The 133,034-nt window shown below is 53.8% G+C and overlaps 6 protein-coding genes across 12 annotated transcripts; 1 reads left to right on the top strand and 5 right to left on the bottom strand.

Moving 5' to 3' along the window:
• Window positions 1-9,897: 9,897 nt before the first annotated feature.
• On the bottom strand, window positions 9,898-15,962 carry HSD17B7 (hydroxysteroid 17-beta dehydrogenase 7). Its single transcript, XM_069022915.1, has 9 exons — window positions 15,883-15,962; window positions 15,550-15,753; window positions 15,352-15,444; window positions 14,363-14,477; window positions 13,699-13,893; window positions 12,723-12,827; window positions 11,640-11,696; window positions 11,268-11,366; window positions 9,898-10,859 (listed from the first exon to the last, which is right to left on the bottom strand). Exons 1-9 carry the CDS (start codon window positions 15,915-15,917, stop codon window positions 10,764-10,766), a joined length of 999 nt encoding a protein of 332 aa, XP_068879016.1. The 5' UTR covers window positions 15,918-15,962; the 3' UTR covers window positions 9,898-10,763.
• Window positions 15,963-17,133: 1,171 nt separating this feature from the next.
• DDR2 (discoidin domain receptor tyrosine kinase 2) lies at window positions 17,134-30,163 on the bottom strand. Of its 2 annotated transcripts, XM_069022487.1 has the most exons (17): window positions 30,079-30,149; window positions 26,515-26,615; window positions 24,582-24,684; window positions 24,230-24,461; window positions 23,999-24,146; window positions 23,772-23,877; window positions 23,215-23,398; window positions 22,900-23,143; window positions 22,719-22,781; window positions 22,462-22,592; window positions 21,744-21,954; window positions 21,036-21,259; window positions 20,784-20,920; window positions 20,229-20,420; window positions 19,755-19,983; window positions 19,071-19,220; window positions 17,134-18,596 (listed from the first exon to the last, which is right to left on the bottom strand). In XM_069022487.1, the coding sequence occupies exons 2-17, from the start codon at window positions 26,603-26,605 to the stop codon at window positions 18,459-18,461; spliced, it is 2,583 nt and encodes an 860-aa protein (XP_068878588.1). In that variant the 5' UTR covers window positions 26,606-26,615; window positions 30,079-30,149; the 3' UTR covers window positions 17,134-18,458. The 2 variants fall into 2 exon arrangements, with proteins under 2 accessions (XP_068878588.1, XP_068878589.1); XM_069022488.1 differs by lacking the exon at window positions 26,515-26,615 and having other exon boundaries at window positions 30,079-30,163.
• Window positions 30,164-32,127: 1,964 nt separating this feature from the next.
• Window positions 32,128-39,752, bottom strand: UAP1 (UDP-N-acetylglucosamine pyrophosphorylase 1). 3 transcript variants are annotated; one of them, XM_069022489.1, is made up of 10 exons: window positions 39,449-39,752; window positions 39,168-39,372; window positions 38,324-38,499; window positions 37,875-38,047; window positions 36,528-36,721; window positions 35,992-36,135; window positions 35,377-35,565; window positions 34,904-34,951; window positions 32,923-32,989; window positions 32,128-32,693 (listed from the first exon to the last, which is right to left on the bottom strand). In XM_069022489.1, the coding sequence occupies exons 1-10, from the start codon at window positions 39,750-39,752 to the stop codon at window positions 32,601-32,603; spliced, it is 1,593 nt and encodes a 530-aa protein (XP_068878590.1). In that variant the 3' UTR covers window positions 32,128-32,600. The 3 variants fall into 3 exon arrangements, with proteins under 3 accessions (XP_068878590.1, XP_068878592.1, XP_068878591.1); XM_069022491.1 differs by lacking the exon at window positions 34,904-34,951 and having other exon boundaries at window positions 39,449-39,695; XM_069022490.1 differs by lacking the exon at window positions 34,904-34,951 and having other exon boundaries at window positions 39,168-39,741.
• A 1,834-nt stretch (window positions 39,753-41,586) lies between these two features.
• Window positions 41,587-56,518, bottom strand: UHMK1 (U2AF homology motif kinase 1). Its single transcript, XM_069022343.1, has 8 exons — window positions 56,132-56,518; window positions 54,757-55,049; window positions 51,834-52,025; window positions 50,973-51,067; window positions 49,975-50,051; window positions 46,536-46,634; window positions 45,575-45,663; window positions 41,587-45,104 (listed from the first exon to the last, which is right to left on the bottom strand). The coding sequence occupies exons 1-8, from the start codon at window positions 56,421-56,423 to the stop codon at window positions 44,958-44,960; spliced, it is 1,284 nt and encodes a 427-aa protein (XP_068878444.1). The 5' UTR covers window positions 56,424-56,518; the 3' UTR covers window positions 41,587-44,957.
• A 357-nt stretch (window positions 56,519-56,875) lies between these two features.
• Window positions 56,876-99,808, bottom strand: NOS1AP (nitric oxide synthase 1 adaptor protein). Of its 4 annotated transcripts, none has more exons than XM_069022337.1 (12): window positions 99,645-99,808; window positions 89,789-89,860; window positions 70,536-70,628; window positions 70,084-70,157; window positions 69,375-69,483; window positions 69,004-69,145; window positions 67,641-67,780; window positions 66,916-67,083; window positions 64,898-65,063; window positions 64,205-64,354; window positions 59,124-59,391; window positions 56,876-59,029 (listed from the first exon to the last, which is right to left on the bottom strand). In XM_069022337.1, exons 1-12 carry the CDS (start codon window positions 99,747-99,749, stop codon window positions 58,537-58,539), a joined length of 1,980 nt encoding a protein of 659 aa, XP_068878438.1. In that variant the 5' UTR covers window positions 99,750-99,808; the 3' UTR covers window positions 56,876-58,536. The 4 variants fall into 4 exon arrangements, with proteins under 4 accessions (XP_068878438.1, XP_068878439.1, XP_068878440.1 ...); XM_069022338.1 differs by having other exon boundaries at window positions 64,205-64,351; XM_069022339.1 differs by having other exon boundaries at window positions 70,084-70,142.
• Window positions 59,398-61,256, top strand: SPATA46 (spermatogenesis associated 46). The gene is given in 2 exon segments (XM_069022342.1): window positions 59,398-60,545; window positions 60,547-61,256. Coding segments are annotated over 2 exon segments (831 nt in total). The 5' UTR covers window positions 59,398-60,111; the 3' UTR covers window positions 60,944-61,256.
• Window positions 99,809-133,034: the final 33,226 nt, after the last annotated feature.

Here is a 133,034-nt window from a genome sequence, read left to right as displayed (position 1 = left end):
CACACATCAGCTAACTTAGCTGATGAGAGATCCCTAGCTGAGAGATCCCTAGCATGACATGGATAGGACAGATAATTTTCCTTGTTATCTGGCCCAGAGGTGAGCAAGATGAGCTAGAGGCTGTGGTTGATCCTTGCACACTCCTGGTAGGTGCTGGAGCTCTTCCCAGAATCTCCCTGTGGCCTCAGCTCATATGGGTTTTGGTCCTGTGGCCTTGGGTGTCAGTACCACATCCTGCTGAGAGAGACCAAAGCAGGTGTGGCCTGTATTCCCACGCTGGATTCTGCAAGGCACTATGAGCTGGTCTCCATGCCTTCCCGAGGTCACATATAGAGAGAGGCTGCTGGAATATGTCACCGTGTTCCTGGGCTCTACAGCTCCGTGCCTGCTGCCAGCAGCAGCCAGAGCTCCTGAAGGCAGCACTCCTGCAGCTGCCAAGGGCTGGCAGAGGTAGGCGAGCGTGTGAAGTGAGAGGCGGACTCAGCAGCTGGCACTCACCTGGCACAACGTGTGGCTGGGATGGCAGGAGACCACACAGCCTAGCAGCGGCCACAGCAAGTGACAGTGCCTCGTGCAACAGCTCCACCACACAGGTTTGCTGCAGGTGCCCAGGGTGAGGGAAGCTCCTTCCTACGCCCATCCGCTGAAGGAGGAAATCCGTCCCATGGAGTGAATTAACCAGGCAGGAAAACTCGTGACGTGACCCTGAGGTGCACGGCAATTTGAGAGGTTTCCCTCCTGACCTCAGCAGTGAGACTTGTGTTTACGTCTGTGTGTCAAATGATACCTGGGAGAGCAGCACATGCTCCGGAAACCATTCCAGGGCTGTCCACAGGAGCGGGAGGCATGACTGCCCCAAGCCTGATCCTTCAGCATTCCTCCGTCAGAATACTTGGGCAGGTAGAGCAGGCCTGTCCAAGCCAGAATAAAAAATGTATTTAAAAATGTGTTCTAAAACCAGTAGTAATGGAACTTTCCAAGAATGGTTTTTGTAAGCAGGAGCAGGCCAGGTGAGTTGCACTGTGTCAGATGCCTTAGCTGGCTGGGATGAGCCCCGGGCTCCCTGGGCAGGTCTATTCCACCTGTAAGAGCTTATGAGAGCAGCTTAAAGCTGGGTTTAGGAGAACTTGCACTAAGCTGAGCTGCACAGGCACTGATGACAAAGCTCAGTGACAAAGATCACTGCAGTGTGAGGAAAGCAGGGCTTCATACAGGTTCTGCCTTATAATGACATTATGCTGAAATTCCTGGCTTCCTGTTCCCATTCACCAAACACTGGCAGGTGCTGGGGCCTGACATTTTCCCACCAGTGTCAGAGACTTTTGGGACTCACCAAAACTCACTCAACCTGGGCTTTCCTACACATCAAGGGAGTCTGTCCTGTGCCTGTGCCAGCACTGGTACCTACGGAGTAGGCTGCTCTTCATCCATGGAAACTCCCGCCCCATGGCTACCCCACTCATGGCACAGTCAGGAAAACAGGTCTGGCTATTAGTCCTGGTTTGAACAGCATAGAAAACAACAAAGAAATCCAGTGGGTAGTGTAAGGGTGTGTCCATCCCTCTGAGCCCTAACTCATTCCCAGCACCTTCAGGGATGCAGCCATTCCGTCCAGCCTCCCTGAGATGCCAGCTGAGTGTACCCATCCCCACTTCACACTGTAATTAATCCTGGCCCCTGTGATCAAGGCGAGGTTCTGCCTTGCTGTGTTTCAAAACACAAATCTTGAGCACAACATCCCGTCCCATCAGGCACGTGCCCTCTCTGCTGTGTGGGGCTCTGCAAGACAGTCCCTGGGTTTTGAGGCCACTTGGCCAACATCAGTGCCCTGCCTCAGCAGCACACTTCCAGCACACCCACACACTGCCAGGCTGCTGCGACACGCAGGGATAGGAGCTGCCCCTCCGCTTCTGGCCCGTTTGGGAAGGATCAGCCTGTGCCCCCTGCCCCTCTCACATCTGCACATCCCACCCTTCAGTGGGAGGCTGTGACAGGAAGGATTCACCAGTGGGAAGTGTACTGCCCAGGCACTGCACGTGTGTGCCCACACTGCCCTTGGCATGGCGGCTGCACCAGCACCCATCTGCACATTGGACAAGCTGGCACTGGCACCTCATCACAAAAAGCAGCAACTCTCATGATGAATTTTCAGCACAAAATGAGTGTTTTTTAGACAAAGTCCACGATTTACCATGCTGGTGCAGAAGGACAGCAATGTCTCCATGCAGCCCTGACTGGAGCACCTTGCCCACACACCTCCCCCCCTCTCCTGGACCCCCTCCATGCTCCCCTGTCTCCATGCTGGCCCAGCTGTGCTCAGAGCAGCCCTGCCAAGACAGGGCAGGGGACAAGAAGGGTCCTCAAGGGGAAGCAGGGACTTGGGGTAGCCATGGAACTGCTCAAGGACAAAGCAAGGAAGCAAAACCTTCTGTTTCAATCTCCCAGACAAAAACCCCATTAGAATTTTCTGGGGGAATCTCCAACTTGGACAAAAGTGAGGCTCTGAGGACTGGTTGGCTCCAGTTCTTTTGGCTCCAGAGAAACCAGCCTGGCTGACCCACATGACTCCCAGCTGTGTTGGCACCCACCTTGGGATGTCCCTCTTGTTATTACCCTTATCTGCACTCTCCTGAGCTGAACCATGGACCTGAGAGGTCAGGGGACTCTGCAGGGAGACCCGGGCAGAGCCTGCACACCCCAGCCAGCCCCTGCAGAGGCTGCTGGGGGTCAGCATTCAGCACTGCTGGCAAAGTGAACATGAGCCAGGTCCAGGACAGCCTGTCCTGCTCCAAGCAGAAGTTTTGAGGTGTCCAGGCCACCGTGGCCGGACCCACAGCTCACATACCTGTGCTCTGATAAACATCGGGAAAGCCAACCTTTGCCCCACAGCAATCAAATCACTGCTGAACACCTCACTGAGGGTTGCATGGGCAGGGAAAAAAGGTGGGGAGAAAATAGAGATTAGCAAAGCCTGATAAAAACATGACCTCTCCCTGACAGAGGCCTGTGTCACAATTGACAGTATTGACAGGTCCCTTGGGAATGAGCGAACTCGATGCTCCTCAGGCATCGAGCTGCGAGTGTCAGCCTGAGCAGCAGCATTCAGGGAAGCTGATTGAACAAGTGTGATATGCTGGGACAGGTTTCTCCAGCAGGCATCATATACCAGCAGCACCTGCTAGTGAGGTGCCCTGGGCAGCACATCCGGAGATGGCACCGGTGCCAGCGTCACCAAGCCTGCCCGGCGTCACCTGGGGGTCCTGTTAATGCCCAGAGGAGAGCTGCCAGGATGGCGAAGGGCCTGGAAGTGAAGCCATACAAGGACCATGCAGGTCACTTGGCTCGATCAGCCTGGAAAAGAGACTGAGGGGAGACCTCATAGCAGTCTACAGCTTCCTCACAAGGGGAAGCAGAAGGGCAGGCACCAATCTCTTGTCTCTGGTGACCAGCAATAGAACTCGAGGGAACAGCAGGAAGCTGTGTCCAGCGAGGCTTAGGCTGGATGTTAGGAGAAGGTTCTTCACCCAGGGAGCTGTCAGGCATTGGAACAGGCTCCCCAGGGAAGTGGTCATGCCTGCCAGAGTTTCAGAAGCGTTTGGACAATGCTCTCAGGCACCTGGTGTGATTCTTGGGGTGTCCTGTGCAGGGCCAGGAGTTGTACTTTGATGATCCAGTTGTACTGGGTCCCTTCCAATTCAGGATATTCCGTGATTCTATGAAACCTGTAACAACATGCTCTCTGTTTGCTCAGGGATACCCTGGGCAGATCAGTCCACCACAGTCAGTGCCCACACCTCACTGAAGATCCTGGGGGCTTCTGGGGGCCCAAGAGGTGTTTGGGAGGACACCTCCACACTGTCAGCTTCTTCCCCAACCACCTTGACTTCATGGTCACCCTTCTCCCCTATATCCTTGCCAACTCCACTGCTCGACACCCCAACATTGCTGTCCTTGAGTTTGGGAAAAGACAGGAGAGCAGAGGCTGGACACAGCTCTCAAACTCCATGATCAGAGAATGACCGTGCTCATGGAGGAGCAACATTTCCTGCAGGAATGTCCTACCCTCATTGTCCCTCCTCATTAAACACTGTGCCTGGGACACCAGGAGCACCGGAAGGGCTTTGCTGATGATGGAAATGCCAAGGGCCACCACCACGTGGGTGGGAGGAAGCCACTGGTGCCCACGAGGCTGAGATGACTGCACCTGGCAGAGCTTCCTGCTGGGCTGCCCTGCTGCTGTGTGATTCATTGGCCCCATGCCTGGATTTCAGAAAGGCAAAGGTTCAGTCCCAGCAGGACTTCTTGTCCCCCTGCACATGGCAGAGGGGTCCCCCAAAGCCCCTCTGTGGGGCAGGGCATGTGGCAGAGCACCCACCCCATGCAGAGCGGGAGCTCCATCATGAATGTCCCCATGGCTGAGCACCCCGGTGCTACACTAACCCCACACATTGTCCCTCTTGGAGACAGCTCACCCTACAGCCCATGCTTGGCTAAGAGGATGGACCTCTTACCTCAGGTGCACAAGGCCAGCTCATAACACCCCTGGATCCAAAAGCCTCATGGCTCGGGCAGGGAAGGAGAGCAGGAGAATGCAAGGACATGGCCAGCACCATGTGGCCCTGCAGGGAACCAAGAGGTGGGTTATTAATGCTTTGGCTAGTCCTGCTCCAGGAGGGATATCCTTGAGCAGGGGCCTCCAGAGCCCATGCCACCAACACTGCAGTGAGTCTATAACAAAACAGCTGCAGACGTGCCCCACTGCCCGTGTACAGAGCCATGCCCAAGCTGCCAATTGCTCCTGCCATTCCAACTCCTCTGACCTTGATCTGGTGTTCCCAGCCTAAACACAAGGCAATGTGCCTGCTGGGGGCTTCTCTCCCTAACTTCACTGACCCTGACCTCTGCCGCTGCCTAGCAGTGAGCCCAGAGGAGGAGCCATCCAACCCTTCTGTCCTCCGACACCTCTGCCATCACACGGACCACATGGACCACAACATTCTGCCTGCTCCCGTCCATGCAGCCCAGACCCAAGTGACAACACATCCCTCTCCAGACAAGAATGCCTATCATGAGCTGGGCACAGCAGGAAGGGCCTGAGTGAGCCCAAGAGTTGCCCAAAGCCAAGGAAGCCGTGACCTGCTGAAAGGTATCCAAGGAATGCAAGGCAGGGATGCGATCCAGCCCTCCAGAACCCCGAGCTGTGGCAGCTGCTGACAGGCAGAGTGTGGGTAAGCAGTGTGAGGATCTGCTTGGCTCTGAGTAGTGCTACTGCATTTCAAGGCCATTAATAAACCCCTGGTACTTGGAGGCCATGCACACACATCCCAGGGCTCCACAGGCTAGCCAGGACAGAGCTGCATCCCTACAGCCTTCACACGCTGCTGCTTAGAAGTCACTTATCCAAACCATCTCAGCCAGTTTGGCTTTTCCTGGCTCACCAAAAATGAGCCACCTTCTGCTCAGATGACAAAGACGTGAAATATTCCCTCACCTGCCATGTGCTGCCCTGAGGGGCGCCAGTCACGGTGACTCATGGAGCTTCCAAGGGACACAGCTCCACTGAGCCCAGCTGAGCTGACCTAAGCTTCTGCTGAGACAGACAGAAACATGGCAAGTCTGGAGCTGTGCCTCCGTGGTGCACCCTGAGGTCATCTTTGTCCTTAGTAACTTCTCCTTCACCAAAGAGGGTCCTACATACACGTTCAGCATCTGTGCTGCCTTGCACAGCCTGAGCCCAGGCTGGCTCCCCAGCCACACTCCTATTTGCTGTGCTTGAGGCAGCTTTAAGGGAGAAATGAATGCCCAGTGAGCAGCTCAGCTGCTCTGCCTCAAGGTGAATGTCATCTGCCTGCCCTGTTTTCTCCCCTGCTAGCACTCTGGTTTGATACAAACCCTTGCATCTGCAAGAGGGTTTCTGGCAGGGCAGCCTTTCCAGGCCCCTCTCACTGAGCATTTTGTTAAAATGTTAATTACAGCATCATAGCCTCTCCAAGCTCTGCTCTTACAAAGGAGCATCAGCTGATGAGCTTAACAAAGAATTTACCACTCACATTGATTCTTCTCCCTGAATCCATCTGCAGTTCCCTTTGAGAGTTCTCCTCTGGGCACAGCTCGTTTTTCAAAGCAACACTGACAATCCTCCCTGACCCTGAGGGTAGTTTTGGCTCTCCTTGGGCTTTCCCATTTCCTTGGCCGTGTGGCACACCTCTGCCCCCAGCCTCCAACACTGCACCCTTCAGCCTCACTCTCCCTGGGAAGCTGCAGAGTGGGGCAGTGTGTGAGAGCAGCCCTGGGACAGGGCCTGGGAGGGACTGCGGGGTGTTCATCCCTGGAGACTTCAGACCTCACCTGGACATACCCCTGAGCTGCCTGGGTCAGCCTTCAGGCCACCAGCCCCTGGAGTAGGGCTGGCTGGAGGTGCAAGCTCTTCCTCACAGCCAAAAACTTCTCAGGTCTCTACTGTTTGCCCATTCTCAGCAAAACCCACCCAGATCCAGGTCCCTCTTGGCTCTTCCCTGACAGCCAGCCATGCCATGCTGCTGCGACACTCTCAGAGGGGTTTCTGCTCCCCGTTTCTCACCCAGCTCTTCAGAGCTACATCTCTCCCTACTCTGGGCAGCTCCCCTCCAAGACTTTCAACATGAAAGTTCCCATCCACTAAGCCTGGATCTCTCCAAACAAGCTGGCTGTATTACATCCACCTGTTTACAAGGACATTCCAGTCCTTGTTCTTTTTCATTCCCTTCCCTTCCTTGAGGGGCAAGGGTCACCCAACCACGGGATTGCAGCTGACACACTGATCTCAAGCTTTATCCTCCCTTGGACAGGGCTCAGTTGCCACCCACCCTCCTGTTATCCATGCCCTACATAGCTGAAAGCCAGCTGAGCTGAAAAGCAGTGGAGAACTCGGGCTGTGTTTGCAGCAAGGCAACTGTCTGCCCACAAAGGTGAAAAACCAGTGGCTCAGGATGAGGCATGGTCATGAGATATCAGATCAGGCAGCTGATTGTGCAGGCTTTCATAGGGCACCCACTCAAGACCTGCCCTGGAGGTTCTCTGGAAAGCTCCATATCCAAGGATCACAAAGAGCAAGCTCCTTTATCAGCAGTGATTCATGGCTGCTGCTGCCAGCTCTTCCCCTATCCCAGCTGGAATTTCTCACCACCCTGCACCATAGGGCTCCTGGCTCAGGGCAGGACCTGTTTTCATTGCACAAAGGAGTCAGGTCTAGCTGAAAGGGATTAGCTGGGGGGAATAAGCTCCATGCACAGGTGTCTGCTAGCCAGGAGCAGGGCATGAGGAGCCATCTTTCTCTGCACATCCACAGCACTGGCCAGGTCTTTTCACAGCCAGCTGGGTGGTGGGCAGCCAAACCAGGGGCACAGCACCCTTGGGAGCAGCCAACAACTGAGCCCTGTCCTTTGGGCAGTCCCTGTTTCAGGACTCCAGGTCCTACCTGTGCCTTCAGGACAAAAGACAAAATGTGGGAGGTGGTTATGGCTCCCCTCCCACAGAACAGTCCCATCCTTCAGGTGCAAAGACATACAACTTCTCACCACAGGGAAGGGAGGGGCAGAAAGTGAGGTTGAGCACAGCCAAGTCTTTTTCTACAGAAAGGCGTAGACAATGATGCCTGGGGTCACAAAAGCAGGCAGGAACCCCTATAGAGAAGCAGGGACCTGTGACAAGTGCCATGGAACACTGGAGCACCTCCTCCAACTGAAGAGCATTCCTCTGGAGACACCTGGGCTGGCTGTGGATTTCCAGCTCCATGCAGAACCAAACTCGTGGGAAACCACAAGTGCATCCCATCTTTTCAAGTCGTTCAACTCTCCAGGGCTCAGCTTGTGCTTTAGCACCTTTTCTTCCTTCTTCACATGACTCTGAACAGGCAGCTGAGCTCGAGGTCTCCAGAGGCCACTTTGCATCCACATCAAGCACAACCACATGCTGCAGCTGATCCCCCACAACTCCTGAATCCTACACGTGCATCTCCCAGGATGTAACACACATCTCAAAGCACCAGCTGCTATCACAGTTACTGAGGGGAAACTAAACCATGCAGCAGTCTGAGCTCACAGTAGGACAGAAAAACACACCTTTTCTAGCCCTGAGCCACAAATCCTCAAGGAAAGAGCTAGAGAGAGCTTTTAAGATGAAGCAGAAACCTGTTCATAGCTTTATTGACACCAGTGTCATGGATAAAGACTGGTCATACATACTCTCCCCTCATCAGACACTGCATGCCCCATAGGCAAAAAGCACTTGTCCCATTCCATCCCCACTTTTCCTGATAAATGTCCAACTTCATCCTACAGGCACACCTGAGATAAAACCTAAAAGGTCCTACCTCTGGTCATCAACCTCTGCCCATCCTAGAAACTTTCCCCTTTTTTCCAAGCTTTGAGAAAAAAAAAAACCAACAGAACCACCAAACTCTTATACCAGAAAACATTTGTTTTTCTTAACTATGCTAGATTATTCAAAGCTATGTCCTCTACGATCTCCAGACCCCACTGCATTCAAATCCTAAGCCTGGCACAGCTGCAGTGCCAGCACACAGCTGGCACAGGGCACTACAGGTGATCATCTTGGCCTATTCCCACTAAGTGGCACTCAGCTCAGAAGCATTGTGTCAGACTCTGTTGCAAATAACCCTTGCTATTTCATTTATCTCATCCCAGAGAGAGAATGAGGTCGGGCTAAGGAATGACTGAGTGCCTCTGGATTTGGGGTAGGTGGGGAGTCCTAAAGGTGGAGGCAGCGAGTGTCACCTACAACATCCCAGGGCAAGAGCACAGCAAAGCTCAAGATGCTCATCCAAAACCAACCAAGACAATGTGCTTCATCACTCTCCAGAACAAGGAGCCAAGTACTGCTGCAGGCTGCTGTGGGGATCAAGTGCCCCAAGCTGAAGAGAACAACCAGCCACTGACTCCTTCCCTGTGGCATTCCACCAGAAATAGAGGGGTTTGGTGCCAGGGTGTTTTAGGACACAGCTGAACAAAGCCAGATAATCCAGATCTGGTGCTGGGACCAGCTTTATTGCATTTAAATAAACATCCACGCAGGCACAGCCCAATCTGCTTCACATCTCTGAACAGCGACAGCCGCAGCTGAGGGAAGCACCACCCCACACTGGCCAGCTCCTCATTCTGTTCTAATGTCAGGTCAAAACCAAGTACATTCCTATCCACACTGGTGCTGGGGGCCCAGGTCTTCACACAAGGCTGAACTGGGAGGGTCTCCCCAAACTCAAGACTGACACACCTCTACTGCTGGTACCATCCCGCTGGCAGTAGCCCTCTGCTCTGTTCAAAACCAGTGCAGGGTGGGAAGTATTTAGAAAATAAAAGCAAGATTCTTTAAATTTGTATCCCAGCACACCCACTCCATGAAAAGCCTGGATTCTCCTGGCTGCCAGCTCTGTGCAGGTCTCCTACCCAGACTTGAGCCACTCCTCTTTCTGGGCACCTGGGCAGGAGGCACCAGCCTGGGTATACAGCACAGCCTCCCTCTAATGTCACCTGATCCCTGCCAGCCCCAGGAAAGTGCCCGGGCTCCCTTACTAAACCAGTAATTATATGGCACAGCAGGGTGAGCAAGCACCAGAGACATTTCCCAAGAGCCCAAGGCTGGGAAATAGTCTCAGACTTCCCACAGGTGCTCAGCACACAAAACTACACTGAAGTCTTCAGAAATCACTCACATCTTTCCTTAACTAAAGAAGTGAGCCAGAAAGGTGGCTAACAGCTCTCCTGCAGTAGAGAGGAGACTCCCCACTTCCCAGCTACACACAGGTTTATAGCACAAGGTGACAAACCAAACTTCCTTCCAGCCCTCCAAGTCAGAAGTAGATGGACATTGGAGTAAAAACACCACTGCATCAAGGACAAGTCAGTTTCAGTCATTTATTCGTTACAGCACTTGAAGTTACTTGGTGGCAGGTACTTGGTGAGGGTCCCCAGATGAACAACAGGAAGAATAGTTTGATATAAAAAGAGTTAAATAGATAAAACAACATGGTAACCTCTCACTCTTGCTCCAAACAGAGCAGACTGGCCCCGAGTCCAGGTTAACATCATCCTTTCCAGCCAGTCATGGTTAAAACCCTTAAGTGCCCATACCCAGGGGACAGCAAGGCATCTGTTCTCACAGTTGAGGCAGGTGTGTGCTTCTCAGGCCAGCTCTTCAGGAGCTTGGTTTCAGCTGCTGTGCAGACCCCACCTGCCAGCAAGGTTCAATCTTGTTGAGCAGGTCTGCACAGCCAGCCCCAGGTTTGGTGAACAAGTTTAAGAGCAGCTCTGCTGAAGGTGAGCCTTCAAGTACGTCAGGATCAGCCACAGGTGGTGTGTTTGAGCCACCTACAAACACCAGCAGAGCCAAGATGCAGGGAAGCACCCCAGACTGCTGCCTTTACTGCACTGAGCCAGATTGAAACCACAGGTTTTGAGGCTGTTCCTGCACTGTGCACAGTTCAGTCATGCTTTTGCAAGACACTGATTTGCAACTGTGTTAAGACAGACTCTGCCTGCTCAAGGTCTCCAGTTTTATGCCAAAAGAAAAATCCCATAGTAAAAGGTCTAAGTATTTCTCTTCAGTTTTCACACTTCCATTTTCAGGAACTGTTCACCTCCTGTCAAGAGGGAAGATTGTGTGTGAAGCCGTGTGCCTGCAGAACAGCTGGCAACACAAGTAGCACCAGAATGAAGAAATCCCATGTTACTGATACAACACTCTCACCCCCCTGAGACTGGCTTTACTTAATCTAAGAGATCATGGTATTTCTCTAGAGTCTGCTCCTCCAGTTCCAACAGCTTCTGGTAAAACTTCTCAGCAGTGTCTTCATCCACATCCATCTGGAAGACAAGGAGAACAACACTGTGAGACCATCACCATGGTGGCAGCCAGTGCAGATACTGAGGACAGCTCTGGGGATAAGCAGGGTGCATTTCCAGAGCTTCCACCTACACAAAGAGCCAGCTAAAGACATCTGTCAGCAGGGCATAAACCAGAACATATTTTGGGGAAGCATCATTACACACTTAACCTGTTCTAATCATCATTTCCATTATCTTCCAGACTCCAACCTAAGCCAGGAGTTACTCTAGGAAAGACTGCAGATAACCCCACATCCCTCCCTGCTGCTCAGCATTCAGCAAGCATCTTGCTTCCACAGGACACCCTCGGCACCAACCCTCCCATGCAAAGCAGATGGCAGACCCCCAGCCAAGTCCCCCACAGCAGGAAGCTCCCTCTCCATTTACCTTTCGAGGCTCCACGTAGCATTTCCCCAGTCCAGAAGTGCAGCTGTGGTACTTGGCAAGAGAATCCAGGTATTCCGGCTTCTGCTTGAACAGCCACACCTGGGGAGAGCAGCACAAAGATGTTCTCCCCTGACTGAGATCTTTCCCCAAAATCATTTATTTTATGGGTACTGGATGAAGGTCATAGAGCACCACATGGCAGATCAGCCCTGGGGACAGCTGGTGCCCCACACTCACTGCTGTATGGTATTTGGGGGTCAAATACAGCACTCACCCACCAGCCTTGCTGAGAGGCTCTTTGCTCAAGCCACAAGACCCCAGAAGAGCTACCCAGAAGGAAGGAATATTAAAATCAGGTTGTGAACTACTTACGTGAGCTTCTGCTCCATTATAAGGTGTCAGAGTATAAGTTTTGGCAAAAAATCGGATCTGAGGGGAAAAGAAGAACATGACAGAACCTGTATTGTGGCCCAAGGTTTGTTGGCAAGCCCTGAGCAGCCCAAACATTCCAGATAATCTACCAGAGGTACAAATGCTTCTCAAAGTGGGCAATAGGTAACACTGCACACTAAATAAAGCATCCCTTTATCACCACAAACTGCTTTCTGGAGCCCCCCAGCAAGTGTCACTCCCTGCTCCCACACAGGGCTCAGCCCAAGGCAGAAGCCAACAGGCCACACACACCTTGCAGGTGCCTCTTCTGGAATGGTCTCAAGGGCAGGAATGGCAGGAGGCAGAGGGGATCTGCAGGACTGCCAGCTTTGAGGACAACTGAGAAGGCATTGCCTCTCTGCTGCCAGGAGAAATGTGATCCATTAGGATCAGCTGCTGCAACTGGGGCAGCTAAAGATGAGAGGCCACTCTTGCAGCAAGAGCATCAAGGCTCAGAGCATGCAGCCTTCAGGGACAGAACTGCAGTGAACCTGGAAAGCTGAAGGCTGAAGAAGAAAGACAAGGAAACTTTTGGAGAAGCAGGGGCAGAGGCAATAGAGAGCAGGAGGCTTTGCTTTCCATAGGGTTGGAAAAAAAAATGCAACACTGCCTTCTAGAGGAATGGAAAGAACAAGACTGAAAAACAGGCTGTTCTAGAAATGAACAGCATTTCAAAGCACAGGGGCCAAGCTGGGGCCAAGTCCTGAGCTCTGCTGCCAGCAAAATAGTGATGTTTCACAAGCCCAAGCAGAACTGGCAAATCTTCCAAGGGGAGCCTTGACAAACACTGCTGTGCCTGAAGGGCTGAACCCTGCCCCTATGCACAGTGTCCAGCCTCCAAACTCAGCTTGGAAATCAGGGCCCCAGGATGAGAAAGGGAACGTTTGCAGAGGGTCCAGCCTGCCCAGCCCAACAGAAGGAAGAACTCTATATCAGCACAGGCAGCAAGGAGCCAGAAGTGTGCTGTACATCACTTGCAGTGAAGTGTGTCACAGCCCAGAACCAGGCAGGACATCCACTTACCAACCACATGATGGGCATTAGCAGCTTCCACAGAAAAACAGGCAGAATTCTGTAGGTCATGTTGGACATAACGAGCCCAGGACAAACAACACTGGAATACAGACCCTGCAGAGAGAAAACCAAGTCAGTGTGCAATTACACCACAGTTAAGAGAATGGGTCACACGCCTTCCCTCCCAGTACTCCTCAGCAAGAGGGTGTGTATAGACATCAGACAGTAATACTCCACTAAGTACCAGGGCAGAGAGCAATTAGATGTAGTGATTTTAAGAGGTTCAAATTGGAAACATTTGCATTAAATCCATGCTCATTACAAACTCACAGGATAGAAAACGCAGCCTCCTGGTGCAATCTCCATGCAGCTCAGCAGCCACAGCAGATACCCCACAAATTACAGCCCTCTCAGACCAAAGGCTACCTCTTCTTTGGAGATAAGAGCTCAGCCTTTTAGAACTAAACCATTTTCTCTCAAGTGTTTGAGAACAGCACAACCGCTACTGCTGGAGCAGGGCTACAGCTGCCAACAAAATCCATCAATCCCCAGGACAGGGAGGGCACCTCAGTCTGACAAACCTGAGAGCAGCACAGAGCCATCAGCAGAGCCTGCACCTTCAGTGCTTGCAGGCAGCACTGCCAGAGCAGCCCTGGGAGTATAAAAAGCAGAGGATCTTTGCTCTTTTTATACCAATTCTTTGGTCTAAAGAGACAGAACTTGCAAAGTAGGGACCCTGCCTAAAATCTCCTGCTTTGGGAAGTTTTTCTGGCAAGAACTCCAGAATCTGGCAATCTCTCCAGCAAATTCTCCACCCCCTACACCACCAGTTCAACCTCAGCCACGTTCAGCTCTTACCTGTGCACTAAGGAACGCAGCAGATTGCTATGAGTGAACGAATGCAACTAGGTAACAACAGTGTAATGATAATTACAAACAGTAGCAGCTCGTTAGGTTCCTTCAGAAACACAAACCCCATCATCACCTGAGTATTAAATTTCCTGTTCAGAACCACACTTGTCAGGTCAGTAGCATATTTAGAGGAACTGTATGATTCCTGCCCCTTGGCATGCTGATAGTCAGAGAGGCTGAAGGCAGACTCCCTGGCATTGCTGGAGGAAGTCCAGATGAGTCGTGAGGGCTTCTCGTTACCGCAGAGCAGAGACTGAAGCTGACGAACCTGACAAAGAATTGTTAACTTATTTAACACATCAATTTCCCAGTCTTAGGGCATAACCTGACAGCATTTACAGGCTGTGAGCTTCTCTCAGCTTTCTTGGCCAGCTTTTCCTAGACTAGCCAAAAGCAGACACTTGTACAAGCAGCTGTCATTCTCTTGGACAGCTCAGTTGAGCACCTCAGAATTTAATTCAGCCAAGCCTTAGTATTTGTCCTGGATGGAGAACTACATATGATTTACCCTGATCTGCTGCTGGCTCACTAGAGTAACCTCAAAATTAAATCAACTCTTGCAACAAGTCACCATTTATTGCTATTTAAACAAATGTCAAGGCCTTTGCCCTGTCATTCTTTATCTATCAGGCTGCAGCATCTAAACCTGTGAGAACTGATTCATCTGTACTGCCCAGACCCATCCCTACCCACATCAAACATCAGACTGAGGGCTCAATCTCCATATGAAGCCTCACCAGGATAAAGTGTCCAAAGAGGTTGGTAGCAAACACCTCCTGAAGTCCATCTCCATTCAGCCTGTCCGTCTGGGTCATGATGCCTTCTGCAGTGGTGAGCATGTGAAGCACCTTCCTGGAAGCCAAGGACAGGAGTTAGTGAAAAACACTGCCAGGAGAAATCTACCACTCCCCCACGTCAGCCCTTCGGAAACACCCCCCACCCTACAGGCTCCACACAGATTCACCTTCAAGGAAAACATCAAACCATGAAAAAAAAGATGGGAAAAGTTTACAGAGTATCCCAGGTCCTTTATTTGCAAGTGTCTCAATACTGACTAGACCAGAGAAGACTTGTCCCTTCCTTCACTCTCCCATGGTAAAGTACCGTTAAAAACATCTCTTTCCTTCATTTCACGCTCAGATAACTTAATCAAGCTCCAGCGTGGAACTAAGCCCTCAGGCCATACCTAATGCAGGCAAGGAAACCAGTCTGGCATCAGTGCTCAACACCCCAACAGTTCTATTAGACTTGACACAAGTCACTGGAGCTCAGCCTCCCCGTGTTGCTGATCCAAAAAGCTAATGTTTATACCAACACCATCAGATTCACAAGATACTGTGATCCACAGCTATGAACAACTACAAAAACCTACACTGGCATGAGAACAACAGTAAGGAGACCCGGTATGACTAAACTCCAACACAGCAGCATTTCTCACGCAGTGCCAGGGGCTGCAGGCTTTGGGTGACCTTTTGCCCTCCCCTTGCACACAGCAGGCCTCACCTGGGATCAGAAGAGGCACTGGGTGCCTTGGACCATCCCAGCATGGCACTCAGTCCCCAAACCCACCCCACAAAAGACCATGCATCCCACAGGGACGTGCTCTATGTCACACCAGGAAGAGAGATAGGCTCTTCAGCACCGGACCCAAGGGCACCTCTTGACAATGCCAGCACCCCGTGCTTCCCACAAGCGGGGAGCTGGAACCCCCGGCAACATCTCCTACCCGGTGAGGAGACCATGCCAGAGAGCCTTGAAGTTCACGTGCGGGTTGGGCATGATCCCAGCGTTGAGGTAGACAAAATCCAGGCGCTGAAACCTGCGTGGAGAAGAGCAGAGGAGTCGGGGTTGGAGGGGGGACAGGGGTGTCCGGCGGGGTGGAGCGCGGGCAGGGGAGGTGTCTGATGGGGCGGAGATCCCATACCTGCAGCGGAGCTCACGGGCGGCCCGCAGGATGGAGGCCAGGCTGCCCAGGTCCACTTCCACGGTGGAGACCTGGGCGGCGGGGTGGGTGGCCAGGATGAGATCCCGCGTGGCTTCGCTCTTCTGCACGTTGCGGCAGGCGATGCAGAGGTGGATGCGGCCATCCTCCTCCAGCAGCCGCTGGCACAGCGCGAGCCCCACGCCGCTGCAAAGGGACGGTGTCACAGAGAGCCCTGCCCAGGCCAGCCCCCCCCCCCCCCCCCAGCCTCCCGGCCCCCCGCCGCGGTGTCCGGCGGTCGGTCGGTCGGTCGGTCGGGTCGGTCCCGGCGCTCACCCGCTGGCACCGGTCACCAGCACCACCCGCTCCATGCCTGCCCCGCGCCCGCCGCCCCCCGCGCTATAAGGGCTGCGCGCGCCCGGGCCCCGCCCCGCCCCGCCCAGCAGCCAATGGGCGCGCAGCAGGGGGGCGGGGCCCGCGCGCCGGTGGCGTGATGGTGAGCCGAGCGCGGGGGGCGGGGCTACCCCGGCACGCGCCCCAGGCCACGCCCCCACACGTGCGGGACACGCCCGGCCCAGCGGGCACGCCCACGGCGCGTTGGCCCCGCCCACTCCGCTCGGGTCTCCCTGCTGCCTTGCCTTGCTTTCCTTTTCCTTCTTTTCCTTTTCCTTTTCCTTTTCCTTTTCCTTTTCCTTTTCCTTTTCCTTTTCCTTTTCCTTTTCCTTTTCCTTTTCCTTTTCCTTTTCCTTTTCCTTCTTTTCCTTTTCCTTTTCCCCTCCCCTTCTCCTTCCTCTTCCCCGCCAAGAGGAGCCCGTTGTGTCCCTCACTGCCGCCCCGCTCACCCCCCCTCCCTTGCCCCACAGGAACGTTTTGCAGCCCAGAGGAAATGCCCACCAGGTCCCCGTTTCCCGGCGCCGCCGTGGCAGGGAGGTCTGGGCGCGCAGGGCGCTCCGGGCCACCTCAGGTGGAGCCGTGCTTCTGCAGGGTCCCAGCGGGAGCAGGGGATGGGCACACCAGCCCCCACAGCTGCCCCCAGACAGCCCAGTGTGTTGTTGAACACTGCGGGGCCGTGCAGACCGTGCAGGGTGCCCAGGCCCTGGGAGCTGCAGAGGTGTCCCTGCCTGCCGCAGTGCTCCCAGCTTGCTGAGGCGGGGCTGGGATGGGCCACAGCTCACCCTGAGCACGGAGAGGGCACCCGAGGGATACCGATTCCATTACAGGATCAAAGCCTGTCCTCGTCTTCGACACACTCAGCAGGGATGAGACATCCTCTGTCGCGGCCAGCAGGACCACACGGGAGACCAGCCAGTCTCTCTGCAGGGCACAGCCCTCCCCTCTCCCAGAGCCCCTGTCCTGCCCCGGTCCTGCTGGTGGACATGTCCTGACGTGGATGCTGAGCCTCCCGCCCACCCCCTGGGATGGACAGCTCGTGTGGGCCAGCCAGCTGGTCTCTGGATCATCCTTGCTCCAACTCTTAGGCTGTTACCTGTGTTCCCACACCACATCCCAAGCACACGGTGCAGCTCCAGGGCCCCACAGTGAGCTGAGCTGCCTTCAGAAGTGCCACAAGGAAACCATGGAACCAGATTCTTGTACCAAGTGTCTCTTCAGCGGGTTTGCCCCTACATATAGGTGCATCTACTGAATATATACATGCCTTAGCAAGGGGTACTGGGAACTGTGCCACGCGCGACTGATGGTGCTGAACTAATGCGTACAGAAGTGTGGAGGGGTCTGTGTACCCTCAAAGTCCAAAGTTCCTCCTGTCCAGCTGCAGGGGGTCCGATTTTGGGGCACGGTTGGTAACCTGCCAGGGCTCCTGATGGCACATGGCTTTGACACCTGCCCAGTTTGCTCATGATGCTGCCAGATCTGGGAAGACAGACTGGTGCCAGAATGCTGTGGGATGCTCAGGGTGGCAGAGTCCAGCTCAGGTGCTTCAGCTGGACTGTGATTCCAGACTGAGAGCCAGGGAGAGCTGGAGTGCCCTGCTCCATGCCCATGGGCTGTTGCAAGCATGGGCATCAGACAGCTGCCAATGAAACTCTGCTACATGCATTCCTCTCTTGGCAGATGAAGACGTGGGATAACCCTGGGGGAGGAGGACCTGGAGATTTCCCCACAGAAGTGAAAGGTGCTAGCATCCTGCTGCCAGCTGCCCTGCATCACCCGTGGGGCATCCAAAATGCATTTCATGGGCAGTTGAGCTGCACTGGAGTGGCTGTGGTCAGTGAGGGAATGTCCCCTCGGCACAGGATGCCCGCTCCTCCCTGGCTGCCCACTCCAGCAGCTGGGTGAGGTGCTGGGAGTGCCCTCAGTCTTCTCCCTGTGTAGCTGGGGATGGCCAGCAGGGAGGGCAGTTCCTGCCTCTCCATGTGGCATGTCCAAAGCCCCAAATGTCCGTGGAGTCTATGTTTTCACCCTGTAATTGCACAGCCCAGTGAGACGCAGTGGCAGCTCCCAGCTCCTCCTTGAGCAGGTGGTGGCTGCTGCTCTGTCCCTGCTCCAGCGGGCACACACCTGCACACATCCCTTCCCCAGGCGCCTGCCTTGCACGTGGGCTGAACTTCCTCACGGAGAAAGGCCAGCTGAAGTTCCTGCCCTCCAGCCGGGGAAGAGAAGCCGCTCTGTCCCGGTCCTTGTCACCAAGAACGCGCTGCGTCAATAAATAACCCTCATCCCAGCCCGCGCTGCTCCCGGGCTCAGGTCTGCAAGGAAGCGGGAGGTCTGAGCCACCCCATCCGTGGCTTTTGCTGTCCTTGGGGGTCTCCTCTGAGGCTTCACTGTACAATGAGAACAAGAGCAGCTGCTCAGGGTTTATGGCTAAGACCGAGTGAAGTGGCTTCAGTTTGCATACGGGGCTCCTCTGGGGACAGGGAAGGATGGGGACCAGGATGGGCAGGAGCCAAGGGTCATTCTTCACTGGCTGACTCCTGGAGAAGGCGATGGATGTCCTGGAAGGAGGGACGGTCTTTAGTGTCCCGTCTCCAGCAGCTGAGCATTAGCTTATAGACTGAGTCAGGGCACAGCACAGGCTGGGGAAGGTAGGTCTGCAAAACAAAAGGCAAAAACGGCAAAGGGAGAGTTACTGCCACAGAAACCAGCTCCTGGAGAGCCCCATTTCGCAGGGTGCCCCATCTCTCCATGCCCCAGGGTGAGGCACTGCGCTCCTGTGTGCCCAGGTGACCCCCAGATGGCACAGCGAGGTGGCTGGAGACACTTGCTTCTGTCCCCCAGACCCTAAACGCTCAAGTGGGGTCAGTGAGCAAGCGGTGCCTTGGGCTGTGTAAAGCGCAGGGTTTGCCATGATGGGCCCTTCGCCAGGATTCTTTCCCAGAAGAGTTCCTGTCCCATAACTGCCTCACAGCCAAGCTCCCTATCCGGCCACCTTAAAGTCTTTCCCCAGGTCCCTGATGTCCCAGGTGCACCACTGCCCCTCCCATCCCATCCCATCCCATCCCATCCCATCCCATCCCATCCCATCCCATCCCATCCCATCCCATCCCATCCCATCCCATCCCCACCTGCCGGCCCTGGTCCCGGAAGAACTCGCCGGTGTTTTCGATGACCTGCTCGTCAGACATCTGGGAGTAGGGCTGCTCCCGGCAGAGCGTGAAGGTCTCCCACAGCGTCACACCGAATGCCCACACATCGCTGGCTGTTGTGAACTTGCCCTGGCCAGAGGGAGCAGAGCAGGTCAGGCATGGGCTTTACCCCATCCTGCTCCAGAAGTTGTAGATGCTCAGGGATCAAAACCTTTTCCTGGATGCTTCAGCATCCAGATCTGGGCTCAGAGGGGTGCTTGGCCCCACAGACCTGCTTTCTGCCTGGGGCCAGGGCCTGGTGAGCTCCAGGTCTGGCTGGCAGTGACTGCTCTGAGAGCTGGGGCTTGCCAAGGACCCAGCTCCCTGCAAAGGTAAAAACTGACACTATTCCCTCTTCCAGGTCTGACCGTGGCCAGGATAAAATGCCAAGCATCCCACTTAAAGGATATCCTGCACTGGGACATCAAAAATCACCATAGTCCCTCCCAGCCTGCCTTGAAAAGCTGCTACCACTCCCGCTCTCCCCATGCTTCACCCCAAATCTGGGCTTCAGAGAGCAGAGACCTCCCCATCCCTTCTGCACCCCCCAGCCCCAGGAAACAAGGCACTGAGCATCCCCAGAGCCGTGTCAGTGCCTGTCAGAGGACCCCAGCCCCCGTGTACCAGCAGGATGCTCTCCCAGGACATCCAGCGGATGGGGAGCACCGCCCGGCCCTGGATGCGGTAGTAGTCCCCGCTGTAGAGGTTCCTGCTCATCCCAAAGTCGGCTATCTTGATGGTGTAGTGCTTCCCCACCAGGCAGTTGCGCGTGGCCAGGTCCCGGTGCACAAAGTTGAGGGACGAGAGGTACTTCATGCCCGAGGCAATCTGGGTGGCCATGAACCGCAGGTCACTGTCGGGGGCACAAGGGAGGGATGAGTGCTGGGAAGGAAAGGAAGGGAAGGGAAGGGAGGGAGGGAGGCAGGAAGGCAGGAAGGCAGGAAGGAAGGAAGGAAGGAAGGAAGGAAGGAAGGAAGGAAGGAAGGAAGGAAGGTGCACAGGAGTCCCAGGAACAAGCCCAGGAAGGAAGATGCACCCAGGTGAGGTGTCCTGGGAGCAAGCAGCACTGCCTGCCCCTGTTATCCTGGGCAGCCCTACCTGACAGTGGGTGCGTGGCCAGCGGGGGGGCCGCCTGCCTGCTGGCGGGACAGGAACTGGTTGAGGTCCCCATTCTCCATGTACTCGGTGATCATGCACAGGGGGTCATCCGTGATGCACACTGCCAGCAGCCGGATGATGTTGGGGTCCTTCAGCCGCGACATGATCTTGATTTCCTTCAGAAAATCATTCCTTTCCGGAACAGAAACCACACGGATCGGATAGACAGACCCAGAGGGGCATGATGGTGTGCACAGACTGGCCAAGAGTGCCACCCACCCGCCCAAGCCTCCTGGGGGACCCCTCCCCTGGGACTAGGGAACATGGGCTGCAGGGTAGGCTCAGCAGGTAGACAGGCACTGGGGAGCTGCTTAGGACCAAGGATCCTGACATGTGACAGCCCAGAATCCCCAGAGAGCTCAGAGGTGTGGTCCTTGCAGCTGCACTGAGCACACAGCTGATGGAGACAGGGGATGCTTTCCAAGCATCCCAGCTCTGCTGGTGAGGCTCTGCATGGGGGGCAGTGCGGGGGTGTGTGCACCCCTCAGCCCCTACCTGGCATTCTTGTTGGCGTCCGCCCGCAGCATCTTCACAGCCACCAGCACGGGGTGCTCGGAGCTGCCATCCAAGCCTTCCAGGGCAAAGTCCTTCCCTGTGAACTTCTCCATCCCCTCCACTTCACAGAGGTGAACCTGGGGGAGCAAGGGGCAGCCATTACCTCTGCTCACTGACAGTCTTCCACAGCCTCTGCGAACTGGGAGGAGCTTTGCCTGAGCCCTGCTCGGGGCTGGCCCAATTCCCACTCACCTCCCCAAACTGGCCTTCCCCCAGCTTCTCCTTGAAGGTCAGCAGCTTCCTGGGGAACTCCTCGACGGCCACATCCTTGCCAGAGAGCAGGTCCATGGTGAGGGCTGGCACTGAGTAGGTGTTGCCGCCTGTCACACCCTGCAGGTTCACAATGTCGGCCTCGGCGTAGTGCGGGACGCCCTCGGGGACGCTGGCCTGGGACGGCTTCGCGGGGCCACTGCAGCCTGGGACGACACAGCGGGGCCAGCCCTGCCGTGGGTGTCCTGCCTTGCACCTCTGCTCCCTGGTGGCTGCTCACACTCCGTCCCTGTCCTCCCCAGAGCCCCTGCACTGCCCCACAGAGCTGCATTCCTGCAGGCATCACAGGCTGCTCCACTCCTTCCCCTTCAATGGCAAACACACCCATCAAGCCCTGAGCACCAGATGAGCAGAGATCAATGCCTGACCTCCAGATCATTGAGGAAGAGGTGCCAGAGCATCCCAAGGGTGATAGAGGGACACAGCTTAGTCTGGCAGTGGATGTTAGTGATGGCTCTCAGTCACAGGCTTTGTGTGACCTTTGTGTGGGGTGCACAGGGGCTTGTGCGACCTCTCCCCTCTGTGACAAAGTATTTGAGAGTGGCCAAAAGCTGGGGCTGGGGAGACAGGGCTGCTGCAGGCTTGGGCATGGTAGGTGGCTCTGAGCATGCAGGGTGTCCTGGCTCTCACCTGTGTCCTCCTCCCCCGAGGTGAACTCGGGCAGCTTGCGGATCAGGCGGGAGGGCTCCTGGTAGTCGGGTCCCAGGGGGAAGATGCGGTCGTAGGTGGAGCTGGACTCCTGCTCGCTGGAGGAGGAGGAGCGGTTGTGGTTGAACATGCTGGATTCGCTGGGCAGGGAGAGGCTGACGGTCATTTCATCGTCCAGCATCCTCCTTGATGCCTGTGACAGTGGGGCAAGGGAGGAGAGAGGTGGGGTTCCCCACAGCATGGGCAGGATGGGGTCTCTTGTGTTCCATGGTACCAGGGATATGCCCAAACCTCCTCTCTAGTGCCTTGTCTATGGGGCTGCAACACCTGCCTGGGTTTGTCCTCATGTTCCCCCCTTCTCTTGTCTGCCTCTATGGAGAAGGGTTTGGCTTCATCACTTCTGTGAGTGACCTTGGTTAGGTGGTGGCTGTAGTGAGAGCCCTCCACACCCAGGCTCCTCTTCCCCAGATCAGCTTCAGGACAGAGGCATGGACAAACAGGCAAGCCCCAAAGCCACCACCCTGCTCCGCTAAGTCCCCTTGCCTGGGAGATGGGTGCAAAGCACAACCTTTCTGAGGAGGGGAAGGGAGCATCACCCCTTGCATGGAGTCTGTTTTCTCCACGCTGAGCTCCCAGAAGAACCTGCCCAGAATGAGCCCCCGCCCTAGGGCACCTCAGCAGCCATGCCACACTTGCCCACCTTCTCCAGCATCTTCTGCCAGAACTGCCGCCACAGTATGATGACAATGATGGCCACCAGGATGAAGATGATGGCCACCAGGCACCCGATCAGGATACGCGTGTTGCTGTCGTCTACCTTGAGTGTGGGGTCTGGCCAGAGAAGGGGACAGCAAGAGCCGGTCACAGTGGGGCGTGGAGAGGCCCCTGCCCCTTTCCTCCATGGGATGGGGCACAGCCCCCCACCCAGCACAGGGTGACATGCTTCCCATGCCTTACCATAAGTGGTGGGGACCACGGGTGCCTCGGCGGGGGGCACCGAGTTGTTGTACATGGCTGCATCTGGCCAGGGAGAAGAGAACATCAGGGTGGGGGCTGTGGGTGCCCCACAGCCCTGCTATCCCCTTGAACCCCCCACCCAGGAGGGCCCAGTCCCCACAGGGCTCATGGCGACAGCTACCTGACTGGAAGGTGATCTCACTGAACATCATCCAGGTGTCAGCGAAGTAGTACTGGCACTTGATGGCACTGGCCATGCGGTGGAGCAGGGGCACGGTGACAAAACGGGCGCTGGGGTTCACATCATCCAGCACCAGCACCGAGGAGACGGCGCTGGGCTCCCACTCGCTGGCGTCGGCGCGGAAGTAGCACTGCACCTCCTTGAAGATCTTCACCCCTTTGGCGAACATGTTGTTGCAGTGGACCTGTGGAGCAGCCTGTCAGCACGGCCACCGAGGGGCACGGGGACGGGTGACAGGGCGGGGGGGGTGTGGACCTTCATGGCGGTGAAGTTCCTGATGCGGTCGAACTCGAAGGTGATCTCCACGTAGCCGCCAGCCGTGCTCTCATTGCGCCAGCCCACGTAGTCGTAGCCCGGCCAGACGTGGTACTCGTGGGTCTGCGTGAAGTCGTCCAGCCCCGACACCCCGTCCGTCAGCTGGCCCAGGCCCTCTGTCATGCTGGCACGTGCAAGGGGACAGAAGGACCACGACTCTCACCAACCCCACAAACCTGCCACCACCCAGCACCCCCTGGCAGCTCCTCACAGGCTCTGGGACGCTCAGGGGGGAATTTTGTTCTTGATGTTCTCTCTGGAAAAGGCTGTGGGGTGCTGAACATGTGGTGCAGCTAGAGCAAATCCAAGAGAAGGGCTGGGGCTGCTTTCCCCATCAAGCTGTCCCCCTCATGATGTGCAGCCTCCCCAGGCTGGCCATGTCCCCCACCTCGAGGACACCACAAACATTTGCTCTACTGAGGATCAGCACATCAGCCTGACAATGCAGGGAAGAAACAGCCCCCACGCCTGCCGCCCCCATGGCATGCAGTCCTCACCTGTACCCAAAGGCCCCATCGTACACCGAGTCGTTCAGGTAGATGACGGTGCCCCCAGGAAGGATGAGCTGCTGCCCAACTGGTGCATTGTAGGACACCAGCCCATCTGCAGGGAGGGAAGGGTGAGTGCATGGACACCCCGCCAATCCCCAGTGCTGCGGGACAGACAACCCCCACTGGGATGGGCACTGGGAACACGGGGACAGGCACAGGAGGGGACCACCCACCCAGCCAGGCACAGCCGTACAGCTCCACGCGCAGGCAGACGCTCATGGAGTGGTCAGTGACAGGGATGAAGCGCACAAAGCGAGCGATGAGGGGCGGCTCCAGGTCCTTGAGGACGATGTCGTAGGGGTTGGTGTTTCCATCCAGCACCTGGAGAGAGAGAAGCACAGTGGGGATGGGCAGGAGGAGACTCCTCACCTACCATCCAATGCAGCCCTCACCTGCCTCCTCACCTGCTTCCCGTGCCGGTTCCTCCAGGAGATCCAGCGGGTACCATCCCGGCTGTAGTTGATTTTATACATGGGGGCAAACTCATTGCCATGGCCCTCGGCATGGCGCCCCTGGGTGCCCACCAGTGTGATGAAGTGCAGGGCGCGCAGATCAATCTGCAGGAACTCCTTCAGGTCATTTGGCTCCACTGCGGTCTTGGGGCACCAGGCTCCATCACCATCCTCTGAGTCCAGCCTGCGAGCCCAGAGTGGAGGAGATGTTTGCAGGTGGCCGAGGCCAGTCCTGTGTGCCCCTTCTCCCTCTATGCCAGCCCAGCCCCTGCTGTGGCTATTGCAGGAGGGTGCCCACACTCACCGTCCATACTTGGCGGCCGTGGAATCAGACCACTGGCTGGAGGCTGAGATGTCCTCGTCAGGGATGTGCCCGCCCGACATTCCCAAAGGGTACCGACACACCGCTGCAATGAGACCGGCAGGGCGCTGAGCAGGAGGGAATCCCTCCTTGGCTCCAAGCCCAGCTGAAAATGGCCTAGGCTTGGGCACATCCGCCGTGCCTCAGGCACTGCAGCCCCAGGGCAGCACTCTCCATCCCTCTGGCTTATAGAGAGAGGATGAAGCAAGGATGGGACATTCCTGCCAAAGCAGACACCTTCCCAGTCAAATGGAGCTTCTGGCCAGAAGCAGATGCCAGCCCAGCTTGAAGCTAAGTGGGAAGAAGGCGAGGTGGCGCTCCAAGGGCTGACAGGCACACTGGGCCCTGTCCCCAGGGATCTTGTCAGCCTTGCTGGCAAGGATCTTAGCTGTGCTGGAGAGCCTGTGAGCTGGCACTGCTGTCCCCATGAGCTGAGCTCCAGAGGGCTCAGTCCGGAGGCCATCTGCCCGAAAACCTCACCAACAGCAACTGTGCCGTGCTGCCCTGCTGCTCCCTGTCCCTGCCTGGGGGAACAAGTGACAAAGACAGGTACTCATCCTCCCTGCTGACCCCTCAGCTCCCATCACCAGCCCTGCTCCCAGCCTAGCTGTGAGTGGAAAAGTACCCGGGGTGGCAGGCGGGCTGCACCCCCGAGTGACAGCTGACTCCCTCAGCACCGCATCCTCACTGCTCCACAGGAGTTATTTTTTCACGCCTGGCTGCCAAGAGCACTGCTGAAAGGGCGGCTTGTTTGGCCATGTTTACCGTCTGGCTGCCGGCTCCAGCCCACCGTGCTCCCTCCACACACCACCCCGAGCAAACACCCGCACTGAGGTGGTAAGGACCAGGCACAACACTGTGCCTGGGCCACCTCCTACCCCCACGGCTCCTGGCTCGCCTGGCACTGCACTGGCAAGGAACCCACATCCCATTGTGCCACCACCCCCAGGACACCTCACACAGGGACCATACCCTGCATCAGGCAGAGGGATGAGTGCATCTTCTTCATGAGCATTGGCACAGTGGGAGTGTCTCTTCTTGTCTCCTGCTCTCCCACTCGTGATGCTCTGCAGAGCACAGCTCCCGCTGAATTCCCATTTAATTCTTGCCAAGCATGGAGCCAGCCCATGTTTTTTGTCTTGGTGATAACAATCCTGGCCAAGCAAATCCAATTCTGCCAGCCATAGATGTCTGCAGGAGAAGCCTCCCTAAGCAATACCATGCAACCTCCAGGGAAGACCCAGTTAACTCCTCCCACGGATGGAAGAAGCCTTTGAAGGGACTTGGTACAGGGACTCCCTGGGGAAACCCTGGGGAAACCCTGGGAAAACCTGGGCTCTGTCCATCCCTGCAGCACAGGATGGGGCTGAGCCCTGCAGGAACAACCATCTAAACACACTTCTGCTGCCGGCTGGCGCACTGTTGTGGTTTCTGAGCAGAAGCCAGGCACCCAGTCAAGCCACTTCGCTAAAGCCAGCCTTGGTTTGCTGCAAAACCGCCAGAGAAGGCACAGCCCAGCAGAGAAAACAATACCCTGGCACCTGGCAGCCTCCAGCCTCAGTGAGCCCCCAGGGGAAGGGCCCCACTCAGAGCCCAGGGCTCTGGCTGTAGTGCTTTGCCATGTCCGACGCCCTGCCAGTTGCCAGTGGCAGGACAGCACCCGTGCTACACAGAGGGAGCTCTGCAGGTCACTGCAGGTGCCCAAGTGAGGTGCAGGACAGCAGAATGACCAGGCAGGTGCAGGCTGCTGCCAGAGCCAGGAGAGTCCCAGAGATGATGGAGATGATGCGAGCCCAAACTTGGCCATCTGGCAGGAGCAGAGACCAGGGAAATGAAATTATGGCACCTGCACGCACCTGCTCCCTGTCTCACTTACCGGGGTTGACCTGGGCTCTTGCAGCCTGTGGGATGTGCAGCAGCAGCAGGGGCAGCAGTGGCAGCAGGGCCGGCCTGGGGATGGCCGACATGTCGGCAGTCCTGTGGAGACAGAGCCAGGGCTCATCACACTGGGGCAGCTCAGGAGTGGGCAAACACCAGCCCCGCCTGGGGCAGCCAGCTGAGCATCGGAGCACTTCTCCTGCACGAGACCCCATGTCCCCACCTCAGCCTCGCAGGAGGAACAGAGCCCCAAGCCTCAGATCTGTGGTGGCGGTCACAGGGACCCTGGCCACCATCCCTGGGAGCCATGGTGTGCCACATCCACGTGGAATGGCCACAGGACCCACGGGAAGCTCCCTGGGCTGTGCCCGGGGCCAGCACTGGCTGCGGGCACCGTGGGGCACAGAGGCTCTGGCTGGGCCGCCCACCCTCGGCCGCCTTTGAACGCAAGAAGTTGCACAACAGTAAGACAGTAATAGCAGGGTGCTAGAGCGCTTTCCCTGCCTGCTGGCTCTGCAGAGAGGAGAGCAGATAAACACCCGAGATTTGCAGCGTGTTTACTGCGGCAGCTCCCCATGGCAGAGCGGATCCCAGGGCAGAGGGTGTGGGAGCCAGCTCGCACCCGCTGCCTCGAGGGGAGCCTGGGATGGGGCTGGAGGGGACCTGGGGGTCCTGGGAATGGGACTCGGCCCGCAGCATGGGGAGAAAAAGGGCTGGTGCTGCCGGGGCTTCTCCTCGGAGGGGTCAGCCCACGGCACAAGGGGATCTCCCCAGGACGTGCCTGCCCTTGTGTCAGGGCTGTCACCACAGCCACTGCCTTGGCTCCAGCCAGCCCTCAGCTGCCAGGAACGCCCAGAGCAGCTCCCACTGTTACCCACACACCTCTGGGTAACCACCACGGGGCTCAGCACCGTGCTGCGGGATGCACCAGGGACACCCCTAAACGTCACCAGCCCTGCCCCAGGCTTCCTGAACTCCCCTTATTTGCCAAGAGGACACTTCACACCAGCACCAGATGCAATTAGTTCTCTTTCTATTAAAAAAGGCTGTTTTAATCTAGTTTAAACTCACATTAACCTTTGAGAGAACAACCTACTAACCTGGGGGTTGAAGAGACCACAGCTCCTGGCCAAATGGGGCCTGGCTGCTGGGGTAAATCCCAGCCAAGCCCACTGTACCAGGGATGTCTGTCCTGGCTGGCACATCTTGAACCAGCCCAGCACCACTGACCCTGCAGGTGAATGCCTGGTTGTGTCCCTGCATCGCCACACTGCCTTGTCCCCACCACCAAGAGAAAGGCCAAACCCACCCAAACCAGCTGCCACATATCACATGCCCACATCCCACAAAGCCAGCTGGGATGTGCTGGATACGGCCCTGGTCACTGACAAAGCTGGGGTTCGGCGTGGCAGGAGCGAGACCGGGCCTTGCTGGGGCACACCAACACCCAAGGGGAGAGTAAAACCCCAGGAGCTGCCACCTGCACTCTGCTAGAGGCTCTGTGCACCCCACAGCACCCTGCTGGATCACTGGGGGCCTCTGCCAAATGCCATGAGCTCTGCAGGAGGCACAAGTAAACACTTGCACTTGGGATGATTTTCCCCCTTTTTTCTAATTTTTTTCCTTTTTTTTTTGAAAAGCACATATGTGGTTGCTTTTTTCCCTATTCCCAGCTGGGAGACTGTAGCTAGTTGCAACTAACTCAGCTGCAACTGGGAATTTCAGCTGCATTGCCGAGAGGCACACGCAGGAGGCTCCTGCGTTTGATGATAGCCAGTTCCCCCCAACATTAAAATCTTAATTTCCTTCTGCATTCCAAAAAATATCCAGGGATGTTTTTTTCCCCACTATTCTTTCAGGCTGAGTAAACTCTTTAAGCATCAGGATACCACATGCTGTAATCTCCTGCAGGGAATATATTTACATTTAGTCTAATATAGGGAAATCATCCCCACGTAGCCATTGGGAAGTGCTCATAGTGCCTCAGGGGAGTGGGGCTGGGGGACAGTGTGTGCGGGGACAGTGACTTGGGCCACGAGGCTGGGGCTAAGGGACACGCAGTCAAACACACGGGCAGTAGTGGCAGCCCAGCTGGAAATTCATTTTGTTCCACCAGCCCTGCAAAGGGATGGTTTTGTAAGGTTTTGCCTTAAAATGTTTGCTGAAAATTTTCAATCACTGGAAAGTTTTAGTGCAGAGAGTTTTTGGAGCTCCTCCCTGGCATTGCCTGGGGTTTGAGTTTCCCTTGGCTGCTGCTTTTTTTTTTTGTTTTCCCTTTTTATTTCCCTCCTTCCTTATTCTACTGAAATAACCAAGGGATATAACTGGGGCCAAAACTGAATCCACATTTCTTAAAAGACAAACCCCACCTGGACCCATGGTCCCTCTTGCCCTCAGCCTGTGCCAGGTGAGGTCCCCAGCTGGGCACTGTCACCTTTTCTGGCACTGGAAGAGCATCATCCGTGGGGAGAGGGCTGGGTGGCAGCAGCCTGCACCCTCTGTGCACACCAGGTCCTGGACACGAGGCTCCCGGGACTTCTAGGGCTCCTGTTGCAGAGCCCCTGTCCTCACACGGGGCTGGGGCTCCCGTCCTGCTGGGATGGCAGGCGGGTGGGACACGTCAAGGCCGCACTCAGGGAATGTCCTCGAGTGACGACAGGCTCCCTGTGACCCTGGCCCAAGGGAGTTGGGATAAGGGGGTTCAGGATCCCTGCCCCAGCTGGCACTACAGCCCCCAGCATGCCGTGCCGCCGGCAGAGCCTTGGTGGGAGCACAGTGCAGCATGCCGGGACCCGTAGTCCTCCTCCCTTCCAAAAATGCCATTTTAGACCTTCTCTGGGCTGGATGCAGCCCCATTTTCTGCAGCAGCAAGCACCTCCCCAGCCACAGGCTCTCTGGCTCAGCCTGGGGCATCGCAGCCATCCGGGGTGCGAGGATCAGCCAGCACGTCCCCATGGCTCCAGCTGCCCTGGAGAGACCTGCCAGGAGCACAGCTGGGGGCCGGGGGACACCATCCCGTGGGTGTTACATCCAGCAGTGCTCCCCAACAGCCGAGAGCTCCCAGCCCTGCTCCACGCTCCGTGCCACGGCATCGCCCCGCTGCGGAGCAGGGCTCCACAGCATCGCTCCAACGCACCCAAGGCTGGGAAGCCACCAGCGGGTGCCCAGCACCAGGACTGGGGCACGATGCTCACAAACATCAGAGCAGTGCCCTTGTGTTCCCCTCCGCAGCGTGACCTGGTGCCTGGCTGGGGGACCCTGGGGACAGCAGGGCCTCTCTGGCTGACCAGCACTGCCGCCAACTGTGCCAACAGACACATAGGCGGGAGCTGAGGAGGAACACCAGGAAACGCTGGCACTGGGGGGTCAGATGGCGAAAAGGGGTCAATTGTCACCTCCCCGAGTGAGGACACTGCCCCGCTGCTGCCCAGACCCTTCCCAAGCAGACCCACACCGCAGCCCCTCTGCCGGGGCTCCGCCGCGGAGCACGCTTGACCCATACCCCCAAAACCCCAAGCCTAGGACGGTCCAACACCTCCCCACGCAGCCGAGAGCGACTCACCAGAGCGGGGCAGTGGCCAAGGGCGGGTGGGCTCCTCGCCCCTCGCCCGGGCCGGGAGAGCCAGGCGAGGAGCAAACTTCCCCGGGCTGATGCAAGATGCCTCTGGGAGCTCGCTCGCATTCTGCGGATTCCTGGGAGCCGGCCAGAAATCCCACAATCCTACATCTTGCACATTTGGTTTCAATTAGGGAGCGGAGAGGGGGAGCCAGTCAGCGATCCGGGCTGGCTTTTTGGCGGAGGTTATTTTCCTCGGCCCAAGGGAATGTGTGCAAAGCTATAATTTACAGCAAAACCCATTCATAGCGCAAGAGAAAAAATAAAAAAGTCCCCGTGGCCAGCAAGGGAACTTAAAGCAATAGGCAACGTTTCACTTTCCAATGCTTGTCCCGTGGCTGTGGCATGGCACGTGTGTCCAGGACCCTCCGCCTGCACTGTGGGGCCGGGTGCGACACCCCTCAAATGCGGGCAATGGGGACACTCCACAAGACCCCAAAGCTGGCCCAGAGGGTCCCACATGGGCTACCCCTCTCTGGGCCCCCGGGGCCGGGTTTGGGACTCCTGCACGGGCACGCGTGGCCAGGACAGCAGCCAGAAGCCGACCTGCCTGGCACAGGGCACGGGATCAACGCTCCAGCTCCCCGAGCTCCACGCGGAGCTGGGGGCTTGACATCATTTCCAGGCACTAGCTTGGCACGGTGGCCACCGGCTACGCAACCCAGCAGGGAGAAAATAATAATAATGGGCTCATGTTAATTTTCGTGCAACAGCAAAAACCACAATTAAAGATTTTTTTTTCCCCAGACTGTTTTGGCTGTATTTTATTCCACTCTCACATTATGGGAGGGAAGTAGCACCTCTGGCAGCAGGCCAGCAACTCCCTAAAAGGCTTTCCAGTCCCACTAGACACCCCAAAGCCCCAGGGCTGTAGCTGTGCTCCTGAACCAACCTCTTTGCCATACTCTTAGCCTGGAGTTTCCAGATAAACCAACTGGATCACAGGCAGGAGAAGCCACCCACCGCCCACAGCAGACACTGGCGACCCTCATCACTGCCACCATAGAGGGGCTGCAGCACCCACTGAGCCAGGACTGCCCAGGGTGACAGAGACAGGGCACAGCTTCCTCCGGGCTGGCAGGGAGCAGGTCAGAGCAGTGCCCCATGTACTGCCCGAGATCAGCCGGCAGGGAGAAGCACAGGCTGCCCTACGTGTACACCAGCACAAACACCAGCCAGCTCTGCCCCACTCCCCTCCTGCTACCTGGAATTGGTGCTCAAATAACTTGGCAGCAGCCAGCACCCTGTCGCTCTGTCCCAGGACCTAATGCAAAGGTGGTGGTCTGCAAAGCCAAAAAGCCTTGGCCACACACAGCCCAGCCAGCCTGCGGTGAGCCCGTGGCAGGCACAGCGCCAGCCAGGACCCCCCGCACAGCCCTGGTGGCCCAGGCACAGTGCCCAGGGAACCGAGTACTTGGCTGAGCCTAGGATGCCCAGCAGCCACCTGGGGGGGAGATGTGGTGACTTCCCCCAGAGGGAGTGGTTTGGGTCCCATTCCCAGTCCTGCAAGTCCCCAGGCAGCCACGGGGCAGCGGGAGGCTGTGACCCCATCAGGATCAGGAGAGGAGCTGGCCAAGCTCTATCCTTCTTCCCCAACAGGAGGGGAGGCGGCAGGGCTGCTCTGCCCGAGGGAATCAGGACACCACACTCCGTGGCAGTGGGCTCTTGCAGGAGCCAAAGAGACCTTCCAGGAAAAGCAGAGGGAACACGGCACTGGTTGAAGGCTCAGTGCCAGGCTGGTTTCACCCTGAGCATGCCAGCAGTGCAACACACCTGCCTGTTCCTACCTGCTCAAGGCTTGCCACTGTTTGCAGAAATGTAAGAGGAAGGTGCAACTCTCAGCTTCCTCCAGGAACACCCCAAATGAGCACTGCGGGGCTGAGGCCCTGTCTGCAGCCACCCCAGGCAGCAACCCTTGCACTTGGCATGATGCAGTCAGCTCTCTGCTCCATGAGCCTCTTGGTGGAAAGTCATTGTCACTCAAACACCACCAGATGACAAACAGAAGGGATTCAGAGTTTAATTGGGTGCTTCCAGTTGTGCAATATACAAAGGATGACCAAAAGGGAGAACAAGGGCAATGGCAAGGATCCTATTAAAAAAAAAAATTGTCCTGTAGATTTAAGAAAAATAAAAATTCAAGATTAAACCCAGCCCCGTACCATAAAAATCCTCTCTCTGCATGTACAATGACTGTTACTATATACATGTTTAAAAATAAATGCCCACAGCCTGGAGTGCAAAGAGCAGGACCACAGCTGTGCTTTATGGCAGGGGAACCCATAGTGTTTGGTTTTTAAATTAAAATATAAATAGAAGCATACAACGTGCCAAGAACCGAATGGGTTAAATCCTCCTCTGCACAGGGCTGGAGCGAGCAGGACCAGTCCCTACTAGTCCCAGCTATCAACCTTCATGTGTCTGAGTTCCTGGCAGGATGGGAGCCCTGCCTGGGCACCACGCTGCCACTACATCCCGTTCTTCACCAGCTCGTGGATCCCGTCCTCATCGATGATCAGAGGCGTGCGGAACTCCCGGTCCTTCACGTACGTTTCCAGACCCTACGGGAATGACAAGTGGCTCATTAGGAGCACACTGCACGTCATCTGCTCTGCTGAGCTGCTCACAAATGGCTCTGCTCCCCTCCTGTGCTGGCAACTTGGGGGGCACCACCCCAAAAAGCTCCCCAGTGAATTAGGCACGCTTTTGTGGCTTATCCCCTCACATGTGTGCCCTGCCAGCCCAGTCCATCTGCAAGGGCCCCCCAAGCTCTGCAGAGCCAGTACTCACTTCTCCTCCATATGAGACAAGGGGAGAAATTTCACACTGGATTGGCAGGTCGTTTGCATCCTTCAAGCTGCAGAGAAAAAGACACAGTCAGGAGAGTTAGATATGTCCCACTGGGGACACAGATGGGGCCCAAGATCTGCCGAGGCCAGGCGCAGGTTGGGGGCTGTCTGGACCCTGGCGGCTGCCGGCCCACGCAGACCCCACCAGCACAGAGCTGCCCTGGGTTAGTCAAGCCTTGCGTGCTCTCCACAGAGGTGCGAGCTAAAGTTTAGGTACCAGCAGCGACTGAAAGGGAAAAGAGCTTTAGATGGGGCTTTCATGATGCCTTTCCATGTGTGTAACTACAGCAGTGCCTGTGCCCCCAGCCTCGCTATTTTTGATGCTGCATGGAAACTAGTCACCCCTTCATCCTCCTCCTCCTCCTGCACCCTGGGGCGAGGTGAGGTGCACCCACAGAGCACCTTCCCATTTGGCTGGACACAAGAGGGGTTTTTTTAAGCCCTCTCTTGCTTATAGCACAACCTGAAGACACAGGGTAAACCCTTCTGCTCACTCAGAAACACTCCCTGCAGCCCCTCCTGCCTTTGCCTGTTAGATCAACTGTCTTGGCTCCTCTGTTCTGCCTGTGAGCTGCAGCTGGTGAGCAAAATGTCAGAACCACACCAGAGCTGCCCACTGCAGCAGCACTGCTGGGCAGGGGCCTGTGAGGGGTCCCTGACCCTGCTCCTGCTGCCACCAGCATTCATAGGATCTGCTTGGATGGTCCCAGGATCCAGCTGGCATGTAAGTCTGGGGGTGGAGCCAACAAGGAGCCACAGAAGCAGCACCCCAGGGTGCCCCTTCCCAGCCACTGGCCACAGCAGCCAGGCAGGCATGGCAGGATGCCATCTGTCACAACACTCCCTTCACCCAGCTCGAAGCTCATTCCTGCTGTCACGCACTCACTCAGCCCTCTCCTGTCCCAAGTGTGAGTAAATAAAACTCACCCATCCCAACCCACACTGGTATTTGCCTTGGAGTTAGATTCAAGATAGTTGTTTAAAAAAAAATTGACATTAACTGGTAATGAAGGGTAAATGTAGGACAAGGTACATCCTTTCTCCTACATTGTAACTAGTGTGATGGCCTATCATAAGCCTGAAAACACCTGGAGTCTGGAATAAAAACAGAGATAAAACAGCTGTATTCCACCAGAAAGTATCTGAAGATACAGCTTTGGGGGGGCAGCAGGGGGTGAGGTAACCGGATTGCTTAGTCTGTGAGTCATTCACACTCACCAGCTCTAAGTCCCAGCATGCCTGTGCCCACAGAACACGCTGCTGCTAACGGAAGAGTTAAAGCTTCCCCGTGTATTCCCGTAAACTTCCATGCACTGAGCCAGGGGCTTTCCCTGGTGTCACCGTCTGGATCTTCCAAACTCAAGAGCTGGAGTCACACAAAGCCCAGCTGGCTGCTGCGCTCAGATTCACACATGCTACATCAAAGCCTGCCTGATGTTTGCTTCATGTTTTTAATCCCGTTTCAGGCTGCCTGGACGCCTGGCGGCCATCGGGAGATGGCAGCCGTCCCTAGCTCTGGGATCGGCCAGGACCAGTCCGCGCCGTGCTGTGATGACTAGGGCAGCGTCATCAAAGGACGTGCCAGGGTGTTTGCCAACAGCATCCTGCCTGCGGGGTGACCTTTGGGGGCTGCGTGCAGTCAGCATCAGGCTGCTGCCATCCTGCACCTGTACCGACAGCATGAGCCCCATCCCGTTATCCGCGCCAGCTCTCCCTGCGGAAAGGAGCCCAGCAGGGAGCAGATCTCCCTGCGCCCACCACCATGAGAAGCGGCATCCACCGTGCCCAGTGGTGACATGCCCCACCGCCAGCATGCGGCCCCGAGCCCCCCGGCCCCGTTAGCCTGGCACGCTGCTGCGCCTGCAGCCCGTTAGTCCCTAAGCACAGCCCCGCCACCATGCACTTGGGACACGTATAGTTACTTGTCATTGACATCTGCGGGGCTGGCAGCTGACCTTCCGTTTGTGACGCTACACGGGAACAAACAAGGGTTAGCAAGGGGGGGGAAAAAACAGAGCAAAATGAGTCTGGGGTTTGCTGATCTCTAAAGAGGGTGGTGGGAGGTCCTGTGGTTGAGGGGTGATTTGATGCCAGCCTGGCTGCTGCATGGATCTGCTGGTGTGCTCTGGCTTTATGGAGCCACCTCCTCCCTCCAAAGTGCAATGTGCAATGAAGGCTGGCAGGATTCAGTTCACAGGTGTTGAAGGAAGTCTGCTGCTGACTGAGTGCCATTCCTGTTGCCACCACACTGCCCACATCCAGCTCTGCTCCAGATCACCCAGGAAAGGGGATCCACAGCTGGTTGCTTCAGTGGCACTGTTATCTGTGCTGGGAGTGGCTTGTGCTTGATGTCCAGCCCGAAAAGGATGCAGAAGTGACAGGAGAAGCAACTCACCGAGGTATGGCAGGGATGCGTGTGCCATTTTCGTCCACGAAGTGCCCCCCTGCATTGAGAACCCAGCAGTGGTGAAGGGACATCAAGGCATGTCGGGCTGTGGTGGGGTTGTCCTTGCCATTCTGGCTGTCCGCGTTCTTCAGGGGAGAGAACTCATCCTCACGCAGCACCTCGTACACCACGAACTTCCTGGGGGGAACACAGCTTGGCAGGGTCAGGTTTGGAAACTGTGGCTGCTTCATCACTTTGGCTTCTCCCCTGCCAGGGTGGCTGAGCTGGGCCCAAGGTCCTCCCCCAGCCCACACCCATGGGCTGTTTTCACAGCCATGCAGGAGGGAGGGGAGGGCTGAGCCTGTAGGGTCAGCAGATGTTCTTCTGGCCGAGGAGCAGGGCTCAGCCAAGCAAGAGGCACACAGCACCCATCCCTCCAGCTGCTCGTGTCCCTGCTCATCTCCAAGCACAACTGTCCACTGCTGCTGGACAGCAGAGCAGCTGGCATCCTATCCTCATCCCGGGGCATTGCCAGTGGGCACACCCTGGCACAACCCCAGGGGCTCCCAGAGCTGCCCCAGGGAGAGCCAGCAGCCTGGTCCCCACAGAGAGTAAAGGACATACTTGGAAAACTGGAAGATGTCGAAGACAAACTTCTCCATCTTAATCCCGTTGGGCTTCTCGGGTTGGATTAGCTGCCCTGTAGTGATGTCCACATGTGGGATCTTCTTCTCAGCCACGTGGTGCTGCAGTTGTGGTTCATAAGTGCTGCAATGGGCCAAGAAAGAGATGTCACTCACCTGAGCAAGCCACGTCCCCAGCTCAGACACTGCTGCACCAGAATGGCTGCTCTGCTCTGACCCTGGCCACCCCAAGGCACAGGCTGCTCCTCCCCACGGCAGCCAGGAGAGATGGCCCCACACGCCTGCACACTGGAAGCAGCATCCAGATATGGCCCAGAGAAACCTTATCTCAAGGAAGGGACTGTGCACAGAGGTGGGGGTCAGACCAGCTGTGCAGGGGGCAGACCTGGGCGGGGGGTGGGTCTCATCCCAGCACGCCTGGAGCTCAACCAGCAGAAAGCAAAGCACAGCCAGCTCTGCTCGGCACCAGCCCTTCAGCATCAGAATTCCTGTTCCAGCACCCCAGCAGGCCCTTACTTGACCACATCTTTCAGGAAGGCAGTGGTGAAGTAGTGATTGGCGATGTTGCCCGCGTTGAAGAGCAGCCGCCCGTCTGGGCCCCGTTTCTGGGCCGTGGCCAGGGAGATCTCGCTGTACTCCACCACCTGGTACACGCCGTCCACCCGGCACACCACGCCCACCGGCTCCGTGGGGTTGGTCTTCTCCACCACCTGCCCGAGGGAAGCACTGTCAGGGAAAGGCAGCCAAAGCCCCACACTTCAAACACACTCCCTTGTAAAAAGCTGGCCCTGACAAGGCTTTTTCCTCTGCTGGGATAGTGATGCTGGAGCACCCCCTCCCAGGTGCTTCTGGCAGTGGGGACTAGAAGAGGCTGAGATGGCAGGGCTGGGTGACAGGGTGTCAGACACATCCAGAGGGCACAGGCAGGCTCTGGCACCAAGCCAACAGGCACGGATATTTTTAGCCAGCTTGCTGTGCACAACCAGAAGGTTGCTGGCTCAGCAGAGCCATCCCCCTGACCTTCCTCCTCCTCCTTGCACCCCACACACCTCCACCTGGGCATGGGATACCCCAGCAAATCCCTACCCATCACTGTCACCACAGAGGGGTGGCATGCAGGGGCACAGGGCTTTCTCCTTTCTGCATACTAAGGTTTATTTCCTTTTTCTTTCATACAGGCCAGAAGGAGAAATTGCCTTCCCTTTCTCAGCTTACTCTCTGAAAGCTTCAAGGCCAGTAAGTCCTTTTACCTGTTTGCCAGAGCCGAGCCCAACGCAAACAAAACCTTTGGCTGTCAAGCCAGTCTTTAAGTAAAGCTTTGAGTGTGCAATGGCCTATCCACAAGACATGGGGCTGGCTTCAACGTCAGCTGCACTCATCATGTCCTGGTCTGGTGCCCAGGATGTCAGGCTGAGGACAGCTGGCAGCCTATGGCAGGATCCTGTCTGGCTGTGCTACCCACAGCCACCCGGAAAAGAGCTGCCCAGCATCCGGGTGTGAGCCAGGCAGCTACACAGGGCTCCCAAGCAGCCTCTTGGCCTCAGGGACTAGGGGACCGCTGAGCCCTGGGCCTGTTGGTGCCACATTCCTGTAAAAGGCAGAAGAGCAGTGCCAGGCAGGGCTCAGTGATGCCCTACATCCTCCAGGATGCCAGGGGCCAGCAGGACTACCCAAGGGGCAGGTAGGACTTCGGCAGCATGTGTTACTTCACCAGTGAAGTAGCTTACTTAGCTGCTTAGCTATCCCTCCTGGTTGTGGCAAGCCAGCAAATGAAGGGTGAAAAGTCAGGGAAGCCAGGCAAGGAGCAGGACAGATCCCACCCAGCTCTGTAGAAGCAGTGCCTGCCTACTCCTAAAACCATACCTTGGCCCCACAGTCCGCTCCCTTCTCCAAGCAGAACCCGATGAACCTGGGGTCAGCCACCTTCACCAGGATGTTGTCCACGCAGTAGACATGGACACTCTGCACCCCCCTCCGCTCCATGTCGTCCATGATGCCGTGTGAGCCCAGGGCCCGGTACAGGCCCCCGTTGCCATCTGCAGAGGGAACACACCATGGAGGCTGCAGCAATGCCCCACTGCCCCGTCAGCCACCCATGCTCATCCTCCTTCCCCATGGGCTGATGTGGAGGATCATCAGCCCAGCTGCACCCCACCCTGGTCCTCCCTGCCAAGACAGACACCTCCCAGCCTGAGTCAGCCATGGGCCAGGTCACACTGAAGACTGCCTTGGGCAGGCTGCAGCTCTAAATCTGGTCCTCAGCACCATGTCTCACCCCTCGCCACCTCTCCTATCAGCTGCTGGCCACCAACCTGGTGCCATAGCAATCTTGCCCTTCTCCTCCAGCAGGATTTTCCCATCGAATCCCAGGGCAGGCAGCATGCCCTGCTGGAAGAAGATGACATTCTCCTTCTTCAAGCCAAAATACCGATGTTTCTGGAAGAACTCCTTGGTGGACTCCATAGTGCGGCCACTTGTCATGATGTACCTGTTGCAGAGTAGAAGACACCCAATGAGCAGGAAAGAGAGGCTGGGTCTCACTCCTCATCCCAAATGTGGGGAATACCCAGGACATGCTTTTCCCCCCCTCCACACTTAGGAGGATCTGACCTGCTGTGGTCCCACCACTTTGACAAGCCAGTGAAGGGTTTCACCCTTCCTTGCAACATGTATCTCCAAAACTATACAACACCCTGCAGGGGACACCCAGCCGCAGTGACCAGCTCTTGTTTTGTCAACAAAGCATCTCAGCCCCTGGTCTCCCACCTTGCATGGCTGCTGTCCCACATGGGGACATGAAAGCCTTTCCCAAGGGCCGAGGGACTGAGTCCGACAACGTGGGACCTGCCAGTGCCACCCTGAGCCTTGAGCCACTCACTCTAAGTGGCTAGAAAATCGCTGGCATCAACAGGATCTATGCCAGCCCACGGTCCTTGGGCTGCCAAGGGGCTCTGCATCAATCCAGGGGCTACTAAGGGGAACTGCAACAAGCCAGGGTAAGCTCGGGCTGCCAAAGGGAACTGCACCAAGCCAGAGGATTGTGGGCTGCTGACACCCAGAGGGCTATGCCAATCTACCGGCCCCTGACCCAGCAGTGCTAGCCGGACCCTGCCGACACCACCCCACCAGCCCTGTCCCCTCGAGGCGGGGGCTCACCAGGGGATGTGGCAGGGAGTGCCGTGCTGCTCCTCCGCCAGCTGCTGCAGCCGCCGCAGGCGCTGGGCCTGCAGGTGGAAGAGGGTCTTGTGGGAGGGCAGCCCCACGTCGCACATGCCCTTGGGGTAGGGGACGCCGAGGCGGGTGCCCTGCCCGCCGGCCAGCAGCAGCACGGCCACGCGGCTCCCCGCGATCTCCGCCAGCCCTGGGAGAGCAGACACGCGTGGGGCCCGCCGCGCCGGCTCCGCGCCGCGCCGAGCCCCGCCGCCCCCCGCACCTACCGCGGCTCTCCCAGCGCGGCACCAGCCCGCGGTCGCGGGAGGCGCTGCCCAGCACGTCCCGCGGCACCGGCTCCATGCGCGCGTCCAGCCCCGCCGCCGCCGCCCCGCCGCCGTCTCCGCGGGCGCGGCGGAAGAAGCGGTTGATCTCGGCCACGTCCATGTGGCACAGCTCGGCCGCCAGCGCCCGGCGGGCCGCGCCGTCCAGCTCGGGCCAGAAGCGCAGCACATGGTCCTGCCCGCCCGCCGCCAGCCGCTCCCGGAGCTCGGCCGCCGCCGCGTCCCCCAAAGCCACGGCCGCCTCCATCCCGCCCGCCGCCGCGGGGCCGCCGCCCCCGCCGCCGCTTTATAGCCCTCCGCCAGCCAATGGCCGCGCCCCACGCCACGTGGTGCGCACCGCCCGCCCAATGGGCGCCGGGGGAGGGGACGAGACCGCCCGCCCCCCTCGCGGAGCCGCCGCCAATCGGAGCGGCCGCTGCGGCGCCGGCGGGGGCGCGCGCGCCGGTGGCTGCCATGGCAACGCGCGCCACGTCAGCGCGCGGCCCCGGCGGGCTCGGGGCCGTGAGAGGGGAGGGGGGAAAAAGCCCAAATCCACCCCAAAAAGCGCAGGCGAGGTCCCTGCGGAGGAGGAGTCCCGCACCGAACAGCCCAGCCGGGCCCGGGAGCCTTGTGGCGTCAGCAGCGATGAGGCAGACACCCCTCGTGCCGTCATCAGGGGTCGCGTGGTATCCCAGAATGACAGAATATGCTGAGTTGGAAGGGACCCTCAGGATCACCGAGTCCAACTCCCGGCCCTGCACAGGACACCCCCAAGCGCCACACCATGAGCCCAAACGCCTCTCGAGCTCTGCCAGGCTCGGTGCCGTGACGGCTGCCCTGGGGTAGTGCCAGAGCGGGCTGCAGCCAAAAAACTGCTCACCCGCCGCCGCCTCGGCCCCCGCGTCCCCTCCCGACAGCGGCCGCGGGACCTTGTGCAACCCGCAGCATCTCCCGGGGAGGTTCCTGCGTCACCAGGCGGTTTGCCTGTGGATATCATCATTCCGGATACCCTTACGCCAGTGCCACCGAGGAACGCGCCCCTGTGGGCCGTGAGTAAGCGGTGCTGCCGCAGGCAGCCGCGCCCCGAGTGACCGGGAGGGGACACGGTGGGCTCTGGCCACGCAGAGGTGACCCCCGCGCACCCACCGCGGTTTGCAGCCACACCGGCGTGTGGGGCTGGGGGAGAATGCCAGGGGACGCTGTGGACAGGTAACTGGGGGTACAATTGAAGGAAACAGAGTAGTTATATTAGTATCTTAACAGGAGTTATAACAGTAGGGAAATTATAGGGTAAATCACAGCTACTGCTCCCTGGATGGAATGCGTGGAAACGTATTCCACGATGACTCCAGATACACGCACACCTGCTAAGGAGGATGGAATAGAGTAGGGAAGCAGAGTGGAGACACCACAGCTAGGCTCTAGAAATCCTCGCAGGGAGGGGGAACTCGATGGTGCTTTGCAGGTGATACTTTGCATATCCCCTGTAAAGCACAGGAGATAGGGGAAGATGCCCTGCTACTGAGCCAACAGCCGTGGTGAAACCCCTCTCTTTAGATGAAGTTGCTTCGTTAAAGCCTAATAGTAACATTAACAGCCCCCTCCATCCCTCAGTTCCCCACCTGCAAGCTACAACCACCCCTCACTGGGCAGGCACTCTGTATTCTCTTTGATTGTATCTTTGAAAGTGAAGCGAGAGAATTTTACACCAATCAGTAACAAAGGCATGTATGACTAGAGTCACTCAAGCTCCGCCTTAACACAAAGAAATAGTATAGAAGTAAGTTGAGAATGGGGGGAAAGCTAGGGAAGACTCCATCATAACTGCTAGAATCAGTTGAGGGGCTGGACCTGTGTTCTCCCCCATCGGGACGCCTATAGGGTAAGAATCATACTCCATGCACACGGAATGCTTTATTGGGAATTAGAAGAGGGGCAAAGGAGTTCTGACAGCCACAGATGCCGAGCATAAATACCAACGCTGCCGTGGCTGGGTCACAGTCCTGTCCCCCCAGACCGCGCTCCTGGTGCTCGGTGACAAAGAACTTGCTCAGCTATGTGACATTTCAGTGTCCCACAAGAAGGGCATGCTGGACAACCACTTTGTACTGAAGCATCATTTATTAATCATCTGTATCAAGCACACATCTGCTCAGCAACGGTGCATGACGGGATACAACAGTTGACATCTGAAGGGAGGCACGTGGTTACAGGATCTGGCACAGCGGGAGGAAGTGTACTGAACCCTCTGGAAAGAACCTGGGTGCAACACGGTGCTCAGGCTATGTTGTTTTGAGGCTGAAGACCAGTGAGAAGAAAATTAGGAATACAGCTAAGATTGGAGCTGACTTGTGCTTTGGCCAGTGATTGAAACACCAGTTACCCTACGACTAGGGTGTAGGGTAGTGCTACACTGAGGGTTGTTGGGAGGAGCAGCACAGACCAGGAAACCCAGTGAGCATCTGAGTGGAAAGCCTCAACACTTCTGCACCTCAAGCAGGCAGTCATCTGGAGATGAGGAAAGCCAGGCCCATCCCAGACACACCACGACAGACACCTTGGATTGAATCACCACACACACTTCAGATACAATCTAGAGTTAAGGAACTCATAGGTTTTAGCAGGGCTAAAACTTGCGCCGAGGCACCAGGTCACTGAGACATCAGAGTGAGCTTCATCTTGACAGAAAGTCTTTGAAGGAAGAGGGTAAGGAACAGCAATACAATGCTTCTAAACCTCCCTGTACCCCATAGCCTGCAGAAGGGTGGATCCAGTGACAGGACAGAGATCAACATCTTCAACTCTTGCCAGGAGGAATATAAAGAAAAGCAGCTTTGGGGTTTTTACCCAGCTCAGTGCTCAAGCCTGGTCAGTGAACATCTGGAGAAAAATATCTGGTAGCAGGAGTTTGCATCTTGAGGATTTATTTAGCCCTTGTTTAAGAAGCTGAACAAAACCCCAGCCAAATTCTGGTGAAGACCTGCTGTGCTGCAGGAACAGGCTGTAGTTCCTCTCTGAAGATCAATCCTGGCACAGCTCTATCTTTAGCTGAAAATCCAAGTATAATTCTGACTGAAAAAGTCAGGCTTGAAAGATGACAGAGCAGCTCACAGTCCTAGACAAATGCATGTGAGAACTCAAAACACATTTAAGTTCCATACCTGCATCCCAGCATCTCCCTGTCCCAGTACTGCTGTGGGTGATAAGACCTCATGCCCTGCACCCAGGGGAGCTGAGCTCCCTGTGGCCCCACCTGGGCTGGCACTCAGCAGGGCAGGAGCTCTGGGGTCTGCCCCTGCCAGCTCAATGCGGCTGACTCGGTGGCATTCAACATGTGCACGTCTGGACCAAAGTGCTTTGACCCCTGGCTCAACCCGCAGGGACAGCAGTAACACACAGCTGAGGAGGGAGGTCAGCCAAGACCCAACCATACTTTAAACACTGCTCTCCACATAGGAAAAACCCTCACCCAGTTAATCATTCAATTCCTCCCAGACACTAAAAGGTGCTTCACTAAAAGGACAGTTAAATTAAAAGCAATGAATCACACACCCCATCTATGCAAAGGCTGCTTGACAGCTATGTACACCAAAGTAGCATCATTCCCAGAAAAATCTGATCAGCAAATCACACCTTAAAACTCATTGTGGGATTTTATTTTTTTTTTTCCCCTGGCAAGCCCACCATCTCAAAGGCAACAGAAGAATTCAGAGATTGGTCCTTTCTGGGGGAGCTTGGGAAGGGCCACAGTAGACAGGACTATACACCAGCACAGAGAGGAACTCAGACTCGTGAAATGCTACAGACATTGGATCTCCTGACACACCACGCACAGGGCAAAAAATCAAGAGGAACTTTTTAAGTGCAGGATTCCAGCAAGTCCAGCATCAGCAAGATGCAAACAGTAAACTGGTAATTACAAGGTAATTCAGGTATTATTCCAGGGAAGGTCAGGGATGGTTCAGGCAGCTGTTCGCAAGTACTTCAGCTGAAGAAAAGAATTCAGGAGGGCTTTCCTCCTTCACTAAAACTGGTAGCAAGACCACAAGCCAGAATACGCTGGTGACTCTAAACAGGGCTGTTTCACACTGTGCCCATCAGGAGCAGAGTGCCCACCCTGGCAGGAGAGGCTCTGCTGGGTGCACAGGTTTGGAAATCCCTGGGAAACAGCCTCTGCCTACACCATGCCAGCAGCTGACTGAAGTCACAGGAGCAGAGCGTGCTCTGGAGGGGAAGTGATGCTGCTCACCACAGTGTCTTCCCCAAAGGCATGATGTGGCTGTTGTCCCTGACACTGTGAAAGACCTTCTCCTGGCCAGTCAAGTCTGATGACTGATTAAGCCCTTTCCATACAGGATCTCAGATTGCCTCAAGCCCTTTTTGTAACCTATGAAGGACCAAAAGTGTCAGTGCTCCTAATCTACAAGTCTTAATGGGTTAATGCAAAACCAAAACGTGCAACACAGAAAAGCCAAGCGTGGGACCTACAACAGACAAATATTTGTTCTTATAAGACTCCCAGAGCAGGAGTCCTGCTGTGACACAAAGAATACTGTGTGCTGTAGCACTCCTTTCCAAAAATATCACCGAGAGACACTTACATATCACAGATGATTTGGCATCAGAGCTAGGGAGCATCAGTGCCAGCACAGGGTATGTGCTAGAAGATGAATCCACACGGCAGGGTTTTCACATCTACTCAGGCTACAAAGTGCTTACAGGTTGTGTTGGGACTGAGGCTGGCACTGCTCTGACCAGGTCTCCACCATCAGTCCTGGCCCACCCCAGGCATACAAGCAAGCTCAGCTCCCCACAGGCAGCATTATCCACATCTCACTGCCCCAGCCCAGCATCAGATGCACGGCTCTGCTCAGGTCACAGCAACAGGGCAACCCCATAGGCTCAGCAGATCCAATCTCACTGCCTCCCTCTGCTCTACGTGAGAAGCCTCAGAAGTCCTCCTGCTCTGGTTTAGAGAGGATGGTGTTTCTGCTTCTTTATTTATAACAGGTATCAACAAAAAGCAGGCAAGCCTTCCTCCTCCTCTTCCTTCTTCCCCACTCTGGAGAGGAGTACTTGCATTATTGGAAAGCTTAACAAAGAAATCCTCTCCCTGGAGCTAAGCCCAGCGCTAAGGCCAAGACTTTGGTCTCACTTCAAATCACTGAAAAGCCCTTGCCAAGATCTCTCAGCCTCTTGGGCTGCCACTGTCACCACTCCTGACCCCCCAAGGGGGCAGAGCCACACCCCTGTAAATGAGCAAGCACAACACACACACAAGCACACGCTGAAAGCCATCCCGGCCTCCTCGGCACATCACAAAGCAGCAGTAAAGTTTCAAAGCCCATTCAAGTCCTTTGCATCTCTCCTTCACAGGTGACTCGGAAGCAGGGCTAGGAAGCTCTTTTGCACATTCAACTGTAAAACATGTGAGGAAGAGGAGCAAGACAACTCTCCTGATTGTTGCTACTGCCTACAGCAAGTTTTGGTACAGATATCCTCTCTTATAGGCACTCAGTGGGTAAAACGTAGCCACAACAAACTTGCCATCAAAAATCTTTCCAGTCAGCATTTTTTGGGCAGCTTTGGAATCACCAGCATTTGCATATTCAACAAAGACCTGAAAGAGAGAGAGGAGAAATAGGACGTCCAGTGCACTATGCCACTTGGCCCTTCCCACCCCTGCAATGGGGACAACCGTTCCTAAACTAATTTTCCCCCTCCATCCTTGGTTGAGCAGAGAGCTCTGGAGCTATAAAGGAAAGAGCTGAATCTGTAAATTGGGATTTCATCTCCTGCTCCTCCATTTGGTAAGGTGGGAGAAAGTATGCTGGTGGTCTATATCCTCAGCAATTCCGTTCCCACCCATTGGCTTCTCCCCTTCATTCCTTCCATCCATGCTAAAGCTGTTTGGGCACCTCCCAGGTTAGGTAACCTTATATAACCAGGAAGGAACCTGTGCTGTCCTTCAAAATAGCCATCTATTTTTAGCACTGCCATCAGCCAGGAGATTTCCAGGCACTGAGCAGCAGTCCTGCAGCACATGGAGTGTACGTGGGAACACAGAGCCTCTTCCTTCCATTCACTTACTTGGCCTTTACCAGGATTCTCCTTTGGAATAAGCAAGGAAACCACCGGTCCATATTTCTGACACTCCTCCCTTATGTCTTCCAGGATATCTGGGAAAGGAAAGAGCTGGTTGTCCTTCACTTTGCAAACCAGGGTGAGCCAAGAAACAAGTGAAGGCGAGATGAACACATCAAGAACACCCAGACAACAAATATTCCTTTCCTCTCAATTTAAAATAAACAAGCACGAGGTGACACAGCAAAAGCTGACACTGCTTAATGGCCTCATAATGAGACTGAAGCGTCTGAACTGAGGCTCAGGAACAGAGACCTGCAGGCAGTGAAGCTCCAGCAGCAGGTTCCAGTAGCTAAAACACTGGGGATTTACAAGTGCCTGCTATGGCACTTGGAGGAAGGGAACTAAAGTAGCTGTCACAAACCATTCTTTGTGTGAGCAGAACTCGGCCTTTAAACTCATGTCCCCAGAGCTCTCTCACTTGTGCTGCTCACGTGGATTTGACAGCAAGCAAAAATGCAAATCCCACCAACATGCCTGCCATCTACCACACTTTAAGAACTCCAGTGAGATATTTTAGTTTTCTGCTGAGATCCTGGAATAGTTCATTAGCAAATTTTTAAGGATCTGTGCTACTGGGCTTCAGAGTCTTGTACATATCCAGAAGCTCAGGGCCACAAACACATTATGAATTCAGTGGGCATCTAACCAAAGAAGAAAATAAAAATAAACTACTTTTTTTTTTTTAAATCTGGGATCCTTCAAGAATTCCCTACAAGCTCTGCTTTCTCTCTCAGTCTATTGTCAGTTGGTGCAGTTGACCCAAATTGTTACCAAATCTCAGCTGAGCAGCTCTTTGTTTGCCGTTCTTGTGCCTATTAATTGCTCACCTGCTTGGTCTCACATCCCCAGAGCCAAACAAAACAGAGTCTGTAAAGCAACACTGCTATATGGGAATTGCACCAACCTTCATATTCTTCTTCACACTGCAGAGAAGCATCACTTAGAACATTTAGCAGCCTCAGCACAGGTGTGGGGAGCATCACCAAATCTTCAATATGGGGAGCTGTTTGACACCCACAGAATTAAAGAAATGAAGTCAATGTCAAAGGAGCAAGCAAACAGCAAGTTGACTCAATATGCATTATTATACTCAAGCACCTGCTGCTCTTTGCAGTACAGTTTTGCTTCTCTCCACTATTAACTGCATTTAGTCTGAATTCTCCATTTCCATCTTATCTTTACCTGTGCACTGACTCTTCCAAAGGGTTCAGTGCACTCTGCAATTATTCTGAGGCCAGCATCTGAAATTGCTTTTTAAATTAAGGCTAGAATTGTGTCTACTTAGCCCAGTCTCAGAAACTGATGTGACCTCAAGAACTATGCTAGTTGAACAAACTACCCCATATATATGGAGATGTGAGAAGATGAAAGAAATACTCTGCAACTTGCCTTTCCTGTCACTGCTCCCAGACAAGCTGAAAACAGGCTGGCCAGCTTCTCTAATTCCAATTCTTCAGCTGTACTGAGGCAAAGGCCTCAGATCTCCTTAGAATATCTCTTAGTTCTTCCCTGAACACCATATAAACCCTCCTCCCCCCAAAATCCAACTGCAATCTACTGTTTTGAAGACCACCACACTTAAGCTACTTAAACAATGCAGTGCTGTAAAATCAGGCATGGCCACAAGGTGAGTGAGCAGTGATCCTGTGAAGGACTTCACAGGAACAGAAATAAAACCCTTTGGGTGCTGGACACAGAGCACTTGCCTCTAGAAAATAAGCAGCTCCAGGATGGCCCAGAACAGGGTAGCATAGATGCCACTGTGGGAGAAGGAAGCAATCAAGGAGGAAAGGCTAATGACAAACTATGAGAGTCACATCCTGAGGATAACCAGTCCTCTTTAAACTCAAAGCCACATGGACAGTGCCACTTCTCCAGGAAAAAGGCTTGATTTCATGTTCCTGTACACTAGTGACAGGCCATTAATGAATTTAAGATCTAGGCCCCCAACTTGCAGTACTTGGAGAGTGTTAATGTGCTTATTTGTTTTGGCAGCTACAGTAGCTGAACACAATAGCAGGACCTCATAGCTCTGCCACTTGACAGTCAGAGGGGAGAGAAAAGGGAAATGGCTTCATTTCTCCAGTCTGAGCCTTCTGACCGTGTGCAAAGGGAACTATTGTTTCCTAGGAAATACTTTTCCAAGCTAAGCACATAATGCTTGTGAGGGAGCTGACATCTCCACCAGGCACAGTCAGAAGAAGTGGATCTCACTGCAAGAAGAGATGCAAGGCAAGCACAGATGCTGTAAATCTCCTCCAGCCTGTCATGGAAGAGCCCTTATGAAAAGCTCAGAGTATGAAAGGCCTTATCAGTACAGATGATGCCCCAACAGCTCTCAGGGGCAGCCCTCTGAAGAAAGGTGCTGCCTTCAGATTACCAGCCATGTTCCAGCTCCAAGCAAACCTCTACGACTATTCTTCCACAGGAGTATTTGCAACCAAGACACATTAGATGAATGAAGACTGAAAGAACATTTAAATGTCACCATGGTGTTATATGCTGCCCCTTTTATTCACAGTTTAGGTTGGAAAGGACCTTTTAAATCATGAACTCCAAGCCCACCACTAACAATGTCCCCAGGAGCCACATCTACACATCTTTTAATGGGCACAGGGACTCCACCACTTCCCTGGGCAGCCTGTTCCAATGTTTGACAACCCTTTTGCTGAAGAAATTTTTCCTTATAACTGATCTAAACCTCTTCTGGTGCAACCTGAGGCTGTTTCCTCTTGTCCTGTCACTTGCTACCTGGGAGAAAAGACATTAAAGTAAACCTGTCCTTCATTTCATATGTCTTTTTTTCAGAGAGGGAGACAAACTAACCTCTAGAACTCAGAGACACCTGGTCTTCTTGTACCCAAGTGACAAATACATTTCTTGCAATACCCCTCTGCCCTAGGAGGTACCTTCTGCCCAGCTCCTATGCTCCTCTTCAAATGCCAGGTGACACCAAGCACACTGACAACACGGGGAAGAACTTGATGAACTGGAAAGTCAAGACTTGGCTGTATATGACAAGGAAAGCCATTCTCAGCTGTCTTTGCTCTAAACAGAAAAGCCGTGTCCAAGTGAAAGGCAATGACAGATCATTTTCTGACTTGCTGGGAAAGGAGCAGTAAATGCTTCTTTGTGCAGACAAGCGTATGTGCAAGTTTGGCAAAGAAAAGAAGCAGCAAAGAGAACTAAGAAAAATGGAAGCTGTTATATAAGCTCCTAGCACTAACCACAGAAGCACCTTCCTCAGTACAATTAGAGGTCTGTGTGTTTAAAACCAGGCCAGAAAGCACTGCCAATATACAATTCCGTCTGCTCTAAAGCAGTACTGGCTGCAAGGTTCAGCCATGGAAGGCAGCTTTGATTATAACAGTCCCAGTTTCTCACACATAAGTGAAGTATGAAAACAGGAATGAGTTTGTTACCTTTGCCTAACATACAGAAATATCAGTATCTATAAGAAGCAATACTTAATACTCTTCTCTGCAAGGTACACCAAGGAGCTTAAGAAAAGCAGGGCTAAGATTCAAGGCAGAATACTAGCCCAGCTGAAGCATTAATTTATTCTGCAGAAAAGTTGGATGCACAGCTCATCACTGGTGTTCTTGAAAGCAGACAAGCTCTGGAGAATGCTTCCATTTTGCATTTGGAACAGAAAACAGGGAGGGACACAAGGCTAAACAGGGAAGTCTCATCCCACCTTTTCCTGACTGCTTGCAATCCACACAGGGAGGTCTTGAGGAAACATCACTATTTTATTAAATCAAAGGGACAGCACCAGATGAAGGCGACACTGACATCTGTCCATGACCTGCCACACAGGTCACTGCAGACCAGTCACTGCAGAAACAGGCTCACACCACACAAACACACTGCGACTATCTGACCTGTGCAGAGGCAGCAGCAGATGCCACCACCAGCCACTGCCCAAGGTGCTCACATTCCTGGTGATTTCTGAACTGGGAAACACTTGGCATAAGAAAACCCATCCGCTCACCATATATAGCACTGCACTCTTCAAAAGCACCTCAACAGTCAGAATGTTAGGTAAATATCCTGGTTATTTCTGTGCCGTCAGATGAGTGCTGCTGCCAATACACTCTTGGGGACAGAATTTCATCAGAGTCTAGCTAAGAAAAAGCAACAGCCTGTGGGGCTGGATGGCCAGGCAGCACTGAGAGCACAGGCATCACTCTGACCTCCCTCCTGTGGTGCCATGGAGAGTTGGCAAGTGCTACAGAGGAGCAGCAACGAGAACAGACCCAGAAACAACAGTTAATTGCCCTCTGTGCTGCTTCCAGCACATGCTGAGAGAGCCCTGAGCAGGGGCCACAGGCACAGCTTACCAAAGGGAATGCTGAAGAACGGGCTGCATAAAGCCTTCTCAGCAGAGGCTCGTTTTCCTTGGTCACAATGAAGCATGCTGCAAGAGAAGACACCTTTATGTTCATGCATGGTACATTCCTGCACTGACAAATTCCACTCAGGCTGGAAGCCAGCATGGAGGAACATCCTATCTTTGGGGTGGTTATCGTACAAGGAGAAGAGCAGAAAGCGTATCTTGCAATTTGCAGCTGAAGCACACCAGGATCCCCTGAAAGCATTTTGGGTAGATGGTAGAGCAGGCTTTCCTTCTCAATGTCTCTCAGCACCAAATAATGGGAATTGCTCACCTACAAGTCTACAAGAACACAGCATGCTCCAGCTCCTTAGGCCATTCATCCCACATCTCAGGCATACATGCAGTCTCATGAGAGTGATCACACTCCAAGGTGCTCCCACATCTTTTCACACATGGGATTCAAAGCAGCTAATAACCCAGAGCCTGCCTCAGAATATCCCTACCCTGGCTTTACCAGAGGCTCCCAATACTATTTCTGCCAAGTTGTGTCCTCATTCCCTCTGTAGCCTCAGAGCACAGTCACAGGACAGTGAAAACAATCCCCTTGGCAGACTCCTCAGAAGAGCTGCCCTTCAATCTTGACAGCAGTGGAGAGCAGCACTTTCTGCCCCCTCCCTCATTTTTATGATAACAATCCCCAAAAGCAGCAAAGTCTCCAGTTTTCTCCAAATACAATCTCTTGGCTGAAAGTGCAAAGCACTGAAACAGCAAATGATCAACGTCATGACTGGTATTCTCTATGTGCTTACTCCAAATTGTGCCAAAATCAGAGGAACTGAAACATCTCTGCTAATGCTTGCACTTGTTACCAGCAGAGTGGGAGATTTGGAAAAAGAAAAAAAGAAAAAGAAAGTGTGAGGTGTGGGCTCTAAGTTGCTGAGAGCAAGGCTTGACTTTACAGAGCACATCTTTAAGCAATAGTTATCAAATATGCTACGGTACCTTTTGATAAGGTCTCTGAGGTGATAAGCTGGAATGGCTGAATTAACCACCCCCTCACTGGCAAATATGCGATCAACAATGGCAGAACTGTTTGTCTGGAAAGAAAAAGAAACAGCCATTAGGGAGGTAAAAAACCAGACTGTGCAAAGATTGCAATACCCCACCATTTTCCAGACTGGATGCAGAAGGCTGTGGTGCTCTGGGGTTTTGTGAGAGATCCCCAATGCCAAGCCTCACATGTCAAACTAGCAGGCTCACATTAAATGAAATATTTCCCATTTGCCTGTGCAAAAGCTGGAAATTTCCACATGCAGGAAAATTTTCTGTTACTGTGGAGATTGTGATGCTGAAAGGATACTCTTTCTGGGAAGGGGAACACAAAAAGTTATTTCACACGGAACAGAGGACAGCCAGGCTCCAGGCTCACAATACAGAGCTTTCCTCTTGTTTTCTCAGGATACACACTTACAAGAAGATCTCCAAATTACAGATAACATTAAACTAAACCCAGCAAGTAATTCCTCTGTCATTGTGCTGCTGGACTAGCTGACAGACATCATCCATTGATTTTCCTCCTGTGCCATACCTACAGCCAGCACAGCTTGCCTACCAAATCCAGGCAAGACACAGGCTCTAAACAGAGACTCCTGGAACACTCCTATTTCAGTAACCTGAACACAGGCAGCATTCAGACATGCCAGTCCCACAGGGCAGGTGGGTCTTTAAGACCTTAATTCTCAAGGCAATAGGATTAGATAAACATCCTGGAAACACTACCTAGTTGCCAGGTGCTACCTCACAAATCCAGATTATGAACAAGAAGCAGGAGGATTAATTTGGTGCAAGCAAGAACTGTCTCACCTTCCATTCCTGAGATTGGACTGTATGTTTCAGTTTCATTCCTGAGAACATTTCCAGTAAAACGATTCCCAGACTCCACAGATCCACAGCAGAGGTACATTCCGTCTCACTCTGGAGCCCTGCCTGCGCCAGGCAGTTCTGCAGTTCTGCCTCTGGAGCCCGATACCCGTCTGTTTGAATATATTTCACATCCTACAGGAGACCAAACACACAGAAAAAGTTGATTGCCCACACTCAGGTCCTCCACTCTACCCTTAAATCAGTTCTGACATCTTTCCAAATGGGTCCCCAAAATACTATTGCTAAATTGACAGAAAGCATTGTACAGCCAGTTGTGCGAGGCAGGCAGTTCAACTCCCTATACTGCTGTGCTGAGGAACAAACAGGACTGTCTGGAAGAAAAACATCTCCCAGCAAAACAGCCCTAACATCTGACCTCTGAAAGACAGCACTGCTGGGAGGAAGGGGCTGGATGTCCCTGTGGACTGGCCTTTTAACCTCTCCTACATGCAGAAGATGCTAGAAATTTTGGGATAAGGGTTGAACACCCCCAATATGCTCCCACGTCGGTTGCCTGAGAGCACAAACAGCCCTGTCTGAGCACTGAGGATCAGGAGCTGCTGCCATTATTCAAGTGCTGATGTTCTCTGGAACAAAATGTTAAAAGAATGAAGCAGGCAGCTAAAATGTTCAGACAAGGAAATCATCAAAGGCACTTCCTATGCACCTCTTCCATCTCCCCTTGAAGCCTCAAGTGCTGCAGCAATCAATACCTGCCCAGCTGCTGTGGTTGGCACAGTGAGAGAAGATGCCCACATGCTGCCTGCTCCTAAGAAAATAGGGAATTACAGAATCACACAAGTACTGTCTGGAGGGGCTGCTCTGAAGGCTCCAGTCCAGCCTGCTGCTCCCAGGCAGTACCTGGTCAGTCAGCTGTGGCTTTGTCCAGCCAAGTCTTCTAAGTGTCCAAAGACAAATTGCATGCTATGTCTTTTTAACATGTGGGGGCTCATTTTAGACACACTGATGCAACTCAAGGAATGACAGAAGAATATGCAAGCGTACTTCCTCCTGGGTAAGGCACAGGATTAGGAATTCTTACCACAAGAATATATCCAGACCAAGATTATGTGGTTCTCTGACTGAAAATAAAGTTTACAGAAGACATCTTCCGGCAACAGCGCTCAAAAGTGGTTTATGAACTTAAAAATTATACACAAAGTGCTCATCCGTGTCCCTCCTCCTATCAGCAGGGAGCAGAACCTCCAGCATGGCAATAGCAGTAACTTGGCAGCCCCCCAAACAACATTTAGAGATAGAGAAAACACTGTGGTGAATGGCACCAGCAAAAAGAGCAAGATGGAATTTCACTCCTACCACCTAAAGCATTTTCAGAGCTGTAAGCAGTTGAGACCTTGCTCTGTGTATAACCATTCCCTGTTAAACAGTAATGGCAGGAAAAATTGATTAAGGATAAGCTTGGCAGGGCTGTCATAGATAAAAGTAACATGGTCTTTGACTCAGATAAGGAAATGATGGATGTAGGCTGCAGCCCAAGGCAGGGGTGGGGATGGGACACCTGTACCTGGTGCACATTCAAAGCAAGGTCAGAAGGTTCACCCACATAACCAGTGTGTTTCTCAGAAAGGGCAAAGGAAACTCAGCCCAAAGAAAGCAGATTGGAAGAAACCATGGAAACAAATAAAACCCAGTCAACTATTATGAGGCAACTCACACAGCAAGCAGCAAAACACAGACCTGAATTAAATAAAAATATCTGCATTAGACACAGGACACCAGGAGTGTGTATTTTGCTGATAGACAGCAACAGATTACCACCAGAAACTCAGCCAAGAATGTGGGAGAACTGAAGACAACATGGAGGAGTTAAGAAGTCCAAACATGAAAAACAACTCCTGTACCCAAGAATTCAGAGATAGGTCACCCACACAACCCTCTGATATTCACAATCAGTGGGCTGTAGTGTCAATACCAGGTAAACCAGTAAAAACGTATATAAATTTAAAACTGCTAAGCAAGTAAAGTGAGTGGAATAGGGACAAACCATGACAATGTAGGAAGACACAGAAAAAATTACCATTCATCACCCAGTGATTAAAGGCAAGGGTGCTACAAGGTTACCTGATGGAAAAGCTTTATTGGGACTCCTCACAGGCCACTACTGAGAGAGGAAGGGATGAATGGAAGCTCTATCAAGCCAACAGCAGAACCTCCTGAGGCTCTCTGCTTCCATCAGAAGCCATGGAAGAGAATAAAATGGACAAGGACCAACGAACAACTCAGTATCACCAAAACAAAACTGACAGCAAGAAGATGCAGCAAGAGCCCAGCAATGGGAAAAGCAGAGTAGAACAGGCAGAGACTGTGTCAGTAAAGAACAGACACTGCCCACCCAGGACCAGACTATGGGCTTTTGATACACGTGGGAAGGAAACATCCAGACTTCCTGAGGAAGGGAGGCTGCTGAAGATAGGGTGAAAGTAAAGACAAGCACAAGGACACTGCCAGAGATAACACACTTGACTGGGGAGGCTGATGGCAAAGCTTGCATTACTACTACACATGATAAGGGATAATAAAAGGGAATTCTGCATTTCTGGGTGCTCCCACTCATCTGACCACATAAAAGCTAGCAAACTTCCCAGGAAGCTGAGACACCACTTTCCTCAGTGCATCATTAACATTGGAATTTATAGCAGAAAGGCTAAGACATCAACAGAAACCAGAGACATGCAAGGAGAATGGGAACGTGAGCTCTGTTTCTGGGGCCAGACAACATTTTTAGCTTTTCCCAGTAAACCCTCAGCACTAGCTCAGCTCCTACTCTGATTAGGTCACGTCAAAAACATCAAAGAGCCACACAACACAGAGCCATCTGCCTCAAGAGCAGCGCATTCCAAACCTGATTCCCCTCTTTGAAGCTAAGTCCAAAGTCAATGAGCTTAAAGCACTCCTCCTCTGCGCTCCACAGGATGTTTCGTGGCTTGAGGTCCGCATGCACGTAGCCTTTGTGGTGCAGGAAAGCCAGGGCTTCCAGAACATCTCGAGCGCAGTGCTGGATCATCCACATGGAGCAGCCCTGGTTGCTGGAGTGCAGCAGCAGCTCGGACACGCTGATGTCCAGCAGCTCCAGCAGCAGGCAGCGGGACGGGCCATTGGCAGAGTAGTGGTTGGTGAACACGCCATACAGTGTCACTACGAGACACGGGGACAGGCATCGGTAACGAGCACACAGCCAGCACCTTCCACCGCCCCAGACCACAAAAGCTGCGGAAAGCAGCTCAGATGTTTTGTAGCAGATGATGTTCAGAGAGATAGAGAACCAGAGAGGAAGAAGCAAGGGAAAACCAGCCATGCCACCCCTGCGGGCTTCAGAGGATAGGCTGGTCTCACAACAGCCCCCAGGCTCTGCTAAAGTGACAGGGCCAAGTGCTCCTGCTCAGAAGGACAATCTCTGGGATGTGGATAAGCACATCCCAGTGGGCAAACTGGACACAGTGCCGCTCTTTAGAGACACGTCAATCTCATCCTGTGACAAACTTTGCAGAGTGGGAACCCGACTGCTGTCTGGGTGTCCAGGCACACTGTGGCATTAAAAAGCATTTCACACCGACAAAAAATATCAGTAGTGAGTGAACTTTGGCACTTCCAGCAACCGCCTCTGACACACAGGCTTCCTCCCTTCCCAAGCTCATTCCCACCCATGAAGGCAGCCCAAGAGTTGCAGCCCAGAAGGAACACACTGTCCCACTGCTATCCCGCAGGGAGCACAGCCCTTGCTGGGGCTCTGGCACCCTGCCCAAAGGAGGACTCAAGGGTGCCCGGCCTGCAGTGACTCGCTCTGCCCATCTCTCCTGCCCACCCTGGGGATGTCGCCTGCAGATCCCCCACCCAGGGAAGGGGTGGGGCACTCAGGAACCTGCCGCAAAGGGATACTAGGGAGCACCCACTGCAGGGAGGCTGCTTTGGGGTGTCCAGGATAGGGCCCTCAAACCTGCCCACCCAGGGGTGCCAATCCGAGGGGCACATTGGCCTAGGGATGGGTTTGGGAGCGAGGCTGCCTGTATTTCCAAAGGAGTTGGGAGTTCCCCTCCCTGGCTGGGAGGGTGGTTTGGAGACACCAGTTTGGCCAGGGGGAGACTACTCTGGGGGGAGCTCTAGGGTGCCTACGAGGGTCCCCGAGAAGGGGTGTTTAGGGGTCGGGGGGAGCAGGGGGTGCCCAGGCTGCAGGGTGGGGTGCAGGGGGGGTGCAGGGGGGGGTGCGGGGGTGCCGTTACCGATGTTGCGGTGCCCGCGGAGCTGCTCGAGCGCGGCGCGCTCCTTGCGGAACCCGTACTCGGCGCAGTCGGCGGCGGGCGGGCGGGCGCCGGGGCGGCGGGCGGGGCCGGGCCGCGGCCCCGGGGGCGGCACGAACTCCTTGACGGCGCCGGGAGGGGCCCGGGGGTCCCCGCAGCAGCGCACCCGGTACACCGAGGCCGAGGAGCCGCTGCCCAGCGGCGCCTGCACCTCCCACAGCCGGCCCAGCGCCTCCAGCAGCGGCGGCGCCGCGCCCCACGCGCACCCCGACATGGCGCCGTCCCGCCTCACATCGCCGTCCCGCCGCTGCCCCGCCGCTGCCCCGCGGTGCGCCCCGGCCCCGGCCGCCGCCGCGCTCCGGCCGCCATGACACCGGAAACGGGGCGGTGCCGCCGGCGGCTCCGCCCCCGGAGGGGCGAGGCGGAGCGGGGCCCGGCCCCTCGGCCCGGGAACGAGCGGGGTCCCTCCGTACCCCCGGGGTTCGGTGCCCTCTGCCCCGGTACAGGCGGGCTCCAGCACCTTCAGCATTCCCGGGGGTCGCACGCCCTCAGCCCGGACACCAGCCAGCGCTCCCGTCCCCTCAGTGCCAAGAGCAGCAGGGCAGCCACGTCCTCCACCCCAACCTGGACACCACCAAACGCCCCCTCCGCCTCCTGGCTCCCCACCAGGATGGTGCAAGGGTGGTGCAGGGTGTCCTCTCCCATCAAGGCACTGCTACACATCAGTGGGTAAAAAAGAAAAAAAAATTTATTGTGCAATCTGCATCTCTTGTCCCAAACCGCACACACACCCCGACACCATAAATAAAGGGACTGGACCGGCCGTGAGTGAGGACCCTCCCTTAAGGGGAAGGTTCCCTTGGGACCACAGCGATGGAAGATGCTGGTTCTTCAGAGAGGGGCTACAAGCCCTGGTTTCCAGCAACACCTACAGTGCAGTGTAGACCTGGGCAGCAGACACACACACCCACACACACACATCCCGGTGTCTGGGGTTGGGGTTGGCCATGCACAGCGTGCTCACATTGTCACTGTGTGTGTTACACCTCAGCGCCGAACACGGGCTCTGTGCAACTCTGCATCCCTTCACTCTTGAGCACGGCTTTCCCAGAGCCGAGAGCTGCAGGGCCCCAGCATCACCACACCAACAGCAAGGACATGGGTGGCTGCTCCCACGGCAAAGGAATCCATGCTCACAGCTTCGTGGGACAGCATGGCTTTGGGTGGTGGAAGACATTTCTTCAGCCCAACCACCTCACAGAAGAAGCTGTGAGCAGGCCCACCCATGAGCTCCTGGGTTCCTCCAACCCAAATCAGGGCTTTGGAGCTTTCCTTCTCAAAACTACCTTTGTGGTGAGGATGTACATAAAAGCTCTAAGCAAAAAGATCCATCTCACAGCTGCTTCCTTGCATTGGCACAGGTGCCCCCAGGCTGGCTAACCCCTCCTGTAATCCATGGGGAAACACTCATACAGCAGTATCAGAGAACCATGTGGCTTCCTGCCTCCCAGTCTCGCAAAGAGACCACTGCCCCAGGAAATAAAGGGGAGCAGTGACACTGGCCCACATGGAGAGAGCTGCGTGTCCAGACAGTTTGGTCTTGTCTGTGGTGGCTGGGATGAGACCAGGAAACAAACGGGAGCTGGAAGGGCTCAGCTCCTCACCAGAGCCCAGTGGCCAGCAGCTGTGCAGTCCCAGGTGTCCAGCCCTGTGCCCTGACAGAGCCCAGGTCTCCTGCATCTGGGGCTCCACTGCAAAGAGATGGCACTGGGCAGAATAACGCCACGAGGTCAGCACCTGGAGAATGTCTTGGGCGCATCTGCTGTCCCGGCTCCCTGGCACCTTCCTGGCACGAGGCATTAGGACTGGGTGAGCCTGATGGTGCCCCAGGAAGGGGTATCTTGGCAAGCACACGGCATAAGCTGTGAAATCCACCATTCCAAGGCATCCAGTGCAGACACAGAGAACAGCGTGTGGTGCTTGTGGGACACTCACTGGCTGCTCACTCCAGCAGAGCTAATGGGGTTAGGGGCAGGCTGGCACTTCTACTCCCCCACACCCCCTTTGGTCCCCAGCTCAGCAAGGCCCCTGGCTGCAGACAGGGTGGCAGTGGCACCGTGGCAGGACAGGAGCTTGGCCCTGACCAGGGTGAATAGGTTCAGGATGGGGCTGCAGAAGCCATGGCAGGACAGGCTGAGCCCCTCCTGGGAATTTGGGGAGAAGCAGGTTGTCATGGCTCCCCAGAGCCCACACTGGGCAGCAATGGCTCCTTCCACCCCGAGGCTTCCCCCTCTCCAAAATAATCACCCCAAAAAAGGCAAGTGGCAGCGAGAGACATGTTTGGGAGAGCCAGCCCCCAACAGTGCCCCTGTCACAGCTGCCCACTGCTACTCAAAGGACAGTAGGTCAGGATGGGTCCCCTCCACCTCCCAGCCAGAGGTATGTGGCTCCAGCCGCCCTGTGCTCCCTGGTGGCTCATGCTCCAGCCCCGGTCTCCGGGAGGGCTTCTCTGTGGTGGGTGACATCTCAGTGGCCCTCTCACCCACTTGCCACTGGCTCTCCCGGCTGCCCTTATGGATGAGGTCAGGCACGGGTAAGGCACTGGTAGGCTGGTCCCCACTAGGCTCTAGGGTGGCTGTCAGGCTAGAGACCCCAGGGCATTCTGGAGGAGATGGGTCCCCCATTCCCAGCTGCTCCTCTGTGAGGTCAGGGTGGGCTGTGGGTGGTTCGGGAGGCTCCTCTGTGCTGCTCCTCATGCTGGTCCCCTCTGGCTGCGGAGCGATGAGCATGTCCTGGGGGGTCTTCAGGGCGCGCGGTGTCCGCTTCTTGGTGATGGGAGGCGGGGGTTCCAGCCGGGGAAAGGCGTCCAGCCCCACAGCCCTGCAAGCACAGAGGGACAGTTGCATACAGCCCCGTGCTGGGCCCCTCCAGCCTGTCCCAAGGGCCTCGGGGTGCACACTGCGGGGACACTCACCCATCCTCAGCAGCCAGCTGTCCCGTGCCCAGCACAGCACCTGCGCTGGCGTTCACTTCCATGGCTCCCACACCAGGCAGGCCGGCCGGCTCCTTGCGGCGCAGGAGGTCGTTCACCTTGGCACCCATGGCCTTGCCCAGGTTGCGGAGGTGCTGGCTGCCAGCGGGCCGGCTGGGCTGAGGCAGGGTGCCCACCGTGGCAGGGATGTGCTGCGCCTGTGGCGTGGGTGCCGTGCTGGCGCTGGCGTTCTCAAACATGCTCTGGTCCACTGGAGGGGGAAAGGGAACAGACGGGACGTAAGCCAGGCTGGAGGGGGGACCCCAGCACGGCCAGCCCACTAGCAGAGTGGGAACAATCTTGGGGACTGGGAGGATGTTCCTACAGCCCCACAGAGGCTGTGGGCAGCCAGGCCATGCCAGGGCTGCACAGGGCAGTGCATGCATGGGGGACCAGCATGGGGCAAGACAGGGTAGCAGTAAGCCCAGGGCTCCATGTTGGCACTGCCAACACACCAAGAGCTTTTCTTACCTGACACCAAGCGACTTGGGAAGCAGGTTGTGGAAAAAGAGAGAGAGAGAGTGCAAGCGAGCATTTACCAGGGGAATGGCAAGGGAAGAGGCCTGTCCCTTCCACATTGCCAGGTGAGCTGTGCTGCCAAGCCCCTGCTCAGACTTGTCACACTGCCTGAAGAGATGGGACTCCCATGGGGGTCCCTTGTCAGCCACACCCTGGTAAAGCCACAGGGCCTTCTCTGGGGGCACCCACAGTCTGGACTCTGCACTGCCCACCCCACCATGGCTCCCTCAGCCCAGCCCAGGCTGTGTCTGCGTAGTGGGTGGCAGCGGGTGCTTGCTGGGGAAAGGGCTCTGCAGTCACACCCCATCTCTGAGCTACACTGGTTTCTCCACCATGTCTTCCCAGCAAGAGCCCTCCAAGCTGTGGGGGCTGCCCCTGGGAGTGCCAGCTCAAACCCCCTGTGGCTGCCTCCATGCCAGTGTGGGTCTGTGTGATGGCTCCAGCCAGTTCCTGGATGAGCCTGGTGCTGTTCTGGGGCCTTGCTGCCCATCAGCATCCTCTGCCCAACTCTACCTCTGCATCCCAGGGGCACATACTGAGACAGAGACAACCACTTCCACATCCCATGGGACAGAGAGAAAGGGTTCCCAGCACTGCTTCCAACCTCATGGTGGGCTGGACTCTTACAGGGACCCCCTTTCCTCTGTGTTCTGTGGTCCCACAGTCCTGCTCAACAGCAACCTGCAGCATCTACCAGCCCTGGGGTTCATCCTACAGCTACTTCATCTACACCAAGAGAGCCACCCAGCAGTGCCCGGGCAGCCTCTCCTCCAGCCTGGACACCACCTCTCGAGAGTGTGAGCAGCCTGACAACCTCTTGAAGAGCTCTCTTCTGGCTCCTCCCAGCCCCTGAGAGGGACAGGCTGGCCAGCAGCAGAGCCAGCATCATTGTCCAGGACAAACTCACTGCTACCCAGTGCCAGCCTGTGCTCCAGCATGGCCACCAATTGTGCTGCCACATCTTCCCCATACCGCGGTTGGTCAAGACCCAGATCCAGCACGGCTGCCAGGAGGGCTACAGCTGCAAGGAGTTTTACTGCAGGTCCAAGGCCCTGGGGGAGCAGGAGCTGAAGGCACGGGAGGCTGCAGCCCCCATGGTGTCCATGCAGTCCCAGCAGCCAGGCGGCTGCCACGGGAGGGCACTGCTCCATCACTCCTGCCAGCGGCAGAATGAACTGCTTCAGGAGCAGTCAGCCCTGCCTGTGCTCTCCTTTTGCCTACCCAACGCTTCTGCCACTCTTTAAGAGAGGCTCTTCCCTACTTTTCCTTCTCCAGCAGCCAAAAATTTCCCGGGCCCCTGGAAGTGCTGATTAGCATCTCTGCATCTCCGTGGGGAGCTCTGCAGGTGCTAGGAGCCCCCAGGCACCCTCAAGCTGTTGGGTCAGCCCTGAGACAAACCTGTGCTGTGCAGTGGCTGAAGGGGAAGACTTAAACCCCTCTACTCAAAGCAATATTCTGGGCACCTTGCTCTCATGGGCAGCCTGTGGCTGGCACCACAAGCAGGGGTCCCACAGGAGAGGAGACTTAGGTTGGAGGGGGTCTCTGCAAGGCCAGAGGATGCACTGCTGGTGCTGGCACCCAGTGTGGAGAGGGAAGGAAGTACAGAAAGAGAGAGTCAGTGAGAAGAAAGAGACAACAGAAAGCCTTGAGAAATAGAAAGATTTATTTAGCAAAAGCCAGTTGACTAATGACAACACCCAAGGGTTAAGTGCACTTACATTGACAGATTGGCTTCCCAGATAGATTGAGTCAACAGTTAGTAATACGACAGTTGTAGGAAAAGAAAGGACAAAAAATATAGCTATAAAACCCCTGTCAAGGTCCATAACAAAAGTGAGAGGCTAGAGAGGAGTCTTGGAGGCAGCGCTGACTTAGGAGGGGTCATTTACATGTGTACACCCATGGTGCAGCATGATGCTGGCAGCACCCCCTCGGCCCGTGGGGCACCTGCCACTGTCCCCTGTGGGCAGAGTGGGGGGCAGGAGCCTGAGGCCACAGCTGGTCCTGACAGCCCCTCACAGGACATGGCCTGAGCTCTGTGTGTGCAGCAGGGATGGACCAGAGCGGTGGCTCAGGAGATGGCTCCCCCCACCTGCTTCCTGAGGCAACCCAGCCTGGAAGAGACCTCTGGCCGGCTGTTGCTCCTCCCAGGCTCTCCCTGCATCTGCCCTGTGTGTACAGCTGAGCTCCTGCTGTCCCCTCTCCTGAACAATCTGTCTGCCCACATGGAAATCCTTGTCCAAGCCCAACCATCCCTACCCTGTAAGTGCCATGCTGGTGCGTGCTGTCATGCCCACTTCTTCCCCCTAGCTAGAGCAGCCTCCCACCCCTTGCTTTCACCTTCACCTGCTGCAAGCTGGCAGTGGGATGTCGGGTCCCCAGCTGAGGGGCTGGCACACAGCTGTGCCCACAGCTCTGTGGGACAGGGCATACGGAGGTAGTGGTGGCCAGAGGACAGGAGCACCGTGTACCAAACAGCACCCTCTCCCACTCTGCCTGCCCTGTGGCTGGTGCAGGAGCTCCCCTGGACATCAGGGCACTGCTGGGGACACTGAAACATGTCCTTCTTTCTTTCCCACTAGCTCCTCAAGCCCATCCAGTCCTGTCTTGTGGTGGAGAGTGCATAGCACAGCTCGTACTGACCCCAGGGTCTCATCCACACATCACTCCTCAGCAGCCCTCAGTCCCAAGGGGACCAGGGCAGAGAGAAGTGATGGACCTTCCTCAGCAGCCAGGCCAAGTCCTGGAGGAGAGCAAGAGCTGGCATCAGCCAGGGGTTTAGTTGCAGGCAGATCGAGCAGAGACAGAGCTGACAAAGGTGAGAGCAGCAAGGAAGCAACAAAGCAAAGCAGAAGCAGGATAGGAGGGAGGATGGGGAAGAAGACAACTGTGCCAATTCCCCACCTCATCGAGTGCTTTCACATGAAGCAGGGCAGACATCAGGACTCTGGTTCATACCCTTCAATCATGGCCTCCTAGAGGCTCAGCACCAGGCAGGTGATAAAAGTGTTTGCAGAAAAGAAACGAGCTCTGGATCCCTTGGAGGCCCCCACAGATGGCTCTAAGCCATGAGCTTCTCGAGGGCTGGTGGGGGATCCCAAGATCTTGGATTCACTTTTCCAGAGGGTGCAAACCAGAGGTGTGATGAAGCACCTCTGCAGACACCAGCAGTTCACTCCCCACTGAGGGCTGAAAGTGTGCTCATCCCTGAAGATGCCAATGCCAGCATTGCAGCTCCCAGCCTTGGTCTGGGGCAAAACAACTGCTTGGAAATTGGGAGGGTTTCTCTATAAAGCAAAGCAGGGAGTTTGCGGTGATGGGAAGTGCTTGAAAATGTGACTTCAGAGCACCAAAAAGGCTTTGAAACCTGGCAGCTGTGCCAAGGAGCCAAAGGATCAGATGCTGAGGGGGAGGATGCTCTACAGCTTGGTGCTGCCTGCTCCACACTGAGCTGTGCCTTCCTCTCTGCTCCACCACCTGGGAGAGAAGCAGGCTCTACCCACACGCCCTCCACCTGTCTCGGCAGGGATAAACCCTGTCCTGGAAGTGCCGCATCACCCTGCCAGCAACTGCCTGCACCCAGCCAGCCTGTGCAACCTCATCTCACCCCTTAAACTCCTTTCCAGGCTCATCCCCACTGCCCATTAATGCCTCACTTCTCACTCACAGACCCACTCTGACAGTGCACCGTCACCAACCTTCCCTCACCTAGCATGGCCCTGTACTTGTCCCCCACCCTGCCCACCATGCAGAGAGCCAGACCAGCTGCTCTGTCCTTGCTCACCACCCCGGCGCTGCCCCCTCTATCCCTCTTGTCCCTGCTCACTGCCCTAGACCTGCTCTCCCATCCGCCCAGTAAAACCCTTCCTCTGCTTTACTGCTTCCCCAGCCCCAGAAGGGGCTAATCCAGCAGGAAGTGCCTTGTCTCTGCCTGACCTTGACACACAGTTTGAAGGGAGACAGGGGCCAGGGGGAGCACAAGGAGCTGTCAGCTCAGTGTCTGCTGCAAAGCAGGGATGCTCAGCACACAAGCCCACGCACGCTGGAGCACAGCACACCTGGCACACGCCCTCGGCACGGCTCCATCCTCACCTCCACACGCTCCCAACTGGGTGCTGGAATCCTCCTGCACCCTCCTCTGCCCCCCCTCCCTCCGGGCTGTCCCGTCCCTGCCAGGGCCATGGGGCTGCGGCCAGGGTCCTTCCCAGCTCCAGCAGGTCCTGGCTGCTGTGCACCACCTCCTGCTGGCCCCTACACCGCGATCTCGTCCTCCAGGCTGTCGCCCAGGTCCTGCCTGGGCTGGACGTGGAGCAGGCGCGGCGGTTCCTCCTGGGACCAGGAGTCGCGCTCCTCGCTCTCGTCCGTGTTGGACTCGTACTCGGAGGCGATGCCCGACTCACGGAACTTGATGAGCTCCAGGCTGCCCAGTGCTGGCTCTGGGGCAGGCGGCCCCGAGTCCGGCAGAAAGCGGTAGCACTCCAGCTTCACCAGACAGTCGTTCCTACCTATGGGGCTGCCCATGGTGCTGGGGAAAGCCGAGCTGGGGCCCAGCGGCGGCAGGTGGGTGTCCTCAGGCTGCGGGGTGGTCGGGTCGCAGAGGACAGGAAGGACGTTGGAGCGGAAGGTGATCTCCAGCAGACTGTCCTGGGAGCCTGCTGCAAGAGAAGGGCACGGCTAAGAGGCCCAGCTTGCCTGGGCATCCCCTGGCCACCACGGCTGGCTGCACACTGGCTGGAGGAGGACAGTCTGGGGTCACTGTTTTGAGGGGCTTATTCGGTGCCACTAATGCCAGGAGCTGCTGCTGGCCAACAAAGGGCCAATTCTGCAGGACAAAAAGTTAACTGTCTTCCAGCCCAGCTCCTGCACGGAGCTGATGGCTATATCTGCTGGAGAGGAAGGTCAAGTAGGGGCTCTTGGGCAGGTATGGAGCTGGCCTGGAGCATGCAGCCACTGGGGAAAGCAGACGTATAGCTGATGGAGGTAGGCGACTACCTGTCCATACAGCCCTCCCCAAGCCCCTTCCCATGCTGCATGCAAGCACCCTGCTGCACACACACAAGCCAGGCCAGAAGGGCACAAATATCCCTCTGAACAAAATGACTGGAAATGCATGAAAAATCCCAAGAAAAGCACCCACATACACGTCCCCCACAGCCCTGGCTAGCTGCGAGGGGAGAGGAAGGGGCGGCAGCGCTTACTGGTCGTGTTCCCCGCCAGCTTCAGCTCCAGCTCCTGCACTTGTTTGACCAGGAGTGAGATGTGCTGCAGCAAGTCCTTGTTCTGGAGCAGGAGCTGGTGCACACGAGCCTGGGCCTCCAGCCGTGCCGCTGCTTCTGCTGCCAGCTGGTCCTTCAGCAGGTGGACCTGGGACAGAAGACAGCAGGTGAGCACGGGGAGATGCCGCTCAAGGGTGGAGGGCTTCGACTCTGGTCATCCCTACTCATCTCCCAGGGCTCACCAGCATCCTACCCCATGATGTGATGAAGCAGCCATTCCCTGTGGGTACTGCAGATGTGATGGGGAGAATGTGGGCCGTGTCACACCAGGGCTCGGCACATTGTCCCCTGGCCTCCCTGATGGAAAAGCTCGAGGCCAAGGAGCGCAGCACTGACCGAACTGTCAGTTGTGCACATGAGCTGCGGATGTGCGTGGGAAGGGCAGCCCAGGAGGAAGCCAGATGGATGCAGCAGAGGAGACACACTCGACCGACTGGATGGTACTGCAGGTGCACGAGGGCGCAGCCGTGCAGCAGAGCTGGCCCTGGAAAAGCTGTCTTTTTGGGCAGGTTTCCCAGAAACAGGGCCCAGCCAGCAGCCCCTGTCGCAAGGAGGGGCTGGAGTACCACAGATGGCAGAGTGCTGCTGAGGGGTGGTGGCTCTGGGGGTGCAAGCTGGCTGCTCAGCCTGGCTCTGGGAAGCAATGCCTGCAGGGAGCCCACGGGCAAGACCACCATTGATTTCAGCACAACTACCTTCCTATAATGCAAACATCTATGTCCCCAGCACCATGTCCCTGAGGGCAGACAGCCAGGAGCTCCTGCCCAGGGCAGCTCTCTGATCCACACTCAAGCAAGGAGAACCTCGGAAACGTACACTGCACAAGGGGACAGCAGTGACCTGGGGGCCACACTGGCTCAGCACCCCTTCCTGGCACCCACCCATGGCTCCTACAACTGCTCCTCTCTCCAGCAAGGACTGGAACCAGGAAAACACAGATTTACAACTACACAAAAAAAAAACAAAACAAAAATAACCCAAAAAAAAAATATCCCCATCAAACACAAAAGGCTATTTTACCTTGGACTAGAAGCTGACTTTGAGGAAGAAGAGGAAGCTCTCTGTACCTGACAAGCTGTGAGCTGCTGCTGCAGGGGCCTCAAAGCTGCCCAGCTGGGGGCCACCTGCCCCTGCAGATGGGTACCAGGAGGCAGTGCCGGGTATGCTGGCAGGCAGGTGCTGCCCAAATGCGGCCAGCAAAGTGGCCCTGGGAAGAGCTGAGCTGAAGCACAGCAAGCCTGGGAGTGACAGGAGGCCAGGCAAAGGACTGGGATTTACAGCTTTCTGTGAAGCCAGACCAAGAGCAAGGGGTGCAATACTTTACACTCTGAGCAGGCACCATGGAGCCTTTTGGATTGTGAGCAACACTATACTTGGATAGACATAAAAGATTCCCTGAGGATGCAGGTCCTTCTTCCAGAGGGGAAAGCAACTTGGCAACCTGTGACCCCAAAAGGCACGTGGGCTCTGGAGGCAGCAGCTCAGCCAGAACTGATCAACAAATACTGATTTACTGATGCAAGAGGAGCAAAGCCCTGGGGCAGCACAGAAAGGCTGCTGGAGCCCATCGCACAGGCCAGGAAGAAAATTGATGAATTGCAGAGAGTTCTGTGAGGGGTTAGGGAACAAGTAAAGCTCAGGTAATGAGTTGGATAAAGCAGCCAGGGCTGCTTAAATGAGAAATAGCTGCATGGAGAGTGAGCTGCCAGCTGCACAGCCCAGGCACACCAGTCACTGGGGCAGGCCACTGGCGAGCACACAGCAGCCAAAGGCCCAAGACACCTGGTGGGAAGCAGACCTAAGCACCTCATGGAGCCCCCTCCCCATGGAGCTGCCTGCCTTCATCGCTGCCCCCAGGCAGGACACTCCCGCAGCACCAAGGGGCTCAGTAGTGTGCCCCAGCCCTGCCACTGCCCCTGGGAAAGAATAGAGGGGAGAACCTGTGCCACGGCCACTTGTGTCTGCTGCTGCTGCTGCTGCAGGAGCTGCTGGAGAAGCTGCATCTGGTGGTGGGCAGAGAGGGGTGTTCCCAGCTCGGGCAGCTGGGCAGATGAGGGCAGCAGCATCTTGGGTGACGCTGTCAGGATATCTTCAGGGTGGAGGCAGCTCTGCAAAACACCAATGTCAAAAGTGTGATCCCCTGGCACTCACCTCAGAGAGCCACCAGGCACACACGAGCTTTGGCACAGAGCAGCCCCCCGAAATACCCAGAAAGAAGCAGCTGCATCCAAAGCTAAAGCACACTTTGCTAAGGGTGCTGACAACCTTTGCAAGAAGTACCTTTTCAGTTTCAACAACCACCCAAATAGTTTTGTAGAAAATTCCCGAAAAGGCTGACGCTTCCCATTGGAATTTCCACTGTATCAAGAAGTCTTTTATTTTTGTGGTTTTGGTGGAAAAAAATCCCTATCAGCTCTGCCCCAAACGCTTTCCGTGTGGCTGCACATAGCTGAGCCTCGGCACAGCGCTCTCCAGGAGTGCCCTGGGCCCCGAGCCAAAGGGCAGCCCTGCAGCGGCAGATGGCTTTGATCTGGGAGCTGGGGAATGCTGCACAATCCCTCCCGACCCCCCAGCCCTCAGGATGCACATCAGAGTCACGGGGCTGGGGCCATGCCACCCCCTGAGAGCAGAGGGCAGGGACCCTGGGCTCGGTGTGGCCACCCACCTCCTTGCCCACGGCATCGAGGTCGGTCACGCCGCGGCTGAAGTCCAGGATGTCAGCTCCGGGCAGTGGCAGCTCCACGGCATCGATGTCGGTCTCCTCAGCCGAAGCGGTCGCTCTCTCCACACCGGAGAGGCGACAGGCTGCGGGAGCAGGGTCAGGGCAGGGCACAGCCTGCCTGCACCTGCAGCTCACTACTGTCCACCCACGGCTGTGAACAGTGCCACAGTCGGTCCCCACCGCCCCCGTGCCACCCACCCTCCAGCCCGGGGGGAAGCAGGTACAGAGAAACACGGCTGTCTCTTCCTGCTGCTGCTCAGGAGGAGGCTTGCAGCCAAAAATACACCCAGCCCCCAGCACATCAAACCTGGGGAACGGCAGCCAAAAGCCCTGATGTGGGACAAACGGGCCACCAAGAACAGAAAACACAGATAAAGCTGAAGAAAGGTAAACAAGAGATTATGGGAAAGAAAAACAAAAAACAGATGCTCTGGGATCCCCAGGGAGCTGCGTATCGTGGCTGGGACATTGTGCGGAGGAAAACCAAACAATGACCGGTCCAGGGCAGCCCAGTGATTAGGTCATCACGGCAGCACTGGTCACAGAGGCAAGCAGGAAACCGCAGCCCAGCCCAGGTTGCTCCTGTTGGGATGGGGGGGATCCAGCCCACAGCATGGCATGGCAGGGCAGGCAGTCCACACACAGACAGGCAGCAGGACCTGCCAGTGTCCCACCTGGCAAGGGAAGGGTTTGACTAACCTCTTGTAAAACATCTGCCTCCCCTCCAGCACAGGCACCGGCACCAAGGAGCAGGGCTGCTCCCCGGGACCCTGCAGAGCTCAGGGTGATGGGGCTAGACCAGCAGCCCCCCAGCCAGGCATCCCTGCACCCTCTACCCACAGGGCTGTGAAGAAGCGGGGTCTGCAGCCTGCCTGCAGCCCTGACAGCTTGATGGGAGACCGCAAACACGGCTATGTCCATTCAGGGAATTACAGAGAGCTGGCCCCAGACTCAGGCGTGCCTCAGGACAAGAGCAAGATCTGTGCTTGGGGCCTCTTGTGCCGCAGTAGCGAGGGAATGTTTGCAGTGTGTGCAGCCAAGCACAGGGCAGAGTCCCAGGCACTGCTAATGGGCTCCCAGCAAGGGGGCTGTCTGAGAGGATCATGGCTAACACCTAGAGAAGGTTCCTTGCTGGGCAAGACTGCAGCTTGAGCCTGAAGCACAGCAGGCCAGATTGCTGTGCAAATCCATTGCCCAGAGGTGCCAGCCAGCAAGGAGCAGCATGGGAAGACAGTGCCTCTGCAAACCCCATCTGCCAGGCCCCGGGAGCCCCATGCCACCCCACACCTCCGCCTTTGCGGAATACCTGGGACGTCCAGGTCATCTCCGTTCCTCTCACTGTCTCCGTCCTCCTGCCCGTCCGCGTTTTGCTGGGTGTGCTGCAGGCTCAGCTTGTGGCACACCTCGAACGCCTGCCCCACCGTCCGCACGATGCGCATGGCTTGGCTCTGCGGCAGGCAAGGACAGGAGAGGAGAGGGGGAATGTAACCTCAGCTGAGCTGCCTCTGCATGGTGACCCCCCAGCCTGGCACAGCTCTCAGGGGTCTCTGTGCTGCCACAGGGTCTCAGATCACCAGGGTGCCCCGGCTGCCAGCTCCAGTGCATTGCCATGGAGTCCTGCCCCAGCTGCTCCACCGAGAGCACACCAGGACGAGATCTGCATCCCAACATCTTTACCTTCTTCTTGGACTTGAAGACATTGCACCTGAAGACATTGCTAGACCCATCCCTGGCAATGTAGCTGAAGATCTTTAGGTCCTGGGAGTCATGAGATACGTAGAATATCCTGCAAGGACAGTATGGAAGGGAGGATATAAGCATACACATTACCCACATGCCCAGGAGACGGCCAAGGCCACAACCAATGCTTCCCGTGGCACGGGGTGCTGGCACATGCCCAACCTCTGCAGCACATCCCTGCTAAAGCCCATCAGAAATTTTTTTGGCAGTGGTTTTACCTCAGTTGGGAAAATCTGCCTGCTGATTCAGCAGCAGCAAACATTTTGCAAAGGCAGCATGGGATTTCTCTGCTCAGCCCCCAGGGACAGAGTCAGTGGCCCAGGAGCCCTCTAGGGATGGAGAAAAGCAAACCTCACCCCTGGCCTGCTCACAGAGCTGGCCGCCTTGCCCAGGTACCTGCCACCCCCTCCCCAGCACAGCTGAGGGCCTCTCTCACTCCAATTTGGCCTCCCTGGGACAGACACCCCCTGCTCTTGGCTTTTGGGAACAAGACGGAGGAGGAGAGCCAGGGACTTTGGAAAGCACCATGAGCTGCCCTCCACAGGACAGTGGCAGCTCTCCAGTCCCCAGCACAGTGCTGGTGTGGTGTGGGTAAGTGGCATGGCAGAGCCACACGAGTCTCCGTCCCCTCACCCAGCAGCCTCACCTGTAGATGGGATCGTGCATGACGAGCATTTTGTTCTCATCCCAGGCCCATTCTTTTTTCTGCAATGACAGAAGCTGAAAATGAGTACGTCAGATGCTGTCCTTGAGAACAAGGACAGGACAGAGACAGTCCAGGGACAGACTTGGGAAGCTCTTGTCACAGCTCTGCTGCTGCTCCCCTGAAACCCTTCGCCAAGGGTCGGGTCCTGTTGGGGGACAGCCACATCCCACATCACCTCCCACAGGACCCCCTGAGCCCCTTCTACACTGCTCCAGGACTGGCTCAGCCACCCTGCAGGAACATGACTCACATGAGGTTGACCCCAGCCCATCACTCCCTCTTCCAGCCCACCAGATTTTCCCAGAAATTCAAGGATGCTGCAGGTCCCTGCACCAGGAGGGGAGGGGTTCTGCTGCTGAGGCACTGCTGCTCCAGCGGCCAGTGCTGCCTACCTTCTTCTTCTTCTTCAGAATGACCTTCACGCCGTCCACCGACACAATGAGATTCACTTTCTTCTTCTTGATATTCTTGGCTTTGAACTCATACTGCAGGAGATGGAAGAAAACACCTGAATTAGCCTTCCTGTGCCAGCACAGCCCCAGCGAGGGCTGAAGAGGCTCCAATAGGAAGTGGCAAGAGGGACAGGGACAGGTTTTCCTGATCCTACATGCCCACATCAACCTGTGCATCCATGCTAGGACAGAACAAGGGGTCTTTCTGCCCTGCAGTATCCCCAAGCCCAGCATCTGGAGGAGCACACACCGAAACAATCCAGCCCCTGGATGTGAATAGCACTTTGCCCAGTTCAGAGTGCTGCTGGGAATGGTAGCTTGTGTTTCAAATGCATTTGTTCTGCCCCTCTGAAGGGCTGTGCCTCCCCACAGAGGGACCACCACCCCCCCCAGCCCAGCCAGCCCCCAGGGATCTGCAGCCTGGCTGCATTTGCCCCGCTGGCTTGTGGCCATTGCTGAGCTCTGAAAAGTGAAATGGCATTTTGAGTTGGGTATTTTTGGGCACAGTATAAAACTGAAGATGATTGCTGAGGACTCTGTGAACCTCTCCAGGGGAGATGGGATAATGCAATTACCCACTTCAATTAGGAGTCACTGGACAGGAAAAAATCCCAACAGGAATTTCCAAAGATCAGCGACTAAACACAAAGATCTGGTCTGGCCTGGGGAGAGAATGAGATTCCCCCCAAATCCACCCACTTTGGCATTTAGAGTCTTACAAGCGGGGAGAAGGCTGGCAGAGGAATAGCTAAATAAGCCGTTTGGGCTGATCCTGCTGTGGGACTTTCAAGGAGTCCCATAACTGGTTTGCCACAGGTGCAGCCACATCAGGCACCCGATGTGCTGGTCCCACTTGCAGGGAGCTGTGCACAGCCATGGGGACAGACCCTCTGTGCCCAGAAAAAGCCCTGCATCCTGCGCCTCGCCTGCCTGAGGAAGAGGGATTTGATTTATCCTCTCATTATTTCAGCAGTGTCTCTGCAGAGGGAGCAGTGCCCTGCCTCCGGCCCGCGCCAGCTCCGCTGTGACATTTCCAGCACCGCGTGATCTATTAACTCTGGCAGCCAGAGCCAGCAGGCAGGAAAAGCTGCTGGCCCTGACCTGTGATCAAATGATAAAAGACCTGAAAGCACAATTCCTCAAAGCCATTTTAAAGTCGCCGAAGGGGATGGGAGATTCAGAAGGCTTGGAGAACAGTGCGGGGAACGCAGCTCTGCCCTCCCCCGAGCACAGAGCAGGCAAGCCCATCCACACTGGGGCTGAAGCCATAGTGATGGGCTGCAGAAAGCAGAGCTCAGGCTTCCACCATGGCTTTGGTCAGCCTAAAAGCCCCCAGCACATCCCCAACATGCTGCTTGCGTGGCTTATTGCTCATGGAGAAGGGTCTCACCAGAGTCCTTCACCACAGAACCCACCAGTGTGGGTTTCCAAGGGCCGTTCTTTGTGTCTTGTCAAGACACTAGACCAGTGCCTGGTACCTAACACTAAAGAAATGTCTTGATTTGGCCCTAAAAAGGTGACCCTGACTACCTTGGAGTAATTAACCCAGTCCTTTCTGAGGCTCTGCATGTGATTTTCCAGGAGCTGCAGGCTGAGCTCCATGCTCTCTGCAGCATCCAGGGTGACTGCGTGGCACCTTGGGTGCTGCCGCCTGATTTATTGGTCCTAACGATCACTGATTATACACATCCAGTTGCATTTCCGAGCTCCTGGTGCTGTGGGGTTTCTATTCCAGGCTACTCCAAGTGCTAACGAATGTGGTCTTGGAAGAGTGAAAAATATCTCACGGTGAGACAGGCTATTTTTAGCCTGTTTTTTTGGGTGAGTAACAGTCCCAGGACAGCAATGCAGACAGGCCAGGAGGTTTCGGAAAAGATGCTACCCAGCCCTGGCACATTTCAGGGACAGAATCACACAGAGCTCCTCGGGGAGGCTTCCACAATCCCTGGCTGCAGGCAAGGGATTCTGCCCAGGCTCGCCCTGAGCCTGGCAGGGGGGAATGCTGTGGGAAGAGCTGCTGTGCCTCTGCCACGCTGAAGCCAAAGCCCCCCTGTGCTGATGGGTCATGGCAAAACTCCAGCAAAAACCAATGGAAGCAAAGAAGTCAAATTTTCGGAAGGACCAACCAGACAGATTTGTTAAGCCCTTCCATAAATCCAGGCCTTTATCCTGACACTGACTGGAGAGCCAAGCTCCTTTGCAAGCCTGAGCCATGTGCTCAGAGAGCTGTTGCCCATCCCACCCCACCCAGAGCTCATTAGAGCAATCAGTCCAACGAGCCCAGAGGCTCTCCGGGACACGCTTCCCATGCTCCGAAGCGCAGCTCCAGCCAATAAAACGCTAATGAACTCGCACCCACTGGGGCTCTAATGAAACACTAACTGTCATTTAATAACAAATTAGCAAGGAAGAGGATTCAATAAGACAGCAATTCAGCCGCGCTGCCTCTCGCATCCTGGGGCCGTGCAGGGAAAGCACACCAGGTCCCACAGGCTAGGAGATGCCATTGCTGATTTTGAGGGGCTTCCTAATTTGGTCTAAGGGAGTGTCAGCTTTGTGCAGTTCCTCTAAGTGAGATCTGAGCCACAGAGACTGTAAGGGATGAAACCAAAACCCTTTACTTAATGGGGCCATGGAAGAACATCTCTGTACAACTGATAGGACCTCCCTGGCTTGGAGTTATTCTTGATGACAACTCTGCCCAGGCACAGAGATCTGCTGTGTCTGCCCATGTTCGTCAACATTCCTCCTTCTGCTGCAAAACAAAGAGAGAAAGCTTAAGAGGGTTGCAAAGCATTAGGATTTTAGTTTTTCCTGCTGCTGGGAAGAGAGCAGAGGTGATGATGGCAGGGTTGGAAATGCCACCACAGGGATGCTGAGATGGTGTGCACAGCCACAGCTGCTGTATCCACAACAAGTGGCTGACCCACAGGAAAAGAAAACCCACATGTTTCCAGAGACACTGGGCCACTGCCACCCAATCCTTCCTGGGAATAAATCCTGCATTTTCCAAAGATGTGCAATAGGAGTGTCTCTGTATGCTGGGTGACAGCAATTTACCCCACACTCGCTGAGCACTGCATTGTGATTTGGTGACTGCTTCAGGAGAAAAAACACATTTCACACATGATAAGCTCAGCTACCCATGGCTCCAGTTGGAGAGCTGAATCCTAGCCTACAGCTTAATAAAGAACTGATACAGAAATAATTATCCAGCTTGAAATCAAGAAAGGAAAGAGGATTTGCACAGCATTCCCATGATCCCCTTTGGTTTCACATCATGTAGCATTTCACTGTACTACTTATAACCAATTAAAAGCCATAACAGAAGAGCTTTCTTAGCCTTCTACCCATTTTGCTCACCTTGGGCATGTTTCTGGATCTTTAAATATCTGTAATAATACTGCAGGCTTGGGCTAATTATATTAATTCTTGTTTATAGCAATGCGAAAATGCCAGAAGAAAGAGAATTAATTTCAGAGAAATACACAGAGAAAGGACACAGCAAAATCATCCATTCCTGGACTTGCACAGCTCCACAGTTGGTCTCCAACTGAAGCTCTAAGAGCTGCATTAAAATTTTTGACCAAAGACTGAAAATGGACATCTGAGATACATCAGTTAAAAAGCCCCACAACTATTCAAGAAGAAAGGCAAAGGTGGTCTCAGTAACACAAAAGAAATATAAGATCACTCATAAAATCCAACCAGCTAAGTGAATAGACTGTCCTTTAATTTTACCCTGCCCACAAAAAAACATACTTATCTTTTCAAAAAGAAGAGAAACATCTACTCCATCAGAGCACAGGAGCCTTACTGTCGACCTCGGGTTAGTGGGAGTCTATTTTCAACATCTGTCTTTTGTGCAGAGTTCAGTATTTAAAGAACTTTGGAAGGAAAAGAAGCCAGCTGGTGTATGCATCATTGCACAACGCATTCCTACTGGCAGAGTATTAAAATTGCCCTTTCTGGAGAACGGAGTAACATATGTTGCTTAATAGAGAGCGCATGTAACCTTGTCAGCTTGGAGTAAAATTATGTATGAATCTGAGAGCGATGGGTAAGTGTGAAAAGCAGGGAAAACGCAGCATCCCTAGAAAGATGCTATCCATCTCTGTCGGCGTGTTTCCACACAGCAGAAGTGTGAGGAAACTTGTAACCACGCGCTGCACACAAGGTCAGGCAGATCAGACACTGAGGAGGAGAGATGATGTCTTTCTAGATCCATCATCCCCCCCACATTCACAAGCATCTGAAAAATGTTAACCTGAATAAAAATGCCCTCATTTCATTCCAGCCCATCTAAACTGCCTCAGGTACAGATTTAAGTCTGCCCACTAGCACTGTCCATAAGTAAGGGAAAGTACCAGGAATGCTTTATGGTCACATTGTGCCAGCAGAATACAAATAAAGAGAATATTTTTTAAAGGAAGTTGCTCTCAATGCATTGAGCTGCCGCTGTCCCCTTCCACCCTCTATCCCTCTCCTCCTCAAAAAAAAAAAAAAAATAAAAAGGGAAAAAAGGTTACAAGCTTGTACCTTGTATTGGGGAAAGAGCAGCGCTCTGAGAATTCAATTAACAAGGAAAAAGCAATTCCTACAGAACTCACTGCTGCTCTGCTAGCTTGGGAGGCAGGAGATGAAAACCTGAAGTAAGAAAATGCATAGAAGAGGATGTAATTTTTGCCAGCAAGCTGTATTTCTACGTGTTTATCCAGAAAGGACATGAAACTGTGAGCAAAGCTGGGTGCCCCAGAGCCACCTGTGTTGAATGCAGAGGGGTGGCTGGGCAGGACCCTGCTGGGAGCACCCTCAGCTCTGAGCTGCTCTGCCCGTGGCCATGCCCCCGCAGCTCCCACGGCAGCTCCTCCTCGCAGCTGGCTGCCACAGCAGCTCATAAAATACCTCCAGAGTTAGACTTTAACCCCAGGTCAGCCTGGGCTAATGACAGACGTGCCAAACCAGCGCCAGCTTTCCCAGCACTTTGGGGGGAGGAGTGCTGCAGTGCTCTTGATGAAGAATTAACTTATTACAAAATGACAGCCAGGATCGAGTTCAATCGGCACAGGCTCCACGGCGCCAGAATTAACGACTGGGGGGAAGCACATACCTCACAACTCCTGCTGCTGAAAACATGGGGAATGGCAGCAAACCCCAGAAATGTCCAGGAGCTTCCCAGGAGGGAAGGCTGAGAAACCTTGCTGGGATCCTAATAGCTGTAATTGGGAGGAATAGCAAACACAGCCCTGTACAGGGCACGTGGATTTCGCTTTACTGAACCACACAAAGAAATGGCACCAACCCCAGTGCCATTCCCTTCTGGAATGACTCAGAAGCCACCTGCGGGCTGTGGGGGAACAGGAACCTGTGAGGGAAAGGCCCTTTTTTCCCGGCCAGGTGTGGCAAGCCACCCTGGGGATGGGCATGGAGAGCAGGAGGAGCAGGAAGACAGCACTGGCTTCCCACTAGCCCTTTGTGGGGTAGCCAACACCAAGAGCTCCACGCCGGGGTTCTGCCAAAGCACCAGGAGCAGACTGCAGCCAGAACACCCCATGCCTTCTTTTTTCTTCCTGATTAATTGGAGGAAAAGTGTACCTTTGAGCCTGAAAGGAAAGAGCACTGGAGAGAAGGGAATGATTTAAAATACAGCTTTGGCCCAGAAGCAAACAGATAAAACCTGGCCAGAAGCAGCCTTGCAGATCAGAAGAGTCTGCAACCATCCAAGCCATGATATTGTGTGGTGTCCAGCAGACAGCTGGGCAGGGAGCAGAGGCAGCACTGCCTCTCCCCAGAGCCCACAGTCAGAAGGGTAGGGCAGGGCAGCAGAGAGCCAGGCTCCTGCCAGCAGGGTCCCCAGCTATGGAGCAGCCATCACTCCCTTCTGCTGAAGGCTGCTGCCCCCAAAACAGAAAGGCACCTGCCAGCCTACCCTGGTCCATGTCTCCTCTGACCCTACTGGGGCAGCAGCAGCAGCAGTCAGGGGATGAAGTGGCTGGAAAGCAGGGCACCTCCCAGGAGGCAGACAGCTTCATCCAAGAGGCATTTCTGAACAAGGCTTCAGAATATCTGACAGTCCACTACTCCGGGCTGCATTTTATGCCCTCAGGGGAATCAGGCTTGCTGGAGGGGAGCACGCTGAAATACCTGCTTAGCCTACTAATGTGATCAGCAATAAATGGACTAAAACCCATTTTTAAAAGGCTGCTTTAAGCACCCTACCAAAGTGCTGTGCTGCTGCCTGTGTCTGAGGACTCCCAGGATCACTGGGGCCATGGGATCCCATTGCACCCCAATTCCTCCGTGCATCTGTAAATCTGGCCATTACCATGCCAGTGCTCCACACATGAGCAGGGCACTTGCCATGAGATGCCAGCAGCACCTTCCTGCTCCCTCCAGGAACTGGGATACAAAAAGACAAGAAAAGCAGGGAAATTTGGGGATCTCCTCGGTGTGGTCATTTTGCTTGGGCTCCCTGCTCCTGCCACCAAAACTGAGGACAAAACCAGCCCGTGGCACTCACACTTGCAGCAGGGATGGATCCCATTGTGCAGCACAGAAACATGGAGATATCTGAGGCCAGGATGAAGGCTCCCACCAGCTCCATCAGCAGACTGCCAGCATGGCATGGCCAAAGATGCCAGACACCTCTGCCATCCTGACAGTTTGGGTTTAAACTACTCACCAGGATTAAATTTCCCGTCCTCCTGCCTACACCCCATTGCTGGTGGTTTTAGCATGAACTGGACTTAAATTTAAGGGCACAGTAATTTGGAAGAGAGGAGGAATAATGAAGTACTGGATGCTTGTTCTTGGGCTTAATGATGATGCTTTTTAAAACTCTTCCACAGTTCCTTGGAGTTTGCATTTGCACATATGGGAATGCAGCTCTGAGGTACATGTGTTTGTCTGAAATAGATATGATTTTGGTTTGCACTGACAAGGTCAGTGCCTATTTTCCCATCCAACTTCAGTTTTAATTTTGGTAACCGTCTGTGATGGTTGTGAGTACCGATGGGTATAAATGGGAATCAGGCTAAAATTACCCATGTTGTGAGAGCAGCAGAGCAAAGTTAAGGTTGCTGCTTCAAAACCATCCCAGGATTGCAGCATACCCATCTATCACACAAAATATGTTTTCCAATAACATTGACTACTTCACAATAAATGCCTTCTGCTCGGTTTGCTATTTCCTCCCAGAGAGCTGCCTCCATCCGCTTCCTCCAACCTCCCCTCACTACCTCCGAGTTTCACAAGTTGAGGTGGCAAACTGGGACACACTCACGAGCCATCTGCAGCAGAAGCAATTTCACAGGAAGCTCAGAGAAATCAGAATTGGTAAGAATTAAATCAGTATCAGTCACAGGGTTAAATGGAGAAAGTTAACAGGCAACAGCTTATTCTAACCCCCTCCTCTGAAGACTTCCATTTGCAAGATGATTTATCTCCCTTATAAGAAATCCTCAGTCATTTCATACCTCTCTGTGTTGTTTATTTTTTTTAAACACCTTTAAATCAGAGGTTCAAAGGAGGCCTGAGACACATCAGCAGCTTGCTGTGTGCCCATGAGGGATGCAGCAGCACTGTGCCATGAGGGATGCAGGTGCTGGAGCAGCAGCACACTTCCCAGCTACACCCCTCAGTTCTACCAGCATCTCACCAAAGCCACCAAGGTCCCTGTGCAAGGGTTACTGTTCACTCCACGAGGCCTTGACTAATACCAAGCTTATGAAAGAAAGCTGGGGATCCCATCCCACCCCAGCCATATAATTTCTCCTCCAGCCTGGGCACATGCAGTGAGTACGGTGCTCATGGGCTGGGAAAAGTGGCACCTCTCAGCCAGGCATGAAGGTCGGTGAGACCATGCAACACGCTATCCCTCAGCCTTGAAAACATCTCCAAACTCCTTTCAGAAAGCCAAGGAAGTGACAACAGCATGGACTGGACCCGTGTGGGAGGTGGCAAGCTCCCCCCTGCCTTCACATGCTGCCATCGCCGGTGACCAAGCCAGGGTGCGAATGAACCGGTGTGTGGGTGCATGTGGGATACTGGTCAAACTGGTTATAAAAATAACAGCCGGGCTTGGAGCTGCTTCCTTCAGTTAAGGAAAACAAGGACGGGCTCTGTGTGCATCTGCAGGCACCGCTCTTGCACTGCTTTTCACAGACCAGGAGGGAGAACACCAGAAATGAGCTGTACATGTTTTAATATTTACCACCTGTTGCTAGAATAAGCAGAAGTGCATTCCTTGGAAAGCCCACATCTGACTGGAATTTGTGGTATTTTTAATTAGACATGCATTAGTTTGACCTATGCAGGCTGAGGCAGCACAAGCTGCTTGGTGCAACTGCCCTTTGAAGAAGGTAAGTAACTGCAAGAACCTGGAAATGGCCTCTGTTCATCCAGCCCAGAGCGGGTTTGAGCCCATGTGCTAGAACAAGCTTGGCTTAAAGGGCAGCATTGCCATTTGCAGCAGTTCAGTCACATCCCTTTACAGTGATCCCTAATAAACTCCTGCCCCTTTCTGGCACCAGCAAGTCCCAATGCCTCGGGGGACCCCAGGACTGAGCAGTGCAGGCAATGTCCAGCCCAGCACCCTCCTCCACCTGAGAAGGAAAACAAAATTTCTGTGTTCAAGATTAGCTCTCTCCCCCAAATGCATCCTTTCAAAGATAGACCCTGCCTCGAGGAAGCGAGGAAGCTGAGGTAATCCCTGCCCACATGGATGGGTTGAAGGCAGGGCAGAAGAGCACAAAATCACCCCAAATCCACCCTGAGGGCAGGTGACAAAGCAAGGGGCACCCTAAGAAGATACCCACACAGCACTTCAGAAAGGTGTCAGCTCAGCAAAGCGAGCCAAATCACAGCATGGTGATATTTACGCCCCAAGTTGTGAAATACAGGATTTATTTTGGTATTTTTTTTACTGCTCACCACAAAGCTGCTCTCTCACTGTTGCATAAAAAGCTTGAGTAAGACCAGTTGAGAAGGCAAATGAGAATAGCCAGGCAGAGAAGCAGTGACACACCAAGGAAGGCAGGCTGGTAATACTGTAACTAAATCAGCAATTATGAAATTCAGACAATTAATAAAGAATGAATGAGCAGCAGCATTAAATGCTTTGTGCATCAGAAACAAGCCAGCCCTGTGGGGCTCATTAGATGCTGGCGGTGCTCAACGATGTTTCTGGGTTGTAACTGGAGAAAAGAGGTAATTATTCATATCACTCTTGCTTCACAGTTCCTATTTCAACAATAACTAATGCAGGTATTAAAACCCATTCACTAAATTCTACATGTTAAAGGCAACAACAATAATGTCTTTTAGAGAGATTTAGACAGAATTATAGAAAAAATTTCCAAGTAATAAAAAGTACCAAGATTTTAGGTGGAGTTAGAAAAGAGGGGTTGAAATCCACCTCAGCAGCAGAGCCTGAGATGAAGCAATGAGAGACAGATGACAGAAAGCCACTGTGCTTCCAGGAAACCCCAGCGAGGGGAGCACAGCAGTGCTCATTTTTATGCAGGGCTGGAAAAAAAAATAGTTTTTGCTATCCAGGCCAAGTGTACAGGAATCTGGCATCTACTCATTTCAGGATGATTTTATATGGCATTGGCCAAGCAGCCTCTCACAGGAAAAAAGAACAGAAACTGCATCTGCCAGGAGGCAGAAATGTATCCTAAAAAGACCCTGGAGGCATTGCAAGGTGTCATTCCAGTTCAAAGGACACTGTGAAGACAGTGTGGTCCTGGGCAATGTGCAGCAAAACAGAAAGGTGACACTACCTCAAACCACAGCACTACTGAAATCACCAGCAACACAACCCATTCCTACAGATCATGTCCTGCTTTATCAGACACTTCAAAGAAGAAACAGAAAACAGTTCAGAAAAAAATGAACAAGAACATGAGGCAGTTTCCCCAGACTCCTACATCCCAGAGGTTAAAACAAACTCTCTGTATTTAGCTTATCCAAAGAGCAGGCTTGGTGGGCACTTGTCCACAGCTCAGGGACTTGGGAAGAGCTTCCTCACATCAAAGGCTCTGACTTTAGGCAAATGCAAAAAATCAGCTAGCTGGGAGTTGAAGTTGGATCCATTCAAACCACAGAAAGACAGGTCTTTTTTCACAGAAGGCTCAAGGGGAGCTGTACCCCGAGTCACACTGACCAACAGCTTTGGCCAATCATTCTGGATTTTGCTCCTTTTAGATAATGTGGATTTCTTAGCATGTAAGGTCAGCACAGATGTGCTCTTTGTGCTGGAGATACACACACATCCCCCAAGTTCCCAAGGATCAGGGAGTGTTTGAAGGAGTCCAGACCAGTCCCATCCATCATGTTAAGAGGGAATAAGAAAATGCCATTGGAGCAAAATGCTAAAACAAAAGTGCAGGCCTTGGAGAGAAAAAGAAAGAGATGGCTCTCTCTGATGCATATCACTACTGCAATTCAACAACAGCACTGTAAAACATCACAGGTTGGGCTGTTTCCTGTTAAAGAATTAAGCTGGAATTTAACCATCTCTGCTGAAGTTTCCTGTGGCAGATACACACTTCGGGCTGGTTTTTGCAGCTTCTGCTGGAACAAATCAGCAGTTTCCATATGCAAGCCCGTGACATGGGGAACTGGTTTGGTTGGGGATTTTTCCATATCATGTTACACTCCCACTGCTGAAAACCAAGCAACAGATTAAGAATCACTGGGATCCTCTTCCTCAATCAGGGAAGCCTGGCCTGAGAAGCAAACATTGTCTTCTCTGAAAATTCTTTGTCTAGAGTCTTTGCCCTGGGTAGACTTTACTCCAGATGGGAAAGTCCATGCCTTCCAAAAATCCCAGTTGAAGGAGATCACTTCGCCCACCAACTACCATCCACATGGATACTGGAGCAGCCAGGAGCCACATCCATGGCCACAGTGCCACGTGGAGAAGCAGCAGCCCTGTGTGGCCCCAGCAGCCTCCCTGTGAGGAGACAACCTTGTCAGGCAGGAGGAGGCAGGGAACCTCCAGGGCTTTCAGCATGCTCTGCAGGCTACAGCCTCCTCTGCTGGGATGGGGAGAGTGCCTGGCTCCTTTCCCTTGCTCTGGGCAGTGCTCCTGCCACCCTACAACAGATACATCCTTTCCTCCCACTCCCTAATTAAACTCCCATTCCATAGACCAGCTCACACAATAGATTTTGCAACCTCTCCTTTTAAACAGATGTGCTCCTTTCCTCTGCTCTGCACAGGGCAGGAACACGCCCTAACATCCTCGGAGCCCTCGAAGCCACAGAGCCACGCACCAAAATCCCTCTCACCTTGCTGCAGGCGGCGAGGCAGGCTCTGACTCTGCACCTCCCTGGCAGCTACTCGTGCACAGCATCCCTTGGAACATCTTCCTGCAGCACCAAGCCAAAACCACCAAGAATTAATTTTAGCAGGGAAGAAACTAGGGCACGTGGCATTTTTTTCAGAAGGCTGCAGCCCCAGACTTTTGTCTCTCTTCCGAGGTGATGCAGCAGAGAACACCACAACAGATTAAATTAAAGGGTTCTTGGCCTTTGAGGGCCAGCAGGGAAGCACAAGAGCAGAGAGGATCATATATAAGAGTAGCATTTAAAGTTGACTTCAGTTTGGTTTGACTTTAATTCAGCCCAGTTCCCTGCACAGGGATGTCTCCCTCAAAAGGAGTCTGACAAGTCACAGTCTCCCTGTGTCTTAGTTTCTCACCCATAAAGTGGATACTAAATATTGCTTGACCCCTGCTTGTGAGTTTTATTAACTCTTTGGTCTCCTTTTCCTAGGTTATTTCTCCCTTTAACCACGGAGCAAGAGTCAGGTATTGTCTCTGGACACTCTCAAGCCTGGCAGGAAGATGTGGCTGCCCAGAATAAGGCTGCCTGCATCTCTCCTGCTCAGGCCCATGCAGCATCAGCACTAGGGAGCATTTGGTCCCACTCCAACCCAAGAGAAAATATTGCCATGATGGCAGAAAACTGATGAAAGCACTGATTTGTTAAAAAACACGTGAAAATTCCATGTTGCAGTAAATAAGAAGGGAGAAAATCTCCAAATAAAAGCAATGCCATGGGTGTGAGGAAACAAACTCACGGAGAAGGTCCAGTTGTCCACTGCACCGACCAGATACTGCTGAGAGGTGCCAGGATGAGTTACAGAGCCTGAAATCAGCCAAACCTCATCACACCTCTCTCAAACCTATTTTTTCTTATCAACAACCTGTCAGGCAGCCAGGAGCTTATTCTTAGGCACAGTTAGAAATTTACTCTAAATGCAAAGGCTTGTGCTGATGGGTATCTTCACTAGCAATCTTCTAGCAGGAGAAGAGACTGTCCCCTCTTGGTGACAGTGGTGGTGCTGGTGTGCACTGGGCTGGGTGCGTTACAGCTGGTGACAGTGAGCACAGCCTTTACCTCAATAACAATGCCTTCTGCAGAGGTTTATGCAAGTCTGAGGCTCAGGCCATCAAAGGCAGCTCTGTCACCTTGCAGAAGAAGCAGAGGGCTATCAGAGTATGATGGCTTCTGTAGGAACTCTTCAAACCCTCACAAACAACAATCACCAGCGCTAACACAACCCCAAATCTCCCAGAACAAGCTGCAGACCTCCTCACCTTGACAGCCAAGCTAAATTCATTCATGCCTGGGAGGCAGAATGTGCAACAAATCACTCCTTTCTAGGCAGGAAGGAAAGCCAGAGCCGAGAGCCCCATCAGCAGCTCCAGCAGCTCCTGTGGCATCTGCAGTCCCACAGACTCCACATGTGTCTGTGCTCCTGCAGAGAGCAGGGCTTGCAGCACCACATTTCCCTGCTGCTGGTGCAGCTGAGCCCTGGCACTGGACTGAGCCTGCTGCCCTACCAAAACCATCTGTGCAACACAGGAGCCTCACAGGAAGGAGGCAGGGAAAGCCAGGGTCACCTATGCAGCGTGCTGTGCCCCACAGATAGTGCAACCCACCAGTGCAATCCTTAAACATGCTGGAAGAACCATTTCTGAGGAAGAACAAGTGGGAAGCAGGAGGAAGAGGAGGAAGCACAAGGGCATGCAGGATGGACATTTGGGAAATGACTTTACACGCTGGCCGTGAACTTAGAGAGGGGGTGGGAGCCAGCAGAGCATCCCCTGGCTGGGAGGGAGTGATAGCGAAGGCCTGCCCTCCCCCCACATTCAGGGAGCCTGACAGACATTACTCCCCATCCTCTCCCTTGAGCTCCCTGCAGATATTTGCTGATGGCTCAGACAGTGGCACTGACAAGGCAGTAAAGTGACTCAGTGCGAGCATGATGGGGAAAGCCCCCAGCCAGGGAGGGAGATGAATCACAGGGAGACACCGTAGGCTCCCAGAGAAGGAACTGAGTCCAACCCAGGGAAGTCCAACCCAAGCAAACGGAGGGCAAGGATGTGTGATGGGGCTGGGTAGGAAAGAAGGCACTGCTGCCTCCCAGCTTTTTGCCAGCAGCTCCAGTCCTGCCCTGGGCTTGGTGCCTGCTTGGCTCCCAGCCCTCTCAAAGGCACTGGGCTGGCTGCAGGCCAGCATCACCCACCAGCAACACTGCTGCCTGTGCTGGCGTGCCCAGCGCCACTCGATGTGTTCTGGCCAGAGCCCTGAGCGTCGCCTGCCCGCGGGACACTTGCCCAGAGCAGAAGTGCTGAGCTCCTCAGGGACACAGGAGGTATGGGGAAGACCACACATGGCATGCACCTCCTGGCTCAGGAGCTTTCCCAAACCACGCTCCCTGACTTGGGTTATGGTTTTCTTCATCCTCACTGGCTCCACACACTAGATCTCCATCCAGCTGGGAACTCCCTGCTCTTTCCTGTCTACGCCACCACATTTTGGAGCCTGGCCACGAGGGACACACTGCTGTCCCAAGTTTGGCAGAGAACTCTTAGATAAGGCATTCCTGGAAGCTGAAAGGCAATGTGCTTATCATGACTTATTTAGCAAGCTAGCTACCAGGGGATGAAGGTGCGTGCCTGTTCCTCATCTCCTCAGCACCCACCAGGTCAGACGTCTGGCTGAGCCCAGTCATTCCTGCCACTGCGTGACCCAGCACGCTCAGGAGACAGCCGGCAGAGGCAGTACTTGCTCTCGTCTCAGGGCTCTCAGCGCCTTCCCACAGTCTCTCTGGCAAGCAGTGCCCAAAGCCCCTTCCTCACTGCCTTCCTCCAGGGCTCAGACTTTGCTTTCCAGCATTAATTGCTCACACTTCACACCTCTTCAACAGTCCAGATGCCTGTCTTCTGCCACATGGAGTCATTTACCTCCCTAAACTCCTCATTTTACTTTATGTGCATTTTAACTCACGCTACTCACTGCTCCACTGGAAAACACTCATCCCAACCTGGCCATGATATTAAGGCAGACAATAAAGCCAGAGTCACCACGCTTTGGCCAGTTCTCCTGGAAACCATCCCTCCCCTGTGGGCAGTCTTGGACAAAAGGCTGCTCCAATAAATCTGGGTACTAATTTAACCAGTTTATTGATTAAATGCTAACCACAGGATGAGATCCTGGCATATTTCATGCTTAGCAATACCAGGCTAGCCATTATTTTATCATGACATTAAGTGGCACCGGTGATGCCAGGAGAAATATGAGCTTACCCAGAAGGCTTCACCCCTTTACTGTGACTGTCAGAGCACTGAAAGAGCAATTGAAATTATTACAGACATCCTTTCAGTTCCTCCCAGATCTAATACGACATAATCTTGTTCATCTTGGATAACCACATCGAGTCATTAGCTCGTCAATAATTCACCTTGCACCAAGTGCCGTGACTTGGCACGAAGCAGGCTGTGCTCTCTTCAGGTGGCCAAAGCCTGAGCATGTCCTGGCCAGCCCACTTCCCACTGTGCTGGTCCTCACAGACAGACAGGGTGAGCTGTCCCAGGCAACCAGGGCCAGCTTGCTCCCAAATCCTGCTCCATTCTACAGCAGGGACAGCCATGCACGGTGAGAGAAAAGAAGAAAAAAAAGGAAGGCATCGCTGTAAATGGCTTCATGCTTTTAAAAACTCACCATGGCAAGAGCAGGGATATCTGAGAAATATTCTAATTAAATGAGATCTGAGTTACACCAGGAGCTCCACACAAATAACTGGCTACACACATCAATTTTCACACCAGTCCAACTGCACCTGTGGCCTGCAGAGGATGCAAAATCTTGCTTTACACAAGCTTGTTGAAATTCAGCAGTTTTGCCAATTTGCTAAAATTGAGCTCAGCTATGCAAAGCAGCCGAAGTCCCACAAAATCAGATGTACCTGACAGAGTAGGAGGTGTAGAGAAGCAAGATTTTCAAGTGCTTGGAATGCCTCCCTGTTTGGAGCCTGCAAAACTCAGCTGGACACTTCCCAGAAACAGCCTTGCAGAAGACTTCCACAGAGGCAGCTTTTAAGAAGCGCCTATATAGGATTTCATCCTTTCTGGCTCCAAAGAAAACCTGGATTAAAGCTGCACTCAGCAATCCAAAAGGGCCAATTCTAAATTCTCTAGAACCACGGCACCAAGCCCCAGCCAGGCAGCACTGGCTGCACTGGAGACATGCCAGGGGCACAGAGAGGAAAGCCTCTGCATGTATTTACATCATGACAACATAAAAAATATACAGTTGTCATTGTCACTTAGGGCCCAGGAGCTCACCGGGAAGGGAAGGAAAAAGATATCTTGCCACCTCCCCAGGCACTTTCAACTGAAATCTTCAACAGGTCATAATCCTTAGGGTTGGGAAGATACACCACTCTTAATTTGGGGCTTTTTGATGTTCAGGTGCCCACAGGTAACTTCCTGGACGTACAGATCTGTTCCTTACAGCTTGCCTCCAGAGGAGCCAAGGAGCATTTTGAAAGCCAACCAGCAGTTCAGGGCATGAAGCAACATGGAGTGGGTCACCCTGTTCTGGGATGAGGAGGGGAACAGAGCCAGTTGTACTCACACAAGCCCTGCTGCTAGCCCAGAAAACAAGCCCTGGTCTGTTGTATTTATTACATATGTGGCCATCGGTGGTCTGCAGGAGAGATGTAGGTTTTGGAGGAAAGCTGCAGCAAATGCTCACAAAATGCCCTCCAAGTGGATCTCTAGCATGGCTAATGTCCCGTTCCACTTTGGGGCCAGGGATTTGCACCAGGGGCAGTGCAGAGAGGGCTGTACCCTCAGCAAGCCCAGTCCATGCAGGAAGGAAAAGCAGAGACAGTCAGCTGAGCACCTCCCCTTCCCTCCTCACCCCGAGCTGCGAGAATCCCGGGAGCTCTCCACATTCTCCTGCTTCTGGGCAGAAACTCCCTCTGGTCAGGGCCACGAGGATGGCCATGGCATCACCAACCCATCAGCAGTGAGGAGGAAGTGGATGGCATCTGTGGCCTGCAACACCAACCCCCTGTTTAAAGTCCCTCTCACCCCTGATCCACAAAAGGGACCAGATTTGGGCTCAGCCTACACGGCTCAGGTGGAGCCATCCTGCCCACGGCCATTGCTCTGCTCTGCAGAGTGCAGCCTGGCAGCAGCAGCGAGCCTGCCTGCAGCAGGCATCCCAGCAATGTCAGCTATGCAGTGTCCTCCTCTGTGCCCCCAAAGGGTCAGGTCTCCATCTAAACAGGAAGCCAGGATCTGCCAGGCCCCGAGTGTGGGGGAGTAGAAGGGAGGCAGCACTACAGGAGGTGCTGCTGCTGCTGTCCCAGTCCCTCCCTGCTCCCAGCCCAGCATGGGCAGTCATGGGGGGCTGCCAGGGCATCCTCCCCACCGGGATCCTCACTCTTGGATGAGATCATCCTCACTTTTTGCAGAACCATTTTTTTAAGCATTTAGAGGCAAAGCCCGGAAAGCAGCTATGGTGAAGGCAGCACTGAGAAAGGGGAGTTGAAGCAGAAGAAGGGATGGTGAGGGTTCCCCTCCTTCACCAGCACTGACTAACTTGGAACAAACTGAGACAGAGCACTTTTCCCCCTAAACCAGGGACTGCATTAAAAACCACGCAAACCTCAGGGTCAGCAGCTGCTTCACACCCTACACACAGAACTGCTGTTGCTTGCACTTGATGATCTCCCATTGCTTGCTTTCTGTGCCTAAATAAACTTTTTCTTCCTCTGGTTTCCCCATGCCAATATTATGGGATTATTTTATTCCATAAAGCACAAGGGTAGCTGTGCTCTTTAAGGAGGACATGCATTCCTTCAGCTCCAGCCAAACTGAAATGAGCCCCCGGCACCCAGCCCAGCCAGAAATGCCCTCAGCAATGCTGTGTCCTGCTGCCAGGCACACAGCCAGGGCAAAGCACAGGAAACTGGGGGGGCTTTGCACGTAAACAGCCATCAAACCAACCATCCTGGCATCCTCCTCACAAACAGCAGCCCTGACAAATAAACACACATTCAAAGTCTCTCTGGCAGATTTGATCTGCAAAGTCACAGCCTTTCAATGACTTGCATCTCTTCTGTCTTACACAGGTGAGGAAAGCCTGAGCACATGCTTCAAACACATCATTCACCATGAGAAACTATTATTTTACCCTGCTCTGTGTCCTTTCCCCGCCATTCAGAGCTGTACCTATGAATTTTCTAGACTGTGCTTGAGTTTATTTGTATTGGTCAACAAGGATGTCCTGGTGCTCTTCTTTTTCCCCCAGGGTTTACTTAAGCCCTCAGATTTGTTCCAATCCTCCCATACTGAGGTGGAGCTCTGTAATTTTTGGGGCTGGAGCTACATTCTTTCAAAAGTCTTGAAAGCCAGTGAAGGAAACTGCTGTTTATAAGAGCTCTCAATGGCCTAACAGTTGTTCTGTCCCAAACCTCGTCTGGACAAAAAACTCATGCCATAAAGGACTTCCCAGCTTGTGCACCAGTTACAACATCAACCTCTATGGAGAGGAAAAGATAGAAGACAGGAAAGCTGTTGAGGAAAGCCCACAAACTATTTACACCCTCAAAGTTTGAAACAGAAGAGCCTTGAAATCTGTGTCCTTTGAATGTGATACTCCTTACCTTGGGATATGATACTCCTCTCCTCCTCTGGTGAAAGGAAAATGAGATTATACCAAGAGTCTGCATGGAGGGCTGAGAGGAGCAGAGCTCTGGTACAGCTGCTCAGTGACAGGAGCAGCTTTGGTGCTTATGGGATCCTATGAGACCAGCAGAAAGACAGCTCATCCATTACCCAGTGTCCCTGCAAGTGCCTTCGGGTTCTTCCAGTGAAGAGTGTTATTTCCAGGAGAGAGCCATCCCGGGAGGACAGGGTAGACTCCTTGCTGTGGCCCAAGGACAGACCAAATTACCCACACCTGCGGCCACAAGGCCACAGACAGCACACTGAGGTCCAGCCCAGCCCAAAGGGCTGTCCCTTGTTGAAGAGCAGTCAAGCTCCTGCTGTTTTAAGCCTGGGGGCAGCAAGTTATGGGGTACATGGTTTGCTCCCCTGCCAGCCCCCTCTGACCACCTTCTAGTTGTGCTGGCAAGAGGCTGGGGAGCAGAAGAAAAGCTCCTCTCCTGGCTATTGGCCAAGCATTATACAGCAGGAGTGTCCCATATCCTGGCTGTAAGTATTTTGGGAAGCCAGATGACTTCATTACCAGATGACAGACACCCCCTGACCTACTCACCATTAAACAAGCTCACTGCTGGCCAGCCCCAGAGCTCGTTACTCTGCACCTTAATTTGTACATTGCCATTTAGCACTAAGCTGCTGCCATATCCAGGCAGTGCCTGAATTTTCATGCTGCTGAAACTCTTACACAAGCAGTAAAACCCTAAGCTACCTCTTGCACAAGTAGCTTGTTGTTACTTTGTTATTGGGACTGAAAAATGAGGAAATCCTCGGAAACGTGGACATGCTACAGTTACCACCCCGGGCCAGCAGCCTGACATCCCACATCCACCTTCCAGCCCACTCCTGCCTCCACAGCACGGGATGCAGCACTGGGAGCTCTGACACAGCCCTGCTACTGCTCAGGCTGCAGCCACAGCACACAGGATGCCCAGGTACCGCGGGGACAGCCATGCTGCAAACAGGACTGCGCCACACAGAGCCTGCAGGCACCGTGCCCGGGTGACACAGAGATGTCAGCAGAGAGAGGGACAGTGAAAAACACAGAGTTATGAGTACACTGGAGGACAGGATTTACACAAGACAAAGCTGCACGGGCAGATGGAGAAGAACTCCAGGCACCCTGATGCAGAAGGGGAAGGAGCACCCTGGCCACACTCACCCTGATGCGCCTCATGGCCGTCACGATCTCCACCCGGCTGTTGGGCCGTGGCACATCCAGGCTCCCGATGTACTGTAGGGAAAGAAAGGAGATTAGTCAAGTTCCTACAGCACTGGAAACCCTACGGTCCCACCATGGCCTCAGTGGTATCCACACTATCCACAGATGGAACCCAGGGCCACTTCTGGGGAACGAGCAGCATTTTGCCTGCTGCACCTGAATCCTTGCACGCCTCCCATCATGAAGCTGTTCCCTCACCGCAACATTGCAAGTAGTCAAAAACCCTTTTTCTAGTAATAAAATAGCTTCAGCCAGAAGGCCAGCAGGACTCACTCATCTAGGCCATGATCAAAGCACACAGGTATAAACAAATATCCCTTCGGCTGAAGTGAGTCATCTATTACAGACCTGGATATTGGAATATCCCTAAAATAGCTGGACCAACCTGTCCTGTGACAGGCCCTGCATTATTCAATTACAGCCCTGCCAAACCCGTGGCTGTTTTTGCAGGGATGCTGAGCCTCCAGGCCAAGCCTCCAGAATAAAGGAGCCGCTTTGCTATTCAAAGGGGACCAAAGGCAGCGCCATTGCGACCCAGCACGGAGAGACGCCGAACAAAAACCTTTTTAAAAATAAAATGGAAGAGGGCAGATTCTGAAGAAGGATCAGAAAACAGACAAGCGATGAAGAGTCAATGCTAAGCACTAAAAACGTGTAGTTAGAAGAAAAGCGTTTTGAGCCTATTTACTGGCCCTCTGTGCTCCCACGCTTCATCTCGACACAAGGGCTGACGTAACCCTCGGCAGCACAGCATGGGCACTAAACCCAGCAGGGCTACGTGTTCCCGTGAATATGGCCATAACTTCTGCTGACACCATGAAAGCCCAGGTCACTGGTTTCCAGCAGCAGCACTGACATGGGTGCCTAAGTGTCTCAACACGTGTTCAGGCGTCACGGCGCAGGCAGAGGCTGCTGAGAGGAGTTATTTCTCTCCCAGCATTGCTGCGGGACTCCCAGCTCCTCTCCACTGGGATTGCCACCTCTAAGGAGAGAGGGCATGGTGCAGGGGATGCATGACCACGCCTGGGCTTTGTGTATGAGCTGAAACTCAGAGAGCCCTGCATTTCTGAGAGCCCTCCTTGCTAAGGCCCCACACCCCAACCCAAGAAGCCCAGCAGCTCGGCGAGGCCATCCCCAGATGTGCAGCTCCTGCCTGGGGGGACACAGAGGCAGGTGTCCAGTGACCAGCACAGGGCCGTCGGTGGCGAGGGGAGATGTGAAGAGAGAGGATATAAAAATAACCCCCAAACAGCTGGCGTGTGCGTCACGTGCCGTGCAGGCTGCTGCGGTGCAGGGCAGCCTTACGTAACCGGGAATTACAGCCCACGACGCGCGGCACACGCGGCACCAGCTGCCCAGCCCCTCACTGCCCTGCTGAGAGCGCACAGCTCTGGGTGAACTCCCTCTCACATCCCCTACACACAGTCTGCCACCCCTTCAAAGGAGCAGGTCATCCGAGAGAGGCATCTCGGACATCAATACAGCCCCGTTTCTGATGTAAACTCTGGACACCATCAGTAAAAAGCAGGAGCTGAGGAGGAGGGCAGAGGCAGCCGGAGCCCTGAACTTGCAGTCACCATGAGGACCTGAGGAAGAAGCCTTTCCCCACCCTGCTCTGCCAGGCAAACATCCCTGTTGTACTTCCCCACCAAGCCTTCCCACATCACTTTTCTGCCAGGGACCACCTGGAGAAGCAGGATTCTTATCTCACGTGATGAGAAGGACAGACTTTTGCAGCCAGAGGAAGACGATCTTCTTTCAGCTATTCCCAGCTGCATGAGGTCAGTGACTGGTAATCACTTTCCTTCCCCTGTGCTTTCCTTACCCAGGCAGGTGCAGAACACAGCCATGCCCAAGGACAGGGCAAGCAGTGCCAGCTGGGCAGGACACAGCTGCATCCACCGCTGGCTCCCACGGCCACAGGGATTCCAGCAACGCCAAGTTCCTGGCTGCCCACCACAACCTCATGGCCACAACTGCATGTGTGAGCCCAGCAGGGCTGGGGTGCCCTGTAAGCATGTAAGGGAGAAGAAACCAGACACCCCCTTGGGCCAGGCACCACCTCCTTGGATAGGCCTCCTGAGAAACAGCACCAGCAGTAGGGATGTCTGGATGCTGTCCTATCTGTGCCCCCCTCCAGCTCATGTTCACACATACCCAAACCAAGGGGCACAGGTCACAAACCCTGCAGGATTCACCTCTGCTCCAAACCTGGGCTCCAGGGCATCCTGCTGTATGCCACAGCCTGTGGGTGCTCACACCAGAGCCCATGGCACATCCAGTCCCAGTGTGGTGCTCACTTCGCACAATTACTGCGCTCACAGCTCCAAAAACACCCCCCCCCCTCCACTTTGGAGGCAGGTATTTTTTACACATTTCACACAACTCAGCAGATGGACAAAGTCTCCACAGATTTCTCCTTCAGGGCAGAAATCACATGTGACAAATACACTGCAGAAGAGTAACCCATCACAATGTGGTGAGTATCCCCCAAAAATGGGGACCTGGGGGTCGGTCTTTCAGCTAAACCACTTCCCAGGTGAGATGGGGGGATGGTCTGAGAAGCCATCCCTATTTAGTAGTGATTTGCAGGCAATGAGCATGCCAAGGACTGCTCCTGCTCCCCTCTCCTCCAGCCCTCCTACTCACAGCACCAATTTTAATTATGGGAATAGGTGTGGGAACAAGCAGGTGAAGTAAAGATGAGGATAAGCAAAGCAGCCAGAGCCTCCACAGTGCAATATTTCCCTCTCACTCCAACCCACCACTGAGCTCCCTCTCTCCCAGGGCAGGAGCTTCAGAGACACCCCCCAAGCATGGGGACTCCCAGGCACAGATTTTTGCCTTCCTTTTAACACACACATGTGTGCCAGGCACACAGCGGTGGTCCCAGTCCCTGCAGGGGCCATTGTCCTGGCTCCCAGGGCTGGGGCCAGCATCCATGCCAGCCAGCTGACCCCACGGGAAAGGGAGGCAGGAAGGAGAAAGGAAGGTGCCCGAGACAAAAGGGAAGAAAATAAAGCTGTGCAAAAGAGCTGACAAAGAAAATAAACCCATGAAAGAGCTCACCCTCCCCAAGCCCCCACGAACCAAGGGGGAGAACATATGTACATATGCAGGATGTGGCTTTTCCAAATAATCACCTCCAGATCCACGGCCCCACCACCCTGCCAAGGGATGGGGGGACAGAACTGGAGTCTCCCACCCGCACTCAAGAGCCAAATGGGATTAGGGGGTCACCGATGTCCAAGCTCTGAAGGTGGGGAGGGCAGTCCTGGGCAGACTCCTCCTCCCAGCCTAATTAGGAGAAGAAAGGCCACCCGCACGGTGAATGGGCAGCCAAGGGGGTCCCTCATGCAGCAGGCGCCCTGGCAGCCCCACAAAGGCAGCCCTCACACTGCCAACAGCCAGAGCTGCTCAAGGCTGTGATACCAGCACAAAGCACCTCTTTTGTAGGGTGCTTTCAGTCCTTCGTATGCCCTGCCACTCCTCATCCCCATGTGTGGGATCCAGCCTTCCATCCATCCTTCCAGGCTCCCCAGAAAGGGCAGTCTCTCCCCCCGCGATGGCACAGGTGGCCATCACCCACTGGCCTTCTCAGCACCCAAAGGGACTCTGCTTGCTGTCCCCTCCCCATGCAAACAGGCTCTCCTCTCTGTCCCAGGCACAATGGGAAGGGGCCTCTGCACACAGCCTACACCACTCACCCTCTGCCCATGGCTTATTAAAGATCTGCCCAGTTCTGGGAAATGCCAGGGAAAAAAAATAAATTTGTTTTTTGAACAGAAAACAAAGGGGAGCACTTTGCCAAAGGACTGTTTGCACAAGTCACTCAGTTTCTCATTTTTCCTCGAGGCTGTTTAATACTGCTCGTTTTCTGCTCTGTCAGAAACGCATTTTCTTGAGAAGTTGCTTTTTCTGTGACAGCAGGTGGCAGATATTTTCGGAAAACTGAAGGCCAATCGCATCACTGCCGGGGGACACCTTGGAAGGGGTGTTGATGAGATCGGTGGTGGGCAGAGGTGGGCAGCCAAAGCCTTCCTGGGGAGGAGCTGCCGCCTTCCTGCTGCTCCGACAGCCCAATACCGCGTGCAAAGGTCAGGGCTGAATCATCCCCAGCTTACAGGGGAGCCTGGATTGGCTGGCTGCCGGTTTCCAGCTTCCAGAGCCACCCTGAGCCAGAGACCCTGCCACAGATGAGGAGCCACGGCTTCTCTATGGGAGCTGCAGGCAGGCAGGCAGCAGGGTGGGGGGACATGCTGGCACCAGCCCCAGGCTGTCTTTAGGGCCAGGAGAGCATTGTCTGAGCAGGGGATCCTGCCCCCGGGTTAGGGAGGGGTTACCAGAGGTACCAGCAGCCCGATTGGGGCCATCAGATACGGGGCACAAGGGTCCCCAGATTTCTACAGAGTCCAGGGCAGTGTGAGGCTGCACCAGGTACTGGGACATTGACCCTGCCACACATGGCTGTGCCACGAAGTGAGGGACAGAGTGCTCGGGCACCAGTCTGAAACCTCTTCATTTCCCCAGCACCCGGGGAACACCCTGTCTGTCTGCAGTCTGGCTGATAAGGATTTCTCCCCAGGCTGCTGCTGTCAGGGAAAGCAAGGAGAAATCCATTCCCAGGACTTTTGCTGTCCCACTGCTCTCCAGTCGCCCATGCATGGCCTCAGCCCCGGGAGCCAAGGGTCTGGGCTGGCATGGCCCCAGCTCTGCCCTGCACCTCAGGAACACCCAGCCTTACTGCGTGGAAAGAGGGAAGTTTACTCAGACTGTGGTGGTGCAGGCTGAGAGGCCAAAAGGGATGGAAAGTTCACGATGCCAGCCGACTTGAACGGAAAAAGGCCCTGGCTTTCTATTCTGAGTCCAGCAGATGGGTGCTCTGCTAAGCTGGGCACCTCAGCCTTGCCCAGGTCCTCCCTTAGCAGGGCTCTGCACCCTGAGGACAGCACATCCAGCCCTGGCAGCCAGGTGGTCTGAGGCAGGGGGTCAGACCCATCCAGAGCTGTGCACCTGGACACTGGGCATTAACACACCAGGTACCCTCACACCAGGCAGCACTGGCCAGGGATAACTCTTAAGGACATCAGAGCTTATGTGTCTGCTGGTTCCAGCAGCACTTGCTCTGCTTAGGAGCTGCAGCAGGGCTCAATTGCCAAAAACACAGAGCTCTGGGGACTCCAAGACGCTCACCAGAGCCGTGAGCACCACACCGACCCTCCCCTCCCACCAGCCAAAGCAGGGCTCAGGTGAAAAGGGGAAACACCTTTGCTGCAGGTGGCTGTGCAGCGGGGACAGCAGGGCACTGAGCCAGCAGGTGCCGAGGAGGGATGAAGCTTTTCCATGCCAGTGGAGCAGGACTGTCCACTCGCCGTGTTTCCGTTCCCCACCCAGGCACGCCGCCCACAGCTGCCCCCACGCAGGGCCTGTGCTTCCTGCACCTACACCCAGCTACAGCCTCGGCAGGGATGTGCAAGAGCAGAGCACTGCAGAAAGCAGGGCTGGGAGCATCCCACCCCCGCTGCTGCTCCCTCGGGACCTTCTGGCATCTGCAGAGCCCACGCGCCGCCTGTCTGGGACCCAGTCTGGGCACACACGGCTTTGCCAAATCCAGGCTGAGTTTTCTTTGCTAAGAGCTTCACTAAGCAGCCTATGAACTGACTTAACAAGTATGGCAGAAATATGCCACTGTTTCAGACGAGAACCTTCGTAGACTTGGGAAGGTTATTTATAGCCTGGAGCGAGCAATCCCGGGCTCAGGCACACTGCAGCTTTGCTCTGGGCTGAGCAGCCCCAACAGAGCACACCAGAGCTGCCAGTACAAACAGCCCCCAAACAGAGCTGCCAACTCTCTCACAGGCAGCCAAACTGGTGCAGAGCTTCACACAACCTGTCTCCTGCTTCCCAGCCCTCCAGGAAAAGGGCCCTTGCTGGGAACGGCACCTGAAGCAGTGGAGGGGAACTGAACACCCCGATCAGGGCTGCCTGCAATTCAACTCACTTCCAACACTTATATTTGCAACCCTAAGTACATAAAAATATAGACAGGAGTGGAAACACACATGTACTCCCTGCTTAGTGTTCACCTGAGGCTATAATTGTTTTCCTGATGAAGGATTTCTCTTTGGAGCAACTGGCAGTGCCTGCCGGTGCTCGCAGCCTCTGGAGGGTGGCAGGCAGGTGGACTGGAGAGGTTCAGAAGAAGGGACAGAATGGATCTGACTTAAGTCTCCTCCGTGTCCCATCTCCAAACATAGACAGCAGCAGATGCTCAGTTCAACTTCAGTTTCCCACGCACAGAAGCAGAGAAAAGCACTGAGAAAAATGAGAGAAAGTGCCTGGTTGCCAAGACCACTTAAGGGAAAAAAAAACCCCACCAGCCAAACCCAAAAACCCCACCTGCTGCACAGAAGAACAGCAACCCTCCTGAACCTCGAGTCCCACATTTATCTGCAAGCAGGTCTGGTATCAGGAACAGCAGGTTTCAGCATGTGATGTCCAGGCCCATGGCAGTCCCAGACCACAGACACTGGGTCCACCAAAGATTGAGGTGTGTTTGGGCAGCCTCCTCCCCCCTTGCCTGCACACGGGGGAGCAGCAGCAGAGAGGGTCCTCACACCTATCTGCCCCCTCTTTGGGAACCACATACATTAAGGTACTGTGAAGGGATTAACAGGACTTAAGGATTAACAGCTGTTTCCAAATAATAGGCATTTGGCAAGTGGGACCTTGCTCTGGACCACAAGACCTCTGGGGCAGGAGGAAACGCCAGCCCAGCCCAGGACACGGACAGTAATCATGTCCCTGAGCAAACCCAGCAGCACCCAGCTCCCCTGCACTTCCACAGATGAGGGTCTGGCAGTCCAGTGCCAGGCTCCACCACCCCACTCCATTCCCTCTGCCTGCTGCTCTCTCTGGAGGCGTTGGAACAGCCTGAGTCATAATTCCTGAATGCACAGAACTGCTGGTGTTGCAAAAGGTGGCCCCTGGATTTTGTCCTGCAGCACCAAGGCTTTGGGAAGATAAGGAGTAAGCTCACATCCCTCTCTTCATGGAAGTGGATGAGAGCAGGAGGTGTCTTTCCTCTCTACATCCCCATTTATTTAACCAGAAAACCAGTGGGAATTTCTGTCCACTCCCCTGCACCATGCTGCAGCTCTCAGTTTTTTCATCCAAACGTTTCAGCTAACCCAAGAGACCAGGCTTTTGATTTTACTCAACAATTCAGACTGCAAGAAGAAAACAAAGAAGAAAACAAACATTCTGCCTCCCCTCGGAGCCAGCTCCTCTGATCCCCTGCAGCCTGACCAAGGCATCTCTGGGATACAGCAGGGTTTGGTGCCAAGAGAAGTGGCCAACGAAAACAGATCCAAAAGTGTGAAATGTATTACTGTTCCTAAGAAGATGGAGTGGGATTTTCCAACTCTTGGATTTATCTTTCCGGATATGGATTAACATAATCCTTGGGGCACACTGCTCTGACTTGGTGACCCTGTGCCAGCACATATGGCTGCAAGTGGCTCCAGTGGGGACAAGAGGCACAAGCCTCCTGATGGCATCGCATCTCAAGTGACACCACCGCTTGCCTCACATCAAGTCCATCACCCTCTGCTTGACAAAGGTTCAAATTCTGACTGCCAGTGGCCACCCAGTCACCCAGGATGCGAAGACTCCCTCAGGAAAGAGACAAGGGGAACAAGAGCACGGATGCCAGCTGCTACTGATGGACCAAAACATGGACTGCACCCACCACACGTGCCACTTAAAGACAGCAGCAGGTCTGAGTGTAAAAATACAATTAAAAATTAAAGCAATAAATCAGCACATACTGACTCAGGCCCACATTACCCCCCTGCAGTGAGCCCCAGGCAAGCTCGTCAGGAATCTCAGGCTGCTGGAGCAAAGAGCACTGATCCAGCTGCTGAGCTGTAACACCGGGATCCCCGCCGCCCGCACTATCAGCTATCCCAGGAGGATTTTAGGAGACAGCCATGCGAGTCCTGACACCCCAGACGAGCATTTTTCTGGTTTAATCTTCCTCAAAGTTCTGCTCTAAATCAGAGTTCTGCATTTTTGTGACTCGCGCTGGGTGCCTGGCTGCAACGAGCCGTGCGGGTGTAAGTGCTTGGGATTCTTGGGGATAAAAGGAAGTAAAGGAGTGTAAGCATTTAATTAATCTCCAGCAATCTAATAAAAGGATAGAGTAATTGCCTCAGCCATCTGCATTCTGTATCTGGCATCGAGGGCTGCTGGAGAAACCCACGAATTCAGAAGCCGGGTTTCGTACGGATTGTGCTTGGCATTAGCGCGTGCCACCGGATACCAAATAAGAAAAAGAGGAGCTAACAAAGGCTAATACGCAGCACTGCGTTAATGCAGACAGACCAGCAGCGTGGAGCAGAGATGAGCCTGAGCAGACCCAGGGGCTGCTGATGCCCTATCCCACTCCTCAGCCCCCAAGCCGGGTCACCCAAACCTGGCATGGAAGAGGCACGCGGGATAGAAGGCGAGGTGCTTTGCAGCCTCCCCGCAGGTGAGGGGTGAGCAGGTGCTGGCAGTAAAACAGCAATCGGCTCCAATCGCCCAGGAGCAAAAGGCTGCAAAGTTGAGCTTGAACAGCCTTTCCCAGCAAATAGTTGCAAAGCAGGTTTAAGTTTGCTCCATAAACAACTGTTTTGCTCTCTACAGCACAGTGCCTGCCATCGGGTAGGTGATGGCCTCTGCAGAGGAACCCTCCCGGCCCCGGGAGAAGGGGGAAAATAACACTTTGACACCCTCCGCTGAGCCGCAGTCTTGCCCCGAGGGCATTGCACACAATTAGATGCCAAATTTTATTCCCCTGACAGCACATGTTCTCCGAAGACAACAATGTGTGACAGACGCCCGCCTTCCTGCCGCTCAGAACGGTTTTACACCAGGATTTTCTCCTAAGTCAACCTCACTTGAGTATCTCTATCAGCATGATAAACATGTCCCCCAGGAGAACCAAACGGGGCAGGATTTTATGTTTCCCCTTTCCAAGTCTTCTGGCCAGCTCCTTCCCAATTTACTGCTGGCCAGCGTTCCTTGCTCGGTAGCTGGCTTTTCCCAGTCTGCTGCGAGATGGCAAGCGCTAGCCTGCGGGAAGCCACAGCCGACGTGGAGCAAGAGAAAGAAAAGTCCCAACGGAAAAGATAAAAAGAAAAGAGCACTTGGTGCCAAATCCACTAGTAAGGACGGTTTATAAACGTAAAGAGAAACAGCAAGCTTTTATTTCGGGTGCGTGCCCCTGACCGCATCAACCGCAAATGGCACACAGCTCATCCGGCTGCTCACGCTAGAGGAGCACCAGGGTTCAAGGCACCCTGCAGACCCCAACCACCCGTCTCCCATCCCAGCGGCGCCCTGGCACTACCCACAGCGCTGGAGCCGCAGAGCAAAGCCCGAGCCCTCCGCTCTTTCCTGGGAAGATGCACACAGACCCCGCTCTTGGGGCCAGCGTCCCCAAGCAACACCACGCAGAGCCCTGGAGGGATGCAGGGCCAGGGAGGGATGCTGGGGTGAAGTGGGAGAGTGATCCCACTCCAGCCTGACCCTCCCCACCGGTCTGGGCATCCCTACGGGATAGGTGGGAAGCCTCGCCCAACTCTGCAGCTGAGTTTGGAGGAGACCAGGCAACGCCAAGGGGAAGGGCTCCGGGGAAAGCACAAAACCCCCACAGCTATGCGAAAAGAGGGCTGGAAAACTGTGCATCCCGGAGTGTCGGGGCGCAGAGCCGGGCGGCGACCCCCGCGGCACCCCCGCGCCCGCCGCCCACCTTGGCCTCGAAGCAGATGCCGTGCTGGAAGGCGTCCTCGTTGTGCAGGGGGATGCGGAGGTCGTGCCGGTCGTCCACCAGGTTGTACTTGGACTTGGCGGGCATGGCGGCCCCGCGGCGGCCGGGCAGCCCTGCAGCGCGCCCGGCCCTGCCGCCGCCGAGCCCCCGCCCCGCCCGGCCCCGGGGCGGGGACGCGCCCGCGCGGAGCGAGGGGGGCGGGAGGCGGCCGGGGGGCTCCGCGCCCCCTCCCCCGGCGAGCTCCGGCCCCGACAGCACCGCGGGGCGGGCAGCGCTGACACCGAGTGCGCGGGGCCGGGCTTGCGCCCCGCCGCCAAACTTAAAAAAAAAAAAAAAAACCCAACCAAGAAAGGGATAAGTGGAAAACAATGCCTCGGGAACGGCTTGGGGGAGGGTGGGCAGCGCCGGCCGCCCCCCCGGGGAGCACAGGGCAAGGCACTGCTGGGAGCGGGACCCGCATCCGTCCGGGCTGGGGAGCCGGGCCAGAGAACTCTGCACGCAAATCTTTGTCCCAACACCGGACACGGTGGGAACCAAGCAAGCGGCAAGTGGAGAATCTCCATCTTGCTCTTAAAGAAAGGCCGGCTCTTGCGACCAGACCCCCGGCCCTATCTTACAAAAGTCCCGAAAGCTGCGGATGTGCTTCCCACCCCCTGAGAGCAGCCCAGAGCTGCTTTCCAAGTGTTCACGGAGCCACTCACATAGATCTGACATGAAGTCTAGGCTGTTGCATCCCTTACCCCCACATGCGCAGTGCGCCCTCAGGTAGGGCTCCATCCTTCTGTGTTTGGATATCCACAGTTGTAGAGCTCATCTCCCTGCAGCGTGCCTGAAGAGCCAACACCGGCCTCAGAGGCGCTCCTCTCCACAGGAGACCCACAATTCCCAAAACCCTTGCTTTGCTGTGCTTGTATGTTCCTACAGCCAGAGCCCTCTTCCCTCAGGGTTCCAGATGACTGCAGTGCAAAGAGCAGCACTGACTGCTGATCCTTCCCTGGGCAGAACAGATCCAGGGCCATTGATTTTTCAGCCGGAATCAATGTGGTGAAACTTCCTTTGAGTTTGTTACACAGTTCAGTGCCAGTCACAGCACTTCAGCCACATCTGAAAAATGTATTGTTCCACTCAAAACAGAGCAGGCTTCCCACCATCCCCAGAGGCACAGCTAACAGTCTGGGCACAGACAATTACATGACAAGCTGAGAAATCCCTGTGCTCCGTTGTGCCCATGAGAGGTGTGTGGGAACAGCTGTTGTGCTGCCAGTTTCCCCGTGCCAGGCCCAGGGTGGGATTTCACAGAGCTGTCAGCGCCGGGACAAGTGAATCTAGAGTGGGATGATTTCCCACTGAAGGCAAGACACCAGCAAGCCCATGGCTCTTGAAAACTTTTATTCCTGGTTTTGGGAGAGGGCAGAGGATCAGTGCTGTGTGTTGCAGTTGTGACTGCACCTGCAGAGATCCCTGGGGGGAATGGTGCAGAGAACTGAACACCTGCTCAAACCCACTTCAGCCTGGGAGAGGCCGAAGGTGGCAGTGGGACACTCTTGAGCCTGGATCTGCTCCATGGTTCTTGCTGAAGGTTTCTGTTTATGTCTAGCAAAGTTTGGCTGACAGCATGGAAGTCCCAGGTGCTGGGAATGATACAGACACTGGAGAAGTCCCCTGAGAGTCTGTCAACCAACACCTGCTCCAAGCAGGGTAAGTTTCAGCTTTGAGACAAGAGCAGCAGCTCAGGACTGTGTCTAGGCATATTGCAAGTATCCCCAGGGACAGAGATCCCACAGCCTCTCTGGAGCCCTGTTCCTGTGCTAAATTTGATTGAAGACACACATTCTTGCAGACTGCAGAATTTCCACAGCCAGCAAAGCCCCATGGATTTGGGGAGGAACTGAATCCCGTGTGGGAGGGCTTGCAAGCATCTCTCCAGTGAATGGTACCCTCGGGGAGGTGTTCCCCCAGGTGCAGGCATGGGTGTTTGATGGAAAGCCTTCAGACCCTGGGGAACAAACCAGCTCCTTCCAGGCAGTCCCGGTGGGTTTGCCTGGCAGCACTGGGGTTCCTAACAGATGTCCTGGGCAGTCCATAGCCTGTTCATCTGGCTTCTCCCTCGGTGTAGTGGATGTTCTCACTGTCTGCTGCAGTGCCTGGAGCCAGCCTGGAGCCAGCTTGTAAAATATTGGGGTTGAACTAAGGGACAAGCCTCCCTCTGCAGTTACTCGTGGGTCTTTTGCACCACGGGCACGGGAAACAGCAGTGTGGGGGACAGCACTGCTCTGCTGCAACCGGTTTGTCCCAAACCCACCTGCCTGACGCCCCAAGTGTGATTGAGGGGTACTCACTGCATCAGGCATGCTCCAGCCATGCACACAGGCAGCTTAGGATACCTGTGGCACTTCAAATGATTCCACCTTCCTGTTGTGTTACAAAAATCAGCGGTGTCTTTTTTTTTTTTTTTTTTCCCTGGGATCAATGACCTTACGCCTCCCTGCCCTTGCAGCTCCCTGCCCTTGCAGCTCCCTGCCAAACCACCGCCTCTTCCTGGGAGAGCCTTTCCGGGCTGCCGATCCCAGGGTGTCGAGCCAAGCTCACCAGCACCACAAGGTACAGGAGATCCGGGAAGGACAGGGAGGGAAATTAACTCTCACATTAGTGTTTGTCCTACAAGTGCAGAACCTCTCTCCTCCCATTCAAAATCAATAATTAGGAGCCCTGGAATAACCCGTCGAAGTTGTGTAACCGGTTTGCTCGTTGTCGCAGCCCTGTCCGTCACCACCCGGTGGCGGGACCGGGGCTCGCCCTCGGGTGCTGAGGTGTCCCCCGAGCCCGAGGGGACCCCACCAGGGCCGAGCTTTGGATGGCAGGGGACACGGCTCTGCGACCCTGAGCCACCGCTGGGGCATTCCGAAGGACTCGCCCGTGTCCCCTCCGAGCAGCCCCGCGGGCAGCGGGCGGGGACGGCGGCTCGGTCCCGGTCCCGGTCCCGCCTCTCCCGGGAATCTGCGGAATGTGGATTTGTAAGGCTGGCCTGCCATCTCCTGGGAAGGCCGAGAAATGCGGCACGGAAAAGCCAAACTGGACGGAGGGTCCGCGATCGCCTTCCTCAGCCTCTCCGCAGCTTTCGGGGTGTGTGCGTGTGTGTGTGTTTAAGTTGTTCTGCCCTTGATCTGCACCAGAGCCCCAGGGAAACCAGCCCTACCTGCCATTCACAGACTACCTTTGGCATCTTGTGAAGTCGAGAGGATGTTGTAGCGGTGCTTATGCGATAGGAAGGTGAAAACCATGTCATTGATTGGTCATTGTGCCCGCTGGGGGGGCCGTCCCCAGCTGTGGAGCCCCCCCACCAGTAGCAGCTGGGGTGTCGTGGGGTGCAGCGGGGAGAGATCACTGTCATCCCACTTGGGAACACGCCTGTGCATTGGTCTGCGGTGAGCCACATACCCCAACAGCAAAGGACCCAAAAGAGTTTGTCAGGGTGGTTTAAGTTTGCCCAAAAGCCTCCCAAAGTCTTGGCAGGTTTCAGAGCTACAAAAGAGATCATATTGTGCAAATACATTATAAATGCAACCTGGCCTGTGAGTGTCAGCCTGCACCACCTAGTCTCACTCTTACAAAAACCACAGTGAAAGTGCCACTTTTCCCACCAGAAAGTCCTGTATGTTACTGTGACATCCACAGTCTGTAGCAGGAACCACCTTCAGTCCTTTATCTAACTGAAAATGTAATGTTTGCAGAGTACTTTGTACCTCGAACACTGTTGGTGCCAGCATGGCGAAACTGCAGCCTTCCCCAAAACTTTCCCCACAACTCCGGTGCCACAGCATTGTGGCAGGAGAGACAGCTGCTCTCAAAGGTGGCAATGGTGAGCACGCACCCCAGCCCCAGGAGGCTGGTACCCCCCTTCTCTTGCTGCCTGTGCTCTCAAAACAAGGGATTTAATGTACTGTCATTGCTCACGCTGCTTATGCAGCACAGCACAGTGGGTTTGGGGAAAATACTCCATGCACTGCTTGTGCTCAGGAGGCTCCACCTCCCCGAGCAATAATAAAAGGGTTTTTGGGCAGGAATGCAAATATTTTTTACTGTGCTGGATGCAGGTGGGAATGGGAAACATCACAGGGCATGGCTGTGAGAAGAAGTGAGCAGATGGCTGCCTTTGCAGCTCTGCACAATAATTTGTAAAGCAAATTGGCCCTTAGGCGGGCATCCACACAGGAAAGGTAGGATCCAGCTCACAGGTCGGTGCTCCCCATTGCTTTGATGTCCTTCCACAAAATCCTATACCAGCAAATTCTTTTAGGGTCATGGCCCTGCAGTTGGAGACTGCATTGGAGTCACCTGTGTGGCATCAGGGCATCCCCAAGCTTGCTGCCTGTGAGCCCATGGTGGGCTCAGGCCGGGAGTCACCTTGTCCCTCCGGTCACCTGCACAGCCCCAGGTGGCAGAAGCACCAAGCAAGGCATGCGGGTCAGCACTGCCAGCAGATGCTTTTTCTGCCCAATAAAACCTGGTGATTAACATCTAAATAGCAAGGTCTGGGAAGGAAGCAAATAACTTCAGAAAGGGAAGGAAGGCCAAGTCTGTTGGAATTAAGGTCAGGAACTTGCTGGCATTTGCTGACATTTTATTCTGATGAGCTGGCAGAGCTCATTCTCATCAGGCGCACACTTATGTATGCATTTATTTATTTTAGAGGTGGGCCTGGAAACAGCTTCAGAGCTGTTTTTAAGAACACAGACGCATCTTTGATATCTAGTGGGGTGCAGGCAGACTGCTAATTAAACCACCTGAAAACTCAGATTTTGTCTTCATAGACATTTTGAATCTTTGCACTGTGGTTTCCTTTCAATTTGAAATTATCCCAAGGTTTTGGAAGTTCTCCACAAACCCCAAATCTTGAAACATTTTTGTTTCAGAAAAACAAACACATGGTGCTTCTGAAATAAATACACTCCCTGGAGTGGAGCAGGTGCCAGCTAAAATTAACATTGCTCCCTGCCAGCCTCAGCCAGCCCCACCACAGCCTGCAAGGCAGCCATGAGAGCCTGGAAGGTTTGGGGCACCCAGAGTCCCATTGCCATGGCAGGGAGCTGGTGGCAGCGGGAGTCCATCCCTGGGAATCTCTCACAGAGCTCCACATATGGAGCAGGAGTACTCCAGCAGCAGGCTGGAGCAACATCCACATCCCCTGAACATCTCACAGCCGTATGGGAGCTGTCCATATAATATACAATATTCCTCTTCGTCTTATCTCACTGGCCCATTAAACACCCCTAAATGGTGTTACGAGAAACACACTCTGCATAAACATCACTCTTGGCTGTTCTCAGCTTGATCAGCTGTACTAATTGTCAGTGAACTAATCAATAACTGTATTAACAGATGCTCATTGTAGTGAGAGGCTGGTCCCATGGGCTGGCAGGGAGCCACTCCAGGGGAGTGACATCTGAAATTCATTCTCAGTTCTGAAGGTGGAATCATTGCAGAAAGAAAGGTCTTGAGGTTGTTTTTGTCTCTCTGTGCGGGAATTTGTACAGCAAGACCTCCCATCTCTGCAGGAAGTGCTCAAGGCACCAGGGACTCCAGGCTAACCTTGTCTCCAGGATCCCAGTCCAGAGAATGCAATGTTGGCCATGGCTTTTTTGTTGCAGCAGAGACAAGAAGGAATATGGTTTTTCTCAGCTTCTAAACCAATGAGCAAGAAGAACATCTTCTTCATTTGTGTGGCAAGCATGTAGCCATACTCAAATAATATGATAGTTGCAGCGTTTAGCGGTTCAGGTTTCTGGTAGCAATCCACCACTTTTGGCTGATAAATAAATACAATACTTGGCATTCTTCGTGTGGAAATGCAGTTTATGATCTTCACATGTGCTATTGCTCAGTTCCCAACTGCAGGACAGCAGCCGGAGGAGGAGGCGTTATTCTGGGTGCTCTCTCCTGTGGATCGCTGCAGTTAATTGGCACTACCTCTGATACGTTTGTAATTCTCCAAGGCTTATTTGCTGGATAATCAGACACATGGCCCCTTCCTTTAATTGCCTTGTAAACTGCCAGAATGATTAATTCTGCCACAAGCCTGCATTTGTCTGGGGACTGACATGTGGTGACTTACGAGGGTGATGAGGCAAGGGCTGGGACACCCCTGTTGAGCCCATCAGGCTGGGGGAGGATCTCTTTGGCTCGGTGGGAGTGGTTGCACACCTTTCCCAGGGCAAGGGGACCTGAAAATCCCACAGGGGCAGAAAACACAGCGCTGCCTGTGCGGTACAGGCAGGTACCTGCCGATGGGTGCAGCATTGCCAGGAGCACTCCCCGTGCCCAGCCCTGCTGGGGCAAAGTTCGCAGCAAACCCCTACCTTGGCGCTCGCATGCTCCCTTAGGGACATGAGCCAATCCCTGCCCCCACCTGGGAAACCTCCCCCAGCTCTGCCGCTCTTCCCACAGCCCTTCCCACAGCCTGTTGATAGGTGCTGGCCAGCAAAGGCAGTATTTCACTCTCACTCGCGCATATTTTACATGCTAACGCTGTAGCTCTGATATATTCTCCTAAGGGACCTCTCATATCTGGGCAATGAACATTTCTGTGCTTGCAGCTCAACTTTCTTGCCTGGAGATATATTCAGATGAAACAATAATATATATCAGCTCTCAAATCCCAGTGACTGTAAATACCAGGGGAGAATTAAAGCAGCACAGTTAATAGTCCTGGCTTCCATCAGTATGGAATTTACATAATTCCATTGTGTCTGGACACTGGGGAAAGGAGGGATGAGCAGCTCAGGTCGGTGCCTGGGGGCTCAGGTGCTTGTTGCTGCCAGGACAGGTGGACACATGGGTGGAAGGAGGTATGGGAAGAGATGTAGAAATGTGCTGGGCATGCTGATGGGGTAAGAGTGGGAAACAGGGATGTGGCAGCAAGCTGCGGGGTGGGCACACGGGGATGACCAAGCCTCGCAAGAGGAGCTGGGAGCTGGGATCCGATGGGAACGATTTTCACAGCCTTAATTGAAGATAGCACCCAGGGAATGTCATCTGTCCAAAAATAGGGGGCCAAAGGTTTGCCCTGAGCTGTGAGCAGGTGCTTGGGCTCTCACCGAGCCCGGTGTGGGGGAACGAGCCTGCATTCCTTGGGCACGCAGGAACTGCTTCCCTGCGGGTGGCTGCGCTGCTGGCAGAAGCACGGAGAGGTCAATGGGATGGGACACATGCCAGTGGGAGTGTTCAGCAGGAAGAAAGCTCTTGAGGTTGTCCCTCTCTTGCCTTATCTCGGTTTCAAGGACCAGGTTATTTTGGAAACATACTGTGGAAAAATGCCCGCAAAGGGAAGAAGGCAAGGACGGTGAGAGAGTGGGTGCAGGTGCTCAGGGGGAGGGCAGCAGCTACTCCCCAGAGCCCTGGGGTCGCCACTTAATTTTCCCTTTCTGCTCCTTTTGGGGCCTGATTAGGCATCAGCTGAACCCTGCTGTAGCTGGCTCAGCCCCCTCTCAGAGTCAGGGGAGAAATTAAAGAAAACTTTGTTTCCAAACAATTGCAAATGTGTAGTTCGAGTATGTGTAATTTAAACTCGAATCCTCCTTCTGCTAACAGTGATGGATGGCTTTTTCCTACTGCTTTGAGAGCCCTTGGATCCTGCACGGCAGATGCCTCCCTGATTTATGGCTTGCCTCTTCATGGGAAGGGAAACAAACAGCCCAGTCCTAATTACCACACTCTTGTTAGGATACTTTTCTCTACTGCTTCCATCTTATTACCAGGGCTCCCCACTCCACCTCTGTGCAGCTGACTTGTGTGTTATGGGGAACCCTGGCATGGATTCAAATCATCCCTGTTGCACTCATTTTACTGGCAGGTAAGTTTATGTGCACCGCAGATGGATGGCCTGCTAGAAATTGCATTTTTTCCTGAGTGGCTCAGTCAGTGAGGGGGTCAAGATGTGAGGATGGGGATGATGGGGAGGAAGGAGAAAAGCCAATTCCAGCGGTATTTTTCTGCCTCCAACTGGTGCTGGCAGAAAGGAGGGAGGGAGGGATTGGGCCACACGAGGCGCTAAAAATAAATGTTCTTCTTGCTAAAGAGAATCTTGCTGGTTCAACTCTTTCCCATTCTTTTGTGTGTGAGAGCGGTTAATTCTCCTTGGGAGCCTATTCACTCAGCAGATGTTGCTTTTCTTTGTGTGATTAGCCTGAAATCAATGGAAAATAATCCTGCACTCTAACAAATACTGGAGCACAAGATTCCAGTGCTACAAGGTGCTTGTGCAGCCCGAACAGATGCTGAAATTACTGTCCATAAGAAAAGCGCACATGGATGTGTTTGTGCCTCTAAAATAGCAGCATTGCCCGAGTTTCTGTGATGATGGGGGGAAAAAGGCTCTTTGCAGCTGCTTGGACTCACTGGCATGAGGACAGGAACATCCTGGAGGGACCCCACTGATGCCACCACGCTGGCCAGCCCAGGAGCACAGGCTGTACATGGAGAAGATGAGAGTGATGTTGGCTGAGCCTGGGGAAGGGGTGCACCCAAAAAGCCTCTGTGCTCGGGCCCCTGTGTTCGGCACAGGTTGCAAAGCTCAGCCCTGTCCACTCAGCCTATCCTGGTCAAGGAACAAATGCTGCCAGCAGTGATGTTACTGCCAGAAATGCCAAGATCTGACCCCGCAGGCCCCACCAACGCTGTCAGCTGAGGGCTTCTGGCTCAGCTGCCTTCTAAAGGTGAGCCTGTCAGCCAGATTTTAATTCACATAATGTGTCTTTTCCTGATAACTTTTAGACTGCCAGGCTGTCCTAACTGAAATGCCAGCAAAGCCAAAGTATTTCACTGTATCTGTTACCTTTACCAGCCAAAGACATAATCTCATCAAAGAGCAAAATCAGAATTATCTGATGTGCACAGAGTCCCCGCAAAAATCAGAGGATGGGGATGAATTTTCTCCCTATCGCCCCCTCTAAAACCACTGAATCCCAGTAAACATGCCTCTTATTTGCTGGGGTGAAGTTTTGAGGGTTGCTATCCCCAGCGCCAGCCCTTCCCCAGCGCCTTTATGGCCCTTCAATCAACCTGCCTAGCTGTAGCATGCACTGATGCCTACCTCTTCTTTCCTCCTTCTCATGCTGTGTGGGAAAATATACTTGTTTCCCATCACCCTCCGCCTCCTGCTTGAGCTCAGCAGCCTGGGGCCATCCCTTGTCACAGGGACAGCTGTGTCACTGCTCTGCAGGCAGCCCAGACTTCATGCCAGCACTACTCACATCCTCCTACTTGTTCAGGTGATAGCTTTCCCCTCCAAGAAATCCTTCGGGTCACATAACAAGTACTTTTATTTCAACTTATTTGCAGTCAATGCTGTTTCATATTTCAAAGTCACTTTTTGTGTTCTGGGGAGAGAGGAGGGAATAGCCCATGAGAGCTTTTTTGAAGGTGGTGTCTCTAATCTTCCTCTCAGACATATGAAAATGCAAATCCTTTCCAAATGGCATTAGATCATTGAATCCAGCAATAAATTTGTATGGCAAATTTGTTATCAGTCCCTGAAACCCTTGCCCTGCCTCAGTGCAGCTCTGGACTGCTCTCTGCTGTCAGAATCAGCCTCTCCCTGCTGCCTGGAACCACCGTGGGAATGGGGGCCTGGCACTGCCAGGTGCCTGGGTGGGCTCACCTGAGCAGCTGGGCTGGCCCTGCCTGGCATTGGGATGCTGACATCAGCACTGAAAAACTTTTCCTCTCCCGTGCCCAGGTCCTGAGATTGTTTCAAGGAGCAAAGGGGGCTTTGCCAGGCTCTGCCACACTGATAGCCAGCAATGACCCACTCCCTCTGACTTCAGGGGAGCTGGGGACAGTCCCCACAGATGGGGAGACATGAAACCCATTAATCATCTCCCTGTGCTGTGCCATTGCATGAAATTGGATTTAGCACCATTAGCAGAGCAGCTTCTGAGCAGCTCCTCATCTCCTGCTGAAACCACTCTCCTATTGCAAAGCTGATTAACAGAGTGCGTCCACAGTATTAATTAACCTAATGAACCCTGACGATAAAATTGGAGTCCACTTAATTCCTAGTCCCCTGCTGTGTGTGCAGGTGAAACAGCTCGTGGTGCCACAATGCCCCACAGCTGCTTCACAGCAAGTCCGAGGGACCTGGGGCTGGGGCTGGAGGCTCCCTTGCAGCCCCAGGATGTGGGGAACGAGCCGGTCTTTGCCCACTTCACTTGTAAAACTCCACAGAGGATTGGAGGTAACAGATGGACACGTCACATCAGAGCAATTCACTGGTCCTCACACCCCGGGGGCTGCAGCAGCAGCCTCTGCAAAGAGCCCGGGTCCCACCTCTAGGCATTTCTGCTCAGAGGAAAGGAAAAGAAATGAAGTGCTCAGGGGCTCTGTCAGAGTCTGTGATGCCTGGCTGTGCTGCCCTGGATGTGACAGACTCTGGCCTGCAGGGACAAGGCAGGTGATGGACAGGGCGAGGAGCGGGGTGCCTGTGTGTGCTCCTGCCCCGATGGTAGCAGCGCCACAGCCAAGCCTCGGCCCAGCCTGCCTCTGAAATTGCTCCAGACATTTGCAAGGAAACAGTTGAAGCAGGATTTTTTTTCCTGGTATGAACAGAGCTCTGTGTTAAAGAGTGAGCTGGGAGCTGGCCAGAGTGGAGCTTTGGGGACAGCTGGGGAGAACTGCCAAGCACCCAAGCACCCCACACAGGTATGGGGGTCTGCAGGTGATGTGAATTCTCCAGCATTTGGTGCTTTGTGGTCCTGACAGGGTTTCTCTCCGTGAAGATGGATTGTCACTTGGCCAGAAACGCTGGGCTTGAAGCAGGGAATCATCAGGCAAGTGACTCTGGCCACGGCTCTACAGATCATAATAGTCCCTTCTGGCCCTAAAGCTTATGAATCTATAAATCAGATCATTACTAAAATAGCTATGCCATTTCCCTGTGACATAACAATCATTTAAAATATATTTTAATACACAGAATATAAAAGAGAAATGTCCCATGGAAACAAAAATGTCAAAATAGCATCAATTCCATTTCTTGCAGCAAGCCAGCAAGTGGCTTTTTGTGCTGTTTTTAGGAAAATGAGAAACAGCCCCTCCTGCTTCCCAGCAGCATTGTTCCCTGGCCTGAATTCCATCCACCTCTCACCCCTACTACCTGCTCAGTAGCCCTGAGAAGTCATGGTACAAGCAGGGGTATAGAGTCAGGTAGCAACCCAAGGGAAAGCTGCCTTTCCTCACTGGAGGTCAGTTATGCCCTTTGTGTCTGATTCCTGGGGTCCAGAGGGCTCGCAGCCTTCCTGGGTGCAACAGCTCCGTGGAGGAGTTAAGGGCCAATTTAAAGGCAGGTTTGGTTACTGGGAGGCCTCATCCTGCGCTTGCTCTGTGCTTGGCCCTCCTCAGGCTGCTCTGTTCAGAGAAAAAGATCCAAAATGCATGGGAGGAAAACTCTTCTGAGCCCAGAATGAAGATTAAATATGATGCACTTTTTCCTGGAGACTTATAATTGAGAAATGTGAGCGTAGCAGAAGAGCTTGTGGGAGCCATTTCATGTCTGGATTTCTACAGAGAGTCTCAGGGACTGGATTCAGGGCAGTGAAACCGGAGGGAAGCGGTAGTTCAGCTGCCCAAGCTGTTTACAATTGCAAGATGGTAGGTGCAGCGAAAAAAAGTGAAAAATAAAGTAAATGAGAAAATGAGTAAGATTATTTTTCCTTTTTGAACTTGTAATACTCTATAATGTGGCTTGTCCTGCAGATAAGCAAATGACAAATACATCAAATCCACCAAGATCGAGTTATTTAGTATTCCTTCAACATGGAGAGAACTGGAAATGAAGTCTAATAAGGCTCCTGAACTCTGTCTTTACTACCCTTGGAGACAACCGAAAGGCATTTAATTTCCTGCAACCCAAGAGCATAAACCACACTCAGACGCTTTATGAAACCCATCAGGCATCTTTCCCAAAGATTAAATAAGTAGGACAACATTTTCAAGAAGCTGACTTGGAGCTGCATGGGCACAGTGCCTGCCCAGCACTGCGCTGTGCCCGTGCCTGCTCTGATTCCTGCCCCGCTCTCCTGCACGGCTCTGCTCTCACCAGCACAGCAGGAATGATGCTTGGATGGCATTGGCCACCCTGGGCAGTGGCAGGGCCCTGTGCCTGCCTGGCCCTGGCAGCACAGATGCAGGGTTTGCTTTGCCCCCTGCATGCCCCCTTTGCACAGGTCAGAGCTCCCTGAGCTCTGCTCCTGGTGCCTGGCACAGACAGGACAAGATGCAGAGGTTGGTGTCCTTCTGTGGGAGGATGCTGAGGGGGGATAAATCCTGTCCCAGGGCTGCTCAGCAGGACAGGGACAGTCAGAGGGGTCTGTCTGTCAGAGCAGCCCCCAGAGCTGATGCAGCAAGTGCCCAGCTGTGGGTACTGAGCCCCGTGGGCAGGGCGAGGGTCTGGCAACCCTCCCGTGGCTTTCACAGCTGCACAGCTCCTGCAGCACCTGGGAAGCTTGGCAAGCCATTGCCCAGGGCAAGGGTGTGTTTAGGAGGGTTGCTGTTGGAGCAGAGGGAAGATGGTTGGATACACAGGCATGCTGGCTTCCCCCTGGAAGCCGTGTCAGACTATGGCTCTAAACAGGGGATGGAAAAGGAATCTTACCCACAGGCTGTGTGACATGAGGAGGGGGCTCTGCTGACCCACCCTGCTGCTCAGGGTAAGAATAAGCTACAATTAAGGAGAATATGCTCTGACCTATCTGCACAGAGCTTAGGAAGGAGGATAGGGACATCCCCTTCCATGTTAGCCTCCTCTCCTGAAGGATTAGGGTGATTCAGAGAAGTGGAGCAGGCCAGGGAATGTTTGCTTCCCCCATCCAGATGAGAAATAGGGGTCTCTGCTGCCTCTGCACCCGGGCAAGCAGGTCCCAGAGCCACGCCATTTGGACAGCTCTGCTTCCTTGTCACACACCTTGATCCTGCAGCAAAAGAATTCAGGGAGCAAACTACCTCTGTTAAAAGAGAGAAGTCCCAGTGCTTTGGGAAAGAGCTGTGGATAAAAAAAGGGGATGATTTGACTGCACAATGTCAGTTTGGGCATCCCCTCTCTGGTCTGCACTCTTCAAACCCTTTGCCATGGGCAATAAATAAATCCTTAGTAGTACAGGGAAGATTCCTGTGTGTGACACTTCCTGGGGCACGGGGGGCGGCGTGTTCGGGGAGCATGGCAAGGGGAAGGGGACGGATCCAGTGCATGGATGGACAGCTTGTTTCTGTGCAGCAGGCAGGATTTCTGTATCAGACACGGAAGCTGGAAGGTGCCCAAAAACTGCAGCTGTGTTGAGCAAATTGGATCATTATATTAGAAACCGAACAGGAGGAATCTGTGAACAAGAGCAGCTTGATGCTCGCTATTTTTCATCTGAAGAGGGATTCAACAAGGCGAACCCACTTCCCACCGTTACCTTGGCCACAAGATGACGGAGATGACAGCTTGATATTCACTCCCATCATATCTCCTGCTATCAGTGCAAACAGCCCGTCAGACTCTCCCAGCCCTGCCTGCCTCTCCAGCTGACGCAGTCCTGCTGGGAGCACACAGAGCACCCAAGCCCCAGGGGTCTGCAGAGCAGAACATGCAAATCAAGGCAGAACATGTTGGTGACAGGAGCCCTCCACAACCTCATGCAGTGCCTGAAAATCCCTGTCCTGAGGCCAGTGGGGACAGGGGCTTCAGGGCACCAGCAATAAGATCCAGGCATCCTGGTAGACAAGTGCCAGCTTTGGTGCTGCTGGAGGGGGATGCCAGAGACCTTCCAGGTTGTAGGTCCCCAGGACCCACTCTGAGGTTCTCACTGTGCTCACAGTGCTCTCTGGATGTGCCATCCTGGCTACTGGGCTGTGGAGCTGGTCTTGTGATGGTGCCCCATGGCTTTATTTAGGAGAGAACTGACCTGCAGCCCCCCAAGGGAATTACTTACTGGCACAGTGGCTCCACTTCCAGCCCCTTTGCCAGGAGAAACCTCAGCCCCTTGCTTTGCTGGCAGCATGAAATGGGAGACAGGCTGTTCTGCAGGACGCCTGCTTAGAAGCCCCTGCTGGGGGATGATCTCTCACTGTGAAGGGGCTGCAGCTTGCAGAGGAGGTTCAACCAGGAGCTGTGCTGCCTGTGGCCATTAGCTCCTGGGAATGGCAGCACTCCCAGCCTCCAGCATCCATGGAGGAGAGCCCACCTGCAGAAGTGCCGGGGGTTCCCTGTGCCTCGGTCAGCGCAGCCCACCTGGAGCAGGCTCCAGTGCCTGTTGCAGCGCACTCAGTAAGAGGAGTCTAAGTTAAATGTCAGCTGTGATTTGGCATTTTATCTCTAAGTGGGGTGAGTGACCTTTCTGGCTGCAGTGGGCACGTGTTCCCAGCCCCACGGAGGCAGGCCCAGCTGGCCGTGGGGGGAAGCACCTGGCCACGCACTCGTTTTTGGCAGGAACAACATCCATTCTTTGCTGATTCTTTGCTGCCCTTGAGTCATTGTTAAGCTTGTCACGAGTGATTTACAGCTGTGTTAACAAGTGGGATCCAGGCTGCCGGTCCACACCACAGGGAGGAAGAGGAGGAATATCAGGAATAGTTCCCAAGGCACAATATGAACTGGAAGGCTGGAAGAGAAAAGGTAGCTGCTCTCCCCAGCCCCAGGCTTGCCTCGTCAGCAGGGTTGCTGTAATTGCTCTGCATTTCCCAGGCTCTGACGTCGCCCCTGGACATTTGTCTCGCCATTCAAATGTGGCTGAGTCTGTTTGGCAGGGCTGAAATTCAGACTCCTGCTCATAGTGGGTCGGTATCTTCAGCTTGTTTCTGCAGCATGACAAGAAGCAACGTGCTTGTCTCCCCAATGACATCACACTCCTTCCCTTACAGGGAAGGCTTTGCATGTTGAACCCCAGAATCACCGACGTTGGCTGTTTGGTCCCTAGTCCAGCCCCTGGCTCAGGACAGGGCTATCACCAGCACTGGATCTGGCCCTGACCATTTTAGTTGCCTTTGGTTTCTCCAGGTCTCTCCTGACCTGGGGGCAGGGACCCAAACTGGCTCTGTTTCACATGCAGCCTTGCCAGCACCAAGCAGAGGAGGGAGGAGTCCCCTTCATCTCCTGGCCTTGTTCCTCCTGAAGAAGGCCAGGATGTGGCTGCCTTGTCCTGCCATGTGTGTGCAGACCGGCATGCCCATGGACCTGTTTCTGAGGAGGAAGACACAAATCCATGTCCTTCTGGAGACGGCAGAGAGCTGGCCACCAGCCACAGGGTCATCCACCATGGAGCAAATGCTCTGGTTCACAGTGGACAGGGCTGGATCAATGCACAAAGGAGAAAGATGAGCTTCTGCATCACTCCAATCAAATCAAGCACCCTGCCCCTTGCAAAGCACTGAAGGGTTCAGCAAGCCAAGGCAAGGAAAGACACGATTCACTTCTATTTAACGTCACACATCAGTGCCTGCAGAGCCCTTCTGCTCCCTCGGAAATGTTGCAGAGCCCTTCAGCTGGCATCAGGCACTGCCTCCTCGTGGCAACAGGCCCTGCTTCTTGGGAACCCTTCTGCCTGCTGCATCCTGACTCCAAGCAGAGAACTGTGGAATTTCCTGCCTGAAAATCCCTGCCATAATGCTTTTCTGAGTTCAGGTGGAGAAAGACACATGGTTGCTCCCTGGAGACCTTTGGAAGCAGTATTGGAGGTGCGTGACATTTTCCTTCTGCTTTATGGCTGGAACAATCTGGACAGAAAGGACTTATATGTTGAAGTGAAATACTGCTGCCACCACAGAGCTGCACGTAGCTGATGTTTATTTCCCAATGAGGAGAATTACTGTAATCACTGACAAATCTATAATTGCCAATGAAAAGCTGCAATGGAAGCAAGCATGTACTGGACCAAGTCATCCCATTGCTGAAAGATGCACCCACAAGAACTGCCATTCCCCCTCTTTTACCTTCAATAGGTAAAGAAAATTGCCACACATTTGTTCTGTGGGGCCTCAGACTCAGCTGGGTCACCATACAGATGGTCTGGCAGGTCTGAGGCGATGGAAAAGCCCCTTCTCTATTTCCCATTAAAATTGCTGTGTGGTGAGTGGGTTCTGCTTCTCACTGGGGGCTATTCACATGTGAGTCAGCTGTGGTGGAGCTGATTTAAATGTATCATCCTGACAGTAAAACCTGCTGGGAAAAAAATTACCTTAATGAGAAATCCTCAGAAGAGTTGGAGCGGCTGTCCTCACAGCTCTGCAGAAGGAATTCTTACAGCAGAGCATGGAGGTCTGCTAGGGAAAGGCAGATCATAGAATCCTAGGGTGGCTTGGGTTGGAAGGGACCTTTAAAAGCTATCTAGTCCAAACCCCTTGCAATAAAAGGAGACATCTTCAACTACAGCAGGTTGCTGAGAACTCTGTCCAGCCTGGTCTTGAATGTTTCTAGGATGGGGCCTCCACCACCTCTCTGGGGAAGATGTTTGCTGAAGTCAGGGGCTGCTGACTGGGGAGGGTTTGAAGCTGCAGGCAGAGCCTACCTGCAGAGAAGGAGTCCCGCTGCTACGCCCTGCTTTCACACGTGAAAGGGCTGATAAATAACGTGATTCCCACAGCTTGACAAACTGCGTGTGCTGGGGCTGCTCTGCCAGGACTACATCTAAGCAGGAATTCCCCGTTCATCTCCCTCCCTTCGGCATTCTACTCCTCCTGCTGCAAACACAGCCTAGAGCCATCGTTATTGGTTTTGCTGTTGTTATTATTATTACATATCACTATTTAATTGCCTGGTAAATTTGAAATCTCTTGGAAAAAACAAAGGAGGACATGTAATTTGAAATGCTAAAGAGAGCAAGAGCAGACAGAGAAGATGCAGTGCATCTAGTAGGAGTATTGAAGAGGTGATGAGGACATTCTTAACCTTAATTATTTCAAATCAACTCATTTTGTAGAGTGTGTAGGTTTATGAATCAGATGAAATGTAAATTGATTCATAATTTCCTTTAATTTTCTGCTCTTTGGAGAATTTAAATCCATATTAACATAACCTGTACCAACCAGTTACTAAGAGACAGGAGAAAATTAGCATGGGCAAAGTGGGGAGACTGGCATTTTAATATGCTCAAGCCCACCTGCTGCGTGGAGTTGGGGATTGGGACTCATTGGCGTGGGGCTGCTCCCATCAGAGAGGTGGAGATCTGCTCCCCAGTCCCCTCCAGGCAGCCTCAGCTTGCTGTTTGCAAGTGTTTTCTTCCAGTGCCTTTCATTTTTGTGACATCCTCCTCATCGTTTGCTCACTTGCATTTATCCTTCTGGTGCCTGTTTTCTGCTACCCAAAAACGCGCATGAAGGACATGAATCAATTGTGTTGTTGGAAAAAGAGGGTCTCATAAGTCACAGTGCATAAGGACTGCACAGACATTTTCAAAGCTCCTTGCCCTGTGCTGCTGGATGTCCCGAGCCAGTGGGTGATGCAAAGTGACACCATGTCCCCCAGGGAGGAGCTCTCCGCTGTGCCAGGCTGCACGGGGCTGTGCAAGCCTCTGAAGCGCTGCATGAACCTAACACCAGCACCTGTCATTTCTGCTCTCAGAGAGAAAGCTTTCCTGTAGCAAATAAGAAAATACAGGAATTACCAGCTATGGGAAAAAAATAGTCAGGCAGGCTGTAAGAATGAGGATGTCTATAAGCAAAATTGCTTTCTTGTTCTTTTTGTTTGTGTTGAGTCTCTACTGCAGCTGATTCAGTTGCAGTGCATCCGGAGGCTGAGGGGGAATGTGGGTGGAGGTTTGGGGACAGCGCGTTCATGCCCTTCTCAGAGCAAGGCAGCATCAAGCCACGCTGCAGCAGCAGTCCAGGCTGACCTTGCTTGCAAGTCCTTTTGGGCAGTGACAAATGCCTCCCTTCAGAGACTGCTCTTATTTCAGGTTGGACAGGAACCAAACATAAAAAGCACAGGAGACAGTTGGCCGTGTGGGAAGCTGGCTTGGAGCGCTCTTGCTCTGCAATGGGAACACTTTGTTGCCGTTTTCATTTGTTCTGCACATCATCCTCCTTGAGTCAGCCATGCTGATGTGGGACAGGCAGCTCGGGCATCTCTGCTGCTGGTGACATTGGATGCACAGAGCTCAGCAGGGATGCAAAACCCTTTGCTTGGCTACCAAGCCAGATCTGGTGATGGGCAGGGGGAGATGACCCATGCCTGGAAGTGTTCAAGACCAGGTTGGATGGAGCTCTGGGCAACCTGACCTAGTGGAAGGTGTCCCCACCCATGGCAGGAGGGTTGCAGCAAGATGATCTATAAAGTCCCTTCCAACCCAAACCATTCCATGAATTTTGCAGAGGCAGCAGGAATTTGTTCCCAGCCCAGGCAGGTGTTGGCAGAGCAAAACCCAACCCAGCCATAAACATTTCAAGGTGACATTCACTGTTTGCACTCTCTGCAGTCTTGTTCCTGTTCCCAGTGGTCAGGGATTATTGTTCCCTTGCAAGAGAGCCAAGACAGGGGAGATGCACATGCCCCATGAGGGAAATGCAATTTGTGGAGGAAGAGCTTCATGGGCACATCCTTGCCAATGTATTAAATGTGCTGACTAAAACAGCAGGTCATGGTAATATTAATCCGATAGAAAAAATCAATAGTGGGACTCAGCTCAGGAGAGAGGGATTTTGTGGCTGCCTCTTGCAAGCACAAACACATATTATGTCATCAGCAGTGCAGTAAATCAGCATTTCTGAGACCAGCTGCCCAATTACTGAGGCAGCTCGATGATGGGAACTGTAAATTGGATGTATGCAAATACATAATATGAAACAGTAAAGTAAACACCTCCAAGAATTACTGAGGAATCTGTGGACTGAGTTGCTGCTCCAGGCGGGTAGCCAGGAGTGCAGGCTCCCAGGGTCTGGAGCAGAAAAGGTGTCTGAATGCTTTTGGTGCTCACCACTATCCCCAGGGCCCTGTGAGACCAGCTCAGGGACCTGCAAACTCCCCATGATCGTCAAAGCCCCACGGCTGTGACTGGCAGGAGCATCAAGTACCTGGTGCATCTTGGGCTGTCTCACAAAATCATCGCCTCCAAGAGAGGAGAGATTCAAATCAGATGTTAGGAAGGAATTCTTCCCTGTGGAGGTAGTGAGGCCCTGGCATAGGTTGCTCAGGAAGCTATGGATTGCCCATCCCTGGACGTGTTCAAGGCCAGGCTGGATGGGGCTCTGAGCAACCTGGGATAGTGGAAGGTGTCCCTGCCCAGGGCAGGGGAGTTTGAACTAGATGATCTTTAAGGTGCCTCCCAAGCCAAGCCTTTCTATGATTCTATATGCTGCTTTACATCTCCTTCAGGGTCCTTTGCTATTGTGGATCTCTGCGTCTCCACAAAGATAGGAGCCGGGAGCCAGGAGCTGTGAGACACGGCCAGCTCCATGCCATGACGTGAGGGTGATGTGGCCATCACATATTTCCACATGCTTGCTCTTTTGTGTCTTTTCTGAGCACGTGCTGTGCTAAGGAATTGTGTCAGTTTTGGCTTTTCAACAACTTAACAACAAATAAAAAATTAACATTATTAGTTGCTTTCCTCCTTTCACAATTTCTTTCCTCTATTGTGCTTACAGAGATAAGGTAAAGCTGCAATTCAGAGGGAAGCTGAAGAACTGGAAGTGACAATGAATGATGGGAAAACTCAAAGCATACGCCAGTGTCCACAGCAGGGATGAGGAAAGCCATTATTTCAGTGTGTTTGTAGGGAATACACCCATTACAGAGCACACGGTGAAACCCTGCCCAGAATACACTCTCTCCTGGGCCTTTTCTAAAGGACTCCTGCTCGGCTTCCTTCTCTAGTTTTGGTTCTTATATCTGTTGTCTTCACTCACAGGTTGTCCTCCTGCTCCATGCAGTCCTTGCTTTCTCCCAAGGTCTGTCCATCCCTCATTCCCTGCTCAGGGCAGCCCTTCCGTGCTCACATGCAGATTTGGGGCTAGCAGGATTTGTGTAAGTTTTCTCATTATGCATAAGTCTGAGTGAGGGCGTTTCCTGGCTCATCCAGAGGATGCCAACAATTTGTGGGTGACCTGACAATGAGTGGTGCTGAGCCCTTAAGGTCCTGGTAATCTCCTGGACAGTCAGCTCCTCCTACAAGCAAAGCAGTCATTGCATTTTCTGCTTGAAATTTGCTGTGTTTTCAGTGCTGGGTGCTGTACTGTCTTCATCATCTACTTCAAGGACTCGTTTAATATCATGTATTGTCTCCATGGACAGGTGCTTAAAGACTGTGGATGTGTTTCTTCTCTATCCAGCTCTTTTAAAGCTAAACAGATTGAGCTCCTTAAGTCACTCTTTGGTGTAAAGGCAGTTGAAGGGCTAATTACCTTGGAGTCAGGATTTGGGACACAGAGCAGGGTGATCACAGCTAGGCAGAAGTGATTTTATCCTGGCTTCCTATGGAAAACAGCACTCAATGCACTGTGTGTCTATTGCTTGTCTGTCTGTCTGTCTGTCTGTCTGTCTGTGATTCCCGTCCTATCCTCTCTTCTTCATCTCGGCCTATTGCAATCCTATTTGTCAGAGGGACTCAGTACCAGGGAAAAGCAAGCTGGAAACCTCCTGGGTGCAGGGACCTGGCCGTTGTAAGCCCCTAGGGGTAATGGGGGGGCCCTTGTGCCCCAGTGACTGGTTAGCCATGGGTTCACTGTGTGCCCCCACACTGTGACAGCCCACGGAGGGAGGCATGGATTGGGAATTGATGGCAGCTAGCCTGAGGTGAGCACACAGTGGAGCGTGATGACTGCTGGTCTTGCTACAGGGAGCTCTTTGACAGAAAGATGAACCCTCCTCACATTCCCCTGGGGACTCCCCGCTGCAGGAGCAGCAGAGATGGCTCCAGGATGAACCTCCTCCCCACTGCACCTCATTGCACCCACCAGGGTCCCAGCCCCAGCAGAAGGACCCCTGATTTCCCTGCTGCCTTGGCCCAAGACCAGGATTGGGTGCTCCAGACTACCACATCCATGGGGGACAGGGCACTTCCCTTGCCCTGGTGCACCGAAGTCCCCATGGTCCGGTGTCTGTCATCTCCCTTTGGCCTCCAGCCTGTCACTGTGTGAGGAAGGCTTTGGAGGGAACCTTCCAGCTGCTTTCCCTGTGTGCTGCCCAGCCCACAGTGGCCAAGGTAGCGAGAGGAATGGCCTGGCTCAGACCTGGGGCTCTCCCAGAGGGACCCTGCCCTGCGCCCGCCTGACACACCCCACTTGCAGTTCCAGCTGGAGAGAGCCTCCCCACTGGTTATCCCACCCTCCAGCAGTCCCTCCCAGAGGGATGTACCCCAGCTTAGCCTGGCATTGTGACACGGCAAAGATCTCCTGCCAAAGCTTGGTGTCTGCCAGAGCCAAGAGTGGGTTAAAAATAACCCTGCATCCATAGGACTGAGGCTGGAAACTGCTCCCGGGCAAAGCATGGCTGTGTTCCTGAGTGGTGGGAGGGTGTGCCAGAGGACAGGCCAGGCTTTGGAAGGGTTACTTGAATTTGGTCTCTGGCTCAAGATTTCGTCCCAAGGCTGGCAGGCTCTGTCCTGTCATGGGATGTGGGTGCTTGTCCAGCAAAGGGAGCAGGCAGTGCTGGCCCAGCTCCCTGGGTGGCACGTGCAAAGAGACCCAGCACGAGCATCAAGGGCAGGACACTGCTGCTGCTGCTCCCCCAGCCTGCCTCGGCTTTAATTGGTGTTTGTTTTAAATTTGACTATCCAAATCTATTTTAATTGACAGCCAGCCAAGGTCAACACACCACAGTGGGTTCCCAGCATGAGCTGCGTGCCTGGGGAATGTGATCCCTGGGAGCTGCCGGGGACATGGGGCTGCTGCAGGACAAGGCAATAGGCCCCCCAGTGCCAGGGGGAAAGGGCAGGTGTTAGCAGGGCTTGGCATTGGCAGGGGAAGCAATGCAAGTCTGCCCCATTGCTGGAAATTTAAATATTTTATTACGCATTTATTATAATTTAGTCTCAAACCAGTCAAGTGTGTAATGAGTTGTATCAGCACTGGCATAAGGAAAGGCAGTTCTTGCCGGTCACTGGCTGCTCACCTACCCCATGTGTCTTCAGGTGATGAAAATGCCCTTAACAGGGCCACCTTGCTGCCCGGTCACCTCTCTAAGGATAGATCCACTATCAGGCTTGGGGCTAGCAGGGCGAGCACAGGGATGTATGAGAACTCCTGGCAGTCCCCAGGGGACGGCTGTGGTGTGGGAACAGGCAGAGTCAGCAGCTTTGGGGTGGTAGGAGGGCATCATCAGCCTTCCAGGTGGGAGTCAGAGCTACAGAAGCCACCAGGACACCCAAGAGCCAGGCTGCAGTGCTGGCCTTTGCTGCTCCATGAAATGATGGAGAGATTTGGCAGCCTGGCACCAGAGAGACAGGCTCAGAAGCTGCGCCCTGGAGCAGCCTATCCTCAAGAACAACATGTGACATATCACCCCCACCTCCAATGCTTTTTTCCTGCCCCAAGGAAAGAGGAGAAGTAGATGTTCTGGATAGCACTGGATGGCACCCAGAGTGGCGTGGGGATGGTGAAGCAATGGCCATGCAGCAAAGCTGGAACCACTGCCTGGATAATCTTGGTGTGCAGGGACGGGGTGACACTCCCCACAACACCACACTGCCTCTCAGACTTGGAGCATCCCCAAAAAATCTGGTTTGGGGGCTGTCCTGATCTCTTGGTTGGCCTAGAGGCTTGGATTATTTTAATCCAGGCTTGATAATGCAATTAATTCCAATTGCTGATTCATGATGTCTGCTTTCTGAACCATAAATGCTTTAATATTTCATTTTATGTTGCTTTCAGGGTTACATAGTTTATTCCACAAACAAGAGGTTGGGACAGTCATTAGCGTGTGAAATCAGAAATGCATGCATCAGTAACTATGGCAACTCTGAGAGAACACCAGTTTCTAGTAAAATCAAGAATTAAGCTGACATGAAAATGCTGAAGTAGGAGAGATCTTATCTGCTGAGGGCTTAGCATACATTTAAAAAAGAAAGGAAAGGTCTGAAATACTCAAGTGAACTGAACCCACCCAAACCCAGGAGCAGAGGCGTTCCCGTAACCTGGCCGTGCTGGTGGATCCCTGCAAAAGGACACCTCTGAAAAATAAATGCATGCAACTACTGAGTCCACCAGCCTTATCGAAGGACTCCTCAAGCTGCCCCTGCACCCTTCCACCTGCTCCTGGGGTTTGTCTTTCCCAGGAACAAGCTGATGTGTTAGTGTAGCTCACAGAGCAGCAAAGCTCCAAGCAGAGGGTATCTGCCAGGGGATGCTTGGAGCAGCATCCATAATTAATGCTGTAAAAACACCACTTCCAGTCTGGGCCCTCTCCTGATGTTCAGTGTCAGATGCCAGAGCAGCTGCTTCCCACACACCGTGTAGATACAGCGGTTTGCTGTACTCTGTGAAGGCATCACAGAGCTCTCCCTAAATAATTCAGGCCATCTTTTTGACAGCTTCGGTATGTAAGGGCTTTTCCTTGCCATGATGAAGAAAGTCTTTGCCTTGTTCTCCTGAAACCTTATTGTCTCCCCAGAATTTCCCTCCCCTGAGAACGCATAAACAACCTAACAGCTCTGGGGAGAAGCTCTGAGGTGCTGTCCCTCTGCAGAGCAGCGAGGGCTGAGCCCTGTCTGTCAGGGCTGGAGGGGTGACACCTGTGACAGGTTGCCATTAATCTGTGAGCAATCAGGTGCCAAATCCGGGTGCTGCTCCATGGACAGCATCTGCTTGCACCAAGCAGGGATTTTAATACCAAACAAGGTGCTATAAATACCTCACCAACCTGGCAAAAGGCTGGGATTAGAGGAAATGAAGTTTTTTGGAAGAGGCTGCTTTTTCAGTGCCTGATTTGATGATGCTCATACTGCTACCTGTAATTACGTTTGCCCTATTCCCATTTGCTTTTCCAGTGTAATCAGCCTCAAAGCGTTCAAATGGAAATCTTTCCTGCTGCTTTCCGCTTCACGCTGATTTGGGAGCAGAAGAGGAAGGAAACAGCCGCTGGCTGGTAGGGGCCCTGGGGAAATCAGGGATGGTGTTGGTGGGTGGAAGCTGAGCAGTGGAGGATGCAAGGCCAGCAGCACACATGGGGAACAGCCTGCCCACAGCAGCACCCCTTCCCTGCCCAGGCTCACCGTGGTACATGCTCTGGTGCCAGGATGCTGTATGAATGCCTGCTTATTCCTTAAAAAAATCTGTGTATGAAACAAAGCAGTGAAGAAGTGACCCTGCATGTTGCTATTGCATTCCAGCTGACACAGCGCAGCTCCTTCCTGGCTCCGGGGGTGACTTTTCCATTGGCTTGTCTCTCTGAGATAGGGGACACCAGCTCTGCAGAAGGGACCTTCGGCCAGCCCAGGGTTTTTGAGGACCACACACTCCAACACTGTCCACATGCAGGACAGTGGGTGTGGGATTGTCCAGGCTGGCCCAGCAAGGTCCTGGCACACAGACCAGCTTCCAGCTGCCTTTGGCCAGACTGCATGGTCTCCATCTTCTGGAGCACCTGAAGCTGCCTTCTCCATAAATGCACTGCCAATTATCATCCCCAGGTGTGTTTCCTGGTGTGGGCCCATGGATGCATGGTGGACATCCAGAAAGAGATCACGGGGCTTAGCAAAATGCTGATGCACTCCAAGAGATCGAACTTTTACAAAGAACCTTTGTGTTTCAGCTGAAAAATTGTCAGGAAATGTTTTGATGTTGAAAACTGTGAATTCCTTTGAACCGTGGAGATACATTCACAGCTCATTCACTGTGCTCATCAGAAAGGTGGGACCGTGTTCATGGGGGGCGATTTGCAAAGGCACTTAGCATGAGCTTGAAACCCTGACCCAAATCCAAATTAAATATTTTTCCGGAAAAAGAGGTTTATTTTTGATGAGTTTTTATCCTTACTGAGAGCACCTTGTCCTCTGCAAATTATCTGCAGACTGGAAGTCTGTGCAATTATTACACAGATAATAAAAGGAGCTTTTCCATATGGCAGGAAGATTCCTTCCTTATTTTCTGCTCTTAAACAGACCTGATGCATTTCCTTTCCCCCAATGTGAGCATAAGCTGATATTTTTGAGCATTCACAAATAAAAAGGGTCATAAATACTGAAAAGGCAAAGCATCTGGGTTATTCTGCAATAGTTTTGCAGATACAATCATTTTATTCACCCCTTTTGATGAGGGTAAAGACTCCTTGACACAAGTTGGCTCAAGAGCATCTTGACTTCTGAGTTGGATGCTTTTGGTCTCATACCTGAGTTTGGTCCTGAGTGGGATTTTCAGAGGAATTTTATGGCAGAGGGTGACCAATCTCAGAAGCAGCCCATAAATGTGAGCAAATTCAGAACAGGTGCAGACCACAGCCAGGGTGGCAGGAGGAAGAACAGCAAGCTGCCTGTCAGGAGTAACTCCCAAGGGAAAAATCTCCTGATGTGACTGGTGCAAGTCTCTGCTGCCTCTGCTTTGTAAGGGCTGGGTGGTGCTCTGGGCATCTGCTGTAGGGATCGTCCCACCACGGCAGGAGCCTCTGCCCCGAGGTACAGCTGGAGGAGGCAGGACCACCCAACGCCTTTGCTCTCCAGGGAAGTTCAAGGATCCATTTTTATGGGCTTGAATCCTCCCATGTCCCTGGCCCTGGGAAACATCTCTTGCTCTCCTGCTCTGCTGGCTCCAGTGGCAGCAGACATTGGCCCTCACTCACTTCATGCCCTGGGCAGGGAGAGCCCAGTGCAACGGGCAGGAGGAAGTGATAAAAAATAGATTCTCTTCGGCCCCGTGCCCAGCGGCCTTTGAAGGCTCCTTTCTCCCCCACTGTTGTCTCCTTTGATGCTGTTGCTTTGATTTGCACTTCAGAGGCTGTATCAGAGCCCTCCAGGCTGGAGGGAGACTTCAGGCGAAGAGCGTTGCCCTGCAGCACAGCCTGACCTGCTCTCTGTCCTTCTGCAGCACCCTGCTGGCTGAGCAACGGATCCTGCAGGCAGCAGATCGAGGGGGAAATAAATGTGCATCTTTGCAGAGCATCTCCCAGCCCTGCCTGCTTATTATTTAAAGAAACCCATTCCTACTCACTTTGAATCACCTCAATAAGAAAATAATGCAACAGAAGATTTCTGTCTGAGGGGTGCCACAGAATTACCACCACTGGGTGAAGGTTTTCCATCCCCAGGTACTTTGCATCCCTCCGTGAGCCAACTTTCACACTGCACACATCCATACCTTGTGCATTAATCAGGCTGATGGGTGATGCCAGGACAGGTGCCTATGTGTAATGCCAACACATTCACTTTTATCAATCAACCTTGTAACTATGTGGGAAAAGCCCCAACGTGCAGGGTTTGACAGGATTTATTTTTTGTTTAAATGTACGGACTGGATTTCATTTTCCATTAAAGCACATGGACCACTGGCCAGGATGCTCCTTCATGCTTTTCAAGCTGCTGTGCCCATTGCTGGTGTTCATCCTGCCATGGCTACTTGCTCTTCCTAGCCTGTCATCCTCGGCTCCCAGGAATATCGCTGTGAAAGCTGATTTTACAGAGAAATGATCTGATTCTTCAAGCCTGTCAGGTGGAGAGGCTGTCACACAGCCGCTCTGCATGACGGCAGCAGAAGGCACCGTTATCCCAGACGTCTTCCCTCATCATCCCCAGCTAGGGAAAATAATTTGAAAAGTGACTGACACCTCTGGAAAGAAAACCCATTTGGAGATAGTTTGGCTTCTGCTTCGTGAGTTTGCTTAATTTTCTTGCATCCTGGTGGTGTGTGTTAACATGGAGTAAGTGTCTCTGCTTTAAGCAGTTCATCAGCTCCAATTATTGTCCGTGCTCCTCGTGTCAGTGTTTGACAGGGGGATGTAGCAGCAGAGACCAGCCACAAGCTGCAAAATCCCACGTGTGGTCTCTGCCCCATTGGCAGAGCTGCCACCAGGCTCCAGGGAAAGCAACTGGTAGGGACAGAGCTGAAATAACTCACAGTCCCCTGGTATGAGTCCGGATCTCGGTGTGTCCCCTGAAAGTGTCAGGATGGAGCCAGCAGAGGTGGCGTGACAAAGCAGCAGGCTTGGAGAATGCAACCCCCCCACTAATTGCAGCCTGTCCAAGGTGTGAGTGACAGCCAGTCCAGCAGCTGGGCAGAGACAGCTTTCCTGGGAAGCAATGTGGCTCTCCTTCCCAGAAGGACAGTGGCAGCACCGTGCTGAAAGCCAAGGAAGGCGGTGTTTTACAGAGGGAATAAATGGCTGCCTTTGCAAACTGTAAGATGAGGTCTGGTGATGGCCTCAGATGAGATGGAAAGGTGGCCCTGGGTCTCAATAAGAGATCTTCCATAGGTAAGATGGAATGTTAAATGAAGAAGAATTTTAGTGCAACATCGAAGTTATGAGTTTAGGGTGAGAAACAGCAGCCCAGGTAGTGGGAAAGGGTCCCATGGCACTGTCCCTGAGCCAAGGGCTGTGCAGATCTGCTGGGGGCTGGTCCCCAAGCTCCTCAGTGGGGGACAAGCCAGAGGCTGCCAGTAGCATCTTTCTGACAGGGAAAGGCCAACTGGGACTTGAATTTCAGGCAGATGCAAAGCCCACAAGATTAAGATTTAGCACCTAGAGAAACTGCATTTTGTGTGAGCACTGCGGGCTTGCAGCTTGACTTTTGAGGAGCAGATCCTGCATCCATCAGGGAGATGCCGGTGCTCACAAGGAGAGGTGAGAGCCTGCAATGAGCACAGCTAATGTGGTGTGAGAACAGACAACTTGGCAGTCTGTGGGAACACCAGTGTGCTGCCTGCAGAATAAAGCAGATGAAATTTCACAGCTCTATTATCACGCTCTGAAAGGCAAGCAGGTCTCCGCTCTCCAAATGAGGACTCCTGGCCAGCCCTGCATGCTTTGATGGCCCAGAAAAGCTCACCTGTAAGGGTAGGTGCAGGAGCAGCTGGGCGATGATGCCGTGAGACGCTGGTGATCACCTTGAAGGACAGATAGGCAGGATGCTGCACTCCATAATTCACCTGGGGGAAGCCCTGCTCAGAGGAAATCCCCTTCCCCGGGGTGAACAAGGAAGAGCTTGTGCCCAGTCTGCAGGGACTGTGGCCTGCGTGGGTCCCTGCACAGGGTGGACACCAGATGAGGGCTTTGAGGGCTTTTGCTGTCTCCTCTCTCCTGTGTGTCCCTGAGCCCTGTGCAAGCTTTCCCTCTGCCCTCAGCATTCTGCACAGCTTTCTCCTTGGAAAGTTCTCCAAGCTTGAAGGAAAGCAACAGCTCGTATTCCCTTGGAATTGTTGGATAGCCGTGATTAGCGCTGCCAGGTCCTTTGCCAACCTGCAGGGGCAGGCTGGGAAAGCAGCTTGTGCTGTGAATACTGCTGGCCAGAGGGGTTTTCCTCGGCTGGCAGGTGGGAGCATGGACAGGAGCTCCTTGCTGGTGCTGCACAGCATCAGGAATTCCCTGTGGATGCTTTAGGATGTGAGAGGGATCTCAGCCAGCCACAGCAGCTCTGGATCCTTCTGGATGGAAGTTCTTTCAGTGCCTTTGCCCAGGGACAGAGGGCAAATCTTTCAAGAGCACCTAAATATCTCAGGAGTTTGTGATGCCGCCAGTCTTACAAATACCCCCCAGCACCAGTGACAGGTGGTGGGACCCGAGCAGGCTCCAGATGTTGTTGTCCCTCCTTCCCCTTGTGAGGAAGGCAAGGCCATGGCCACTGCAGCTGCAGCAGCTCCATAGGGCCATGAAATGCCACGGGCTTCTCTCTATGCATTTCCTCCATCAGCATGACCTACATCCTCCTCCAAATGTTTCCCAGTGCCTCTCCAGCTCTGGCAATCTGTTGCCTGTGAAAGAAGCAAAGCTCATGCCCAGGATGACTTTTGTAGTAGGGCAGCTGGACAGCTCCACACTGAGAAAGCTGTACAGAGCCCTGCTGTAAAATTCAGGAGATCCTCATCTATCTTCCCAGCTAAGGTGAGTTCCAGGCAGCTCCCAGAAGTGTTTTAGCTCCTTGCCAACTCCAGCAGAGGAGACCAACCACGGCCTGGGGGAGTGGGTGGTTATTTACCAGCCTACACACTGATCTGGTCTCTGTTCATCATCGTTCAGGGAGCAAACACAGCATCCAGACTGCTCCAGCAGCTGAGAACTGTCTCAAAAATGCAGGCCACAGGTGGAAAATAGGGCACAGTCAGCCCTTACTTCTTTGCATACACAAGCACTCCTTTTCCTCTCCTAATTTGGGGGCATTCTGGGGAATTCTGACATTATGGCTGTAAGAGAAAATGCAGCATTTGTTTTCCACAAAAATTGGTAGTTTGCCAAGAAGATGTGTTTCTCTGAGCAATCCATGCCCTCTCCTATGCCTCCAGCTGAAGACTTTTAAGCAGAGTGCTGAGCCAGCCCTGTGCCATCCCTGCCTCCCTCCGCTTGCCTGCTTGCAGTGAAGAAGAGGAGGATTTGGGTTGGATTCTGTGGTTTTGCTGCTTGCTTTTCCGTGGCTTCACAGAAACACGAGACCCTGAAAAACCCAGGAGACAGAGGAGCATAATTAAGGAAAAGAGGAGCTCCAGATGACACTGACTCTAGAGAGCTGTGCTTTCCCCTCCCTCTCCGTGCTCACTTATTGCATCTGTCTCTTGCTGGGGGCATGAGTCACATTGGTTCTGGTGATAGATGAAATTAGCTCCAATGTGAAATGGGAAATAAAAAGCCATTCACCAACAAGACATCTGCACGGGCACAGAGCTCAGGGCAAGGATCCTCTCTGCCTTTTTCTGCTCTTGCACTTTTCGCAAGCGGCTCCCTTTTAATTAGATGGGATGCAGCTCTAAGTCAACTATAAATGATATTATCAAACTAATAGAGTGTGATGGTATCTTGGCTTTTATTGGTCTGGGAGCTGCTGCTGGCTGCCATGGGAACGATGTTTTTCACATAGCTCCTCAGCTCTGGCTTGTAGGTATCAAAAGGAGGTCAGGGGAGAGGTGATAAACCCCCAGGATGTCCTTGGCTTTGCAAAGAACCATGGAGTGGTTCCCCTCAGAGACTCATCCACTGGGAAGTGTTCATCCCCTCTTTCCTGGTTAAGGCTGCTCTTCAGCACTGGTGTCCATCTCTTGGCCCACTGCTGCCCTCCACTCTTCTATCTTGCTGCTTATCAACCCCCTTACTGCATCCAGGCTGGGCAAAACCAAGAGTGGCAGAGAAGGAAAGCAGAGAGAAAACGGAGGACACTCCCGGCCTGCATGTGAGTGTGGGATGGAGCAGCATTTACCCCATACTGGGCTGTCCCCAGGCCGAATCCCCTGTCCCCAGCTGTGCAGCCTGCAGGATGTCATCCTGCTGCCATGCGCCTCTGGGGCCTGTGAAAAACAGAGACTCCCTGAAAGTCATCTGAGGGGAGTGAGAGCAGTAGGACAGGGGAGGCATTCTCTGAGTCTTGCAGCTGCCACACTCCTGAAATGCCAGGTGGTGAGGTGGGCAGCAGCAGGAGGGAGAACGGGGGCTGGAGCCCACCCCCCCATCATCCACCCTGTGAGCAGCAGAGAGGGAGCAGTGTAGGATGTACTTGCAAATGCAGTCACATGAGAAGGAAGAAGAGACAGAAGAGAACAACATGACTTGGTCCTGGCCATGGTTAGTGTTCCAAGCCTGACAGGAGGTTACAGGCTCCAGGTCAGGCTTTCTAAGGATCAGAAGATGGCACAGTGGGTGTGCACCCTCATGGGTGTGAGGGGCAGCAGCAGGGACATGGGATCCACGGGGATGAGGGGGACTCCGTGAAAAGAAGGCTTCTCTGCCAAGTGTGTTCCTGTCTTTCTGTGGCAAGAGACAGGAACAGCCTGGCCAGCATCGCCTCAGCTCCTCAGCTCAGTCCTGCCTGCACCCCTGCTCCTGCTGCCCCTAACACTGCAGCTCAGCCTGCTGGCTTGGCCTCACATTGCCTGGGTTGCTGCTCTCCCCTTCTTCCAGGATTTGGGATCCTCCAAAAAAAACCTACCCTGAGCAGGAGGGGTTTGTTCTAAGAGTTAGGCCGAAGGGCTTCTTCCCTGCCTGCCTGCCCCTGCTCTGTGATGTCCCTTTGAAAAGATGTGTCCATGCTCTGTGAACAAAGGCAGCGTGAAGTCTCAGGGCCCAGCTGAGATCTCAAACCACCCCCTGGTGCATTGATTTCTTTGCATGGGACTAATTTTTTAATCAGAGTGATGTAGAACACGATCAGAAGCAATTAAAGGCTGGCAGGCTAATTAGTGTCAATCAGCATGGTTTATGGGTATTGGCCTTGTCAATCAAACTTGATATTGTATGTTAGTGAGATTGCTTTTGGATCTCAAAGCTAATGCTTCACAGAGAGTTTTTCTTTCTTGAGATGCTTATTAAAATAGTACAAGTCCTTCAGAAACCAGTTAAAGGACATATTTAATAGTCCTTTAGGCACTGACAATTACAGGTAGATCCTTTGCTAAATCCTACTTGGGGCTACAGCAGATTAAAAGCCAAGCTTGTTCTTGTGCTCCTGAAAACTGTGCTGGGTTCATCCCACCCCTCCTGGGGCTGTTGTGCTCCTGGGCATGCATCTGCAAAAGCTGGAGCTGAAGGAGATGGGTATGGTAAGCCGCTCAGCCCAGGAAAGGAGGAATTAAATGGTCATTATGGCAAGGCTTAAGCAGGAGAAGGGCAGGATTTCTTCCAGGGACAGACTGGAAATGTGATAAGGGCCACTGGGTGGTGTTCAGTGGGATGTCCGGGAAAAAGAAAAAGAAGCAGAAACCTGTTGTAAGCTTGATCCTGACAAAAGCAAATCCCTAGGGTATGTCCTTTGGAAAGGCTGGGTTTTGGAAGCAGGGAGAGCTGCTGCAGCCAGGGCGCTCCCAGCACCACTGCCAATCTCTCCTCAAGGCTCCAGATTTTAGCTGACTGTGGGCATTGGCAACGTTTCCAGGATCTCACGTGAACCCATGGAAGAAGAGCAGAGCCAGCCATTAAAGCACATCCCTTCCCTTGCAAGTCCGTGTGCCCTGAGCCTGGTGCTGCCCTTGGTAACACAAAAGAATTGAGGAGCGAGTGTTAGGATGGCACAGGCACATCTGCCATGAGCACACGCTGCCTTTTAAATCCCGAACCCCACAGCACTCATGTTCTCTGCACTTAATAGTATAGATGTAATTTTCTACTTGTAAGAAAGATAAAGGAAGGATTCCATCAGGCAGAGCCCCTGGGAAGTGCCTGACAGAGGCGTGAGGTAGAAGAGAGAAGAGTGTGCCAGACAGAGCCAGCCAGGGAAGCAATGCTCAGCAGTCCCTGCAGCCCAAAGCAGGGATGGCTTGAGCCACCAGACTGATGGCATTGTCTTCCCAGCAGAAAACACCTGGCCTATTGACAGCACCATGCTTGGGAGGGGTAAGACTCTTGGCAGCATCATTCTCGCTCCTCCCTACACAGACCTGGAGAGGGCTGAAATGCTGGTCTCCATCCTGCTGACTTTTATAGGCCTTATTGGATTATTCAGCATCCTCATCGAACATTACAGCTCAGCCAGCAGCTCTCTACATGGTCACCATCAAATTTATCTGTGTGGTTGCTGGGGCTTGTGTTATCAAACTCTGGAGCTATATAATTTTATCCTTTCTGAAGGGCTCACAGCCTGTCAGGTGGAGGTGTCTGAAGGACCATGGCAGGCTGAGCTCAGCACTGGTTACCAACCAGCTGGGAACTGGGAAGTGGAGTCATGTAATGCTCCCCAGCTCGAACATGCAGGGAGCTGCTGTGACCTGCCAGGAATGGGGAGAAAGCAGCCGTGGCATGGCAGCAGAGGGAATTTTGTGACACAGTTCCATGGTACAAAGTCATATCTTGAGATCCTGGTAGAAGATCTTTTGCCTGGTTATTGCCCGAAGACACACATTTTATCTAAGGGAATGCTTAATTGCTCCTCATTGGACACTGGTTATGGAATATTAGGCATCAATAAAAGACAACTCTTAAAATCCAGGCTGAATACCCTTTCCAGCGGAGGGTGGTGGTTACAGTCACAGAACAGATTTGCTTCACTGCATTTTTATTTTTTCCTTACTTTCCCACTGGGCAAAATGGGTGGTATTCCTGCCATAATCACATCCCTGCTTCCCAGCCCCAGCCTTTGCCCTGAAGCTTTCCTGATGCAAAATGCCCCACCCCTGAGGGGGCCGCTGTGGACTGAGCCACAGATTTTAATTCCTAGCTGATGTGGGAAGAGCACAGCCTTGAGACAGAAGATGAGGCTGCATGATGCTCAGCAAAAACATGGAGTTGCCAGTTGCTCTGAGGACATGGGTGCTGGAGGAAGCATTAATATTCCAGGCCACCATGCCTCCCTACCA

The sequence above is a fragment of the Aphelocoma coerulescens genome, chromosome 8 (assembly GCF_041296385.1).
Source record: "Aphelocoma coerulescens isolate FSJ_1873_10779 chromosome 8, UR_Acoe_1.0, whole genome shotgun sequence".
Taxonomy (NCBI): domain Eukaryota; kingdom Metazoa; phylum Chordata; class Aves; order Passeriformes; family Corvidae; genus Aphelocoma; species Aphelocoma coerulescens.
This window is presented reverse-complemented; position numbering and strand designations above follow the sequence as displayed.

Excerpts from the sequence above, each read along its gene's own strand:
- HSD17B7 (XM_069022915.1), bottom strand. The coding sequence starts at position 15,917 with ATGGAGCGGGTGGTGCTGGTGACCGGTGCCAGCGG. Across the intron at positions 15,445-15,549 it reads GCCCGTGAGCTCCGCTGCAG|GTTTCAGCGCCTGGATTTTG; the intron begins GTATGGGATCTC and ends TTCTCCACGCAG. Across the intron at positions 11,697-12,722 it reads TAATGCCCATCATGTGGTTG|ATCCGATTTTTTGCCAAAAC; the intron begins GTAAGTGGATGT and ends TTTTCCCCTCAG.
- NOS1AP (XM_069022337.1), bottom strand. The coding sequence starts at position 99,749 with ATGCCCGCCAAGTCCAAGTACAACCTGGTGGACGACCGGCACGACCTC. Across the intron at positions 67,084-67,640 it reads TCGATGCCGTGGGCAAGGAG|AGCTGCCTCCACCCTGAAGA; the intron begins GTGGGTGGCCAC and ends GGTGTTTTGCAG. Across the intron at positions 65,064-66,915 it reads CACAAGTGGCCGTGGCACAG|GTCCACCTGCTGAAGGACCA; the intron begins GTTCTCCCCTCT and ends CTTCTGTCCCAG.
- UAP1 (XM_069022489.1), bottom strand. The coding sequence starts at position 39,752 with ATGGAGGCGGCCGTGGCTTTGGGGGACGCGGCGGCGGCCGAGCTCCGG. Across the intron at positions 39,373-39,448 it reads GCCGCGCTGGGAGAGCCGCG|GGCTGGCGGAGATCGCGGGG; the intron begins GTAGGTGCGGGG and ends CTGCTCTCCCAG. Across the intron at positions 34,952-35,376 it reads CGCATCCCTGCCATACCTCG|CGTCACAAACGGAAGGTCAG; the intron begins GTGAGTTGCTTC and ends GTTCCCGTGTAG.
- UHMK1 (XM_069022343.1), bottom strand. The coding sequence starts at position 56,423 with ATGTCGGGGTGCGCGTGGGGCGCGGCGCCGCCGCTGCTGGAGGCGCTG. Across the intron at positions 52,026-54,756 it reads GCTTCAAAGAGGGGAATCAG|GATGTGAAATATATTCAAAC; the intron begins GTTTGGAATGCG and ends GGTCTCCTGTAG. Across the intron at positions 45,664-46,535 it reads GTGTGAAGAAGAATATGAAG|ATATCCTGGAAGACATAAGG; the intron begins GTTGGTGCAATT and ends TTCCTTTCCCAG.
- DDR2 (XM_069022487.1), bottom strand. The coding sequence starts at position 26,605 with ATGTCGGCCATCCCCAGGCCGGCCCTGCTGCCACTGCTGCCCCTGCTG. Across the intron at positions 23,399-23,771 it reads GATGGGGCCTTTGGGTACAG|CATGACAGAGGGCCTGGGCC; the intron begins GTGAGGACTGCA and ends TGCACGTGCCAG. Across the intron at positions 22,593-22,718 it reads CGTGGTCCCCACCACTTATG|ACCCCACACTCAAGGTAGAC; the intron begins GTAAGGCATGGG and ends TTCTCTGGCCAG.